This window comes from Artemia franciscana, unplaced genomic scaffold (assembly GCF_032884065.1).
Source record: "Artemia franciscana unplaced genomic scaffold, ASM3288406v1 Scaffold_253, whole genome shotgun sequence".
NCBI classification, from domain to species: Eukaryota; Metazoa; Arthropoda; class Branchiopoda; order Anostraca; family Artemiidae; genus Artemia; species Artemia franciscana.
In genome coordinates this window covers 524,885-669,063 of record NW_027063379.1, presented here as the reverse complement: position 1 = coordinate 669,063, position 144,179 = coordinate 524,885, and the positions used below count along the sequence as shown (strand labels likewise).

At 35.2% G+C, this 144,179-nt stretch overlaps 2 protein-coding genes and 3 long non-coding RNA genes across 6 annotated transcripts in view; 3 read left to right on the top strand and 2 right to left on the bottom strand.

Moving 5' to 3' along the window:
• Positions 1–23,982, top strand: part of LOC136042944 (uncharacterized) — a 24,790-nt gene extending 808 nt beyond the window's left edge. Inside the window, exons 2-3 of the long non-coding RNA XR_010621496.1 lie at positions 13,415–13,569; positions 23,833–23,982. This is a non-coding gene — a long non-coding RNA (uncharacterized LOC136042944). The remainder of the gene's footprint in view (positions 1–13,414; positions 13,570–23,832) is intronic.
• Positions 23,983–32,693: 8,711 nt separating this feature from the next.
• On the bottom strand, positions 32,694–34,040 carry LOC136042937 (uncharacterized). Its single transcript, XM_065727851.1, has one exon. The coding sequence runs from the start codon at positions 34,038–34,040 to the stop codon at positions 32,694–32,696; it is 1,347 nt and encodes a 448-aa protein (XP_065583923.1).
• Positions 34,041–35,873: 1,833 nt separating this feature from the next.
• LOC136042936 (uncharacterized) lies at positions 35,874–36,461 on the bottom strand. Its single transcript, XM_065727850.1, has one exon. The coding sequence runs from the start codon at positions 36,459–36,461 to the stop codon at positions 35,874–35,876; it is 588 nt and encodes a 195-aa protein (XP_065583922.1).
• A 17,091-nt stretch (positions 36,462–53,552) lies between these two features.
• Positions 53,553–91,161, top strand: LOC136042954 (uncharacterized). Its single transcript, XR_010621512.1, has 4 exons — positions 53,553–53,607; positions 77,822–77,945; positions 81,049–81,284; positions 91,019–91,161. It is a non-coding gene; the product is annotated as an uncharacterized LOC136042954 (long non-coding RNA).
• Positions 91,162–95,399: 4,238 nt separating this feature from the next.
• On the top strand, positions 95,400–135,503 carry LOC136042948 (uncharacterized). 2 transcript variants are annotated; one of them, XR_010621502.1, is made up of 3 exons: positions 95,400–95,545; positions 106,889–107,122; positions 134,886–135,503. It is a non-coding gene; the product is annotated as an uncharacterized LOC136042948 (long non-coding RNA). The 2 variants fall into 2 exon arrangements; XR_010621503.1 differs by having other exon boundaries at positions 95,400–95,550.
• The last annotated feature ends 8,676 nt before the right edge of the window (positions 135,504–144,179 follow it).

Here is a 144,179-nt window from a genome sequence, read left to right as displayed (position 1 = left end):
ACAAAATTGTTTTCAGCTTCATAACTTTGCCCAATTCCATTTTATAAGGTTTTAAAGATAGGCTATGCAAATGAATTTCCTAAATTTTGAAAAAAAAATATTAATATGGCTCAAAATTCTACTCAAATAACAGGAATTGCATTTTGAGAACTAAAGGCAGAGAAAAATCAACTAGTAACCTAAAATTAAGGTAAAATGTTTTGTCAAAATTTCAATAGGTAGGCCTATAGACCTGTCATGAAGGCAAATTTTAGGGCCCTCTAAAGGGGCCCTAAACTTTCAGGGATGGGTCTACAGGCTAAAGTATGTCCCGGGAAGGTATTTTGAATTACCTACCTCCACTCCTTCTCCCTCTAGAGGGCCCTGACCTTGGATGACCTTTAAAAATATCTGTGTTATAAAAGTGAAACCTTGTAAAATAGATCTTCTGCTTAATTGAAGTACAACAAAATCGTTTTCAGCTTCATAACTGCTCAATCCCATTTTATAAGGTTTTAAAGATATGCAAATACATTTCCTAAATTTTGAGAAAAAACATTAATATGGTTCAAAATTCTACTCAAATAAAAGCAATTACATTTTCAGAACTAAAGGCAGAGGAAAAGCAGCTAGTAACTGAAAATTAAGATAAAATATTGTTTTGTCAAAATTTCAATAGGTATAGACCTGTCATGTAGGCAAATTTTAGGGCCCTCTAGAGGGAGAAGGAGTGGAGGTGGGTACTTTAAAATACCTTCCCGGGACATACTTTAGCCTGTAGACCCATCCCTGAAAGTTTCATTTTCCTAACCTAAACCCTTTCTGAGATAGCAAGAAGTCAATTAACTAGAATTTTACCAAATTTTACCCTAACCTGTTCTGTTTGAGGGATGGGACAACTGGGGCAGTTGCTCTGAGTGCCGTGGCATAGAAGGCGTCGCGGTCGGAGAATTGACCATTTTAATCTAATTTTTCACTTTAATTTGGCTTTATTTTTCTTATTTTTGAGTTGGGAAACAAGGGGGGGGCTATAATTAACTTTTCTCCAGACACCATCAACCCCAGGACCAACTCTGTCCCCTCTGTTTCCTAATTTGCATATATTTAGCGCAAATTATTGCTTGGGTCATTCCCTAGAAGAGTGGTTCTCAAACTTATTTAGACAGTGTACCCCTTTTTACCCAAACAATTTTTTAGGTAGCCTACACCTCAGTTACCGCTACCAAGTAAACTATAGCTATAATATAGGCCCAGTTGAAATTGTCAGTCCTAGAGGTAAAGGGTTGTTTTTTTTTTTAGCCGGCCACTTACCCCTTAAAAATTTTGCGTACCCCCAAGGGGTGCGCGTACAACAATTTGAGAACCACTGGCCTAGAGAACTAACTAGAGAAAGGAACATCCTAAGAAAACAATTGTTGTTTTATAGCCTGCAGAATAATCATGGTTAACACATTTTGCATATACTTTGCCTCCCTATACTTTGCCCCCCCCCTCTAATGTATAAATATAGCCCAAATTATGTATTTTAAATGCATTCGGCCACCATAACTTATTTTTCCAGTTTTTATTTCGTCGCAGTTGATTCAATTTACAGGCACACTCACAGCCTACATAGACATTGTCTATATAGCCTTTGGGTACACGGGTTGAAACAAGAGTGACGCACTGCGAGAATAGCTGGAAAATATATTCGGGTTATATATTTGCGCATCGTCTGGGGGGGGGGGGGCTGGGGGTAAAGTATAGCGAGGCTGAATGCAAAATGTGTTACATTATTCTTATTCTGTATAGGCCCTACTGTGATGTAAGAATTATTTTCTTAGTATGTTTCCACCTCTCCAGTTAGTTCTCAAGGAAAATACCGTCTGGTATTTCCCAAGTATTTGGCCACGAACCTCTACATTTTCAACCCGTGTACTCTAAATACATGGTTGCCAGTGTTTCGACGGAAATAGTTTAAAGAATAGAGTTGGGACTAAGTCAAACTTTAGCGTAAGGAGAGTTACTCTGAGGAGGGGACAGCCCCTTCCATATACGAAATAATTTTTATTCGTTTTAAGTCTTAATGTTGCTCCTTACTTTTAGTTAAAAAAATTTGTTTAAAAAAATTATTTTCTGAAAGTTTTTCAGCTAATGCAAGTTTGAATTTGGCTCAATTTACATGAAAAATTAAAACAGAATTTGCATATTAATTTTAGTAAAGTATCCCCCCCCCCATGTAAAGTTTTATTTGAAAAGCTCACCTCCAGAAACTACCCTATCAATGTGAAAATCTTCCCGTATAAAATACCCGCTCCCCCTCTGGAAATAATTCCCTCGAAAAAATATCTGTATACTTCCCAATAACCAATAAACTATGTAAACACTAGCCAGAGTTCAAAGCTTTTAGCCTTTGCCTCGTGGGTGTTGAGGGGTCAAGTTATCTTTTAAAACGTAGCTATTAAATCTTTTAACTATTTTTGAAACCAAAATTGGCTAAAAGACCTTTCCCAGGGTCTGTTGGTGATCGTGTTATCTCCAGAGCCATAGTTATTTGGCCTTTCAACTATGCTGAACGAAATGGCCATCTCAAAATTTTTACCGGATGATTCTAAGAAAAAGGGGGGGGGAGGGGTGTATTTGCCCTCTAATCTTTTTGGTCTTTTAAAAAGAGCACTAGAACTTCAATTTTCATTTAGACAATCCCTCTCCCAATATTTAAGGAGTACTGGGTCGATATCATGATCCCTGAGAAAAAAAGAAAAAAAACAAAAAACAAATAAACACGCATCCGTGATCTTTCGTCTGGCTAAAAAGATATGATTTTCATTACAATTATTTGACTTATAGGGGGTCTTTCCTCTTGTCTCGCATATCAGGCAAATTTTCTCAGGTTGGTAGCTTTTGATGGGTAGACTAAAATTCAATTAGACTTATATTTTTGAAATCATCATAAAAAGCCAGTTCTTTTTATATATCCATTGTTGTCAAAATGCCGTTTTTTAAGTCTTGGTTACTATTGAACCGAGTCGTTCCTTATTTACAGTCCATTACCACGAACTTTTTGACTTATTCAAACTAACAAAATTCACCTTGTCTCCGTGGCTACTACTTTCATTGTGATTTGATATTCAGAATGCGGAGTTTTTGTTAACTTTTTGATCTGAGTTGGTAATAAGGATGCATTTCTGGTTTTTAGAAGCCGGATGAGAAACAAGAAGGAGATAACCATAGTTCAAGACACGGATTATAATATTATTGTGGTCCAAGACTCCAAGGAAGGTAAATGACCAAATAGATATAATAAAGTAGTCGCAATATGGCTGTGCAAAGGGATAGATCAGGAACGCTAAGAGCTTTAAGTTGAAACTCTCAGGGCTACTGCTACTTCTACAATTATTAGATGCACTAATAGAGTATAAAGTAAAAACTTTCGAGAAATTTTAGATTGAAAAAAAATTAAAAGGCACAATGTAACTGCTGGTTTTCAAAGTGATAAAGCGCATATTTCTGCAAGTACCATTACAAAGCCGTCCTTAGCGCTCGAAAAAGGAAAAACCAAAAAAAAGTAAAGTGAAATGCCAGAAACAATAACCAAAGCCGAAGTAGTGAAAATCTCATTCAGAAATTAGATAAAGCAAACTGTCTTGCTAGCGATTGATGCAGTCTGTCTAATGACCGGGTTCTTATTAGTTATAGCAACTACGCCAATGTTGGGAGACCGTGAAGTTAGAAAACAATTCTTGCTTCATGATTCAGAATAATTGTAGCTAATCCCGTTTTTCATGCACACCCGCTGTACTTACCCCTTCCCCCTAATGTACAAAAACGAAGCTCAAATTATACAAGTCAAATGTATTCTGTCACCTGTCACTTATTTTCTGGTTCTTTTTTCGTCACAGTGATTCAATTTATAGGAACACAGGTTGAATTAAGAGAGCCGCGTTCGGAGAATATCGGGGAAATATATAATTTGGGCTATATATTTGCACATTAGGAGGGGGCTGGGGGAAGTATAGCGGGTCTGCATGCAAAATATGTTAGCTATAATTATTCTGTTTTCTGTTTTCTAGCTTCACTTCATGAGTTTGGTCGCTATAATTAACTTCTTTGGTGTGGTCGCTATAATTATCAAGTACCCAGATTTGCTTTAAAACTGCGAGTTGGTATTGTTTCCAAATTGTATAATTTTTTCCTGGAGAAAGTAAGGAGTGATATTAATACTTAAAAGAACATAAATTATTGCTTATCGGACAATAGGGGAACTAGCCTACCTGTTACTCATCCCTCGATCTTTACGCTGAATTAAATAAAAAAATAAAGCTTTTTAAATGAAAGTAAGGAGCAACATTATACCTTAAAACGAAGAGAAATTACTAAGCATATGAAAGGGGCTTTTCCTCCTCAACGCCCCGCTCTTTACGCTAAAGTTTGACTCTTTGTCTTAAGTCTATTTTTAAACAGTAAGAAACTTTAGCGTAAAGAGTGGGGCGTTGAGGAGGAAAAGCCCCTTTCACATACTTAATAATTTCTGTTCGTTTTAAGTTTTAATGTTGCTCCTTACTTTCATTTAAAAAAACTTATTTTTATTTATTTAATTTCTGGCCGTTTTTGAATTAATGCATGTTTTGATCTTGGCTCTCAGCACATAAATAATTAAAACGAAATTTGCATATTAATTAATTGCAAGTAATCGGAAGATTTTGAGAAAAAAGGAGTGAGGGAGGAGGCCTACTTGCCCTCCAGTTTTTTGATTACTTAAAAAAGCAACTAGAACTTTTAATTTTTTACAAACGTTTTCGTTGGTAAAAAATATACGTAACTTACGAATTAATTTACGTAAAGAACTTTAATATTTTATGTTTTTATTGCGTGTATGAGGGGGTTCAACCATCGTCGATACCTCGCTCTTTACCCTAAAGCTAAAATTTTGTCCCAATTCCTTAAGACTGACCTCTGAATCACAAAGGTCGTTGAATAAATAGTTGAAATTACTGAAAATACTTTAGCGTAAAGAGTGAGGTATAACGAGGAGGTAAACCCTTCATATGCGTAATAATTTTTGTTCTTTTTTAGTTTTAATGCTGCTCCTTACTTTCAGTGGACAAAACTTACTTTCAGAGAGGCAAAACTAAAAAAAATGAGGTGTTCCTAACTTACTAATGGGTGATCGGATGTTAATGAAATTTGATATTTAGAAGGACCTCGTGTCTCAGCAATCTTATTTTAAATCCCGACCTTATCCGGTGATATTTGGGGAGTTGGTGGGGGAAACGGGAAATTTTGAAAAACGCTTAGAGTGGAGAGATTGGGATGAAACTTGGTGGGAAGAATAAGCACAAGTCCTAGATCCGTGGTTTGCATAACTGGACTGAATCCACTCTCTATGGTGGAGTTAGGGGGGATGGTATTAGTTCGAAAAAATTAGAAAAATTGAGGTATTTTTAACTTAAGAACGGGTGACCGGATCTTAATGAAATTTGATATTTAGAAGGAACTCATGTCTCAGATCTCATATTTCAAATCCCGACCAGATCTATTGACATTGGGGGGAGCTGGAGGGGGTAAACAGAAATCTTGGAAAATGCTTATAAATGTCGTAGATATGTGACTGACGTAACCGGACTGGATGTGCTCTCTTTGGGGGAGTTAGATAGTGGGGTGCAGTGCTTTGGCGAGTTTGGTGCTTCTGGACGTGCTATAACGATGAAAATTGGTAGGTGTGTCAGGGAGCTGTACAAATTTATTTGATGAAGTCGTTTTCCCCGATTCGAATATCTGGGGGGCTGAAGGGAGAGGGAAAACTAGAAAAATTGAGGTATTTTTAACTTGCGAGTGCGTGATCGGATCTTAATGAATTTTGATATTTAGAAGGACCTTGTGACTCAGAGCTTTTATTTGAAATCCCGATCGGCATTAAGTTTCTGATTTTCCTTTTAAAGCAATCTAATGATTCTTAGAATTTTGCTAGAGCTCATACCATACAAGTTCATGGGTCTTGGCTCTTCCAACCTCGTAACAAGTGCCATATGAGCTCTTAGCTCTTCTCAATATCTGTGATATTTTTCTGGTTGTCAGGTTACTTTCCAACTTTTTCTTGATTAATGCTATTCCACACCAGCATGTCTAGATTTTGGGTGTGTTTTTATCGGGGGGGGGGTGTTTAGTGAAACTAGCTAAACATACAAACATTTTGCTAAGGTCTTCTTTAGAAAAAGGTCTAAAAATCTTCTTTAGAAAAATAGTTACTCTTTCTTTAACTGCCAAGTTTGCCCACTGTCAAGCGACATTAAAACTTAAAACAAACAGAAATTACGTCTTAGAATTACGTCTCAGAATCACGTTTTAAGTTTTAGTGCCCCTCCTTACTTTCCCTTAAAAAACTTGTTGTTTTATATTTAATTTCTGAAAGTTTTTGAATCAATGCATGTTTTGATTTTGGCTCTCCGCAGATGAATAATTAAAACTGCTTGACTGACAAAATCGGACCGGACCCGCTCTCTTTGGTGGAGTCGGGGGGGGGGGGGTAGGAATAATGTGGAAAAATTAGAAAAAAATGCGGTATTTGCAACTTACGAACAGTTGATCATATCTTAATGAAATTTGATATTTAGAAGGATTTTGTGCTTTAGAGCTCTAATTTTAAATACCGACCAGATTCTGTGACATTTGGGGGAGTTGTAGGGTGAAATCTGAATGCTTGGAAAACGTGAAATCTTTATCTTATGAATAGGTGATCGGATCTTAATGAAGCTTGATATATAGAAGGATCTTACGTCTCAGATGCTCCATTTTCGACTCGAATCTGATCCGGGGACATAGGAGTCCCCGGATCAGATTTTCATAATCTTGGAAAAAGCTTAGAGTGGAGAGATGGGGATGAACCTTTATGAGAAAAATAAGCACAAGTTCTAGATACGTTATTGACATAATTGGAACGGATCTGTTCTCTTTGGAGGAGCTAGGGGGGTTAATTTGGAAAAATAAAAAAATTGAGGTATTTTTAACTTAAGAACGGGTTACCAGATATTAATGAAATTTGATATTTAGAAGGAACTCATGTCTCAGAGCTTTTATTTCTAATTTCGACCAGATCTGTTGACACTGGGGGAGTTGGAGGGGGAAATAGGAAATATTGGCCAAAGCTTAGAGTGGAGGAATCGGGATGAAACTTGGTGGGTAGAATAAGCAAATGTCAGGGAGCTGCACAAATTGACTTGATAAAGTTGTTTTCCCCGATTTGACCATCTGGGGGGCTGAAGGGAGAGGAAAAATTAGAAAAATGAGGTATTTATAACTTATGAGTGGGTGATCGGATCTCAATGAATTTTGATATTAGAAGGACATCGTGCCTCAGAGCTCTTATTTTAAATCCCGACCGGCATTAAGCCTTTGATTTTCCTTTTAAATCAATCTATTAATTTTTGGAATTTTGCTAGAGCTCATACCATATGAGTTCTTGGCAACAGCCTAGAATCTATTTTATCAATCTATCTAACTATATTTTCACAATTTGTTTTGCGTTTTTTTAGATTAAAGTTGTATGAATCGTAAAAAAGTCCAAATTAATATCATAAATTTGACGCATAAAATGTAGGGTTTTGTTGACATTATTATTTTGAAAAAAAAAATTCTTGGAATTTCACACGAAACCTCTGTTAAATTACAGCTTTTTTATAGTTAGGGCTTTTGATAGGAAATACATGCACTTCTAGAAATAAATGGCGTTTGCAAAAAAACATTTAAAAAAATAAAAGCTGCATGACGTTTGAAAAAAAACAAGGAATTATAATCTAGAAATCGAAGGTGATTTTACGCATTTGTGAAATAAAGAATGGTTAAAATAAAAACGTATGTTTCGACTGGGATCTCCGCCAACCTGCAGTAAAAAACAAAAAATCGAACCCCAAAAAAAAAACCTTTAAACGAACTCTGTTTGGTGGAAAATCTTTTCTTTAAGAAAATTCCGCTGGAAAACCCCGCCCCTCTACCGGAAATTCCCTTTGGGACCCTCCTCTTTACGGACTATTCCATCTGCAGAAAATCACTGAAGGAAATTTGTGACATTAACTTATTTCTTTTAAATCTTTTCTTTGGGTTTTGTGGTTGGGTTTTGAGCTCCATTATTGGATTGAGTAACAGAATATTTTAATTGATTTACATGTTGATTTGAAATTAGGGATTTAGGCCAATCGTTCATGTGAGCTTTTGAAAGACTCTTAGATAAAGAAGAATATACAAAAATTAATGGTTCGGTTTCCTTTCTGATAAATAAACGAAATAGAAAATTACGCTAAAATTATAAATGAATATTTTGCGAAAGTAAGATCCAAATAATCACAAATATCTTCTATTCTATCTCTTAAATCATTCCTCTGTTTTTCTCTCTATTCCTAGCCCCCTTTACACCTCGTTCCTCTTTTATTTAGCACCTCTATTAGTAAATATATTTCTTAACCTTTTACTTGGTGCTCGTCTTTTCGTTCTGCAAAATGCTTTTATATTCCCTTTTATAAAGATTAGTCTAGTTTTATCTTATCTTTTAAAGTTGTCAAGGATTTTTTTTTACATCTGGTTTTATATTCATAGGTGTCAACTATTTTATTCAGTCTGGGAAATCACTCTTTATTAAAAAACAAAAATCGCAGTCTTTAAATTGTGATAATGTGTATCATAGCTTCACATATCTCAATCTATTGGGTGTATTATAAGATATCAAGTTTTCTTATCAAAGAAAACATCCCTACCGTATAATTTACAAGGCATTTAAAACTTTATTTTAGGTCCACAGTCATTCACTTACGCACAAAGTTTCAGAGACACTGATGGATATACTAAAAAAAAAAAAAACCAACAGAAGCTAACGCAGAAAGTATAAAGGGTTTTATACTTTCACTTAACGAGATATCTATATTAGTTTAATATTAATATCTATATTATCTGAGATTTCGTTATAACTCTATACAACGTAAAATTTTCTAGCTTTTTTCAAAATAATAGAAAATCTATTGCATATATGCAATTCAGGGTATATATTTGCACACTAAGGGGGGAAGGGGGGTTGTAAAGTCATTTCTGTGGTTAATGAATTACTTAATGTATGCTAGTTTTCAAAATAAAACATCTTACACTGACAGTGTACTTTCTTCTCCTGATAAACTCATTTTTTGTTTAAATAACATATTTTTCTGTTATTTTTTTCCATTGTTTAATCTGTTCTAGTACTGCTTGTGTTAATTTGCCACGAATATATTTAGTTTAAAATGAGTGACTGTGATGAATATTCGTAAAAAATGTGTTAAAAATCACTTAGGTTAGTGATGTGTTAAAATGTGTTAAGACAAATGTTTTAAAATTCATTTTCAAATGTGTTAAAAATTTAAATAATAATCCTACATGGAGTGTAGCTCTTGTGTATGTAATACTTTTCATTCGATTCATTTTTCAGGGTAAATGTTTTACCAAAAATAAACTTGAATTTCCCCTTTTTGCTGTGTCTGATTTTTTCAAGCAGAAACCCGTATGCTCCACAGACAAAAGATAGATAGATGAAGTCTCAAATAAAATTTGGAACAGTTATAAGTGGCACAGGAGGGTGAGGCATACCACCATTTAGCAACATCCACACTTTTCTCTTTGATATTGCATTTGATTGCACATTTTGTCTTAAAAATCAATAAATATATAGAAGTAAAAAGGAAAAAAAATTTGCACAACATATGAAGAGGGCTGCAACTCTTAATCATTTTGCTTTTCGTCTGATCCCTTGCAAAAAACAGAACTTTGAAATGTGTTATATATAAGCCGAAGTTAAATTTAATTATTCCAGTTAAATTTTTTTAGAGTTAAAATTGATTGGAGGGTTACAGGCACCTATGCTCTCTTTCCCGCAAATAGTCTATATGTCATATAACCATGCCTCTTGGGCTTATACAGCCCCCCCAGAGCATGGAGGAAAGGTCTTTCAGTTGTGGCCTGGGGGTCTATAGTTGTTTTGGAAGAGGTGGTCATGTTAACCTTGGAGGATGGTCTTTTGATTGATAATTTAAAATTCTAGTTTTCTTTTTAAGAGTCAAAAGTGATTGGAGGGCAATAGGCCCCCGGAGCTTAGGCGACAATGGTTGTATGTTGTGCCCGGGGTTATATAAAGTTATTTTGGAAGGGGTGGTGATATATACTTTGGAAGATGTTGATTTAATATTAAAATTTTTCTTTGTTAAATCGATTAAAGGGCAGCTAGCTCCCCCCCCCCCGCCACCTTTCCCCCCAATATATTTGATCAGAATTTTGAGATAGTGTTTTGTTAAAAATAGTCCACTTGTCATATAACACTGCCGCTGTGGTTTTCACTGGCCCCCAAAGCTTACGGGAAAGGGCTATAAATTTTTGCCTCAAAAGCTGTAGAAAAAATTGTTCAGTTGTCAAACTGAACAAGTTCTATTGTTAAACTAGCTCCTTTGTTCAACTTATCTCATTTTGTTCTCAAGTTAAATATAAGTTTCTATTGTTTCCTTTTCATAAGGGTTTTCCAGTGGAATTTATATTATGTAACATACCGTATTTGATACGGTAATAATATATTCTCCGAGCCTTTAATCACTCGAAATAAAATTTTGGATACGTTTTGATTAAGGAACCTCAGAAGCAGTGATGGATCCAGACGGAGGAAGGGGGCAAGCGGTGTACGGCTCCCCCTTGAAAAGGTGGTGGATTTGTGGTTGGAACCATTTGTTCTGGTTTGGGTTGGGATGAAAGTCATTTTTTTTTATTGGTTTTTATGGCACTTGGTATTAACCAAGTGACATATAGCGATCGCAGATTCTGTCGGTCGGTCTGTTGGTCTGTCGGTCTGTCCCGGTTTTGCTAGTTTAAGCACTTCCAGATAAGCTAGGACGATGGAATGTGAAGGATGATTTATTTTGTGAGGAAGAATAAGTGACAGTAATAAAATGATTAAAACACGATAATGCCCCAGGTGCTGATAATTGGTAAACGGGGTTCTTAAATATGGTGGTTATGGGCTTGGAAATAAGTTACCGAAGATTATGAATGCGATTTTTGAAAAAAGGTAGCACCTACCAATTTTAAGAAAATCTTAATGAAAACCTCTGTATAACAAAAGTGATAAAAGCAAATTGTTGATTTTTAGGTATCAGCCACAGCCTTTCTAATTAATAAGTTTCCACAGCTAGCTAATTAATTAGTATGATGGTAATCATAGTAAGGACACAGGATTTGTCCTATCGCTAGCAACAGTAATTCAGGGTTTAATTTGTAGACTAGGAGATATAGTAGACAAAACTTTAAGAGAAGAACAGTGTGCTTTTAGGAAGCAAAGAGAATGTACACAATTTTACTGGTATTTCAATAAATAAGAAGTGCCTGAGTTATCAAACACCTTTTTGTCGTTATTTCTATAGATTAAATAAAAAAAACAAGTTTTTTTAACTGTCACTAGCTTGCTTGGGTGTCACTTCAGTCAGTATTCACTGAACCAAACCAGTATCACTTGACTTGCTAATGGTGGGGGGTTATTCGCCTGCGGCAACTGTCTGCTTTGTAAAACAGGAATCAAAATACTGCAACTATGCATTGTCAAACAGCAATTAAAATACATATACAACACAATAATAATAAGTAATACAATTTTTACACATTATAACCAATATCATACAACCAAATGCTGATAAAATATATCTAAAATGATAAAAAGGGCTTTTTGAAAAATGATTCAAAAATTCCTATTAAAAAAGTGAAAAAAAAAAATTATAAGGAATGAACCAAACCAGTAGTCTTAACAAATCTACCTAAGAGGTTTGTGCTTAGTTGCCTAGCCCAAGGAGGAGACGTGTGGTGTCCCAGAACAGAACTTATTGTGAATGCATTAAATGCCTTCTCACAGTAATTTATTAGTACTTCTCTCTCTTTTTCGTAATGAGAGATAATCAGATAATCATAATCAGCGTTTAATCGAAGCGAGGAAACAAAACCAAAGTGTTGCTCTCGCAGCATTGCACTCGCAGTGTTGCACTCGGCGAAGCCGAACAAGGGTTGCCGCAACACCTCACGTTGGCCATGCAACGTAGATCTAATTTTTTTTCTTACTCTTAATTGATGCATTCTTTATAGTAATTCGGAATGTGTGTATTATTGTCGATGTTAAGTACATATAAATGGAAATTGAAATATCCTGAAGTAGTATTTACGGATGATTTTTTTTTTTTGCCACAATAGACTATTTAATTTTTTTGCCAAGTCTGTATAAAGTATTGTGGGTACAACGTATCAGATATACCAAATTTTCGAAACAAAACTGAATATTTCATTTTAAATTCTGCACAATAAAATATAAGAATAAATTATATGATTTTACCAGCAATTATTTCATAGTCAACGCTACCTATGTTTGAGGTGTATGCTTTAAAAAAAAATATAGATGGCAATATCAAATTCTTATAAATGACTGATCTGTTGTATTTCCTATCCCAATATGCAATCACAACTTTATGCTAGCATTGTTTGGATAAAACTAACGAGTGAGTATGTTTTCTGAATACAAAATACATATTTCCTGTTGCTTCAACTCCAAACATAATAATTAAAATCAGTCGTAGCTAGACTCAATGTTATTTTTATCAACATTTTCCTTTTCTCTGTGATTTCATTTATATTACAAACATTTCAATAGCATTTGCCCTTATCCATCTTTCCAAAAAAATAGATGTCATTTCTTTTAAAATGAAAGTAAAAATTCCACACCTACTATATTTTTTTGTAATCCTTGATTGCTCTTTATCTGAGTGTTATATGCAGCAAACTATAATCTCTATTATATAGAGGTTGTTAAAAGAGATTTTAATAAGTAACCATTATCCGGGCTGGTTAATTGACCAGACTTTTTCGAAAAGAAGGAAAACATTTCTAGAATGTTCTGACGATATTCTGAAAACAACAGAAAAGAAAGATATTTTTTGTTCTCTACCATATGTTCTAGGTTTGAGTGAAAAACTTAAAAGAATTTTACAAAATAATGGGTTAAAGGTAGCTTTAAGAGGTAATAATACTTTGGCTAGTTTTTTAAATTCTGGAAAGGATCGGACTTCCGTAGAGCACCAAAGTGGGGTTTATAAAATCCCATGTACTTGTGGAAGCTCTTATGTGGGACGTACTAACCAGAATTTAAAAACGAGATTGTTACTACATCATAATTCTACTTCGTCGTCTTTAAAGCAAAATACCAAACCTGAAGATTTGGTGATTTGGCAACTACGTGAAGTCTTAGAGACTTCACGTAGTTGCAGTTAAATGATATAGCTTGTCTCGAGAATTACTCCTTTTATATAAGCATGAAAAAAATTAGTGTGAACTTTTTAATGATTATTACCTTATAAAATGTTATATCAAAGCCTGGTAAAAAGTGAACTTTGTATATAATTAAGAATATTTAATTTTTCAGTAAGACAACAAGACGATTTTAGCTTCTATATCTCCTTCGCGGGGTTTGACAGTGGATCAACTATAGTGGATAATAATAGTGGATCAACTAACAATGGATAATAAGAGTTTGAGTCTGTTGAAACCATAGATGATGAGTATCGCCTTATGTTCTGGGTAAGGTACGAGTTTTTCTCGAAAATTCTTAGAAAAATCTTATTGCCCTGATGCTTAAAAAGAAAAGGCTTTTGCCAGCTTTGCCTCTTACTCAGATTATCAGTCTTGGGTTTTTTTTTCAATTAGCCATGGCTCTTAACTCTTTTATTCTAGGGCTACCAACTTGTTTTCAATTCCAAAATCTATCTGTTTTAAATTCCCCTACAGATGTAAGTCCATTAGAGGCGAGAAAGAAAAAATTGCAGCAAATAAATTGGTTTGTCTGTCAAATAAATGAAGGATATTAACTTAATTCAGGGAGGTTTAGATTTCAAAGTTTAAATTATGTTATGAAAGAGAGAGAAGAAGAAGAGGTAAAAAGTAAAACAACGGAAAGAAACACATCAACTAAATTATATTTAAGACAAAATTTAAATTTAAAAATAACTTTTTGAACGAAATTGAATATTTAAATATAATTTTAAATAAAACTAAAATTTATTACTGAAAGACACAAAAACTTTGAAAACAGAATCCTTTTTATAATTTAAAAGTTTGAAGTATTTATTTACCGACATTAACGGGCCATAGGAAAAATGTGTGCACTAAAATCAAAGATTTTGTTTTTATTTGAGAAATTTTAGATTTTAACAAATCACTCACCCCGAATTCATCCGTCTAAAATGTCCATGAGACAAATCACAGACATACCACCTAGAAGGAAATGTCTTCTCCATACGATAATGCTGATTAGTTGACAAGTGATCTAGATCTGCGTTTTGCCAACTGTCTTAGAGCAACTGTCAAAGGTTGCCACGAGAGCCTATCTGGTGTTGTTTATAACCCGGAGAAAAATTTTACCAAGAGGTTGGTAAAATCTATAGTCAGTGTTCCTGCTTTACCTAACCGGTGTACTTGAAGCTGAAACCGGAGGTAATGAAAAATATAAATACGTCTGGGAAAGCTTAGCTTTAAATATAGGAGAAATAAAGGTAGTTTGGCCATTGGGGGGAGTGGAGGGGCGAGGGTTGAGAGTTGAACATCAAATGATGAAAGGTAAAAAACGTCTGAAATGTATTAAAGTAGTACTAAAAAGTAAACATTTGAATGAACAAAGTACGTTAGGAATCTAAGGAGGAAGGACAGAAAGCTACCCTGAGCTGGACGCATAGGGATTTAGATTGTAAAAATAAGTTATGATATTGAAAACCAAACATTAGTTGGTACAAAGAAACGATAAATTTTCTGAGGGAGACGAAGAAATTTTTAGCTGAAGAGGAAGGGACCCAAAATAAGTAACAAAAGAAGCAGGGTTAAGATCTAAGAGGGGCTTAAGAAAGTCCTCCTGATAAGGTTGATGTAAAATATGCAGGAAAGGGGATGCCAATTTTAATATGATTTAGAAAAGACTGTAGACTGGGGAGTGGGGGAGGGTGCTTTAGAAAATATATAAATATTAAACCAAAATGCTCAGAATTTTTGAAGTTTTTACTTATTTTAAAGACATCTGGAAGGGTTAGTTCTATCTAGGAAATAACTCATTAGACAGACCCAGAACCCTTTTCAGGTATTTCACTTGGGGTTATTTAAAACCAACGTTTTTGAAACATAAGAACAATTCCGTGTAGTAAGTATAGTAGGCTACATAAGAGGAAATACTGGTAGACGGAGAAAAAAGTCCTCCCAGTCAAGAGGGACATGAGCAGGAATATGTTAGTCTAAGAATACGCAAGCGCCTCACATTTTGATGCACTGCTAGGGCATAGCAGATACACTGCTAGGGCATACATTTTCAAAACTTGTGTTGAAACAATAAGAGATCAAAAACTACTAAGTAGCTGCTAGTCTTCAAAATGACAATGCACATATTCCGGCAAGTACCTTTGCTATGCCGTCCTTTGCGCTCGAAAAAGAGAAGGAAAAACTAAAAAAAACAGCGAAGTGAAATGGAAGAAACAATAACAAACTCAAATCAGTGAAAAGATCATTCAGAAATTAGATTAGGCGAACATTCTTTTGCTAGAGATCAATGCTTTCTATCTAATGATTAGATTTGGGTACTTATAATCATATAAGTCTAATGATTCGGTCAGCTGTCGCTTGTTTTCCGGTTCTTGTATAGTCACAGTGATTCAATTTAGAGACTCACAGGTTGAATCAAGAAAGCCGAATTGGGAGAATAGACGGGAAGTTTATAATTTGGGCTATATATTTGCACATCAGGATGGGAGTTGGGAGTATAGTATAGCGGGTCTGCATGCAAGATGTGTTAGCTAGAATTATTCTGAAATTTATGAAGTAGAACTGTTTTCTGACTTCACTTCTTGCCTGCATTCGCTATAATTAACTTTTTGGGGGTAGTCGCTATACTTAACAAGTACTCAGATTTTTTCTAAGACGATAAATTTACATTGTTTTAAAATTTAATAAAAAAAAAAAATCAGCTATAAGTAAGGAGTGACATTAAAACTTCAAAGGAACAGCTACAAAAGGAAAACTAAATAAAAGGGGACTATCTCTTCCTCATCCCCGGTTTTTACGCTGAAGTTTGAGTTTTGTCCTAATTCTTTGAGAACGACTCCTGAATCACAAAAGCTGATGAATTGTAATAAGAAACTTCTAAAAGAACTAAAAAACTTTGGTTTAGCAAAGATGAAACAGAGAAGAGGGATAATTTCTCTCGTAATTTTTCAAATATGGGATAATTTCTGTTCCTGTTAAATATAATTTTCCCCCATATTTTTGACTGAAAAAACTTTTATACTTAATATCTGATCTTTTTTAAAATTCTGCTATGGAATCCCCCATCCCAGTGTAAAATTCTCCTGTAAAAATTCCCTAACTGGGCTTTCCACTGAAATTCGCTCTGTGAAATACTCTCACAGAAAATAAATTTCCAATGGCTGTGGGGCGTCTTGCCATTCCAAGAGATATAGCTATTGGATCTTTCTACTATGCTGAATCAAATGGTTCTCCCAAACTTTTTACCAAATGACTGGAAAAAGGGGTTTGGGCGGGGGCTTGTTTCCCTCCAATCTCTTTGGTCACTTAAAAGGGGTCCTAGAACTTCTGATTTTGCTGCAGCAAGCGATATACCGACGTTCTGGGACCATTGGCTTATACAATCATCCATGGGGAAAATACATCCCTCGTCCGTAATCTTTGGCAAGCAAAATAAAATTCCACATTTTTGTAAATATACCCCTTGAAACTTTTATAAGAGTATTCTCTGACTCCCTGAATCTAGTGGTTAATCTTCATTAAGATTATTTGAACTTTTGGGGGATCCTCTTTTCGGAAATTGATGCAAATTTTTTCTGCATCGTAGCTTATGATGGGGAACATTAAACTTTACAAATCTTAGTTTATTTGGATTCAGTATAAAAGCCAATTCTTTTGATCGATCAATTGTTATCAAAATTCCCTTTTTTTACATCTTCGTTTTTTTTTGGGAGGGGGGGGGGGGGCGACTCGCTTCTTACGTACTGTTCGTACCACGAACTGTTTGATTCAAAGGAAAGCCAGTTATTTCTCATTACATTAATTCATAATTCATTGGATTCATAAAAATTGTCTCATTATCTTTGTTTATACCGAAGTTTTTATATATTTATTTTTAAATTTCATTTGCCTCCATTAAAGATTGTTTTAACTCACTTGTTGTGGAAATTGAAGTTGGTTTGTCAAGCGAAAATAATTGATTCATTTATTCACAAATCTATAGACCACTTATCGGACCAGATATGTGTAAATGCTCTTTCCAAATATAATAATTGCTGTTAATCGCGAATTCAGTATGGATCTTCTAAGATGATGCCTTTTTTCTTATCTTGGATGCTGTTAATATAGCCTACCTTTGTTAGCGTCAACCTTGTTAAAACCGGTTTACCTGTAAATTGAACCGACTGACAAATTTGAGAATCAATAAATGCATGGGAAATATTTAGCCGAATATAAGTACCAAGGACTGATATTGGTAACGCTGTAGATTTGCGACTCTTCAGAAGGAAAAACTAAAGGAGTAGCATCTTTAAATTAGGCTATCTTTTTTTGTCTTTAAATTCTCTTATGTGACAATTAACTCCCCTCTAAATAATATGGAAGAAATTATATTTTATCAAAAACTCCTTACTCCAGTTCGTTACCACGAATTGTTTGATATTAAAGAAAACTTAAAGCGGGTTATGGTAAAATAGTAGCTAATCGTGGTCATTATTATCGAAATGCGCTTGCATTGCTATACAGTAGTTTTTGCGACCATTCAATACTTTTCCTATCTGGTATTTCACCTATCCTGAAAAAAAAGACAAGATCTGGCTGAATTGTGTACATTATATTTCCGCTATTGTAAGTTTCTGTTTCATTTACCCCGGTCTTATAGGAAATTACATAAAAAAAACTAGTTTTTTTACTGAAAGTAAGGAGCGACATTAAAACTTAAAACGAACAGAAATTACTCCGTATATGAAATGGATTGTCCCCTCCGCAATCCCTTGCTCTTTACGCTAAAGTTTGACTCTTTGCCACAATTCTGCTTTTTAAAACAATTAAAAGCTTTAGTGTAAAGAGCGAGGGATTGCGGAGGGATTGGGAGTTTTGTCCCAATTCTATAAGAATGACCCCTGAATCAGAAAGGCCGTAGAATAAATAGTTGAAATTACTAAAAATATTATAGCATAAAGAGCGAGGTATTTATCTCCTCCTAAATACCTCTCTCTTTATGCTAAAGTATTTTTATAGTCCCTCATATGCGTAATAATCTCTGTTCGTTTTAAGTTTCAATGCTACTCTTTTCTTTCAATTGAAAAAAAACTTTCTCATGTTTATTTTTTCATTGTTTTTTTTATAGTAATTTTAGAAAATCCTGCGCCCTTTTCATTGAATTTCTGTTCCCCCATGACATATTTCTCCAAGGAAAGATCCTCCCACATAGCCCCCTCCTCTCAACCCCACCCCAAAACCAAAAAAAAATCCCCTGAAAACGACTGTACACTTCCCAAAAACCATTATTATATGTCAACACTGGTCGAAGTTTGTAACTTGCAGCCCCTCCCCTAGGGACTGTGGGGGAGTAGGTCATTCCCAAAGACATAGTTATTAAGGTTTTTGACTATGCGGAACAAAATGGCTATCTCAAAATTTTGATCTGTCGACTTTGGAGAAAAAATGAGCATGAGAGGGGGCCTAGGTGCCCTCCAATTTTTTCGTTCATTTAAAAAGGGCACTAGAACTTTTCATTTCCGTTAGAATGAGCCCTCTTGCGACATTCCAGGACCACTTGGTCGATATGATGACCCCTGGAAAAAAACAAACAAAAAAAAAACAAACAAATAAACACGCACCCGTGATTTGTCTTCTGGCAAAAAGTACGAAATTCCACATTTTTGTAGATAGGAGCTTGAAAACTTTGCTATAGGGTTCTCTGACACGCCGAATGGGATGGTGTGATTTTCGTTAAGATTCTGTGACTTTTAGGGGGTGTTTTTCCCTATTTTCTAAAATAAGGTAATTTTTTTCAGGCTCGTAACTTTTGATGACAAAGACTAAATTTGATGAAACTTATGTATTTAAAATCAGCATAAAAATCTGATTCTTTTAATGTATATTTTAGAATAAAAAATCCGTTTTTTAGAGTTTCGTTTACTATTGAGCCGGGTCGCTCCTTACCACAGTTCGTTACCACGAACTGTTTTAAAGAAAATAATTCGGTATTTCGGGGCTTCTGACATTATTACTCCTTTGCGGGAGCTAGGCTCAAAATTGGAAAAGGATTATATTTTTTCTCTGGGCCCCTTCCACCTCTTAGTTCGTTTATTTTCCCATTAGTTTTCACCTGTTTTCGCTTTATAGTTGTGTTATCTCTTAGCAGTTCTTTCGTTAGTTGAGTTATGGTTGTGGTATATATGTTTTATCGCTCGTATAGTTGTGTTATTTTCAAATTATACTCCATAATAGAGAGGCTCCGAACACCCAGCATTGTATATTAAGCTCTGAATTTGACGTTTTCTTCTAACGTGACCAGATTTGTCCTGCGCCCTGCGCCCTTTTCATTGAATTTTTCTTCCCCCATGACATATTTCTCCAAGTAAAGATCCTCCCACAGAGCCCCCTCCCCTCAAACATACCCCCAAAACCAAAAAAATCCCCCTTAAAACGTCCGTACACTTCCCAATAACCATTATTATATGTAAACACTGGTCGAAGTTTGTAACTTGCAGCCCCTCCCTCAGGGACTGTGGGGGAGTAAGTCATCCCCAAAGACATAGTTATTATGGTTTTCGAGTATGCTGAACAAAATGGCTATCTCAAAATTTTTATCCGTTGACTTTGGGAAAAAAATGAGCGTGGGAGGGGGCCTAGATTCCCTCCAATTTTGTTGGTCACTTAAAAAGGGCACTAGAACTTTTCAGTTTTGTTAGAATGAGCCCTCTTGCGACATTCTAGGACCACTTGGTCAATACGATGATCCCTGAAAAAAAAAAAGAAAAAAAAAAAAAAAAAAAAAAAAAAAAACACGTACGCGTGATTTGTCTTCTGGCAAAAAATACAAAGTTCCACATTTTTGTAGATAGGTGCTTGAAACTTCTACAGTAGGGTTCTCTGATACGCTGAATCTGATGGTGTCATTTTCGTTAAGATCCTACGACTTTTAGGGGCTGTTTCCCCCTATTTTCCTAAATAAGGCAACTTTTCTCAGGCTCGTAACTTTTGATGGGTAAGACTAAACTTGATGAAACTTATATATTTAAAATCAGCATTAAAATGCGATTCTTTTGATGTAGCTATTGGTATCAAAATTTAATTTTTTAGAGTTTTGGTTACTATTGAGCCGGATCGCTCCTTACGGAGCGATCCGGATCCGTTACCACGAACTGTTTGACTACACTGTATATATATTTGCATTAAATATTTAGTTGGGTTTAGGTTAGTTTAGGTTACGTATCTAATATTATACGCTCAGGGCAGTATATATTGCAGTATACTACGCCCTTCTATAATTATTCGTTGTAGTTTTCTTAATTTTGTTACTAAAGTAGGCATATTGTATTTTCATTTTTTATCATTAGCATTTACCAAACCTCACTTCTCGAGTGTGTATTATATAACACATAAGTACCTTTAATTAAAATATAGCTAAATTGTGGTTTCCCACCGAGCCGAAACTAATATTGTCTGGTATATAGACCACGAAAACTAGCTATTGTCTCATGTTCGCAATACAAAATCTCGAGAGAACTTAAGTGTGGTGGCTTTCAGACAAATGTGCCTTATTAAGATTTAATTTAATGCATTATTTGGATTTTTGTTTATTCCATGAAAACGAGCCTTGAAAAGTGGCCCATGGGCCAATGGGAACTATTTTATAAGATTACTAACGCAAAAGGGCATACTGTTATTATCGTGAAAACGGAACACAAGAAGCAAGAACATTGAACTTGTTAAACTCTTAAAAGTTTTGACTTAAGGTTTTAACTAAAGTTAAACTCTAAACTTTTGACAATTTGTCTTAATTCCTTAAGAACAATTCCTGAAACACAATGGCCGTTTAATTAGAATAATAAGCTTTGTTTTAAAATTTTACAATTTTAGCGTAAAGAGCGAGGTCTTGAGCAGGAAGTTGTTTAAAATTTAATTTCTGATCTTTTAAAAAATACCGGTAAATCCGACTCTCTCCACCAAAAATTCCGGTACTTCAGTATTATATGCCACTCACTCAAGTTTACGATGTGTAAAATTCAAGAACGAACCGGTTTCTTCGATAGTTTTTTTTCCGTCTCTTTAAAAACAGATATGGGCTTTTTATTTGCACATCGGGGGGGGGGGAGAACAGTGGGTGTGTGTGCAAAATGTGTTAGGTACACAAATTTTGCATATTATGAACGAAGAATTTTTTCTGACTTCAAACAGTCCAAAAACTCCCCTCCCTTATGTGCAAATATATAGCACAAATTATATATTTTCCATATATTCTGTCACTTGTCTTTGTTTTGTCTCATGCTAAACCGAAATAAATTAACGAAGAAACCAGTTTTTTCTCGAGTTTTAAGCAGCGTAAACTTGAGTGATTGGTGTATAATACACAAGTACCAAAATCCTCCCCCCTACAAAAAATAAAAAACAAAGCTCAAATAAAATTCTCAAATTCGTAAAGGCTTGTTTCCCGTTGGGAGTATTTTCCTGGGAGGGGGGGGGGTATTTATTGGAGGAATATTTTCCGTGGAGCAATTTTCTAGGGGGGGGGGGGGTGTTTTCAAAGGGGTGTATTTTTCGCTGGGATTATTTTCAACGGGGTGTTTTTTCTTTTTTGGGGGGATTTTCCAGGAGGGTATTTTTATCGGGGGGAGGGGGAATATTTTCCCATGGGGGAAAGAACGCCTAGAGCTAAAATTGGTATACACCTCCCAACTGATGAAAACAGCGTAAACAAATTTGATTTAATAGAAATTTGAATATGTACAGTCGCAAAAAGCCAGTCTTCGGTTGATGCAATAGCTACAAAATTATAGAGCAACCCGCGGCCCATAGTAATATTTCTTAAGTATCTTTTTAAAAACGGTGGTACAAAATTGCCATTTGTAACTCAGTGGGAAATACCAACTATTATTACCATTGCTCTTAACTGAAAAAGGTCGTTTTAAAAACAAATTTAAACAAATTCATAAATAAGCGCTTGAAACTATTTGAAAATGGAGTCGGATAAATATGAAAATACACATTTGGAATTGTTGAAGCCTGATTCGTAAAAATTGCAATCCCCACTTTTGAACAACAAAGAAACTCACTTATTGCATGGGTGCTCGTTTAAGTCTCGTTTTAAGTTTCGCTGTTTCTTTTAAGTTTTAATGTTGCTCCTTTCTTTCAGTTGAAAAAAAAACTTGTTTTTATTTATTCAATTACAATAATCTGCAATAATACATTATAATAATTGCAATAATAAACGAGTCAAACTCAAAATGAGCAGAAATTAACATGAATAGGGTCACAATTCCTATGCCTTTTCAAGGAAAGAACATAATTTGCACTTTATTGACTTTTTTTTAATGTTTTTACTTTTATAAGTTTAATAAATACAAAATTATTAAGATTTTAAGAAATAGAAATCCTTACGTGTATATTAAACTGATAAATCATATTCATTTGTATTTTTTTAAGCAATTAAATGAAAAAAGTTTTTTTTAACTGAAAGTACGGAGCAGCATTAAAATTTAAAACGAACAGAAATTATTACGTATATGAGGGGGGTATTATACTGATGATTTAAGCATCCTTGATGAAAGTGTGAGCAAAATAATTGAACTGTTAGAGGTTTTGCGGGCTCAGGGTGCCAGAATAGGCTTGAAAATTATGGTAAGAAAACTAAGTCACTAAGGCTAGGAATAAGTGAAGATGAGAAGGTGAGGTTGGGTCAGAGAATTGGGACAGAATTCAAATTTTTGTGTTAAGAGCGAGGTATTTTTGAGGAGTAAACCTTCTAATATAGGCCTACGTAATAATTTATGTTCGTTTTAGGTTTTAATGTTGCTTCTTTCTTTCGTTAAAAAAAATTAATTTAATTTCTGATGGTTGTTTAAATAATTCCAGGAAATCTGGCTGCTCCAGAGTTCCTTAACTGAATGTTTCCAGGTTAAGGAGCAGCACTAAACCTTTTTTAAGTTACCTCTTTTAAGTGACCTAAGACATTGGAGGGAAATTAGCCTCCACCCTAGCCCCCTTTTCCTAAAGTCATCTGTGCAAGAATTTGGGATTCATTTGAGCACTTATATATTGTATGGCAAACACTCAACAAATGAAGCTGGGTTAATCCTAATGAAAAATACCAACATGTAATGAAATTATAATACTTTAGAGACAAATTTGGGCTGTATATTTGTATATTAGGGATGTGGGGGTAAAGTATGTTGATTCCGCATGCAAAATGTGTTGCAAGAAAGACTAATTGCGAGATTAGTTTGAAATATATATAATTTGGGCTATATATTCGTACATCAGGAGGGGGGGGGGGTCGAGGATAAAGTATAGCGAGGTTGCGTGTAATGTGTGTTAACTATGCCTATTCTACATATTATGAAGTAAGAATTGTTTTCTTAACATGTTTCTCTCTCTCCAGTTAGTTATCTAGGAAAATGCTACCTGGGTATTCCCTCTGCATTTTGCCATGATTCTCTTGTGTTTCAGCGCATGTACTCGTATATCTATAGTGCTTTCATCTTGCTTTATTTATTTGACTCCACTTGCATTTTGTCACATTGGGCAGTTTAAGTATCTTATTTTTTTTTTAATCAGGAATTCCTGATTGAATGCTGAACCTGCGACCTATCTGTCGACGAGAAGTTGACACAAAAAATACGCAAATCAACAAATTCAGCAAAGTTTTTGTGTTGCCTAGAACTACATTGGGACCCATTGAGGGGGGTACGGGAGGTGTATCCGGAACGCTGAAATGGACATCGACTGACACGTTTATTTTCTTCGTAGCTGAGCTCACGGATTCATCGGGAAAATCGAGAATGTCCTGAAAATGTAAGTTTATTAAATTAAAATTTAATATATTATTTGTATTTTGTTTATCTGCTGATAGCGGGCCTTTATGACCTATGCTATTGGTATCATAGGCAGCGCAATAGTGCTAGAGCAATACGGGCGCAATGTATTATGTGTTTATTTATTTGTTTTTTTTTTTGCTTTTTTTTTAGACCAGGGTAGTATTATAAGTAGTATAAGTAGTTATGACAGAAACTTTGAAACGGACTCAGCCAATTCGAAATTGAAAGTCCTTTTTGATAATCAAAAGTGATTGGAGGAAAGCCAGTCCCCCCTCCCACGGTCATCATTTCCCTAGACACATCCAATCAAAATTTAAAATAATATTTTTTCGGCTTTGTTAAAAGGTCCAGAAATTATGTCTTTTTGCATGACAACCCCCCTCCTACAGTCCTCAGGACAAGAGTTTTGAGTTATTACCCAGGGGCATTTAAGCTTGTAGAAATGTTAGTCCAATAAACTTTGGAGGGGGCTCGTCGGATTGGAAATGAGAAATTCTAGTGCCTTTTTTACGAGTCAATGATCGGAGGCCAGTTCCCCCCCCCGTCTTCCATGCCCAAAGAACGAAACCCCCTCTTCTCCCCTCTTTCCATGCCCCCCTCTTCGGATTCATTTTCCCCAAATGAATCCGATAGAATCTGCTAAAAAAAAAAAATGTGCAAAGATCACGTTGCAAAGCCTTTGGGGCTGACAAAACTCCTCAGAGTCTGGGAGCAAGGGCTGTAGGTTATAACCCAGGGGCGTATGAGGTTTTTATGGAAGGGATGGTCCTTTGAACGTAAGAGGAGGGTCATTGGAATGAAAGTGTATAGGTCTAGTTCCCTTTTAAGAGTCAAAAGTGATGGAGGGCAACTAGGGTGGACTTTTATGGGGAAATTTTAGACTGGGGATTTGACAAAATTCCTTTACTTCATTCTTTTAATTTGTATTGCTTTCTCTTTGCCAACTCCATTCTACATTTGAAGATGTTTTGAGGGAATTGCCCGGGAGAATTTTCAGCTGGTTCGATTTCCCAGAAAATATTTCCACAGAAGGGGGGATTTCTGGAGTGATCACAAAACCATCAGAAATTTACGTCTCTTTCAAATTAAAGTAAGTTAAATGGAAATTTTCAGGAGGATTTTATGGTTAGAGGGATTGTATCTTACGCTCGAGAAATTTATGACGGAGGTGTTTCCCGTGAGGGGAGGGCGTTTTTTTATGGAGGGAGAACAAGATAAAAAATATTGAAGGAGGTGTGTAGCTAAAACACAACAAACTGTGTGCTTGCCGTTTATCAAAAGGGTGCATCAGTGATATCTAAGAAAGGGCTCAGGTTATTTTATTGACACTATTAGGACATGCAACTGTTATTAAAACTCAAGAAATGATACTCTTCAGCTTACTACTAATGCTAATGCCTAAGCTAAAACTACTGCTACTACTGTTGGAGTGCTAGGCTATTTGGAACTAAATAAAAAGCTATTAGTTGCAATCTGGATGTCCAAAGGGTAGGTCAGGAGCGCTAAGAGGGTTTATTTGCAACTCTTAGGGCTACTGCTACTTCAACTATTGCACAGATGCACTGCTAGGCCATAAATTAAAATTTTTCAAAAACTATGTTGAAACAAAAATAGATGAAAAACTACTAAGGAGCTGCTAGTCTTCAAAATGACAATGCACATATTCCGGCAAGTAATTTTGCCATGCCGTCTTTTGCGCTTTAAAAACCTCCTTCCCGAAAAATATTCCCACCCGCGAGGAAAATACCCCTTCGTAGAAAATACCCACCGGAAAATCCCCCCGTGGAAAGTACCCCTCCCCTCGCGGAAAATACCTCCGTAAAACACCCCCATCCGCTATCCTCCCGTGGAAAATACCTCCCCCCATGAAAAATAAGGCTTTGCGAATTTAGAATTTTATTTGAGTTTTGTTTTTCTATTTTTCGTAGGGGAATGAAATTTTGGTACTTGTGTAATATGCTCCATTAACTCAAGTTTACGAAGTGCATAACCAAAGAATAAATCGGTTTCTTTGTTAGTTTCTGTCAGCTTGGCGTGAGACTATACAAAGACAAATGACAGAATAGATAGGAAATATATCATTTGGGCTATATATTTGCAGACAATGTGGAGGGGGGGTAGAGTATTTCGAAAGTTTGAAGTCAGAAGACAACTCTTACTTCATAATATGTAGAATAATTGTACCTAACACATTTTGCATGCAGATCCGCCATGCTCTACCCCCTCCCTAATTTGCAAATATAGAGCCAACATTTGGTTCTAAAGTAACGGAGAAACTAACAAAGAAACCGGTTTCTTTTCCAATTTTACAAATCGTAAACCCGAGTGAGTGACGTATAATACACAAGTATTGGAATTTTTCATGAAGAGAGAGTCCGATTTCACGGTATTTAAAAACGATCAAAAATCAAAATTTAAAAAAATTAAGGAAAATCATCAAAACTTAAAACGAAAAGAAATTATTACGCATATGAAAGGAGTTGTCCCTTCCACAAGATTTTGCTCTTTAGGCTAAATTTTGACTTTATATCCTATATCTTTGAGAAAAATTCTTGAAACACAACGGCCGTTTGATTAGAATGATAAGATTCTAATCTTAATTAGAATTGAACAATGAACAATTTGTCTAACTTACAGCCCTTGTCCTGAGGACTCTGAGGTGGTGGACATCCCCATAGACATAATTACTGGACCTTTCAAAAATTCTAAACAAAATAGCTCTCTTTCAATTTTGATCAGATATGTTTTGGGGAAAGACAGACTGACATCCTCTGAAAAATGGTGAGATGCTAAATACTTAGAAACATTCAACTAAAATATTTCAAAAGAAGCAACATCAATTTTAAAGCGAACAGAAGCTATTCCGTATATTAAGGGCACTGCCTATGACCAAAGAGATTGAAAGTCAAATAGTCCCTCTTTCACACCTATTTTTTCCCACAAATATCTGATAAATTTTTTAAATAGATATTATTGCCTTTGGGAATCACATGACCCCTATCAATTCTTGTGTATAAGGCCATAGGCTATAAAATTTATCCATTGTTAAATATTGTATTTTGTAATTTGAATTGCATGGACATTTTTCGACTGGGGAGGATTCCCTAGTAAATTTTATACCGAGAAGGAGGAGATTCACTAACATCGTTTAAAAAACCGTGAAATGCTAAATTATTACGAAAAATATTTACAAAAAATGGATTTACAATTAAATTACAAATAAAAAATTATTTACATAAATATTTGCAAGAAATAGGCTTCGAAATCAATCAAAATTTATAAGCAGTATTATGGATACAAAAGGTGTTAATTGCTTATCCGTCTTCTTATTTGATTTTGAGTTGTTTCAGTGCTGACTGCCCATTAAACTCGTGGAGATTTATATTTAATGTTTACAAATATTGGTTGAAGTATAATTACCCTTGAATTATCCCATTGGTTTTTTTAAAGTCATTCATTTATTTTATTTTAAAACGAAAATTATAATTTCAATAAATACTTCTCCCCAACAATATTTTATTTTTACGTCTCTGTCTACCATTTATTCATTAAGATTCAAAATTTCCTTTTTTCCTTATTTGTAGTTAATTAGTGAGGCTGGGATCGTGAAAAAGTTCTTAGAATAAAAATTGGTCTGTGAGTAAAAAAAAAAAAAATTCGGAACCACTGCTCGAAACACTATTAAAAAATGACGTGATATCGAATGATCTCGATTATTCCTCGGGTTTTTCTTTTCACAGCGCTACCTATACTAGACTAGTTACCCCAAAGTGTTTCTAAAAGAAAGCAGCAGCAGACTTAGAACTACGCAGTGAACGAAGCAGCCTAGGATATATTATTTTATTTGCAGAGGTTGCTAATAATATTTTTGGAATAGGCTGCTAATAGTTTTTTTTTAAACAGTCAATACAATATTCCGTGTTTCAGAGAACAAAATAGTTCTCTTTCCATTTTGATCAGATATGTTACGGGGAAAGATAGACTTGGGGTGGCTGATTGCCCTCCATTCACTTTTGACCCTTAAAAGGGGGAGTAAAACGTGTGAATTCCAATGAGATGAGCTCCTTCCGATCGAAAGTTTAAACCATTACCCGTTCCATATGAGCCTTATATATCCCAGGCATAACTTACAACCCTTGTTCATGGGCTCTGGGGGATCGTGTCCACCCTAAAGACGTTGTTAAATGATTTTTTTGTTATTGCTAACAAAATGTGTATCTCACAATTTCAATTGAATGCGGGTTAGGAACAGAGGATGTCACAGAGGGGGGCTAGTTTCTTTCCTTTATGTTTGATTCTAAAAAGGGAGCTAGAACTATACTTTTCAACTCAAATGAACCTCTTCTAAAGTTCACATGACCACCCCTTCTATGAAAACGTTATATAACCCTGGGGCATAACTTACAACCCTTATTCCATTCTCTGGAGGATTTCTTCCATCCCAAAGGTCTTATTATATGGTACTTGGACTCTTTTTGACCAGATGGCTATAAAAAAAAAATTTGAGGCATTTCTTGAAAATACGACGTAGGGGGGAGGGGGGCTATCTATGGTCACATTCACTCTTAAAAAAGAACCAGAACATCTGATTTCCAATCCAATGAGCCCCCTTCGAATTTTATACTGCCGCAATTTCCATAAAAACCTTATTTGCTCTCGGGGCATAACTTACAACCTTTACGCCGCGGGCTTTGGGGGGGTTGGGGTGTCAACCTCAAAGACATAATTTTCGACTACGCTGAACAAATTGCCCATCTCAGAATTTTTTTTAGATGTGTTTTAGGAATTGATAGGCATGGAGGGGGGCTTGTTGCCTTCCCCACTTTTGACTATTAAGAGAGGTCCTTTCAATCTCCAATTGAATGAGCCTTAATTACAACAAATGGCCATCTCAAAATTTCTATCAGATACATTTTGGGAAAATACGAGGTGGGGAGGGGGGGGGGTGAAATCCATCCTTTGATCACTTTGAATCTTAAAAAGCCTTACTAGAACTTCTTATGACCAATCCAATGACCCTCTCCAAATTTTATACTACCATTATATGCCCCACTATATGACCATTATATGGCCTTATTATACCATCATTTTACTGACCATTATACCGACCATTGTACCATTATACCGACCATTATATGGGCATATAAGGTTCTATTAAAACCTTATATGCCCCAGCGCATAATTTATAATCCTTGAGCTGAGGGCTTTTGGGGGGTGGGGGTGTCATCTTCAAAGACATACTTTTTGGACCTTCCAACTACGCTAAACAAAATGACTATCTCAAAATTTGATTGGATGTGTTTGGGGGTATGGGCTTGGGAGGGGGCTAGTTGCCCTCCAATCATTTTTGAAATTTATAAGGGGCACTAGTCCCTTCAATTTCCAATCGAATGAGCCTTTTTTGAAGTTTCTGCGACAACAAATTGGTCATCTCAAAATTTCTACCATATACAATTCGGGAATATGCAAGGTGTTCGGGAGGGGGTATCCACCGTCCAATTACGCTGAATCTTAAACAGGGTAATAGGACTTCTGGTTACAAATCCAATAATCCTCCTTCGAAAATTATGCAACCAACCTTTCAAGAGAAAACCTTATATAACCCCAGGGCACATCTTACAACCCTTACCCTGAGAGCTGTGGGGGGGATTTTTGTCCTCAAAGACCCGATTTGTAAATCTTTTAACCACCCTGAACAAAATGGCTATCTCAAAATTATAAATGGATATGTTTGGTAAAATGGTGGGCGTTGGAGGGGGGTTCGTTATTCTCTAATTATTTTCGACGATTAAAAAATGAACTTGTCCCGTCAATGTCTAATCGAAAGAGCTTTTTTCCAAGTTTCTATTAAAGCAAATGGCCATCTCAAAACTTCTATCAGATGTATTTTGGGAAAATACGAGGTGTGGGAGGGGGGGCTACCAACAGCCCAGTCACTCAGAATCTTGTAAAGAGGACTAGAACTTCTGATTGTTGCTCCAATGAGCTCCCTCTGAAGTTTATATAATCACCCTTTCTAGATAAACCTTATATGCCCCCAGGGCATAACTTGCGACCCTTGCCCTGAGAGTTTTTCTTTAGAGGGGGGGGGGCATCATCCCCACAGACATAATGACTGGACTTTCCAGCTACGTTGGATAAAATGGTTATCTAAAAGTTTGGTAATATGTTTTCTGGGATAAAGTGGGAATAGAAAAGGGGTTAGTTACCCTCCAATACTTTTCACTATTAAAAAGGCACTAGCCCTTTCAATATTCAATTGGATTAGCCTTTTTCGAAGTTTCTACGACCACTACTTCGATGCGAAGTGCCATGGTCTCAAATAAACCAAAAACGACCAACAAAAAAGAATAATAATTTATTGTGCCCACATCACTGTTTACTCTGGCAGTGCTATTGGGCTGCCTACGACCAAAAAATTAAAAGGCAAATAATTTTTCACAAATATGTTTTCAACAAGGATATCTGATAAGGAATTTTAAATAGCTATTATTTTATGCATAGTTAACAAGTCCCTAAACTCTGCCTTTGGGAATGAAATGACCCCTATCGGTTTCTGGGTATAAAACCGTAGGCTATAAAATTTGCCCATCGTTAAACATCGTATTTTTTATTTTGAAATGCATGGGCATTTTCTAATGAGGAGGATTCCCTGGGTAAATTTTACACCGATGTTGGGGGGGTTCCTTGACATCCTCTGAAAAATGGTGAGATGCTAAATACGTAGAAACATTCAACTAAAATATTTCAAAAGAAGCAACATCAATTTTAAAGCGAACAGAAGCTATTCCGTATATTAAGGGCACTGCCCAGTGTTGCGATATTGATTTTTTGAATTGTACTAGACATAGGTCTAAAAATGTACTTCCCGGGAAAAAATGTACCAGACGCAAAAATTTTTTTTTCGCGTGTTGCGCTTCGCGCAACACGAGATCTTCTTTCGCGCTACTGTACGAATCTATACAATATCGTTCTTTTCGCTTATTTTTCTCTCTCTTCCCGATGGCTCCCATTTTCTTTTCTAACCTTATTTTTCCGCACCTTCGTGTTTTCTGGAATAGAGCTTGGCTCTAGAGCGTGCTCAGTAGCCAAAGAGCCAAAATGTGCCTATTGAGGTAAATTAGTTCTGCCAAATGAAGGTAACTCAGAGCTGGAAAGTCACCCAAAATCTGCCACAAAGGAAAAGCGGTTGAGTCGCGAGGAAATTCCACTGGCTCCACGAACCACGGACCCAGAGATGTCTCTTCCGAAAATCCCTTATTCGTCTTATTTAACCAATTTGAACAACGCTTACGGAAAGCGGCAGTAGCCTAACCTAAGTGATAACCAAAACGATAGCAATTTTAAGCAGAGTGAAGCGGAAGAAACCGCAGATAACCAAAACAAAAATTCCAAATATGCTTTGTCCATGGAGGACATATGTTATGTCTATGGGCCTGGCTCTAATCGAGAAAGGGGTTGTTGAGTTGTGGAGCTCGGAATGAGCTCAGATTAAAATTACGGCCCATTTTACGGCGTTATTTATCTTTCTTTATGTTAGATCATCGGATACAAAAGTAGGAATGAACAGAAAAACAAGATATTCACTTCTTTTAAAAACTAAAACTTCTTAGGAATTATCACGAGATCATCACGTCTTCAATATCTCTTAGCAGAGACTCAATTTCCTCCTGTTGATCATCTTCTACTTCAACAATTGCCTGTTCTTCAGACCCTTTCTTTTTTTCCTGAGGGTTCCAGGAGACACAAGTACCATGGTCGCGAATATGCTCCCTTGTCCGAATCAAGGAGTAAATGGTGTCAACTGCAAGGCGGTTTCGAGACTTCGTTTTAACCACCGACACTGCACTGAAAATACGTTCGACACAGGCCGATGAGTGTGGAAGGGACATGACAGAAAACATGAATGTACAAAGCTCTGCATACTTTGAAGAGCCATTTTTAAGCTCGTTCAGTTTCCCCCAGAACACCTTAGGACTTTTCAAGTATTGGGGGGGGGGGAAATGCTTTGATTCAGCAGGGATTGATCGCCACTGAGAGCTCAATTCTTCTAGAGATTGTCGGTTGACTAAGTTAGGAAACATGACTAATACTGGTACTATATCCTCTCGGCCAGAGGCAGCCACAACCGGGTCGATCACTTTCATTTTCTGCAGAACCTTAAAGGTTGAGTTGCAGTAAAAGCGGACATAAAACTCCTTTGCCAACTTCACATAAAACTTCAGACACACTAGTTTGAACGCATGCACTGTTGGGGCAGGAATATTTTTCTCGATAACCTCAGCTTCCACGTTTTCTCCCACATAGATTCGTTCGAGAGGCAAGAAATACTCTCGGTTGGACGGATCATAGGTCCCTAACGGCTTGTTTTCAACTACTTCCGGACGTAGGAAGTTCCTTAGGATAGTCCCAAATACCGTAGACACCTCGTTGCAAAGGCAGTGCAGCCTAACCCCCTCAGCTTGAAACAATATGTTCAGCTTGTTGACTTGCGGCAAAATGAAGCCAGAACTGCAAGTACAGTTTCGTGTACACATTTTCCATCATTTTCAGGACCTTTTCAGCAGAGGCCGACTTGATGGCCTTGAATTCCTCGTAAAATTACACTTTCAGAGCTCTCCACTGTTCTAAAATTCGCATAACTACGGACTCGAGAGACAGCCAACGGACGTCACAGACTTTCAGCAGTCTATGGTTTTTCGTATCTGTTATCCCCTGAAACTCTGCATATGCTGCAATACGCTTTGGTGAATGCTGTATATAGTTATATACATCACGGACAAACTCATCAAATTCTAGTGGGATCTCTTTGGAGGCGTTAGACGCGCATAGTGCAAGGCTATGGCACACACAGCCTACAACAATAACATACAGATTGTCAATTTTCACAAGAGCCTTCAGCCCCGTTACCTCCCTCATGTTCACAGAGGCATTATCCCATCCGAAACCTATGCAGTTCTCTTTTGGGATATTTCTGACGCTGAGTAGCTTATCTACTTCTCCCTTCATTATCTGAGCTGTTGCTGATGGCACCTCGACAAGTCCTAATAAGCGATCGCAAACACGTTTTAACTGAGGACACCAGAAGCGAGCAACAACAGCCATAGATTTAACAACAGATTTGTCTGTCGATTCATCCAACAAGATTGAAAACTTGCATTTCTGCAATTTCTCTGAGAGAGCCTGGTCTGCATCAAGTGCCAACTTTTTCACAATGATATTTCGTGTTTTGTCACGGCCGCACGTAATCTTACCTGCGATCACGGAATCAGGGAACACATTTTTTAGGAGCCCTGGCAGATGTTCCATAACCGTAAATGGCAGGTTGTGTTCAGCAATAAAGCCGCTGAGCTTCAGCTCTGCATTCTCAACACTCTTCTGCAACATCACACTTTTCTTAAATTCAACGTTACTGGAGCACAAGTTTGCTAGATCAGTTGTATGCTGCTTTGCCTCAAAGTTCTTTACATGGAATTTATTTTTGGAATGTCGAAGAGCATGGGTTTTTCCTCCAATGTAACTTTTGTTGCAAACCAGGCACATAAATCTCGTACTGTCCTTCTCATCCTTCCGAATCCATTTCTGCAGGTCTTTGTCAGAAAGCCAGTCACTGTTAAATTTGTGCTTGTAATGTGTCTTTTTTTTTTTTGGCTTTGCCTTGACATTCATTCTCTCATCAACACATTCGTCATCAGAGTCAGACTCTTCAGATTCACTAGATTCAGTACTGCTGCCGCTTTCTTCACCTAGTGATATCATATCCTGGTCATAGTTTTTGCTGTTCTTATCACTGCCCAAGTTTGCTCGGCTATCAGGGTTTATTCCAGTCTGCACTTCTGTCACCTCGTGCAATTCTTCAGTGGGTTTGTTCGGATTTTCTTGTCTCTTATCTGTCTCATCTGGAGGTCCTGGCGTTTTGAAAAACTGTTGAAGTTTTGATTGCTTCATTTTGTCCTTAAAAACGATATATAGCATATAATTCCATGTATCTACTAGCTACTCTCTACTACGTATGGTAAATCAAAAAAGAAGATTAAAACTAGCTTTTTTCACGGTAAGAATGACAAGCATACTAGGCTAGATAGTAATTTTACTTTGGGATTTTTTTTGTTAGCTTTACCCTTGATCAGGTAAACAGATTCTGACAAAAAACCAGAGATTCCCTTCTACAATCACACAACACAGAAGTACGGATTTCCTAAAGAGATTTCCCTGAAAAACCGTGTTATGTGATAGCAGTAAATAATGCATGGGTGATCGAAATATGTACTGATATTCCAATAAACACGGTGACAAAGACAGTGAAAACTCTGATCACAAAGATGTGTGCGCCTGTCATCTCTTTAAGAAGAGTAACCATCTGGTAAGCTACTACAAAATTACCCATGGCCATGATAGATACGCTTGATACGCTTGTCCTCCACAGAATTTCAGGCTGTGGGATACTTGTCACTGACTTTGTCAGGTACTACCCATGTCAGTAATTATCCTGATTTTGGTAGAGTAGCCTACAGGTTAAAAAAAAATACAATAAAGGTTCCTGCTTTTTTTATTCCAAAACTAGCAATGGTACAGTAGAGGTATGCTTATTTAAACAGTTACCTTACTTAAATATAAACAGTGCAGTTTTGGGCTAAATGGTAGAATGAAGATCCAAAATACCTATTCAGGTAGACTATTTTCAGAGGCCCTTAATTGCCTACTTTGGCTAATTGATAGTTAACTTTAGTCACAGCAAGTGCATGAAAATGGCAAAGTTCAAAGTCAACAAACATTCAAATAAGTATACCTCTACCCAAGTATGCTGCACATGAAAGGTTCATGAAGGTAGATTTCACCATGGCATATATCTAGCCGATATGCTCTCCACTACACTCCTAGTCACTCCTACTCTAAGCCTCTTCTATCTGCTTTTCCACAAGTGATCAGCTTAAGAAACATGGGGGCTAATCGCATACAGGTATGGCTCACATAAAACCTATTGTCATTCATACTATAACTGATAGATATTTTGAACAGTCTGAACTTGTAGGTTTGAATGTGCATTTTGTTAGATCACTAAGTTAGTGATCGAGCCTGTAGCAATGTGGGTTGCAAGAAGGACTTGTTGCACAAATACCGTACATAACAATCATCTGAATAAGCCACTACACTACATACTTAGCGTTGCTGACATGGCAAATCTGAAGAAGACTTCAGCAGGCTTACCTCATAACTGGAGTTAAGATGATGATGATTGATTAACCGTCCTCTCTTGTCTGATGACCTTAGGACGTCTTTCTTTGGGTTGATTTACTTATACTGCTGTTGCTCTTCCAATCTTCTTCAAAAATTTTGTCATGAGCTTGACTACCTCGACTGCCAGCTTGTCATCTTTTATGTCCCCTAGTAACACAGTTGCACTGAGTGGTTTATTTATATTGTTTAAAAATTCTATTATTTCTTTTCTTTCTGTTCTGTAATTTTGGCATTCAATTAATATGTGATGGATAGTTTCAATCTTGCCACACTTAACACAGTTTTCACTTTCACCCAAGAACTTGGCTTTATATGCTTGGGTCCCAGCATGGGTGGATCTTAGCCGAAACATGATACTGCTTTCTTCTCTGTTAAGCTTTTCATATAGACCTCTTTCAAACTGAATATTTGTTTTGTTGTTTGCCCACCATGTTCCATTTTTGTCTCTCCATTCACTTAGCCTTTCTATTTTAATTTTTTTGATCATATTTTCAATTGTACCGATTATTTTTGGTGTTGTTCCATTTATTGGTAACCCTGCCACTATCGCTTTTTAGCAGCGATATCAGCTTCTTCATTCCCTCTTATGTTTTTGTGTCCAGGTACCCACATAATGGTTACTGATGTATTTGTGGATTTTGCCAGTTCATCCATTACTAACTGAGTAGTTGTTATCTCTCTTGAGGTTTGTTTCGGTGATTGCAATGCTTCTATTGCACTTTTTGAGTCAGAACAAATTAGTATCTTGTTTTTTTCTGAAGAAATTGACATTAAGTAACTGCCTGCTTTCATAATAGCGACAAGTTCAGCCTCCAAAATGGACTGTGATGGATCCAGCTTGAATAGCTCTGTCTTATTCAATATTGGTATGACAAAAGCAGCTCCTACACCCTCATTATTTTTTGATCCGTCCGTGTATACTTTTAAGTGTTCTTTATACTCTGTAACCATTAAATGGTTGAATTTGATGTAGTTAAGTGGATCTTCTTTTTCAAATTCGTTTGTTAGATATTTGATGCTTCTACTTGTCCATGGGGGTATTAGTGGTGGGTCTTGCAGGTGTAACATCTCACTAAAATTGAAGATTATATCCTGTGTTTTCAATAAACTCTCTGCTTTTCTATCATCCATTTTTTATTCCGCTTTCGTTTTTTGTTAAATGTATGGGTAAGTCCTCTTTTAATAATTAGAGCTTTGCATGGGTGGGATGATGGGGCTAGCCATATCTTTTTCAGGTACTTCAGCATCTGTTGTTCTGTTCTGGTTTGCAGGTCAACTATTCCACTTTCAATTAATAAGAAGGAGATGGGCGTTGTACTTCTTGCCCCAAAGGCTATTCTTAACGCGCTATTTTGGACAACTTCCAGTTTGTTTAGCGTGCTTTTTGAAGCAATATTGTAGAAAAGTGAGGCATAATCAATCTTTGCTCTAATGTATTTACAGTAGAACTCAAGCATAAATGCTGTATTCGCTCCTCAAGTTTTCTTAGAAAGCATTTTCATGATGTTAAGTCGTCTTATGCATGACTGTTTTATAGGTTCCACCATTGGTTGAAGGGTCATCTTTTCATCTATCAAACATCCCAGATATAAGTCTCTTTCTATTGTTCGATTTTTCAACATCAAATCTGGGATATTAGTTATATGTCTATTTGTGAAGACCATCATTTTTGTCTTTGTGATTGCAAATTCTAAGTCTAGATCCTCAGCCCAAAATGTCAGCTGATTGATCATTTGTTGTAGTTTTGTTATTATTTCTGTTACTTTCTGCCCTATTAGCCAGAAGCAGATATCGTCAGCAAATACTGAGGCCTTTATTTCATCGTCATTCAGTGGGCTATTGTATTGACTTACATTATAGAAATCTGGACCCAGTGCTGAGCCCTGTGGGACTCCTCTTTGTGATTTTACATGAATATGGGAAAGGCAATTTCCTGATTTAACTTGAACAGTTCTTTCTCTTAGATATTCATGACAGACTGATATTAGGGGACCCTTTATTCCCAAGCTAATCAGTCCATCCAAAATCTGTCTGTGGGATATAACGTCAAATGCTGACTTAATGTCCATGAAGACGGTTATCATGATCTTGTGGTTCTGCAGGGAATATGGGGCATCTCGTTGGAGCAATGCAAGATTTTCCGTGGTACTTAAACCTTTGCGAAATCCACATTGGAATGGAGGTAGAAATTGGTTGGTTTCCATAATCCACTTTATTCTATTATTTATTAATCGTTCATAAAGCTTCCCCATTACAGGTAATAAGGTTATAAATCTGTGATTTTCTAGCTTCGTTGGATCTTTATGGGGCTTGGGTAACATGATTGCTACTCCCTTTTTCCATATTTTTGGGAATTCCCCTGATTCCCAGCAATTGTTAATTATTTGAAGAAGCATTTTAAACCATTTTGAAGGAAGTTTTTTAAAATAATGAGGATATATTTGGTCATTGCCTGGTGCTGTTAGTGGTAGGTTTTTAATTGTAGTTTCTAACTCATTTATAGTAAAAGGTTGATTGTAGGGTGCGTCAGTAGATGTGTCTCTAGCTCTTTTTATTTTCCAGAGGGTTTTTCTTACAGCTGACTGGTTTATTTCTTCTTTGTTTATAACTGATTTGAGATATCTTGCCCCTTCATTGGCTATTTCCTGATTATCTATAATTTCTTTTCCATCTGATTGAATTGGCATGTTTACTTGGGGTTGTTCATTATAAAAGCCATTCATTTTCTTAATAAACTTAAAGATCTTTGTTGAGGGTTGTCTAAAATCAAGTTTTTCCAGGTATTGCTTCCAGCTTTTATATTTTTCTTCCTTTACTGTTTTTTTGAATATGGCCGTGGTTTTCTGTAAGTGTAGATAATTCTCAAACGTGAACATTGCTTCATAGTGTCTTTTTGCTTTTGTCATTTGCTTCTTTGCCTCTTTGCAAATATTGTTCCACCAGGGGTTGTGTTTGTGTTTCGTGTGCGTTTCTGTTTTATTTGTTATAGTCAACTCTGCTGCTTGTATCAAACTGTTTTGAAATGTTTCAATTGTTTCTTCAATATTGTTTGAGCTCACAAAGGTATTTTCAAGATTTTGCAATTCTAAGATTTCTTGGTATTTGTCCCAATTCACTTGTTTGATGTTTGTTTGTTTTCTGCAGCTATCATTTTCACACTTCGTGGGTTGATCTCTTATTTCATGCATTACTGGTAGGTGGTCACTCAACAAAGTGATTTCACTTGCTGACCAAATTGTCCATTTAGAAGCTATATTAGCTGGTGTAATTGATAGATCTATTGTAGTGTATGTGTTTGTTCTTTTGCAGTGACGTGTTTTCAGATTTTTAGGTGTGATTAGACATGCATCTAAGTTGTCTTGTAGACAAACTTCCACTGAATTTCCAGCACTATTTGAGATACCACAATCACACCAAATATTATTGTGTGCATTTAGGTCTCCAAGGATTATATATTTTTCACAGGACGGAATTGTTTTCACTATTTCCTCAATAAATTTACCAATTTTCTTATTTTCTCCTTTTGGGTTGTAAATATTTATGATGTTGAGTTTTTGACGATTTTTCAAATATACTGTGCATCCTACTGCTTCTATCATTTGGTAATTTTTATCTTGTGAGATTTCTATATTTAAAGGCTTGAAATGGTACTTTTTACTTATGGCTATTAGAGTGCCTCCTTCACTGCCTTGTATTCTATCCTGTCTTGTGACATTAAATCCTGTGAGTTTAAATTTTTTATATGGGACTAGCCATGTTTCTTGTAGGCATATTATATCTACTTTATAATCGACTGCAAATTTTTTTAACATATCTCTTTTCGTGCCTGTCAGTGATTGAGAGTTCCATGAGACTACTAACATATCAGTTGGTTGAGTGTGCTTTCGTTTCTAACTTTGAATGCTCTGTCTAATTCTGGTTCATTGATTTCTCTTGGGCTTATTTTAATATTTGTGATTTGTTCAATAACTTTGCATAAGCTATTGATTTTTTCTTCAACTGGAATTGAGCTTGTGTCAAATATTCTTGGATTTCTTGCAATTTCTTTTATTATCTTTTTCACCACTGTTTGTACATCACTTTGAATTTCTAATTCTTGGTCTCTTGATATTGGAGGAAATTCTTCTTTGTTTAGATAAAATTGACTAGTTTTTGAATGTTGTTTGTTTGCAACTTGCGCATAAGATTTGTATGCTGATTCAGCTCTTTTTATGCCTATATTTTGGGTTTCTGCAATTTTTGTAATAATCTTGTTTTGTCTTCTTTGTGGGCAAGTAGCGGATGTAGTTGTATGGTTACCATTGCAGTTTACACAGTCATATTTTGTATTTCTTGTTTCTACTGGCTCAGTTTTTAATGGACAGTCTTTAGAGTGGTGAGATTTTCCACATCTAAGGCAAAATGGTTTTGGTGATCTGCACACTGTTTTGATATGGCCAAATTTTTGGCAATTGTGGCACTGAGTGATTGGCCCGTTATATTGAGCAATTTCTTTAGGTCTTCCTGCAAACCAAATATGGGAAGGCAAGGTGTCACTTACAAAAGTGATTAACACGGCTTTGCTGTCTTCTGTTTTTCTTGTTTCTTTGTTAAAAAGTTTTAGTCTTTTTATTTGGTGAATTTTTAATTCTGTGTCCAAACATTCCTTTATATCAGCTTCTGTCATTTTTAAATTCACACCTTTAATGACACCACGGACTAACTTTTTTCTTAGTTCAACCATTACACTTAAGCTACCTAGTTTTGTAGTCTTCAACAATAATTCTTTGGAATTTTCATTTTGAGAATGTACTATTAATAGTTCATTGTTCTTTACCAAGTCATATTCAAACTTGTTTTCCTTTAATATATTCTTCAAGTTTTTGATAATTGTGCTGTGGTCAGGGAACTGCTTGTTGTGTTCTGTGAGGATTATATTTACACTGCAGTTGTATTCTATGCTTGCATTGGTAATTACAGTCATTGGGAGAGGTTTTCTGTTTTTTGCTTTGTTTTCCAGGTTAACTTTTTCATGTCCCTTAGGGATTGCAAGGGTGTTTGTCACTGTTGGGGACAAAATTCTAGGATTTTCTTCTCTTCTTCTTTCATTGTTAATATCATTACTGATGCTCGGCATACCTTCAGCCTCCCTGCAGGAAACTGCTTCGCCCATATAGCTTTCATTGTCACTCTCATTTGCTGCTTCATCACTTAAAACTTCAAATCTATTCTGTACTGACAGCTGGATATGTTCCTTGATTGTTTCTCTTTTATTTTTCACTTTTACTGTCTTATTCTCTTTGTTTGTGTTTATCCATTGATTTGTATCTGTTTGATTATAGTATCTTATGGCTTGACTCTGACCTGGGCTTGTAATTGTTTGGTATGTCACTGATTGAGGGGAGCCAGCAAATGGAAACTGATTGGATCCATTTTTGGGATCATGCCATATTTGCATTGGCTGGGTTTGGTAATGTTCTGGGCTGCCAAAAGTCCATTCACCAGTAGGCGATTGCTGAACCCAAAATAAGGGTTGGGGTTGAGGGGTTGGCCATAATGGCCCCCCTATATTGTCCATTTTGCCCAGTTCTCAAAACTTACTATTTTTCGCTTTTAAAATTTTTCAAAGATTGAGTAAAACTAGAAAAAAATATAAACTTAAAAGAAAGATTTATCATCCCACCGTTTTAATCTTTTTCTACTTCAACTGGAGTTAAGATGATAGCATTTTTAGTTTTTGAAAATCCGCGGCAACTTTCCGTTTTCCGTAACGACTCCAAATTTACCATAGAGTTAACCTCTAAATAAAAGCAGACAGACAAGTCGCAAGAGTATTTGCCATTGCAATGAATGATAAAGGTTCCGTTTACAAGTAAAAATCGTCGTTTTTTTTAGTTTTGGAGAAAATGTACTGAATTTGTACCAGTTCGACGTAAATGTACTGATTTTCTGACTTTAAAAAAAAGTTGTACAGATGTACAGGTCAGAGAAAAAAGTACTGAATCTGGTACAATTGTACCACCCATCGCAACACTGGCACTGCCTATGACCAAAGAGATTGAAAGTCAAATAGTCCCTTTTTCACACCTATTTTTTCCCCCAAATATCTGATAAATTTTTTAAATAGATATTATTTTCAGCTTAGTTGACAAGTCTTTAAGCTTTGCCTTTGGGAATCACATGACCCATATCAATTCTGGTGTATAAGGCCATAGGGTATAAAATTTATCCATTGTTAAATATTGTATTTTTTAATTTGAATTACATGGACATTTTTCGACTGGGGAGGATTCCCTAATAAATTTTATACCGAGAAGGAGGAGATTCACTAACATCCTTTAAAAAACGGTGAGATGCTAAATTATTGCGAAAAATATTTGCAAAAAATGGACTTACAATTAAATTACAAATTATTTACATAAATATTTGCAAGAAATAGGCTTCGAAATCAATCAAAATTTATAGTCAGTATTATGGATACAAAAGGTGTTAATTGCTTATACGTCTTCTTATTTGATTTTGTGTTGTTTCAGTGCTGACTGCAGATTAAGCTCGTGGAGATTTATATTTAATGTTTACAAACATTGGTTGAATTATCCCATTGGTTTTTTTTTTAAAGTCATTCATTTATTTTATTTTAAAACGAAAATTATAATTTCAATAAATACTTCTCCCCAAAAATATTTTATTTTTACGTCTCTGTCTACCATTTATTCATTAAGATTCAAAATTTCCTATTTTCCTTATTTGTAGTTAATTAGTGAGGCTGGGATCGTGAAAAAGTTCTTAGAATAAAAATTGGTCCGTGAGCTAAAAAAAAATAAATCTCGGAACCACTGCTCGAAACACTATTAAAAAATGACGTGATGTCGAATGATCTCGATTATTCCTCGGGTTTTTCTTTTCACAGCGCTACCTATACTAAAGTAGTTACCCCAAAGTGTTTCTAAAAGAAAAGAGCAGCAGACTTAGAACTACGCAGTGAACGAAGCAGCCTAGGATATATTATTTTATTTGCAGAGGTTGCTAATGATATTTTTGGAATAGGCTGCTAATAGTTTTTTTTTTTAAACAGTCAATACAATATTCCGTGTTTGGCTAGAAGTCTAGAAAATAGGGTGTTTACGAAGAAAGTAGCCTAGTTATTGTTAGGCTAAAATGTTTTTCCTGTGATTTCACTATAATTTGCCTTCAAAGCTCATCCCAATGCCCAAATGAACAGCCCAAGCTGCATATTTCCTGGGCTATGGGTGTTATGACTCTTGGTAAACCGACCGGTAGTCGGTCACAGACATAATCTCAGGCAGAATCTTTGATGGATTGCAACATGCCCAATACTCGGTCTCTCGAGCACCCGATCTCAGTCAGAGACTTGCTTTTTCTGAGTCACTTCCGAAAAACCTGTTATATATTCTTTGCTGAGATCTATGACTCAGGCTCTTTGTCTGGTTATTAGACATTTTAATGTCTTGAAATTTGTTATTTTAAATTGGATTTTCAGAGAGAAAATAGTGGATCCAGCAATCCCTCTTTGCAAAAGAAAGCAGAACCAAAAGCCCAAAACGGACTGCCAAAAAAGTAATGATAGGCCCATCAATCTCTTTGCCTCAGTGCCATAACAAGACTCAAAAACAAATTTTAGACAGTAAAACGAAGTAAATATTTTGCTTTTCAGTCCTGTTGTGACAACACAATCCTGAAATATCATTTTGACAGCCTAAAAAAGTTAGGATTTTAAATTTCTCCTTCTTGTTATTACGAAACGAAGATTTTCGCCTTGCAGTTGGCTTTCGCGGTAATGGGGACAGATTCCGTTGATAAGCCTAAACTTAATTAGATAATTTTTGGCGGTATGCGACATCAGTAAAATCTAATAAAGACCGCACAAAGTTACTAAAATCTGAATTTTTATAACAATAGTTCTTCAAAAGAATCGCATTTTAATGTTAATTTTAAATATATAAGTTTCATCAAGTTTAGACTTACAAATCAAAAGTTACGAGCCTGATAAAATTTGCCTTATTTTAGAAAATAGGCGGAAACACCACTTAAAAGTCATAGAATCTTAACGAAAATCGCATAATCAGATTTAGCGTATCAGAAAAACCCTACTTTACAAGTTTCAAGCTCCTATATACAACAATTTGGAATTCTGTATATTTTGCCACAAGACAGATCACGGATGCGTGTTTGTTTGTTTTTATTGTTGTTGTTTTTTTTACCCAGGGGTGATTGTATTGACCCAGTGGTTCTAGAATGTTGCGAAAGGGCTCATTCTAACGGAAATTTAAAGTTCTAGTTCCCTTTTAAAAACAATGAAAAAATAAATATGAAATAGTTTTTTTCAACTGAAAGTAAGGAGCAGCATTAAAACTTAAAACGAACAGAAATTATTACGCATATGGGGGGTTCACCTTTTCCTAATACCTTGCTCTTTACGCTAAAGTAATTTTAGTAGTTCCAACTTTTTATTCTACGCCCTTTGTGATTCAAGGGTCATTGTTAAGGAATTGGGACAAAATTTAAGCTTGAGTGTAAAGAGAGAGGTATTGACGAGGACGTGAACCCCCTCACATACGTAATAAAACCTACGAATATAGAAGTTCGTTACGTAAGTTAATTCGTAAATTACATATATTTTTACTAATAAAACAATCGTAAAATTAAAAGTTCTAGTTACCTTTTAAGTAATCGAAAAATTGGAGGGCAGCTAGGTCTACTCCTCCGCTCCTTTTTTTCAAAATCGTCAGATCAAAACTATGAGAAGGCCATTTAGCTAAAACTATAAATTAATGTGCAATATTCGTTGTAATTATTCATGCGCGGAGAGCTAAAATCAAAACAAGCATTAATTCAAAAACGTTCGGAAATTCAATAAAACAAGTTTTTTTTAACTGAAAGTAGGCTAAGGAGCGAAATTAAAACTTAAAACGAACAGAAATTACTTCGTATATGAAAGGGGCTGTTCTCTCTTCAACACCCCCGCTCTTTACTAAAGTTTTTTAATGTTTTAAAAGGTGGAATGGAGAGAAAGAGTCAAACTTTAGCGTAAAGAACAGGGTGTTGAAGAGAGAACAGCCCCTTTCATATACAGAGTAATTTCTGTTCGTTTTAAGTTTTAATGTTGCTCCTTACTTTCAGTTAAAATAACTTGTTTTTTTTATTATTTAATATATCTTAAAACCATATAACAAATATATCTACACAAATTTAGGAAACATCCATTGCGCTAATTCAGCCACATTAAGGAATTCTGACCACCTGCTAATGATGTATCTTGAAGATGGAATTATTTTTCCTTACATATTCAATTCTTGTTTAGCTACTGCCCTTAATTCTCTTTCCTGCTCTTTTGTTTCATTATCTCGAAATCTGTCTTACATTGCATATGCTGATGACATTATCATTCTAAGCTGGTCCAAGTCTAGTCTTGTTTCTAATTTTAATATTTAATTAATTGTTTAAAAGGTTTGGGCCTTTCTATCTATTTTGAAAAATGTCAATTTTTTGTTGTAAATTGTTTAGAGGATAATGGCAGGGCGACTCTTGATTGCGGTAGTTGTGTTATTTTTCAGTTGTCGCCAATAGTCACTTATTTGGGATTACCTTATGCTGCTTCGAAAAGAGATTTTAAACCAGTCCTGGTTCAGCATGTTCAGCTGAAACTACGCAAGGCATTTGGTCTTTTAATTCGTTTTCGGGGTCTTCACCGTCGGGACGTCCTTGGTCGTATGTATAGCGCTGTTGCTCTGCCTCACGTATTGTTCCCATCCCTCCTCTTCCGAAATTTCAGACCTTCTGATCTTTCGCCAATTAAAGTTTCTTATTTTAAATTTTGTAAATTTTTACTTGGTTTCCCCCTTTCTTTTAGTAACACTGAGATTGTTTTAAAGCTTAATGTGAAGGATCCTGTAGTCTGTATAAAGAAACAAGAGCTAAGAGCTCATATGGCACTTGTGACGAGGCGAGAAGAGTGAAGAGTATAGAGATCATATCGTATGAGCTCTAATAAAATTCTATGAATCAATAGATTGATTTAAAAAGGAAAATAAGAGGATTAATGCCAGTCAGGATTTAAAATAAGAGCTCTGAGTCACGATGTCCTTCTAAATATCAAGATTTATTAAGATCCGATCACCCACTCGTAAGTTATAAATACCTAATTTTTTCTATTTTTTCCTCTCCCTTTAGCCCCCCAGATGGTCGAATCTGGGAAAACGACTTTATCAAGTCAAATTGTGCAGCTCCCTGATACGCCTATCAGTTTTCATCGTCCCAGCACGTCCAGAAGCACCAAACTCACAAAATCACTGAACCCCTCCCCACAACTCCCCCAAAGAGAGCGAATCCAAGACCCCTAAAAGTCATAGAATCTTAACGAAAATCACACCATCAGATTCAGCGCACAGAGAACCCTGATGTAGAAGTTTCAAGCTCCTATCTACAAAAATGTGGAATTTCGTATTTTTTGCCAAAAGACAGATCACGGATGCGTGTTAGTTTGTTTTCTTGTTTTTTTTCCCAGGGGTGATCTTGTCGACTGAGTGGTCCTAGAATCTTGCGAGAGGGATCATTCTAACGGAAATTAAAAGCTCTAGTGCCCTTTTTAAGTTACCAAAAAAATTGGAGGGCACCTAGGCCCCTTCCCGCGCTCATTTTTCCCTAAAGTCACCAGATCAAAATTCTGAGATAGCCATTTTATTCACCATAGTCGAAAAACCTAATAACTATTTCTTTAGGGATGACATTCTCCCTCGTAGTCCCCGTGGGAGGGGCTGTAAGTTGAAAACCTTGACCTGGGTTTACATATAGCAATGGTTACTGGGAAGTGTACATATGTTTTCAGGGGGATGTTTTTGGTTTAGGGGGGAGATTTGAGGGTGGGGGGGGGGGTTACTTGGTAGGATATTTCTATGGAGAGACTTCTCATGGTAAAAGAGAATTTCAATGAAGGGGGCGCAGGATTTTCTAGCTTTATTTGAAAAAAACAAGGAAAAAATAAATATGAAAAGTTTTTTCTACTGAAAGTAAGGAGCAGCATTAAAACCTCGTTATACCTCACTCTTTCCGCTAAAGTATTTTTAGTAATTTCAACTATTTATTCTACGGCCTTTGTGGTTCAGAGGTCATTCTTAAGGAATTGGGACACAATCTAAGCTTTAGTGTAAAGACGAGGGTTGAACCCCCTCATATACGCAATTAAAACATACGAATATAGAAGTTTGTTACGTAAGTTAATTCGTAAGTTACGTATATTTTTTACCAATGAAAACGTTTGCAAAAAATTAATAGTTCTAGTTGCTTACGTTTGTAAAAAATTAAAAGTTCTAGTTGCTTACGTTTGTAAAAAATTAAAAGTTCTACTTGCTTTTTTGAGTAATCAAAAACTTGGAGGGCAACTAGGCCTTCTCCTTCGCTTCTTTTTTTTCAAAATCTTCCGATTAATTGCAATTAATTAATATGCAAATTTCGTTTTAATTATTTATGTGCGGAGAGCCAAGATCAAAACATGCATTAATTCAAAAACGTCCAGAAATTAAATATAAAACAAGAGCTAAGAGCTCATATGGCACTTGTGACGAGGGGAGAAGAGCTAAGAGTCAAGAGATCATATGGTATGAGCTCTAACAAAATTCTATGAATCAATAGATTGATTTAAAAAGGAAAATAAGAGGCTTAATGCCGGTCAAGATTTAAAATAAGAGCTCTGAGTCACAAAGTCCTCCTAAATATCAAAATTCATTAAGATCCGATCACCCACTCGAAAGTTATAAATACCTAATTTTTCCTCTCCCTTTTGCCCCCCAGATGGTCGAATCTGGGAAAACGACTTTATCAAGTCAAATTGTGCAGCTCCCTGACACGCCTACCAATTTTCATCGCCCTAGCACGTCCAGAAGCACCGAACTCGCCAAATCACTGAACCCCTCCCTCTAACTCCCCCAAAGAGAGCGAATCCAGTACGATTCTGTCAATCACGTATCAAGGATATTTGTTTATTCTATCCACCAAGCTTCATCCCGATTCCTCCACTCCAAGTGTTTTTCCAAGATTTCCCCCTTCAACTCCTCCCCCCCCAATGTCACCAGATCCGGTCGGGTTTAAAATAAGAGCTCTGAGCCACGATATCCTTCTAAATATCAAATTTCATTGAGATCCGATCACCCGTTCGTAAGTTAAAAATACCTATTTTTTTTAATTTTTCAGAAATACCCCCCCCCCCCACTACCCCAAAGAGAGCGGATCCGTTCCGTTTATGTCAATCATCTATCTAGGACTTGTGTTTATTTTCCCCACCATGTTTCATCCCGATCCCTCCACTCTAAGTATTTTCCAAGTTTTAGGTTTCCCCATCCCAACTCTCTGCCCCCGTCACCAGATCCGGTCGGGATTTAAAATAAGAGCTCTAAGACACGATATCCTTCTAAACATCAAATTTCATTGAGATCCGATCACCCGTTCGTAAGTTGAAAATACCTCATTTTTTCTAATTTTTAAGAATTACTCCCCCCCAACTACCCCAAAGACAGCGAATCAGTTTCAATTATGTCAATCATGTATCTGGGACTTGCGCTTATTTTCCCCATCAAGTTTCATCCCGATCCCTCCACTCTAAGTGTTTCTACTGTACACACTGGACTAGCTACTCCGTAACGTGAAGACAGAGTTACATTACTTTATATATAGAATTACAAAGACAAACAATTATCAGCATAAAAATGATAAGAAGGTTCTTAAATAACTTTATTGGTATACCATCAACAACCGGACCAGTACCAGCTTTTAAATTCTTATATACCAACTTAGTAAGTCTCTTGGCCATTCACATCACCCACTTTGTTATCGAAACACACACACTTCAAAACAAGGAAATTGATTCTTATCTTTTCGTTTTCATCCTTTTAGAACGGAAACCTTTCAAACTTAATTTTCAGTCGAAATTTTGTTCATCGGGTTAATTATAAATTCATTTGTTTAGCTCGCTAGCAACTGAAAACAATCTTTTTTAATGTTATAGTCTGAGTAACTAATTTGATTTTAGCGTTGGTAATTTAAACTTAAAATTTGAAAGAGGACGAACAAAAGTTTTTCAAAAGAATGTAAGGACCGACATTATAATTTAAAACGAACATAAATTAGCCTATTACGTGAGGGAGGTTGCTCCATAATGCTTTCTTATTATGAATAGGCAAATAGGCCTAAGTGCTTCTGAAAGTATTTAAACGAGGATTCTATTTTTCTTTCGGGGGAGGGGGGTATTTACCCCTGGAAAATACCCCCATGGTTGATTGATCTCCAATCACTTTTGACTTATAAAAAAAGACTAGGTCTACTTCTTTCAGCAAAAAAGTTTTTCTGTTTTTCTTAAGTGAGAAAAAACAAAGAAGTTTGGGCATTCGGACGTAACCGTACCGGATTCGCTCTCCTTGGGGGAGTTGGGGAAGGGGTTCAGTGATTTGGTGCTTCTGGACGAGCTAGGACGATGAAAATTGGTAGGCGTGTCAGGGAGCTGCACAAATTGACTTGATATAGTCGTTTTCCCAGATTCGACCATCTGGGGGGCTAAAGGGAGAGGAAAAATTAGAAAAATTAGGTATTTATAACTTATGAGTTGGTGATGGGATCTTAGAGACTTTTGATATTTAGAAGGACACCGTGACTCAGAGCTCTTATTTTAAATCCTGACCGACATTAAGCCTCTGATTTTCTTTTAAATCAATCTGTTGATTTATATAATAGAAAGTAATTGTATGAGAAGTACAAAAATTATTAATTTAAGTTTTGGATTATTGTGAGGAAATGTTGGCCACTTAACTGCCTATTTTCATCCAATTAATTATCTGCATTATATGTCATATCACCTCCTCTGTTCATCCTTAAACATTAAAATAAAGGCCAAACTCTTTAGCACTTTAGACCATTTCCACTACCTACCTACGACGCATAATTGTCGAGGTTCCCTTTAAATTAGCAGGTTAATTAAATAACAAATTTCAAGACATTAAAATGTCTAATAACGAGACAAAGAGTCTGAGTCATAGCCAAGATAACAGCAGGGACTGACAGGACGAGAATATGTATTATTGCGGAATAACTTTGTCACTAGTTTTTGGATTTTAGATTAAATTTTCGACCATTTCCACTTCCTACCAAGACACATAATTGTTGAGGCTCCCTTTAAATTGAGCGTATTTCTTTGCGTAGTACCTTTCTTTGTTTATCCAATCGCAAGTTTATCCAAGCAACCTATTATGCACCCCCCCCCCAAAAAAATAATTCTGAATTCACTATTTTCTCTCTGAAAATCAAATTTAAAATATGTTTTTGGGGAAAGACAGACTTGGGGTGGCTGATTGCCCTCCATTCACTTTTGCTTCTCTTAAAAGGGGCAGTAAAATGTGTGAATTCCAATGAGATGAGCTCCTTCCGATCGAAAGTTTATACGATTACCCGTTCCATATGAGCCTTATATATCCCAGGCATAACTTACAACCCTTGCTCATGGGCTCTGGGGGATTGTGTCCACCCTAAAGACGTTGTTACATGATTTTTTTTTGTTATTGCTAACAAAATGTGTATCTCACAATTCAATTGAATTTGTGTTAGGAACAGAGGATGTCAGGGAGGGGGCTAATTGCTTTCCTACATGTTTGACTCTAAAAAGGGAGCTAGAACTATACATTTCAACTCAAATGAACCTCTTCTAAAGTTCACATGACCACCCCTTCAATGAAAACGTTATATAGCCCTGGGGCATAACTTACAACCCTTACTCCAGTCTCTGGAGGATTTCTTCCATCCCAAAGGTCTTATTATATGGTATTTGGACTCCTTTTGACCAAATGACTATCTAAAAAAGTTTTGATGTACGAAAATACGACATAGGGGGGGGGGGGGCTATCTATGGTCACATTCACTCTTAAATTAGAACCAGAACATCTGATTTCCAATCCAATGAGCCCCCTTCCAATTTTATACTGCCGCAATTTCCATAAAAACCTTATTTGCTCTCGGGGCATAACTTACAGCCTTTACGCCGAGGGCTGTGGGGGGGATGTCAACCCCAAAGACATAATTTTCAACTACGCTGAACAAATTGCTCATATCAAAATTTTTTTTTGATGTGTTTTAGGAGTTGATAGGTGTGGAGGGGGGCTTGTTGCCTTCCAATCGCTTTTGACTATTAAGAGAGGTCCTTTCAATTTCCAATCGAATGAGCCTTAATTACAACAAATGGCCATCTTAAAATTTCTATCAGATACATTTTGGGAAAATACGAGGTGGGGAGGGGGGGGGGGTGAAATCCATCCTTCGATCACTTTGAATCTTAAAAAGCCTTAATAGAACTTCTGATGACCAATCCAATAACCCTCTCCAAATTTTATACGACCATTATATGCCCCATTATATGGGGCACATAAGACCATTATATGGCCTTATTATACCATCATTTTACCGACCATTATACCGACCATTGTACCGTTATACCGACCATTATATGGGCATATAAGGTTCTATTAAAACCTTATATGCCCCATGGCATAATTTATAATACTTGTGCAGAGGGTTTTTGGGGGGTGGGGGTTTCATCTTCTAAGACAACTTTCTAGACCTTTTAACTACGCTAAACAAAATGACTATCTCAAAATTTTATTGGATTTGTTTGGGGATATGGGCTTGGGAGCGGGGCTGGTTGCCCTCCAATCATTTTTGAAATTTATAAGGGGCACTAGGCCCTTCAATTTCCAATCGAATGAGCCTTTTTTGAAGTTTCTGCGACAACAAATTGGTCATCTCAAAATTTCTACCATATACAATTCGGGAAAATGCAAGGTGATCGGGAGGGGGTATCTACCGTCCAATTACGCTGAATCTTAAACATGGCAATAGGACTTCTGGTTACGAATCCAATAATCCTCCTTCGAAGTTTATACAACCAACCTTTCAAGAGAAAACCTTATATAACCCCAGGGCACATCTTACAACCCTTACCCTGAGAGCTGTGGGGAGGGGATTTTTATCCTCAAAGACCCAATTTGTAGATCTTTTAACCACCCTGAACAAAATGGCTATCTCAAAATTATAATTGGATATGTTTGGTTAATTGGTGGGCGTTGGAGTCGATGTCTAATCGAAAGAGCCTTTTTCCAACGTTCTATGAAAGCAAATGGCTATCTAAAAATTTCTATCAGATGTATTTTGGGAAAATACGAGGTGTGGGAGGAGGGCTACCAACAGTCCAATCACTCAGAATCTTGTAAAGAGGACTAGAACTTCTGATTGTTGCTCCAGTGAGCTCCCTCTGAAGTTTATATAATCACCCTTTCTATATAAACCTTATATGCCCCCAGGCCATAACTTGCAACCCTTGCCCTGAGGGTTTTCTTTAGGGGGGGGGGCATCATCCCCAGACATAATGACTGGACCTTCCAGCTACGTTGGATAAAATGGTTATCTAAAAGTTTTGATGATATGTTTTCTGGGAAATAGTGGGAATAGAAAAAGGGTTAGTTACCCTCCAATTTCTTTTCACCATTAAAAAGGCACTAGCCCTTTTAATATTCAATTGGATTAGCCTTTTTCGAAGTTTCTACGACCACTACTTCGATGCGAAGTGCCATGGTCTCAAATAAACCAAAAACGACCAACAAAAAAGAATAATAATTTATTGTGCCCACATCACTGTTTACTCTGGCAGTGCTGTTGGGCTGCCTACGACCAAAAAATTGAAAGGCAAATAATCTTTCACAAATATGTTTTCAACAAGGATATCTGATAAAGAAATTTAAATAGCTATTATTTTCTGCATAGTTAACAAGTCCCTAAACTCTACCTTTGGGAATGACATGACCCCTATCAATTTCTGGGTATAAAACCGTAGGCTATAAAATTTGCCCATCGTTAAACATCGTATTTTTTTTGAAATGCATGAGCATTTTCTAATGACAAAGATTCCCTTGGTAAATTTTACACCGATGTTGGGGTGGGGGGGGGGGTTCCTTGACATCCTCTGAAAAATGGTGAGATGCTAAATACTTAGGAACATTCAACTAAAATATTTCAAAAGAAGCAATATCAATTTTAAATCGAACAGAAGCTATTCCGTATATTAGGGGCACTGCCTATGACCAAAAAGATTGAAAGTCAAATAGTCCCCTTTTCACACCTATTTTTTCCCCCAAAATATCTGATAAATTTTTTAAATAGATGTTATTTTCAGCTTAGTTGACAAGTCTTTAAGCTGTGCCTTTGGGAATCACATGACCCCTATCAATTTTTGTGTATAAGGCCATAGGCTATAAAATTTATCCATCGTTAAATATTTTATTTTTTAATTTGAATTGCTTGGACATTTTTCGATTGGGGAGGAATTAGTGAATTTTATACCGAGAAGGAGGGTATTCACTAACATCCTTTGAAAAACGGCGAGATGCTAAATTATTACAAAAATTATTTACAAAAAATAGATTTACAATTAAATTACAAATAAAAAATTATTTACATAAATATTTGCAAGAAATAGGCTTCGAAATCAATCAAAATTTATAGTCAGTATTATGGATACAAAAGGTGTTGATTGCTTATCCGTCTTCTTATTTGATTTTGTGTTGTTTCAGTTCTGACTGCAAAATAAACTCGTGGAGATTTATATTTAATGTTTACAAACATTGGTCGAAGTATAATTGCCCTTGAATTATCCCATTGGTTTTTTTAAGTCATTCATTTATTTTATTTTAAAACGAAAATTATAATTTCAATAAATACTTCTCCACCAAAATATTTTATTGTTACGTCTCTGTTTACCATTTATTCATTAAAATTCAAAATTTCCTATTTTCCTTATTTGTATTTTATTAGTCAGGCTGGGATTGTGAAAAAGTTCTTAGAATAAAAATTGGTCCGTGAGCTAAAAAAAAAATCTCGGAACCACTGCTCGGAACACTATTAAAAAACGACGTGATATCGAATGTTAACACGTAACATTAGTGAAATTCAAAATTTCCTATTTTCCTTATTTGTAGTTTATTAGTCAGGCTGGGATCGTGAAAAAGTTCTTAGAATGAAAATTGGTCCGTGAGCTAAAAAAAATCAAAAAAATCTCGGAACCACTGCTCGAAACACTATTAAAAAATGACGTGATATCGAATGATCTCGAATATTCCTTGGGTTTTTTCTGTTTACAGCGCTACCTATACTAAAGTCAGTTACCGCCCAGTGTTTCTAAAAGAAAAGAACAGCAGACTTAGAACAACGCAGTGAACGAAGTAGCCTAGGGTATATTATTTTATTTACAGAGGTTGGTAATGATATTTTTGGAATAGGCTGCTAATAGTTTTTTTTAAAGTCAATACAATATTTCGTGTTTGGCTAGAAGTCTAGAAAATAGGGTGTTTAACAAGAAAGTAGCCTAGTTATTGTTAGGCTAACATGTTTTTCCTGTGATTTTACTATAATTTGCCTTCAAATCTCATCCTAATGCCCAAATGCACAGCCCAAGCTTTTTATTTCCGAGACTATGGGTGTTATGGCTCTTGGTATTGTTAGAATTGATTCAATTTTCAGAGAGAAGGGTTTCACCCTCAAAGTAGGCTATATGAACTAAAATTTTTCATTAATGTAAAGTAATATTTTTTAAACATGTTTCCTTTTCAATAGCCTCAGTTGTTGGCTGACAGGTTACCAGCATAGTGTTAGACACATCTCTGTTTAAAAATGAAACAAATTAATTGGGTACATAATCAAGGCTATTGAGAATGAAACCATTTACAGTTATGAAAACCACTTAAGAAATCCTGAAAGACTTACTTATATCTTTTCTAATAGTACTTTACAATACCTTACAACCCCCTAAATATATAGTTCAAATTCTTTAGTTACCTTCTTTTTTTTTCTGTTTTTTGATTAGACTGCCTTTTTGTTTACTGATTTAACACCATAAAAGCAACATTTGCAAAATAAAGGTAAGACAAATACATAGGGAACTTTTTTTTAGGGCCAAAGACACCCCAGGGCCAGGGGGTGACTTTATCCCAAACCTTTTTAACCCCTATTTCAAGGTGCATCTTGACTATAGGAGTAATATCAGTATTCCTAAGGGGTGGCCTTGGCCCACAAAATAGTTGTTTAAAAAATCTTTCTTCATTAGACATTTTATTCTTCAAATATATAAAAAACCAAGCTACTGATATGGCACTTTCAAGAGATCAAAGCTCTGATCATGGGTGTATAACAATGTCTTGTTAAATATTCAAGAAACTCACTAGCTATGGTACTGGTACAGTATTGGAAGGTCTTCTAAAATCAACTTTGAGAATGAAAAGAACTCAACTTCAACAACCACAAAAATCTGGGAATTCAAACACTAGTGATCTAGATGATGAACAAGTGTTAGACACTGCAGGTGGATTTAGTGGCTTTAGAAGATCAAGGTGTCTGTACCAGATCTCATCCACTTCTTCTGGCGACTTCTACCTCTTCACTCCAGCCATAGCCATAGCTTTTATCTTTAGCCTTTTTTTCTTGGGATCAAGCTGAGGAACTTCTCCTGGGAACCTCTCTTCTTCATATTCAAACTGAACAAAATTGCCCAGTTTTAGATGATTGTAGATCTCAATTCCAGGCAGTCTCTTGCTCTCCTTCATCTTCAGACAACCTTTCTGGTTCTGGTTCCTTGTTTCTTTTGTGAGCAATCTTCTTTCCTTTTTAGACTACAGCTTTCTTTCTTTTCAGTCTGACTTGATCAGGGTGAACTCCTTCTTCAAGCATCCTTGTCTTGGCTTCTTCTGTTTCTGAAGTTTCAAAACAGAAGTCTTTGGCATAGTAACTTTTTCCAGCAGGAACATCAAGACATTTCTTTTTTGCTGTTCTCTTGGGTTTGTTAGTTCTGCGCATGTCAAGAACTGTCATATTGAGAACATCTACTGAACCTTCTGTTGATGATGCCAAAGGCAAACAACTGAGAACCTTTGTTCTGTCCAATGGTATTATTCCACTTTTTGCAAAGCCAGAGATTAGGTCTTGTGCTCCATTTGCATCCATCAGTGAATCTGTCAGCTTCTTTAAAAGCCCAAGAAAATGCTCTTTAGGCAACAAAACTGCTTTTTGACTTTCACCATGTGTCTTGGATCTTGTCAGGATCTGTCTCCACCTCACTTTCATTGGCCAAAAGAAGGCCACATCACGCGCGGCTGAGTAAGGTGATTGGAGTTTGGGATCAATGCTACAAAGCTAATGTTTTCTTGTTCATACTGTTTGATAATGTCCACATCAAAATGCGAGGATAAATTGTTGCTGATTACCACCTTTTTCCCAGGGAGCTTCTTCAACCAGGGCAAATGACTGAGTGTGAACCAGTCATGAAAGGAAACAGCCTCAAACCAGCCAGACTTGGATTTGTTGAATCTACAACCTATGTACCCTCCTTGGACCCGCATATTCCACAATTTCTTACTTTTGTACACCACATAAGGAGGCACCACTTCCACTGCTGTGTTACCAGCAAACATTACAGAAATAGCATATTTTGTTGAGTTCAATATTCTCTCAGGGTACTTACTTCCACATTTTGTCACTACTTTTTTATTTCCTGGGTCATCTGTAAGGTTAGTTTCATTGTAGTTCTACACATTCTCAGGTGGTACTCCATCAACTTCCTGCTTCAAATGATTGAAGTATTTGTTAACTGCTTCTGCTCTGATAGCTGCTCTAGATTGTTAAATATTGCTGGTAAATCTCTCACTTAGGACTTATTTCCTTGAAAGAAACAGCTGGAACCAGTCATCCCCAGGAAGGTTGTTTGAGAATTTCACAACAGTTTGTCCATGACTGTAGAGATAAGACTGAACCAACTTCTTCATTTCAAATCTGTCCAATGGGAAACCAAGCTTGGAGAGTTTAATTGCAGCATGTGCTATCAACCCCTCTTCCTCCTCACTCAGCACTGTGATACCCCCAGGGCTAAAAGGGTGAGAATTGGTGAGTTTGTTTTTCAAAGTGCTTCTGGGTATTTGGAATGTCTCCTCTGCCTCTCTTTGTATCATTCAACCACTTCTAATACCTGATAGAGCATCTTGCAATTTTTGGTCACTGTAGTCTCTGTACATTCGGGTCCCAGGTTCTCTTACGTATGATCTTGGCATCTTCACATTTGTTTGAATCTGAAAAAAAAGTTAGTGTTGACTGATCATGAACAACAGTAGTTGAATCGCCTTCTTTGCTAAAATGTATGGGTAAATTTCACCCAAAATTTTTTTTTGGTCTGGTTTCTGGGAAATTTGATGTTTAACTGCTCATTGGTGTCATTGAAGAGAATGTGACATGGCATTGTAGTCACTGTTGATTTCTCTGTGTACCTGTAAAAAAAGCAAATTTAAAGCTTTTATCCAATGCTTGTCACCAGCCAAATTTTCAGAAAGTTTAAAATTTACAGGAAATTCCTTTGTGCATATATTTATTTTTCAGAGGTGTACTTCATGATCTGCTACTCAGTGCTTAAACCCATTCTTTTCCATGATAGAATTTGTTCAATCTGTGAAAAAAGGAATGCATAATCCATTACCTGTGATAAACGGCAATCCTTATTAAAACTCTTAATCCAGGCCTGGGCCAAATTCACACACGTGGGCAAAGTGACCCCATTTTATGGCAATGGCGAAAGGGTAATTCTTTCACCATTACTTTGAGTAGGTCTTCATGTTTTAGTTTTTTGTGTTTGTTTCGAAGTTTTTTTTATATTATCTTTGGTTTTTGTCAGTAGTTTTTATTTTAATATTGTGCACTGAGGATGGTCTAGTGGAGGTTTTGACTGAAATATTTACATTGTTATCTATGTTTTTCACTGGCTTGTATTATTGTTGTTTCTCACTTCTTTACTGTTTTTTTCCATTGTATTGCTACTTTATTCCACCCCTGCCTAATTTGTAAATATATGGTCCAAATTAAACATTTTTAGGTCATTTTCGTTTTTTATATTTTATCAATGCTTCTTTGCTGATAGATCTATTTTAGGAAAGAATGACATAATTAGAAAAAATACATAGGAAATATAAACTTGGGAATATATTTGTCTATCTAAGGGAGGAGTAGAGGGTAAATTGAAGCCATTTTGGGAATGGTTTAAGTATGTCAGCTTAGAAAAAAGCTGTTTTTAGTTTTTCCTTTGAACCGACCTAATTATATGCTAATGCCCTTTAAAAGTAAGGCAACTATTTTTAAATACTATCATTCATAAAAGTGTACTACCTTTTATTAATACCACTTTTCCATTTGATGTTCAGATATACACTCCAAATATATATTATCATTGAATTTTTTATCATAAAACTTTTCTTTCTGCTGCTTGGTTACTGTTAATTTAATAAGAAGAAAGATATAAGCTTCAGAAAAGTCATTTGTAACATTCTATCTTGGGTATTGCCTTGGATAACTTTCTGCATTTTGGTAATTATACTAACAAAAGTAATCCAAATAAACGCAAGTATCTTCTATTCTATCTCTTACACTATCCCTCTGTTTTTCCCTCTATTCCAAGCCTCCTCATCTGCCTGATTCCCCTTTCATTTACCACCTCCTATCAGTAAATTCATTTTTTGACCTTTTTACTTGGGTGCACCTCTTCGTTCTGGACAATGCTTTCATATTCCCTTTGACAGAGATAAGTCTAGTTTTATCTCATCTTTTAAAGTTGTCAAAGTTTTTTTTTTTACGTCTGGTTTTATATTCATAACTGCCAACTATTTTATAGTCTAAGAAATCACTCTTTATTTCAAAAAAAAAAGTTCGCAGTCTTTAAATTGTGATAAATTGTATCATAGCTTCACATATCTCAATCCATTGGGTGTATTATAAGATCTTCAAAGGAAACATCCATGCCATACAATTTACAAGGTATTTTAAAGTTCATTTTTTCAGCCACGGCTCTCATGGGAGTAAGTTCCACAAAGTCATTCACTTACGCACAAAGTTGCAGAAAAAAGGCTCTGTAAAAACAAAAAATTAACGTAGGAAAAACCAGATTATGACTCAGTGAAACTTACGTTTAAAATACCCAGTTCAAAATTAATATACCAGAAAGTACTGATAAACCTGGTTAATTGTCCAATTTAAGTAAAAATGATGTTTTGAAATAATAAAACTTTTAGGGGCGTTTTATACTTTCACTTAACGAGATCTGTAATTACTTAAATGGGTCGGTAGTGTAATATCTATTTTGTCAGTGTTTGTTGTCAGACAACACAAGTGGTTCTAACATTTTTCAAAATAATAAGAAATCTATTGCATATATGCAATTCAGTGTGTATATTTGCACACTAAGGGGGGGAGGGGGGTTGTAAAGGCATTTCTCTGGTTAATAAATTGCTTAAGGTATGCTAGTTTTCAAAATAAAACTTCCTACCCTGACAGTGTACTCCCTTCTCCTGATAAACCCATTTATTGCTTTAATGGCATATTTTCTGTTATTTTTTCCCATTATTTTTCCATTTTTTCCGCTTGTATTAATTAGCCTCGAATATATCCAGTTTAAAATGAGGGACTGTGATGAATATTTGCACCAAAAAAAACTTTCAAATGTGTAAAAAATTTGAATAGTAATCCAACACGGAGTGTAGCTCATGTGTATTAGGGTGGAGCTTATTTTAAAAATTTTGGAAATATTATTTTCTTACCCCCCTAAGTTGTTCCATATCACATGAAAACATTGTAGAAAAAGTTTGAGCCATTTATAATAATGTTTAGGGGTAGCTCAAGTACCTCAAAGATTAAGAAAAAAGAAAAAAAAGAAGGATTTCGATTAAAAATTTTAAAAATTAAAAATGTTGGAAATATTATTTTCTTACCCCCCCTAAGTTGTTCCATATCACATGAAAACATTGTAGAAAAAGTTTGAGCCATTTATAATAATGTTTAGGGGTAGCTCAAGTACCTCAAAGATTAAGAAAAAAGAAAAAAAAGAAGGATTTCGATCAACTTGTATTTTGCTTTAAAAAAATATAAACAAAATTGTTTAGTTCCTATTTATGGTTGACCTGACAGAGTCTGCTTCCTGCTGTCGGGATAAACTCTGCGGTGTTCATTGACAACTTGCAGCAGAAATTGCAGCTGCGACTCATCTTGGGTTATAAAACCGCTGTACTCTTGAATGAGTGCCACTCCTCGCTCAGCGTGGTCATTGACGACTTTGAGTGACCTCACAGTTTCTGACGCTAGCCCGTAGTCGTGTCTATCTTCCCACAAGTCTGGATCAACTGTGAGAAATCCATCCGAAAGATCCATCATTTGAAAAAGTTTTGCTGACTTAGCTGTAACAAAATGTTCCAGGTTTTTATTCTTGGCTGAATCAAGATCAATGGTGATACGCTTGGTATGTTCCTGTTCCTGGTCGTCTTCACTCTGCATAGCACTCACCATCAGTCTCTTTGTCGACGAACTGACGTGACTGTCGAAGAAAGTCAAGCCAACGAGTTCGGGTGACAAATACCACAAGTTACCGGAAAACTTGTTTGATGTGGCCTTTGAGATTGCCAAATGGATGGACAAGTACTCGAGCAGCGACTTCAGTAGTAGTAGGTCACTGTACGGAGCACCTGAGGCTAAAGGTGCAGAGATCCAGGCTTTCAGGTACACACGTACTGAAAACACACACACGTCATGCAAACCTCTTTCTTCTGTGAGAGTCAGTCTAAACTGAGCCTTGAACATCCAGATCTTTAAACTGTATATCACTTTGCTCATCCATCTGGCATGGTGCATCGCTCCGGGTGACATGAATCGTACTCCTCTCGCAGGAGTAGCACACTCGAAACGCAGCACCAATGACGAGCTCCATAATATGATGTCTACAAGCCAGTGACAAGAGTTCCTTACCTAGCTGCTGCTCCAACAGAACACAAGCACCAGAGATCCTGCCAGTGTTTGAGCTTCTAGTATCGAAACACATGGCTCGGATGTTGCCGGGTATGCCCCAGTCTTCAATAGCTCCGAAGACAGCAGAAGCCTGAGCCTCGCCTGTTCCGGATGGAAGCTTGGCTACTGTGAGTAGCTGTAAAACTTCTTTTCCGGAAACCAAAACAGGCAGACGATCAACCTTCTCTTTTCCAATGAGGTCGGGGATCAGTTTGCCGTCCCAGTGGACAACGAGGGGAACATCACTCTGAAACTTGGCTCTGATGCTTGCAGAACTGTGAATTCGATGTTTTGCTCTGAGTCGGCGAACTGAATCTCTATTTAGAGCTAGTTGGTCAATAGTCATTCCTAAGCTTTTGGCAGTTTCTGCTATGACAAAAACAGCCTTGCGGTCTGATACTTTAGTACGATCAAGAGCTGCTGCTAGTTCAGGTGTAACTACAGCTTTTCGGCCCCTCTTTCTTTTTTGAGTTCTGCTTCCTCCAACAGCCCCCTCACTGTCAACGTCTTCTGCTGCGCTGATCTCTGAACCAGATGTGGTAAGTTCGGCTGTGGTAGCCTCTATCTGTTGTATGTTCTCTGTTTGCTGTCGTCTTTTAAGTGTTTGCTGCTCTCTCTCAGACACCCTTTTCTCCTTGCAAGCTAGTGTTTCATCTACGCCAACCATTGACCCCCGTCTCCCTTTTTCTCGCTGGGCTAACAAGAAATCTTTTTCTTCTTGTATTGACATCGTGTTCAGGGCATCGGCGTGAGCGATATCAAAAAGATCCTCGAGCCTAGATACGAAGGCCGCCTCTCTCGCCTGTTGAGTTGATGACTTTCGTGCTTTGTTCTTCTTGAGAAGACGCCATTCTTCAAATACCTGCTCAAGCTTGGTTTGACAGTTTTGATGATCTCACATTGGAATTCGAGCTTTCCGACAAAACTTGGCTAGTTCGGTTACAGCAGCAGCCGACGAGTGCCTAATGGTCTCATTCAGTTCAAGGTGGAGATGAAGAAAGAACCCAAGAACCATTCGCAATGAAGGCAGCTTGCTACCTCTTAATTCAGACACAGAGCTACCAATGAGATATAACTCCGTTCGAGATCTAGTTGCATTTGCTAACATTTTCAGTCTCAATTGGGTCTGAAATAAACAGAAAACAGAATTTATAATCATGAACTTAGGTAGTGTGAATTTTTTTTTAGAAAAAAGAGCAAAAATTGTTCAACTCATTGCTTCTCCAACAAAAGAATAGGCTCAGTTACATTCAAATTCGTCAATCAACGCTCAGTAGTCATTAACGTTATATAAATCTACTGTCTTGAGACAAGTTAATACACAATTAGCTTATTATTGTAAAAAAAACAACACTGATAACAAAACAGAACTGATACAATATCGCCTCGAGCAAAAAACTACACTAGACTGAGTCTTGGTGTCCGAGACTCTAGTAAGCGCAACCGGTCAAAAGCAAACAAGTCTGAACACGTTCATCTCTGAAGGATGGAAATTTTGCATTGCCGGCTAAATTATGTCTGGTTCTGCTGCAAGTTGTCAATGAACACCGCAGAGCTTATCCCGATAGCAGGAAACAGACTCTATCCGGTCAACCATAAATAGGAACTAAACAATTTTGTTTATGTGTTTTTAAGCAAAATACAAGTTGCTCGAAATCCTTCTTTTTTACTTTTTCCTTCTTTTTTACTTTTTTTCTTAATCTTTGAGGTACTTGAGCTACCCCTAAACATTATTATAAATGGCTCAAACTTTTTCTACAATGTTTTCAGGTGATATGGAACAACTTAGGGGGGTAAGAAAATAATATTTCCAAAATTTTTAATTTTTAAAATTTTTAATCGTCTAATTTGTCTGAATTGATATGGGAAGTTCTAGTTTTCTTTTTAAGAGTCAAAAAGTGATCGGAGGGCAACTAGTCCCCCCCTCTCCAACATCCTTTTCCCCAAATATATCTGATCAAATTTTTCAAATAGCTTTTTTATAGTCCACCTGTCATTTAACATTGCCTCTGGGGTAGACACAGCCCCTCAGAGCTATGGGGAAAGGATTATAAGTGGTGCCCTTGGGACATGTAAGGTTATTATGGAAGGGGTGGTCTTATCAACTCAGCAGGAGGCTCATTTTATTGAAAATCGAAAGTTCTAATTTTATTTTGAACAATTAAATTTGATTGGTGGGCTATATGCCTCCCACGCTCCCCCCTCAAGTAATCCATGTGTCATATAACCCTCGCCACATATTGCTGGAGTTTCAAGTTGTGCTCTGCGTGCATATAAGGTTATTGTGGAAGAAGTGGTCATATCAGCTTTCGAGGATACTCATTTGATTGAAAAATTTAAACTCTTATTTCTTTTTAAGAATCAAAAATCATTTAAGGGCAACAAGCCTCTGGAGGTGGGGGCAAATTTGATTGGATATTAAAGGCTCTAGTTTTCTTTTTGAGAGTCAGAAGTGATCAGAAGGCAACTAGTCTTCCCCCCTAATGGATTGCCCCTCCAAATTAACATATTAAAACTATGAGAGAGCCCTTTTGTGCAAACTTGTCCACGTGTCTTAACAATACCTCTGGGCTCGACACCTCTCCCCCTCGTCCCCCAGAGCTTAAGGGGAAGGGCTGTAAATTGTGCCCTGAGCGCATATAAGGTTATTATGGAATTCATTATTATCAAATAATGTAAAATCTAAAATTGGTGGCACATATTAACCCTTTAAAAATGTATTAATTCTATCATTAGTTACATCATTCCACTTTACATTATTTTCGTAGGGGAAAGAAATTTTTCATGGTACACTCATTTTTTGACTTTTTGTTTTGTTATTTAAACTTTTAAAAAGTAAAATTGTCAGTTATTAGCGCCCTTGTCATATTACCCTCCTTCCCCTAAGATTTTGCTCTAGATCTAACTTCTCAAATATATATTCTTTTTTTTCAATATTCAACACAGACACTCATGCTAAACTGGATATATTTAAGGCCACTTAGCACAACCGCAATTACAACGGACTAAACAATGAAAAAATAAAAATAAAAGAAAAATGTTTCATATAGGCAATAAATGGGTTTATCAGGAGAAGGGGGTACACTGTCAGCGTAACGACTATTATGTTGAACAAATATTATATTAACGACTATTATTGAAAAGGAGTATAGACTAAGGAAATCATTAACAACAGAAATGAAGTTTACAACCCTTTCCTCCTTAATGTGAAAATATATACTCTGAATGCTATAGATTTTCTATTATTTTGAAAAACCGTTAGAACAATTTGTGTTGTAAAGTATTCAAGTTCAAGTCTTTTTTTCTTCCTCAAGTTCAAGTTTTTCTTCTTCCTCAAGTTCAAGTTTTTATTTCAACATTCACAAATAAATAAATAAAATACAACACTTTCGCGCTGGGGAAAACCGATGAGGGTTTGTATTCGCGCGAAAGTCCACATATCTACTTACCTATAATGACAAATCTAATCTCTCTTACTCATTAATACACAACTCTCCCTCCCCCTTTCATTCCTCCCAACCCCACCCTACCCTCCTACCCACCCTTACCTCTCAAGCCCACCTGTACTTCCCTAGCCCCACCCTTACCTCCCGAACCCACCCTTCTTCACCTAATCACCCTACCATCCATAGTAGAATTCAACATTTATCCCCCAAAAAATAATCTTTTAATTTCTTTTTAAACAGAGGTACGTGTTCCGCCGCCCTAATGCTCACTGGTAGTTCATTCCCTACACTTGTACCAAGGTGTTTAATTGAGAAGGAAGACCGGGTACAATGACGTAAATCCTCAACGATATCACTACTATGCCTTGTTCCATAATTATGCAGATCACTATTTGTTTGGTAAAAACTCTTAAAGACATCCGGGGCTAGGCCATTCATACACTGAAACACAAATACAGCAGCCTGATAATCTCTTATCTGACCGACATTAAGGAGCTTCAGCGACGTAAAGCAAGCACAGGTGTCATGCACATCCTGGACATATCTACCTATTGTTCTAACAGCTTTATTTTCTAGAATTTGCACTCTCCTATAGTTGGATAAGAAGTTCTGCCCATATGAGGCAGCCGTAGGAGATATATGAATAAACCAACGAATAATATATAGTTAGAAATATCCTCTATGGGAGAAAGTTCTGCAGACGACGAAGTATGCCAACCCCACGGGCGATGATCAACTTGCTGAATTGGTTTACCACATGAAGTTACGAGTCCATACACATCTAGCGATGTACCAACTCTGCAGAACGTCATTAAAAATGTCTTGCGAACATTTACGCACAGTAGACTTAATGAGGTAAAGACCTCTAGCATTTCCAGTGCAAGATTCGCTTTTCTCACCAGCTCCTCCACAGATGAGGCAAACACAGTTAAAACAGTATCATCAGCAAACGAGGTAAGACACACATCTTTCAGGTAAAAACGCATGAGATCAGCATGGATAAGGTAAAGAAGCGGACCCAGCACTGAACCTTTTGGTGCTCCACACATCACCGGAAATGCTGCTGAGTTCACATCACTCAAGACTACTTTAAGAGATCTTCCTGTTAGATAGCTTTCAAACCATTTCAGGCACTTTCCTCGGACACCTAACGACTCCAACCGACTTATTAGCGTTTGAAAATCAACTTTATCGAATGCTTTACGAATATCAATAAATATAGACAGTGGTGTTTCACCTGTATTTATACCACTATTCACTGATTCCACGAGATGTTGCAGAGCATTCGTCGTCGAGTGCCCTTTGCGAAATCCGAATTGGGTCTCACTCAGTAAACTATTAGACTGTAGGAAGCCCTATAGACAATTACGAAGTACTTTTTCTAGTAGTTTAGAAAACAATGGAAGAATAGAAATTCATCTCCAATTCTCAATTTCCTTTTTAAGGTCACCTTTATGAAGTGTTATCACTTTCGCAACTTTTATTTGATCAGGAAAACTGCCCTTTTCAAGTGACAGATTAATGATGAAGAGCAGGCATGGTAGTATATCATGCATTATTGCTTTAAACGCTCGAAGAGATAAACCGTCTACTCCAGCAGAATTTGATTTAAGAGATTTAACTATTTTAAGTAGTTCATCACGTGTACACGGATCAAACGCTAATTCAAAACTCTCATCTCTATTATCACATATGATATGTTCTTGAACCTGTTGACATCTGTTTTTATACTATTTCGCACTAAACCACCAATATTAGAGAAAAAACTACCAAATTTATTTACAATTCCACTCTTATCTTCACGGGCAAAGCCCTCAAGTTGTACTTCATCCCCGCCAGTATCAGTATTCCCACCAGTCACTTCTTTAATCAGTTTCAAGGTTTCTTTCATATTTCCTCTACTATTTGAAAACTTTAAATCATAATATTCAGCCATAGCTTTGCGACGTAATTTGTTCACTAAATTGCGTTGTTTTTTAAACAATTGAAACGAAGCATCACTTTTATAATCTAGATATACTTGATAAAGCTCAATCCTTCGCTTCCTCTCTTCTGGTATTTCACTTGTTATCCATGGCTTACGGGGTTCCTGTTACACGGGGGTCCCATTACCTTAATGGGACACTCAGTATCATAAATAGGTAAAATAATAGTCATTAGATTATCAAGTGCTCTCGTAGGGGATTCTTCTTCAGAAAATACAGGGGTCCAATCGATGACACTAACTTCCTTCACAAACTTTTGAAGATTCTCTTTTTTCATCAATCTTGTCTTTATTTTCTTTTTATTGGATCTACCTAACTGACACTTCAAAACACCAACCAAAGGAAGATGGTCAGAACCAGGAAAAGTCACATCAGCATAACAAAGCTTCAAATCAGCAGAACGAACGAAAATGTTATCTATTAGGGTTGAACTCTGTCCAGTTATTCTTGTAAGTACACTCACAAGCGGGTATAGATCATTAGATATCATAAAATTAAAAAAATCAACATTATGACTAGATAAATCCAACAGGTTAAAGTTGAAATCACCCATAACAATATGACTTGCTTCAGACGGTACTTTCGATATCAGCTGACTCATTCCTCCCACGATATCATCCAAGTGAGCACTGGGTGGATTATACACCATACCAATTATATTCTTTTTCCCATCAAATTCAATTTCAATTGAAAAAACTTCAACCTTACCTTCCATCCATAAACTAACATCATCCCTTTCCTGATAATTCAACCCATTCTTTACAAGAAAACCAACACCACCACGACCCATCAATACTCGGTTCTTGGTACGAAAATCATAACCTGGAAATGAATACAGAGAGATCGACTGGTTTGAGCTAAGAAATGTTTCACATAATCCAGTGATATCAAAAGAAGAAGAAAATTGATCAATTAATTCTAAAATATCTAGGTAACTCGTAGTTACGTGGACATTCCAAGAACATAGTCGCATACTCCTTTCATTTATGTCTTGATTATATGGTAGCTGAATATAATCACTTTCCCTCATATGCTTTAGCTCAACACTCGTTATACCATCATCACCAGCAATACCTTTCGATAAATAATCCTGAAGAATAAAACGATCTTGATCAGACGTTACCATTTTTCACATAAAAAAGTGACACTTCAAAAAAAAAAAAAAAAAAAAAAAAAAAAAAAAAAAAAAAAAACAGAGGAAGACGAGCAAACAGGGAATACAGATAAATAATGGGGATAAGAAATGTTAATAATGAATCTAAATAATAAATTAAACATAAATATGCATAAAAATTGCTAAAAAGAATACCATTAAAAAATAATAATAGAAAAGAAATAAAGAAGAATGGAAGAAAAACATATTTAAAATGCATAAATCAAAAATACTATATAAGGTCATCAATAGTCCAGATCCGCCTAATCGGAGCAGTATCGGTTTCGCGCACAAAAATACGGCCTTGATCGGACCACACACTGCGAATTCCAAACTTATCTCTTGAAGCACTCAGAAGATCACGCTTTCGTTTAGTAAGATTCTCGGCAACAAACAATCCTGAACCAATAAGCTGCTTCTTTGCTTTAAATACATGGCGGGCTGTTTGTTTTTGTCCAAACTGAACGAGGACAGGGGCAACTTTATCTGGTCTTTGTGCAATATTTGAACCAACACTAAATCGCTTTACACTAACTATGTCTGAAACCGCAATATTAGTTAGGCCCATCTTTACAAACAATACGTGTTTTATAGCATCACCAACACTTTGTGAAGAAATCTGTTTGACACCGTTGAATAGCAGGGAATTACTTCTCCCTTCCTGCTCTATGCCATCTAATTTCAGCTCAAGCTGATTAAGACAGTTTTGTAATACTTCAATCATATGCATAAAAGGTTTTCAGGTGTTTTTCTATTATTTCAAATTTGGGCTGAAACTCAATGTGTACTGCATCATAAATTTCAGAAACCATCGTTTCAACTGGAAAATTAACATGAATATTAGCTATAGTTTGGGATGTCAAATCTTTAAGCTTTTCATCAATTCTTCTTAATTTCTTCAGTTATATTTTGCTTTGTAGCCGCAAGTTCATTCTCTGTAGCGGCCACTAGGCTACGAAGATTAGCAGTAGAATCCGAAAGCTGGCTATCCGTTACCAAATATTCCCCTTTCTTTAGAAACTGCCGGTAAACATCAGGATGATTTTTTAGCTCATCAAACGCATGATTTACACCCTTGGTTTTCTTTGTTGATGTTTCCTTCTCATTATCATTAAAACTAAGAAGATTAGCGACTGGTACAAGCTTACGATCGTGTTTTTTGCCGTAGCAAAAAACAACAAATTTGCAGTCTCCGGTATTCGTCGTCATTACCTCTAGGATTCGAATTGGCCAAAGGGGATAGCACGCAAATTTGCCTAGGAATAACTCACCGATTTTAATGTTTGCAGGATTCATGCCTTATAAATGATAGATTATAAAGTGAAAGAAACTTATCTTTCTGTGAGGGCCGAGCCTCACTAATGTATCCAAGTGAACAATCAGTCCAAACTGTGCGAGGTCGGCCCAACTGCTATTCCTTCTCGACACTAAACAGCGTAATTAACGCACAGGCAAATTATATCCAATTTTCTCTACACACCACACTTGGCTATCGTATCTAATTTTCTCAATTCAAAACGCCAAAAATCTGATTGTGTGATAAATTCAAGTGTCAGATTGCACAATTTCTGTAGTCACTGAATTAATTCATGGTTAAGGAATCAAGTTCAAACAATTCAAAAGTTCAAACAGGTGTAATCCCTTTGAGAGCTAGTTCAACAAAATTTGTGACAAAATAGATGTAATGAAACCAAACCATATAACTAATAACTGATATCCTAAAGCGAAGGCTTAAAACACCCCTTAGAGTCTCATTATTTCAAAATATCATTTTTACTAAAATAAGACAATTAAACAAGCTTAGTAATACTTTCTGGTGCATTATTTTTGATTTGAATATTTTAACCTTAAATTTCAATGAGTCAAAATCTGATTTTTCCTACATTAATTCTGTTTTTTTTTTTTTTTTTTTTTTTTTTTTTTTACAGAGCCTTTTTTCTTGATGGGATCATTCTGAATCCCACAGAATAGTATCGATCCCTATTTCTGAAATTTTGTGTGTAAGTGACTGGCTCTGTGGACCTCGCTCCCATAAGAACCTTGACTGAAAAAATATGATGCCATGTAAATTGTATGGTTGTGATGTTTTCTTTGAAGTAACAGTTCACCCGGGCGATTAATAGACGCAAAATCTTCTAATACTCCCAATTGATTAAGATATGTGAAGTTGTGATACACATTATCATAACTTAACGTCTGCGAACTGTTTTTGGAAATAAAGATTGATTTCTTAGAGTGAATAATATAGTTTACTGATATAAATATAAAAATAAATCGGAAAATACTTTGACAACTTCTAAAGAAGAGATAAAACTACACTTATCTCTGTCATAGGCAATATGAGGGCATTGTGCAGAACTAAGATGGGCCCAAGTGAAAGGTTAAGAAATAAATTTACTAACAGAGGTTTTAAATCAAAGGGGAAGGGGAATGAGGTCGAGAGGGGGCAAGGGATGGAGGGATAATGTAAGAGATAGAATTGAAGATATTTGAGATTTTTGGGTCTCGCTTTTGTAAAATATACCTTTAGCATTCTGGTGTTATTTACTCTTTAGTTAATTTATCGTAAAGGAAACCAAACCATTAATTTACGTGTATTCGTTTATATCTAGGAGTATTTCGAAAGCTCCCATGAATGATTAGCCAAAATTTCGTATTTCAAATCAACAGGCAAATTAATTTAAACAATCTGTTTCTTAGCCTATTAGGGGAAATATAACCCCAACCACATAGCTCAAAGAAAAGAATTAAAAGAAACAAATTAATAAACGTTCTTTAAGTAATTTTCTGCGGAGGGAATATTCTGTAGATGAAGGAGGGTCCCAAGTGGAATTTTTCGTAAAGGGATGGATTTTTTTCCAATGGAATTATCTAACGGAGAAGATTTTCCACAAAAGAGAGTTTGCTTCAAAAGTTCATTTTTTATTTTTTTTTTATTAGTTTTTTTTTACTCTAACTAGTGGCTGGTGGAGATCCTTGTCAAAATATCTGTTTTTATATTCTCTCTTCGTTTGCCCTTTGGCTAGAAATATCCGTCAATTTCTAGATAATAATTCTTTGTTTGTTGTCGTACGTCATAGATTTTTTTTAGTTAAAAAAACAAACATTTTTTGTGCAAAAACCTTGTATTTCTAGAAGTGCATGCATTTCTTATGAAATTATAGTCTACGCAAAAAGCTGCAATTTGATGCAGGTCTCTACCTAAATTAGGATGGTGAAATTCTTTTTTTTTTTCAAAATAGTAATTTCAACAAAACCCTGCATTTTATGCGTCAACTTTATGATATTAATTTGGATTTTCTTATCATTCATACAACTTAAAAAAAAACAAACAAACTGCAGAACAAATTGTGAAAATATAATTTGGTATATGGATAAAATAGATTCAAGGCTATTGATTATTAGCAAAACTAACTCGTTAAGTTAGGGGAAAAGTTTCAATCACTTTAAAAAATATAGTAATCAGTCAATGGATCAGTATAGAAAAAAAGAACCTACAACGGTAATTATGGGCTATTAAAATATATCAGATTGTACACACACATACAGAATTTATAGAGACGCCCTACAAGCAAGTACAGTCTTGTTAAAACCTGGTTTTTCATTGCCCCTCTAATTTATTTTAATTGATATTGAGAAATAAAGGCTCTTTGTGACTCTAACGAAAAATTTGGGAGAAGGGGGTTCTAGAAAAACATGAGCAGTAGTATACTCTGTACTAAAAAGAGCAAATGAATAAAACTACAGAAATAGAGTCTTGGGAGAAAACTTGGATTTGCAAAAAGATGTAGTTCAATCATGAGAAGAAGAAAACACACCTAAATTCTTCGAGTTTGTTCTCCCCCCCCCTCAACACAAAAAAATGTACGTAGAGAATTAGCTAAAAAGTTCAGGCTTGTGAGAAAAGCAGACTTCGATCTCGTTTACTATTTTATCCAAGTTTAAGATCAAACTCAAAAAGCAATTACAACTTTTCACGAAGTACTGAGTCTTTGCTAAGTAATTTGCTGCTCTGACGAGTCGTATGGTCCACGTTCATTGCCCCATATGATCTTGAAGGCCTTTAACGGATACGGGACGAGAGAAGTAGGTGATGTTGGACGCCAAGAACAATTCATCCGTAGTGTCTGCAGACTGAACGGACTTAAAGTATGTTCACCATCAGTCAATCCTCATCATCTTATCACTAATGTATTTCTGGTGTTATTTTTTAAAGTGAGAAACTCTTCTTGCTTTCTGGAAATGGCCTCAGCATGCAATTGGTACAGCTTTTAGGTATCGTTTCTTATCTCCGCCATTTTAATTTCCGTTGCTGCTCAATCTCGAATATTTTTACTTACCCATTTCTAAGTAGGCTCTCCATTTTAGGGTTTGCTTCTTGAGGCATCACTGACCTCTTCGATAGTGGATTCATTCATTTCTTTAATTTAAGACGAGCAGTGCTAAATCTAAAGGAGGAGGAGGAAGCTTGCTGGAGAAGCTTGACAAAATATCTGCTATTATCTTCTCTCTTTGTTTTAAGAAAAACCTCAAAATCACCCTCGTTTTCCATATTATATTTCCTTGTTTGTGTCAGGTATTTATATTTCTTATCAAATTATTGTATTTCCTTTCATTTGTGTTTATATTTCCTGTCATTTGTATTTCCTATTTTAATGAAATTTGACACAAGTTTCAGTTTTTTTTTGTAGACCACTACAGAAGGCTGTATTTTGATGCAAGTTTCAGGTTTCTATTCACCAATTTTCAAAATTCAGGATTGTGAAATTCTTTTATTTTTTTTTCCAAAATAGTGATTTATACAAAAAACTGCATCTTATGTTAAAATTTTTTATATTAATTTGGATTTTCTTTTGATTCATGCTAATTTAATCTAAAGAAAAGAAAAACATTGTGAAAATATAATTGGCTATTGACTATTAGCAAAATTGACACATTAAGGTACGGGGAAAAGTTACAATCACTTTAGAAAAGACTGTAATCAATTTAATTAATCAATTTAGTAGGGAAACAACCTAACAGTAATTGTGCGTTATTAAAAACATATCAGAGTGTATACAGAAATACAGAATATATATAGACGCCCTACAAACAAGTACAGTCTTGTTCTGTTCGGTTTGACCCATCTAACAATGTTTGTTTTCCTTCAATTTCCACTTTTTACTCAGGTATACCACAGTTTAGTAATGTTCATACTTATCTCTTTGATATCACATTTGATGACACATTTTTGTCTGAAAAATCAGTAAATGTTTAGAATTAAAAAGGAACGAATATTGCATAAAATATGAAGATCCCTGTTACAAAAATGCTTGAAAAGTGTTGAATTGAAAGAAAATAAATAATTTAATTTGTCAGAAGTTAGTGGAGCAGGAGGCTATTGAACCCTTTACAGAGTGTAGTTTGCCAATTCATTTTGCAGGGTAAATAAGGTATTTGACAGATGTTAAACTTCAGTATGTTGCTTTTTACACTGGGTGTTTTTTGAAAATAGAAACCCTTGTTTATACGGGTAGAAAAAAAAAAAAACTAAAATTCCTGCAAAAATGATGAAAATAGGCCCGGACAACATAAGGGCAGGACGTACTCATCATTTACAATTATTTTTCATTTAGTTTAACGGCTTTCTCTCTGATTTTTTTCAAAGTCCACATCTTTTTTGTTGTCTCCCAATAGGCTAAGGCACCTTAAACACAAGGCTGCTTTCAGGAATGTCGATGGGGATGTTGAACCAAATCTTAACACAATTATTTGATGTAGACTCTCAAAAAAGTGCATCAGCAATGTCTCACGAGAGGCTGATAGTATTAATGGGAAATTTCAGGGATAATTTGGGGATGTTTAACTAGCAGAAAACACGATATAAATCATTCTTGTCAAAAATGTGTTTCTGCAATATCTCAGAAGTGGTTGAAGGTATCACTTTGAAATTTTCGTGGAATATTCTAGACATACTGGACTAAATTAAAGGCATTGTGTACCTCCAGGTGTTCAAATTGGCTTTTGTGAAACCTTAGGAGCGGCTAATGAAAGTATGTTTGAACTTTCCGGGAATATTTAGGCAAAAATTTAACTCAATCAAAAGACACACTTTGTGCATCCAGGTTGTAATATTTGTAATATTTAGGAATTTTTAAGGGTATTAAATTGAAACTATTTTGGTATAATAATTAGACCACCGAACAATTTCAAAAGACGCTTTTTGTCCCAGCTCTGTATCACAGGTCGGTTTGTGAGACCTGGAATGCCTAAAGGTATCTGAAAATTTCATCGAGTTTTGAAACAGATGTTCTACTAAATGTAGACATTATATACATCACGGTTGTCAAAAATGTATATCTTCCACACTCAGAAACTTCTATGGATATTGAACTTAGACCTTCAGGGAATAAACTCTCTGAGTTCAAGAAGGGTGTTGAACTCTCCCCTAGTAAGGGAGGGGTATCCGAGTTATCCAAGGGTGCAGCTCATCTTCAACGTCTTGAGAACAGCTAAAGGTAATCAGTTAAAACTTTCGCGGAACAATGAGAGGACTATGGATCTAAATCATAAGGCAATATGTTCATCGTGGTTTTCGAAAAGTTGTGTTTGGTGTGTCTCAGGAACTTCTAAGAATACTCATTAATCATCAATTATCATCATTTTTGAAATACTAAAACACTTACATACATGAAAAAGTTATTCGGCACAAGAAGCTTTGCTTGTTATGGGCCATACAGCACAATAATAGAACACTAAAAGAACCATAAATAATACTTAAATCAAACAATACATGTGAAATAAAGATGAAGGAGAATAAACACTAGTATACAGTAAAAAAAAACAAAAAAAAACTAGTAGTAATTATAATAACAAAAATAGGTAGAAACCAAGAAATATTAAGTAGAAACTTTTCATGTAATAGTGAGACTGTGGCTGAACAAAATCAAAGCTACTATGTGTATCAAGAATGAAAAAGATGCATGTATAAAATTTGCAATTTACCGAAAACTAGATATATTTTGAACGTTTTACGTTTTATAACGCTCATAAATCCGAAGTTGCCAAAGCTATACATATTGACTGATGTCAATATATACTAAACTATCAGTCAATATTGTTTATTACTTCCCAGTAATTCTGCTGAATGTGATTATTTTCATTTTTTCTTCTGTTTTGACAAATAAAAACATACGAATCGAATTTAAATTTGTTAAGGGCATGATTTATGTTGGTGTAAAGCTTAAATTGTTATTTAACTTTATTTTTTCTCGTTTTTGTGTAATATAGCTCTACTTTTCTATGAAAAATTTCTTGATTGGTAAAATAAAAAAAAAAATAATTTTTCAAAAACAAAAAGGATGCTGTCTTGTCACTGCAAATCTGAACATTCATCCCCCTGGTTTTTCTTTAAAGATTTTTTAAAAAGACAATTTGCCCTCCTCTCAGCTAAAGGCTTACACAAAATTAATATACCAAAAACCAAATGGATGTTGTCTTGTCACTGTTAATATTTTAGCATCTATTCCCAAGTTTTTGTCAATTATGATTTTTTTTTTATTGCTCTAGTCTTTTCTTTTAGTTTCTACGTATCGTTTGGGCTAAACATGGGACCATTAGGCTGGGTAGGGGTGGTATAAATTAACAACCAACTGGAATAGCGTGTCGAAAAAAAAAACACGAGAATAGGAATTGATTAGTATGTCAACTTCCCCCTTTGTCAATTATGAATTCTCGCCTTTATTTACCGGAATTGCAGTTGATATGCCGTATCTAACTATGTCCGTCCATTGCTGTTGCCTTTCATGTGTCGGTATTGTACAAATAACCAGCTCATGTATTTGGGGTGGGCGCAATGTGTGGGAGGTACAGTTGTTGGTGTTGAACCCCTTTAATAGGCAACTTTTTCTGTTTTTATACTTCATTTATTTCAGCCTTTACTTGCTCCTCCGAGCCTTTAATCTCTCAAAAAAAAATTTTGATACGTTTTGAGTAAGGGACCTCAGATCCAGGGGGGCAGGTGTATACCTCCCCTCTTGAAGAGATGGATGATTTGTGGTTGGGACCGTTTGCTCTGGTTTGGGACGAAAGTTATTTCTTTGTTATTGGTTTTTAATAGTTGAGGTTTTCAAAAGCTTTTTATTATTAAGACTGTTTCTTTCTCCAGAAAAGTTTGAGACAAGGTTTAGTCACTTTGTGCGGTCTCTGTTAGATTTTACTAATGTCGCATACTGCTGAAAAGTATTTAGTTATATTTAGGTTTATCGAAGGAATCTGTCCGTATTACCACAAAAGCCAACTGGGAGGTGAATATCTGCATTTTGTATGAACAAGTAGTGGAAATTTAAAATCCTAACTTCCGTAGGCTGTCGAAATGATATTTCAGGATTGTGCTGTCACAACATGGCTGAAAAGCAAAATATTCACTTCTTCTTGATGTCAAAAATTTGTTTTCCAGTCTTGCTATGACATTAATGTGAAGAAATTTATACCATTACTTTTTTTGGCTGTTTTTTTTTTTCGTTTTTTTGGGTTTGCTTTTTTGTAAAGCAGGGTGTTTTATGGCACTTGGTATGAACCAAGTGACATAGCAATCGCAAATTCTGTCGGTCCTAGTTTTGCCACTTTAGTCACTTCCAGGTAAGAAAGGACGATGCAATTTGGCAGACGTATCAGGGACCGGACCAGATTAAATTAGAAATAGTCGTTTTCCCGATTTGACCATCTGGGGGGGGGGGAGTGGGTGGCCCGTTAATTCGGAGAAAATTGAAAAAATTAAGTATTTTTAACTTAAGAACGGTTGATCAGATCGTAATGAAATTTGATGTTTGGAAGGATATCGTGTCTCAGAGCTGTTATCTTAAATCTTGACTGGATCTGGTGACATTTGGGGGGGGGATTGGGAGGGGGAAACCTAAAATCTTGGAAAACGCTTAGATTGGAGGGATCGGAATGAAACTTGGTGGTAAAAATTAGCGGAAGTCTTAGATACGCGATTGACGTAATTGGAACGGATCCGCTCAATTGGGGGGGGGGGGGTAGGGCTAATTCTGAAAAATTAGAAAAAATGACGTATTTTTAACTTACGAAGGAGTGAACGGATCTTCATGAAACTTCATATTTAGAAGGACTTCGTAACTGAGATCTCTCATTTTAAATCTCAACCGGATCCAGCGTCATTGGGGGGGGGGGGGTTGGGGGGACGGGAAATCTTAGAAAATATTTAAAGCGGAGAGATCAGGATGAAACTGGATGGGAAGAATAAAAACCTGTCTAAGATACGTGACTGACATACCCGGACCAGATCTGCTTTCTTTGGTGGAGTTGGGGGGGGGGGGTAATTAGGAAAAATATGGCATTTGTAACTTACGAACGGGTGACCAGATCTTAATGAAATTAGATATTTAGAAGGATCTTGTGCTTTACAACTTTAACTTTAAGTTCCAACCAGATCCTGTGACATTGGGGGGAGTTGGAGGGGGAAACCGGAATTCTTGGAAAACGTTAATTTTGGGGTATTTTTATCTTACGAATAGGTGATCGGATCTTAATGAAACTTGATATATGCATAAAAGGATCTTATGTCTCAGATGCTCCATTTTCGACTCGAATTGGATCTGGGGACATAGGGGCTTGGAGGAGGGAAACAGAAATCTTGGAAAACGCTTAGAGTGGAGAGATCGGGATGAAACTTGATGGGAAGAATAAGCACAAGTTCTAGATACGTTATTGACATAATTGGAACGGATCCATTCTCTTTGGAGGAGCTGGGGGGTGTTAATTTGAAAAAATTAGAAAAATTGAGGTATTTTTTTAAGAACACGTGACCGGATCTTAATGAAATTTTTTATTTAGGAGGAATTCGTGTCTCTGAGCTCTTATTTCAATTCTCGACCAGACCTGTTGACATTGGGGGGAGTTGGAGGGGGAAATCTTGGAAAACGCTTAGAGTGGAGGAATCGGGATGAAGCTTGGTGGATAGAATAAGCAAATCTCCTTGATTTGTGATTGACGTAACCGTACTGGATTCGCTCTCTTTGGGGGAGTTGGGGGGGAGGGGTTCAGTGATTTGGCGAGTTTGGTGCTTCTGGACGTGCTAGGACGATGAACATTGGTAGGCGTGTCAGGGAGCTGCACAAATTGACTTGATAAAGTCGTTTTCCCAGATTCAACCATCTGGGGGGCTAAAGGGTGAGGAAAAATGAGAAAAAATTAGGTATCTATAACTTATGAGTGGGTGATCGGATTTTAATGAATTTTGATATTTAGAAGCGCATCGTAACTCAGAGCTTTTTTTTAAATCTTGACCGGCATTAAGCCTCTGATTTTCCTTTTCCTTTTAAATCAATCTTTTGATCCTTAGAATTTTGTTGGAGTTCATACCATATTAGCTCTTGGCTCTTCTTGCCTCGTTACAAGTGCCATAAGAGCTCTTAGCTCTTGTTTTTTCAACAATGTTGTTTTTTACGTGATTTGTATAATAGAAAGTAAATGTAGTAGATGTGCAAAAATTATTAATTTGAGTTTTGGATTTTGGTGAGGAAATGGTTGCCACTTTACTGCCTATTTTCATCTAATTAAAACTCTACATTATATGACATATCATCTCTGTTCATCCTAAAACATTAAAATAAAGTATGGGTACTGCCTCCTACCCTAATAGCAAAATCCTAAAACCTTCTGCGTCATTGAACAAAAAATTCAGTTGCTTTAAAATAAAATTTTGAACTAATTGGCTTTTCACTTGCCATCACTATATATCAATTATTTAGTTTAACCTTATTTCTATCTAAGACCGTTCACAAGAAATTTGGTTTCACTACAAACAAGAATTTTGCTACTGCTTCATTTCCTACCTGTAAAAATCTAAAGCCTACTGCGTCATTGGAATAAAGTTTAGAATAAAGTTTTGAGTACATCCTATGCTACATCATACTGCTTTATGGTAGAGCAGAAATGAGCTAGAGTTTTTGAAAATTTATTCTGGTGGACTGTTATCTTGCCTCCTAATCATATTTTAGTGTGATATTTTTTATTTACATGGAGCTTGCGTTAATAGACCTGAAGGGCCAAACAATTATAACGAAGTATTACAATCAGACATATGGAATGGCTGTAAATCTATAAACCGATCAAACTTACTTTTGAATTAGATCGAGAGAAAAGGAAGGTAAGTTTTAAAGCCCAATCACTGTGATATGTCACCAATTCTCACTGTAAGAGAACTAGATTTATAGAATTTACCATTGACTAAAATATTCTAATTGGTGCCAGTCAAAGGTCAGTGTGTTGATAAAATCTCATATTGACCGGGCCTTTTGGGTTTTTGTTTTAAAACCTATTGTTATCAAAAATGTTTGGATAACTTAATACAGAGAATAGTTAAAGCTGAAATATTAAGAGAAATAACAAATTTCAGAAACATTTTCAAATTTAATTCAAAATAACTATATTTAAAAAAAAATTTCATTAACATGTTTAAAGTAATTAAATTCTATTTAAATATTTTTTAATTAGCATATAAGTAGATAATCTGCATTTTTAATTAGCATATAACAAATAAGTAGATAATCTGAGTCATCTTGGATTAAACTCTTCCTTATAAATGGAATTTGTCCATTTGTTGGAATTTTTCTGAAAAAATACTATATACGTTATTACTTGATTTGCAATATGTTCATAAGTCATATCGATCTAAATATATGCTCTGAAAATTTTTTACGCTTAAAGTGATATTGTGATTTTGATAAGCGAAATATCCACTTGATATTTCCGTGATATAATGTTTGTATCGCACATTTTAATTTTTTTTGTATAGTGTTTTTTTTTTTAGGGATAGAATCTTTTTTTAATCTACGACTTTACTTTAACTCTTCTTTACTAGCTGTTAATAATAATAATTGGTTTACACCCTCTTTGCAGGCATGAAATGCACTTAGAGGAATACAAGAATACTGAAAAATCAAACAAAAATGAAAACAATAAACAAGAAAAAGCTCAAGAAAAAAAAAATAACATCTCAGCTACTTAGACAACACGATTAAGCTTTTATGTGACCAGAGACGTAGTCAATAGGGGTTGATTCTGAAAGTTGGCAATATATTTTGGGTTTAGGTATAATTTTTTAATACCATCCTATAAACTCACCAGCTTCTATTATGTGAATCTTTTTTTGCTATTGTTTTTTTTTTGTTTGATTCTCACTTTATTTTAACGATCTCCTTTGAATCCTGTTTACCTGTTTCTACTATGTCTATATGTTTTTCGCTCCATCTTCTGTTTCATGATACTTTAAGGTAGTATCAACCGGAGTAGATTTTCCCGGAATATCCGTTAATTAGGATAAAGTTTTATAGAGCTTTTTTTCTTTTCTTTTCGGGGGTTTTGAAGATAGACCTGTAAGCCTCCAACTGAGGCTTTTTGATAATGATAATTCGATGGCTTGTCTTGTTGTATCCACTTATTTTTTATTATTATTATTAATGTCTCTTTGAGCTGAAAGTGACGATTATAGGACAAAAGAGCACTTTGCTCTGGCGTGACCTATATTGTTATCTAAAGATATATCTAGGCTTTTTATTCAATACGATTTGAAATGTCTTCCTCTGGTATTCAATAATGACTTGTTCAATGCGGTCACCCATTGAAAAAAAAATAAAAAGGAGTTCCTTAGGTAATTTCTTTAGTAAGATTTCTGTTAAAAAAAGACATTTTTTACTAGTATGGGCAATGGTTTCCTCTTAAGTGGATCGCAACCATGGTTTCTGCAACCAAGAAGAGGTCAAAAATGCTCAACTTCTTAATATCTTAATTTTCTTTTCCAAAAACTTTTCCACAGAAAATATACTATTTAGGATGAGGTCATGGTTAATACTTGTTAATAAAAAATTATCGGTTTTTCATTTAAAGTACTGATTAATAAACTATTAGTACCCCGAAATTGAACCCCTGTACACGCTTGGGAAGCGAAATCTAAGATTTTTCTAAAAGGTCCTATACCTTCGGAGAATAAAAAGGGGCATCTTTTTTGTTTATATTTAGAATATAAGGTATATCCATAATTATAAGCTGTACAATACAGCTACAATAAAGATGTAAACTTCAAAATATAAAGTATATTTTATTTAAAAACATAGAAGATTCTTTCGCAAATGATTAATAAACATTAATTTTTAGTAGGAATCGCAAGTATAAAGGTAGTTATTTGGAGCTAGGTGTGTCCTATGAGCTCTATTTAATGGTCAGCGACCCAAAATGGCTAAACATAGTTTTTGTTTGTGCTTTTCCTAATTTTACTCATTAAATGTTTGTTCTATAGCTTATTTGTTTATATGTGCCTTATATATTTGGATTTATGCATGAATATATATATATATATATATATATATATATATATATATATATATATATATATATATAAATATATATATATATATATATTATATAATATATATATATATATATATATAATATATATATATATAATATATATAATATATATATATATATATATATATATATATATATATATATATATATATATATATATATATATATATATATATATATATATATATATTATATATATATATATATATATATATATATATATATATATATATATATATATATATATATATATATATTTGTATTGTACATATATTTAGGTTATATATTCATATGTTCTATAGTATATATGTGTTTTGCGGAAATAGTAAATTTATGGTACATTATTAATTACATATGGACGGAAAATCTAGCAGCCAAGTCCAAGTGAGCAAGAAATTTGTAGTTGAGGGCTCTTGAGATACAGTTCTATCGAAAAGCAATGATAGACGTGTTTTTTTGCTTTCCTGGGTTTTGCCTTAAGACTCATATTTGTCTTAAGGCAATAAAGGGGAAAAAGAGGTAGTTAAACGAGCCTTAAAAAATTAGTGCTTCATGAGAAGTGTAATCTTAGGTCTTTCCTTTGAGGAAAAAGTTTTCAAATTACCATTCAAATATCCAAATGGAATAATCGCAAAGAGATTTTGAATTATTACGAAGTTTTTTATTATTGCACTATATTGTTGGTATGTACATTATTAGTGCTATTATTATTGTTGATATTAATGATTTTTTTAAAGTTGTTTATTTGAATCATCAAATTAAACAGTGACTATATCAAATTGCTAATTAAGCCATTGATCCCTCGGATCTATAAAAAAAACCGTTCCTTATTTTTAGAAGTTTGTTTATAATGTATCTTTATTAAAGCAGGATCTTTTTTTCAGGTAACATTTGCTGAATATTTTAAACATAATTATCAGATAACTTTTGGGGTCATGAACCAACCACTTTTAGTGTCAAACCCAAAGAAAAAGGATGTCCGTCGTGGGCAGCGAAATCTTGTAAGACGTATTCCAGAATGAAGCTTCCTAACAGGAATAACCAATGAAATGCGTGCCAATTTGGGTCTTATGAAAGATGTAGATGTAGGGAACCTCAATCGACTCATCCCTCAAAAAAGGTTTGAAAGCTTGTTTGTGTTCTCGTAACACTTCAGGTCTTCAGGTAGCGCACAATTTTAACATTAAGGCTTGAAACTAGATGACTTCTCGATTCAATTTAAGTGAATTTAGTTTCCAATTCATATCAAATTAAGACTTTTTCGTTTTGTATGCAGATATCAAGTCACTGTAATGTGAAAAAGAATGTGCGTATTGTTTTTACAATTTGTTTATTTGAATCACACTAGCGGTTTCAGTAGTTTTATTTAACTAATGGATTTTAAGTAAAATGTTTTATCGGATTGAATTTATTTATATTGGATTTAAATGCTTTTATGAAATACAATAATAGTATAAAATAGATTATTTAGAATAAATTTTTTAAAAATAATTTTTTATCTGATAGAAATGCTATTTTAAAGTCCATTGGCAGGGAAGATAAACTGGGGTCTAAATATGACAAACAGAGGAAACTAAATTGCATATCGGATTTTGAGTAGGTCTGACATGTACCCATTTCGGTTACGTGGAGCTTGAACCGTTTTCTGTTCAAACTGTAACAGTCAAGTAAGGAACTATAAGAGCTTTCGTGCAGGGCTAGACGAATAATTGAAGTCTAGGGGATAATTAAATTTGCCGTTTGTGGCTGTTGGGGTAAATTTCTTATGAAGCTCACTCTTAGACATGCTTTTCTGTTTTCCTTGGTTTTGTGTTTCCATCGTTGTATTTACTGCTTTCCTTGGTTGAGCTATAAATACAAATAAATCCCCCCCCCCCCCCTATAAGACGTTTTATTCTCTCCTACTCTCTACTGCCTCTTCTAAAGTAGCCAAAATATACATATGTAACCATGTCCATTTCAAGTTCTTTCCTGATTTCGATGAAAATTGTGAAATTTTTCATTTTGTTTCGGTAAAATTGACTGAATATTGTTTAAGATGTTCCTAGGAAAGCCGGTAACACCAAATTTTTTACACCTTGCGATCATCTAAGCGAATTGAAAAAGACGTAATTATAATTATTATAGAAATTTGCCAGCCGTATCTATTCTTTTTCATTTTGCGAAGTTTTCATGTAACTTACGCTAAAGAGTACAAATAAACTGGGGCTAGCATCAGGAAAAATCACCAACACCATCTAATATTTGCTCTTGGCGTGTTCTTTTTTCATTTACACTGACGCCAATTTTTAATCTTAAAAGCAATCCATTTCCTTTGAAGTAACTTGACGTACCCATCTGACATGGATCTGACAATGACATAGCTAAAGAATTTTTTCTTTTCCAATGTAACAAAAAAGGTAGCTCATTGTAATCTTATTGGTAAGCTAATCTCATTAAGATTTTATCAGTAGTTTTTCGTCAGTCATACTTAAATTGTGAAAAATCGTAGCTCATAGCTAAAAAATGCTGATAAATTTGCTGCACAAGCTGCTACTTAAGTACGGCCCGCAAGATGATTTTTAAAATATCGAATGCTCTTAACCAGAAGAAATTCATAGTGGAACAAATAATTGAATCTCAAAATTCTAAATGACTATTCCTAGACGTACCCTCTCCCCTTCTCCTGTTCGCAAAAGTTGAGCTTCGCCAAATATAGTTTAATGCTCTCACTCTTCATAATAAAAGCATTTATTAACTCGATGTTTTATAATAGCTGATTACAAATATATTTGCTGAATAAGGTCAATAACTATGCTTTTGGTAATGACATATCTGTCCATAGTCTTTGGGAAAAGGGCTATAAGCTACACAACTTGGTCCTACAAGAACAAAAAGATTGAATTCAATCATCGGCCGCCGTTCAGTTACTAGCGGGTTAGACTGAATCAGAATGGCAAGGGTTCATTTCCTTAATCAGACATTTTTATTTCAATCGTGGTTTTCTTCCTTATATATGATTATTTTTCAGCTAATCCCCTATTTTTGTTATTTTTTTGTGAACTGTGAAATGTTTAATACACTACTTTTGGAATACATTACGCCCCGTACCCCAGCCTCTTGCTATTTAGGGGTTGGAGAAGTTTAGGCATATGGTTATGAAACCCCTCAAAGTTGTATCCTCAAAGGAGGATTAATTATTGTTATATTTATTTATTTATATTTTTTCTTTTTTTTTTTACTATTTAATAGCCAGAATCAACCATTTGTAATTTATATTGAGAAAACTTAGCACTAAGAGTCTATTACCAGTTTTATGGCACTTGGTATTAACCAAGTGACATATGGCGATCGCAAATTCTGTCGGTCTGTCTGTCTGTCCCGGTTTTGCTACTTCAGGCACTTCCAGGCAAGCTAGGACGATGAAACTTAGTCTGTGTATCAGGGACTGGACCAGATTAAATTTGAAATTGTTTTCCCGATTTGACCATTCGGGGGGGGGGGGGGGGCGAGTGGGAGCTCAGTTAATTCGGAAAAATAGAAAAATTAAGTTTTTTTAACTTACGAAGGAGTGATCGGATTTTTAACTTACGAAGGAGTGAAGGATATCGGGTCTCAGAGCTCTTATTTTAAATCCCGATTGGATCCGGTGACATTGGGTAGAATTGAAGGGGAGGGGAACCTAAAATCTTGGAAAACGCTTCGAGTGGAGGGATCGGGATGAAACTTGGTGGGAAAAATAGGTACAAGTCCTAGATACGTGATTGACATAACCGGGCGGATCCGCTCTCTTTGGGGGGGGGGGGTTAACTCTGAAAAATCAGAAAAAAGAGGTATTTTTAGCTTACGAAGGAGTGATAGGATCTTAATGAAATTTAATATTTGGAAGTATATAATGTCTCAGAGTTCTAATATTAAATTTCAACGTTATCCGGTAAAGGGGATGATGGGGGGAATGGGGGGTGGGGATGGAACCTAAACTCTTGGAAAATGCTTAGAGTGGAGGGATCGGGATGAAACTTGGTGGGAAAAATAAGCACAAGTCCTAGATACGGTATTGACATAACTGGAACGGATCTGCTCTCTTTGGCGGAGTTTTAATTCTAAAAAATTAGAAAAATTGAGGTATTTTTAACTTGCGAAACAGTGATCGCATCTTAATAAAATTTCATATTTAGAAGGACTTCGAAACGCAGATCTCTTATTTTTCATCCCGACCGGGTCCAGTGTCATTAGCGGGGGGGGATCCTGGAAAAAGCTTAAAGCGGAGAGATCAGGATGAAACTTGGTGGAAAGAATAAGCACAAGTCCAAGATATGTGACTGATATAACCGGACCGGATCTGCTCTCTCTGCTGGAGTTGGGAGGGGGGGGAGTAATTCGGAAAAATCAGTAAAAATGACTTATTTGTAACTTACGAACGGGTGATCAGTTCTTAATGAAATTTTATATCTAGAAGGATCTTGTGCTTTAAAACTCTCAGTTTAAATCCCGACCAGATCCGATGACATTGAAGGGAGTTGGAGGGGGAAACCGGAATTATCGGAAAACGTGAAATTGAGGTATCGGATCTCAATGTAACTTGATATATAGAAGAATCTTATGTCTTAGATGCTCCATTTTCAATTGGAATTGGATCTGGGGACATAGAAGGTTTGAGGAGGAAAACAGAAATCTTGGAAAACGCTTAGAGTGGAGATATCAGGATGAAACTTGATGAAAAGAATAAGCACAAGTTATAGATACGAGATTGATATAATTGGTACGGATCCGTTCTCTTAGGGGGAGCTGGGGGTTGTTAATTTGGAAAAGTTAGAAAAATTGAGGTATTTTTAACTTAAGAACGGTTGACGGGTTCTTAATGAAATTTGATATTTAGAAGGAACTCATGTCTCAGAGCTCTTATTTCAAATCCCGACCAGATCTGTTGACATTGGGGGGAGCTGGAGGGGGAAACCAGAAATCTTGGAAAATGCTTATAAATTTCGTAGATATGTGACTGACGTAACCGGACTGGATGTGCTCTCTTTGGGGGAGTTAGATGGTGGGGTTCAGTGCTTTGGCCAGTTTGGTGCTTCTGGACGTGCTATAACGATGAAAATTGGTAGGTGTATCAAGGAGCTGTACAAATTGACTTGATGAAGTCGTTTTTCCCGATTCGAACATCTGGGGGGCTGAAGGGAGAGGAAAAATTAGAAAAATTGTGGTATTTTTGACTTGCGAGTGGGTGATCGGATCTTAATGAATTTTGATATTTAGAAGGACCTCGTGACTCAGAGCTCTAATTTTAAATCCCGACCGGCATTAAGCTTCTGATTTTCCTTTTAAAGCAATCTATTGATTCTTAGAATTTTGCTAGAGCTAATACCATATAAGTTCATGGGTCTTGGCTCTTCCAACCTCGTCACAAGTGCCATTTGAGCTCTTAGCTCTTCTCAATATCTGTGATATTTTTCTGGTTGTCAGGTTAATTTCCAACTTTTTCTTGATTAATGCTATTCCACACCTGTATGTTTAGATTTTGGGTGTGTTTTTATCAGGGGGGGGGGGGGATGTTTAGTGAAATTAGCTAAACATACCAAAATATTGCTAAGGTCTTTAAAACCTTAAAAACCTTCTTAAGAAAAATAGTTACTCTTTCTTAACTGTCGAAATTGCCCACTGTCGAGCGACATTAAAACTGAAAACGAACAGAAATTACGTCGTATATGAAAGGGGCTGTATCCTCATCAACGCCTCGCTCTTTACGCTAAAGTTTGACTCTTTCTCTTTACTCCACTTTTTAAAACAATAAAAAACTTTAGCGTAAAGAGAGGGGCGTTGATGAGGAACCAGCCCCTTTCATATACGAAGTAATTTCTGTTCGTTTTAAGTTCTAATGCCGCTCCTTACTTTCAGTTAAAAAACTTGTTTTTTTATATTTAATTTCTGAAAGTTTTTGATTCAATGCATGTTTTGATTTTGGTTCTCCGCAGATGAATAATTAAAAACTACTTGACTGACATAATCGGACCGGATCCGCTCTCTTTGGTGGAGTCGGGGGGGGGGGGGGGGAGGGAGGAATAATGCGAAAAAATTAAAAAAATGAGGTATTTGTAACTTACGAACAGTTGATCATATCTTGATGAAATTTGATATTTAGAAGGATTTTGTGCTTTAGAGCTCTAATTTTACCGACCAGATCCTGTGACATTTGGGGGAGTTGGAGGTTGAAACCGGAATGCTTGGAAAACGTGAAATCTTAATCTTATGATTAGGTGATCGGATCTTAATGAAGCTTGATATATAGAAGGATCTTACGTCTCAGATGCTCCATTTTCGAATCAAATCGTGATTGACATAATTGGAACGGATATGTTCTCTTTGGGGGAGCTAGGGGGGTTAATTTGGAAAAATTAAAAAAATCGAGGTATTTTTAACTTAAGAACAGGTTACCAGATATTAATGAAATTTGATATTTAGAAGGAACTCATGTCTCAGAGCTCTTATTTCAAATTTCGACCAGATCTGTTGACATTGGAGGGAGTTGGAGGGGGAAATAGGAAATCTTGGGCAAAGCTTAGAGTGGAGGAATCGGGATGAAACTTGGTGGGTAGAATAAGCAAATGTCAGGGAGTTGCACAAATTGACTTGATAAAGTTGTTTTCCCCGATTTGACCATCTGGGGGGCTGAAGGGAGAGACAAAATTAGAAAAAATGAGGTATTTATAACTTACGAGTGGGTGATCGGTTCTCAATGAATTTTGATATTTAGAAGGACATCGTGGCTCAGAGCTCTTATTTTAAATCTCGACCGGCATTAAGCCTCTGATTTTCCTTTTAAATCAATATATTTATTCTTAGGATTTTGCTAGAGCTCATACCATATGAGTTCTTTGCTCTTGGCTTTTCTGGCCTCGTCACAAGTGCCATATGAGCTCTTAGCTCTTGTTTTTTTTTAATATTTATCCACTGATTGATTACTTTTGAAGTGATTGAACCTAACGAGCCAGTTTTGTTAATAATCAATAGCCTAGAATCTATTTTATCAATCTATCTAATTATATTTTCAAAATTTGTTTTGGGTTTTTTTAGATTAAAGTTGTATGAATCGTAAGAATGTCCAAATTAATATCATAAATTTGACGCATAAAATGTAGGGTTTTGTTGACATTATTATTTTGAAAAAAAAGAAAGATTTTTCTTGGAATTTCACATGAAGCTTCTGTTAAATTACAGCTTTTTTATAGTTCGGGCTTTTGATAGGAAATACATGTAGCCTACTTCTAGAAATAAATGGCGTTTGCAAAAAAACATTTTTTAAAAAATAAAAGCTGCATGACGTTTGAAAAAATAAACAAGGAATTATAATCTAGAAATCGAGGGTGATTTTACGCATTTGTGAAATAAAGAATGGTTAAAATAAAAACGTATGTTTTGACTGGGATCTCCGCCAACCTGCAGTAAAAAAAAAACAACAAAAAATCTAACAGAAAAAAAACCTTTAAACGAACTCTGTTTTGCGGAAAATCTTTTCTGTAAGAAAATTCCGCTGGAAAACCCCGTCCCTCTACCGGAAATTCCCTTTGGGACCCTCCTCTCTACGGACTATTCCATCTGCGGAAAATCACTGAAGGAAATTTGTGACATTAACTTATTTCTTTTAAATCTTTTCTTTGGGTCTTGTGGTTGGGGTTTGAGTTCCATTGTTGGATTGAGTAACAGATTTTTTTAATTGATATACTTGTTGATTTGAAATTAGGGATTTAGGCCAATCGTTCATATGATCTTTTGGAAGACTCCTAGATAAAGAAGAATATACAAAAATTAATGGTTCGGTTTCCTTTCTGATAAATAAACGAAATAGAAAATTACACTAAAATGATAAATGAATATTTTGCGAAAGTAAGATCCAAATAATCGCAAATATCTTCTATTCTATCTCTTAAATCATTCTTCTGTTTTTCTCTCTATTCCTAGCCTCCTTTACACCTCGTTCCTCTTTCATTTACCACCTCTATTAGTGAATATATTTCTTAACCTTTTACTTGGCGCTCGTCTTTTCGTTCTGCAAAATGCTTTCATATTCCCTTTTATAAAGATTAGTCTAGTTCTATCTTATCTTTTAAAGTCGTCAAAGATTTTTTTTTACATCTGGTTTTATATTCATAGCTGTCAACTATTTTATTCAGTCTGGGAAATCAATCTTGATTAAAAAACAAAAATCGCAGTCTTTAAATTTGGATAATGTGTATCATAGCTTCACATATTTCAATCCATTGGGTTTATTCTAAGATCTCAAGTTTTCTTATCAAAGAAAACATTCCTACCGTATAATTTACAAGGCATAAAACTTTATTTTAGGTCTACAGTCATTCACTTACGCACAAAGCTTCAGAGACACTAATGGATGCTATACTCCTTTTATTTGTGGGATTCAGAATGATCCCATCAAGAAAAAAGCCTCTGAAGGAAAAAAAAAAAAAAAAAAAAAAAAAAAAAAAAAAAAAAAACAGAAGTTAACGTGGAAAAACCAGATTATGACTCAGGGAAACTTATGTTTAAAATATCCAGTTCAAAATTAATGGTTCAGAAAGTATTACTAAACCTGGTTAATTGTCCGATTTTAGTAAAAATGATCTTTTGAAATAATAAGAATTTTAGAGGCGTTTTATACTTTCACTTAACGAGATGTGTAATTACTTATAGGGGTATGTAGCGTAATATCTATATTATCAGAGATTTCGTTATAACTCTATACAACGCAAAATTTTCTAACTTTTTTCAAAATAATAGAAAATCTATTGCATATATGCAATTCAGGGTATAAATTTGCACACTAAGGGGGGAAGGGGGGGGGGGGTTGTAAAGTCATTTCTGTGGTTAATGAATTACTTAATGTATGCTAGTTTTCAAAATAAAACATCTTATCCTGACAGTGTACTCTCTTCTCCTGATAAACTCATTTTTTGTTTTAATAACATGTTTTTCTGTTATTTTTTTCCATTGTTTAATCTGTTCTAGTACTGCTTGTGTTAATTTGGCTCGAATATATTTAGTTTAAAATGAGTTTGATGAATATTCGCAAAAAATGTGTTAAAATTCATTTTCAAATGTGTTAAAAATTTAAATAATAATCCTACATGGAGTGTAGCTCTTGTGTATGTAATACTTTTCATTCGATTCATTTTTCAGGGTAAATGTTTTACTAAAAATAAACTTGAATTTCCCCTTTCTGCTGTGTCTGATTTTTGCAAGTAGAAACCCGTATGCTCCACAGACAAAAGATTGATAGATGAAAAGTCTCAAATAAAATTTGGAACAGTTATGAGTGGAACAGGAGGGTGAGGCATACCACCATTTAGCAACGTCCACACTTTTCTCTTTGATATTGCATTTGATTACACGTTTTGTCTTCAAAATCAATAAATATAAAAGTAAAAAGGAAAAAATATTGCACAACATATGAAGAGGACTGCAACTTTTAATCATTTTGCTTTTCGTCTGATCCCTTGCAAAAAACAGAACTTTGAAATGTTTTATATATAAGCCGAAGTTAAATTTAATTATTCCAGTTAAATTTTTTTAGAGTTAAAATTGATTGGAGGGTTACAGGCACAATAGTCTATATGTCATAACCATGCCTCTTGGGCTTATACAGCCCTCCCCCTGAGCATGGAGGAAAGGTCTTCCAGTTGTGGCCTGGGGGCCTATAGTTGTTTTGGAAGAGGTGGTCATGTCAATCTTGGAGGATGGTCTTTTGATTGATGATTTAAAATTCTAGTTTTCTTTTTAAGAGTCAAAAGCGATTGGAGGGCAATAGGCCCCCGGAGCTTAGGCGACAATGGTTGTAAGTTGTGCCCGGGGTTAGATAAAGTTAATTTGGAAGGGGTGGTGATATATACTTTAGAAGATGCTGATTTAATATTAAAATTTTTCTTTGCTAAATCGATTAAAGGGCAGCTAGCCCCCCCCCCCGCAACCTTTCCCCCCAATATATCTGATATGAATTTTTAGATAGTGTTTTGTTAAAAATAGTCCACTTGTCATATAACACTGCCGCTGTGGTTTTCACTGGCCCCCAAAGCTTACGGGAAAGGGCTATAAATTTTGCCGCTGGGGTATTTTAGGTTGTTTTAAAAGGGATGGTCATATCAACTTTGAAGGAGGCTTGTTTCATGGCTGACAATGCTCCCGAGCTAGTGGGCAAGAGTTGTTAGTTGTGACCGAGGGGCATATAAGGTTATTTTTGATGGGGTTGTCATATCAGCATTTGTAGAGGCTCATTTGATTTCAAATTATTAGTTATATTTTTAGAGTCAAAACTGATCAGAAGGCAACTAGCCCACCTAACGCCCTTTCCTCTGAAGTGTATCTTGCCAAAATTTTGAGATAACCCTTTTGTTAAATGAAGTCGACGTCTTATTTAACAATGCCTCTAGGGTTGATACAGTCCCTTAAGCTTTGGGAAAGGGTTGTAAGATCTGTCCTGGGGCATATAAGGTTATTGTCGATGGGATTGTCATATGAATTTAGGAGGAGGCTTATTTGATCGAAAATTCCAAGTTCTATCTTTTTCTCCGACGAGTTTAGTATCCACACAAAAACTATTAAAACAGATTTGCCCTTTTGTCGCTATTAAAGAAAACAAAAAAATAATTATAATTCTTTATGTCGTTTCCTACAAATAATCCATATTTATCACTATATTTATCACAAACTATCCATATTCACTTTTCTTATTTTGTCAGTCCACGAGGTTAGACTCTTCTTTAAGGATTTAATTGATACCAGTCCTGGACTATAGAATACTGTTTATGATACTGTTATAGAAAACTGTTTTGTAAACGTGAGCATTAATTTTTTAAATGAAATTCATGTGAATATCAATTGCAGGAAATCAAGATTCTGACGAGGATTCAAACAACTTAAAAATTGACGAAAGGAAAGAAGAAAAGGAAACAGCAAGCTCTGCCGGTGAGGAAAAATTTCCTAACCAGACCAAGAACACTAAATACCCTAAAGCTAATCTTCTTTTAAGGAGGTTTGTAAAGCCTGTTCTATTGACTGACATGAATAAAAAATTGATGTAAATCGACATAATTTGAGGTTCCATCCTGGAACTAGTCGGTTCACATGGACAGTGAAATAAGAAAATTGGTTCTAAAGCAAAATTTGTGTATTATATATTAAAGTTAAATTAGGATTATGAGGGAAATAATTAGGATTGGACTGTAAATGTATTTGAAACAGAAATCAAAAGCTAAAGAAATAGAACGAATTCTAATGCATTAATAATATTCCAACTACATTAGAAAGCAAAAATGAAAGTAGGAAGTTCTTAGCCATTTCTCTTGGTTTTCTTCGGAGCTCTTATGAGCCTTTGACAAAACTTAGAAACTAAGAAGAGTTTAAATAAAAATATTCCTCCCACTAGTTTACATGAGTTGTTCAGAAGTCAAATCGATTAAAAAGAACTTGTCAGATTTTCTAGTTTGAGGTGTCTGTGTTAAAGGACTTAATAATTGAATAAAGCCAGTATCCTTAAATTTGTCTTATTGCTAGCAACAGCAATTCAGGGTTTAATTTGTAGACTAGGAAATATAGTCGACAAAACTTTAAGAGAACAGTGGGCTTTTATGAAGCAAAGAGAATATACACCGTTTCACTGGTGTTTTAATAATTAAGAAGTGCCTAAGTTATCAAACACCTTTTTGCTGTCATTTCTATAGATTATGAGCAATGGTTTGATTCAGCCTATTGAAGACCTTTAGCAAAGGTATTGCCTTTTTATGGTGTAGCCTAACAAACAAATACATCAAAGTAATTAGTGCTATGTACATAAATAACAAAGTTAAAGTCAAGGTAGTAAAAGAGGTTAGTAGCTGGTTTTGTTCAAAATAAGGATTTGAGCAGTTTCGTGTTCTATGCCTATTTGGATAGATTGTTTTTATGGACTTTGGCCTAAGGAGATAAGAAAAGGCTATTGTAAAACATGGATTGAAGCCAACTAAATATTTCTTAGAGTTAGATTTTGTTGATGATTTCAGCATCCTAGATGAAAGGATGAGGAAAATGAATGACTTGACGTTTTGCAAGTTCAGGGTGCTACAATAGGTTTGAAAATTAATTTATAGTAGACTAGGTTGCTAAGGCTAGGAGTAAGTCAAAATGAACAGGTGACATTGGGTAACGAAACATTGATCAAGCGGACAGCTTAATATACCTAGGTAGAGTATTATTAGTAAAAATGGTGGGTGAATTGAAGATATTAAAAGCTGAATACCTAAGTCCCAGGATATTTTTCCACAGTTGAAAAAAGTTTGACAGGATATGAAGAAAAGTTTTCAAGCCCAGATTAGAATATTGGAAGCTAAATTGATGATAATTATGGTTAATTGAGTTAAGGATAGGTGCTCTGAAGTATAGGTGCTTCTAAAAAAAGGAAGATTTTAAGATGCTTTCCAAAGAAATTGCCAATAGATTGTTTTGGGTACCAAACTGACTGACCATATTTCAAACAGTGGGCTATACAAAAATATGGTTCTAGCTTGTGTACCTATTATTTGTTTCTTGTATATTTGATGGTAAGGCCAATTTGGTTTCAGTGGTAAGAAATGTAAGGGACTTAACAACTTCACAACTTAACAACTTCAGCGTTTGTTGTTGTTGTTTTATGGGGTTTGACGTGTTCGACCAATAGGTCATATGTGTTCGTATCACTCAATTGATCTGTGCCTTCTATAGTCACTAGCTTGCTTGGGTGTCACTTCAGTCAGTATTCACTGAACCAAACCAGTATCACGTGACTTGCTAATGGTGGGGGGTTATTCGCCTGCAGCAACTGTCTGCTTTGAAAAACAGGAATCAAAATACTGCAACTATTTATTGTCAACCAGCAATTAAAATACATATACAACACAATAATAATGAGTAATACAATTTTACACATTATAACCAATATCATACAACCAAATGCCGATAAAATATATCTAAAATGATAAAAAGGGCAATTAAAAATTCCTATTAAAAAAGTGAAAAAATTTTTTATAGGGAATGAACCAAACCAGTAGTCTTAACAAATCTACCTAAGAGGTTTGTGCTTAGTTGCCTAGCCCAAGGAGGAGACGTGTGGTGTCCCAGAACAGAACTCATTGTGAATGCATTAAATGCCGTCTCACAGTAATTTCTTAGTACTTCTCTCTCTTTTTCGTAATGAGAGATAATCAGATAATCATAATCAGCGTTTAATCGAAGCGAGGAAACAAAACCAAAGTGTTGCCCTCGCAGCGTTGCACTCGCAGTGTTGCACTAGGCGAAGCCGAACAAAGGTTGCCGCAACACCTCACGTTGGCCATGCAACGTAGATCTACTTTTTTTTCTTACTCTTAATTGATGCATTCTTTATAGTATATTCGGAATACGTGTATTATATTCGATGTTAATTTCATATAAATTGAAATTGAAATATCCTGAACTAGTATTTACTGATGATTTTGTATTTTTTTTTTCGTTGCCACAATAGACTATTTAATTTTTTTTTTGCCAAGTCTGCATAAGGTATTTCGGGTACAACGTATCAGATATACCATTTTCGAAACAAAACTGAATATTTCATATTAAATTCTGGACTATAAAATATAAGAATATATTATATAATTTTACCAGCAATTATTTCATCATCAACGCTACCTACGTTTGAGATGTATGCCTTTTTTTTCAAAGAATATAGATGGCAATATCAAATTCTTATAAATGACTGATCTGTTGTATTTCCAATCCCAATGTACCATTACAACTTTATGCTAGCATTGTTTGGATAAAACTAACGAGTGAGTATGATGTCTGAATACAAAATACATATTTCTTGTTGCCTCAACTCAAAACATAATAATTAAAATCAGATGTAGCTAGAACCAATGTTATTTTATCAACATATTCCTTTTCTCTTTGATTTCATTTATATTACAAACATTTCAATAGCATTTAACCTGATCCATCTTTTTAAATAAATAGATGTCATTTCTTTTAAAATGAAAGTAAAATTCCACACCTACTATATTTTTTTGTAATCCTTGATCGCTCTTTATCTGAGTGTTATATGCAGCAAACTATAATCTCTGTTATATAGAGGTTGTTAAAAGAGATTTTAATAAGTAACCATTATCCGGGCTGGTTAATTGACCAGACTTTTTCGAAAAGAAGGAAAACATTTCTAGAATGTTCTGACGATATTCTGGAAACAACAGAAAAGAACGATATTTTTTGTTCTCTACCATATATTCTAGGTTTGAGTGAAAAACTTAAAAGAATTTTACAAAATAATGGCTTAAAGGTAGCTTTAAGAGGTAGTAATACTTTGGCTAGTTTTTTAAATTCTGAAAAGGATCGGACTTCCGTAGAGCAACAAAGTGGGGTTTATAAAATCCCATGTACTTGTGGAAGATCTTATGTCGGACGTACTAATTAGAATTTAAAAACGAGATTGCTACAACATCATAATTCTATTTCATCGTCTATAAAGCAAAATACCAAACCTGAAGATTTCACGTCGGCCCTCTCGGAACATATCTTTAATTTTCCAAATGATTTTATTTTGTTTGAAAATGTTTCTTTGATTTCTAGGGACCAAGATTTAAAGCAAATTTTCAGGGAAACAATCGAAATTAAAAAAAATCTATTCAAGAATAATTCCATAAACAGAGATACAGGTGAAGTTGGATATACTACTTGTTTTCTTGCTGTGTTTGTTTTATAGTTTTATTAAAGCAGTAAATGTATATAGTTTTTTAATACTCCCTTTTTGCTGTTCAGCTTTTAATAAGAATTTTGCAAACTGCAAATTTGAAGGGTCATGTTAAATTCGTAAAATTGACTGTTGATTCTTTATTGTTTTTTTTCTTATTATATTACAAAATTTATAATTTTTTTTTGCAAAAGCTATAGTCAAACATTTCCCAAATTGTTCAACAGCCCCTCCTCCGCCAATTCTTTCGGTAACACACCCTTGAGAAATATCTTTGTGCGTGAAGGCACAGCTCTGTACAAAATTGACATATTTTCATAAATTATAATTTCTCTTTCTTATTCTTAGAGACTTCACGTAGTTGCAGTTAAATGATATAGCTTGTCTCGAGAATTACTCCTTTTATATAAGCATGGAAAAAATTCGTGTGAACTTTTTAATGATTATTACCTTGTAAAATGTTATATCAAAGCCTGGTAAAAAGTGAACTTTGAATATAATTAAGAATATTTTATTTTTCAGTTAGACAACAAGACGGATTTAGCTTCTATATCTCCTTTGCGGGGTTTGACAATGGATCAACTATAGTGGATAATAATAGTGGATCAACTAACAATGGATAATAAGAGTTTGAGTCTGTTGAACCCATAGATGATGAGTATCGTCTTATGTTCTGGGTAAGGTACGAGTTTTTCTTGAAAATTCTTTGAAAAATTTTATTGCCCCGATGCTTAAAAAGAAAAGGCTTTTGCCAGCTTTGCCTCTTACTCAGATTATCTGTCTTGGGTTTTTTTTCAATTAGCCATGGCTCTTAACTCTTTTATTCTAAGGCCACCAACTTGATTTTAATTCTAAAATCTATCTGTTTTAAATTCGCCTACAGATGTAAGTCCATTAGAGGCGAGAAAGAAAAAATGACAGCAAATAAATCGGTTTGTCTGTCAAATAAATGAAGGATATTAACTTAATTCAGGAAGGTTTAGATTTCAAAATTTAAATTATGTTATGAAAGAGAGAGAAGAAGAAGAGGTAAAAAGTAAAACAACGGAAAGAAACACATCAACTAAATTATATTTAAGACAAAATTTAAATTTAAAAATAACTTTTTGAACGAAACTGAATATTTAAATATAATTTAAAATAAAAACTAAAATTTATAACTGAAAGACACTAAAACTTTGAAAACAGAATCCTTTTATAATTTAAAAGTTTGAAGTGTTTATTTACCGACACTAACGGGCCTTATGAAAAATATGTGCACTAAAATCAAAGATATTGTTTTATTTGAGAAATTTTAGATTTTAACAAATCACTCACCCCGAATTCATCCGTCTAAAATGTCCATGAGACAAATCACAGACATACCACCTAGAAGGAAATGTCTTCTCCATACAATAATGCTGATTAGCTGACAAGTGATCTAGATCTGCGTTTTGCCAGTTTAGAGCAACTGTCAAAAGTTGCCAGGAGAGCCTATCTGGTGTTGGTTATGACCCGGAGAAAAATATTACCAAGAGATTGGTAAAATCTATAGTCAGTGTTCTTGCTTTACCTAACCAGTGTACTTGAAGCTCAAACCGGAGCTAAGGAAAAATATAAATACGTCTGGGAAAGCTTAGCTTTAAATATAGGACAGACCCAGAACCCTTTTCAGGTATTTCACTTGGGGTAATTTAAAACTAACGTTTTTGAAACATAGGAACAATTCCGTGTAGTAAGTAAAGTAGGCTACATAAGAGGAAATATTGGTAGACGGATAAGAAAGTCCTCCCAGTCAAGAGGGACATGAGCAGGAATATGTTAGTCTAAGAATACGCAAGTGCCTCACATTTTGGGCCCATTCATGCTTTTTATTTCGGGGTTAGAGATTTTATATTTTTGAATCTTATTCAGGTCTTGTCTAATAGCTCTGGCATGCGGTTTAATTTCATGTAACGTAAAAAAAAAATCAATAAAATTGTATTAATTTGAATTTTGCTTTCGAAGTATGGCTCCGAAGATGTTAAACACTCTTTGTCACGGACCTTTTGAAAGCCCCCTCTCCAAATTGATATTTCAAAGCTTGCGCCTAAGGTTGCTTATTCCCCAACAAAAGTTTTGACGTCCTAGCCAACCTCAGTGAAATTTCAAAACCCTCCCATACGATTTAGTACTGCTGCTCTTAATAAAAAGAAATGGTTGGATCCACTAACAAAGAGATCAGAGGTGGCTCAACAATCAAATTCAAAAATAAATGCTTGGAAGTGAATAAGTAATAATATTTGAGATGGGTAGCCAAGGAAATTGAAACTTTCGAGATCAGAAATGATGCCCAAAAACTGTACCAATTTCTCCCTGAGACCATTTCTAGAAAGCATGAAGAGCGTCTCACTTCAAAAGAAACAGAACTGAAAGATGTCGAACAGACTAAGTCTTTTCGGTCTTCAAACACTACAAACGAATCGTTCCTGGCCTCTTGCATCACCTACTTCTCCCATTCCCCTAAGCGCCCAGGGCCTTCAAAAACTTATGGGGTTATGAATGTGGATCACACGACTCGTAAAAAGTTGCAAATTACCTAGAAAAGATTCAGTGCTACATGAAGAGTTGCCTTTTGGGTTTAATCATAAAATTTGATAAAACAGTGAACGAGATCGAAGTCTGTTTTTCTCACAACTAGCTAATTCTCTGCGTAGTTTTTTGCCGCTTTTGAACCCAGTGCTATTTTTTTGAATTTAAAACAAGTGGAAGGTTGAAGGGGGGGGGGGGGGTAAAAGTAAAAACTCGTCTCCGTTTCCTTTTAAAACTGAGTTGTTTTTTTTCATTTGACATGTTTTCTCTGTAGGTTCAGAATATATTTTTCCCAATATATTCAAAAGGAGAGGCAGCAAAAAAGGTACCATAACAAAAATCTATGGGTTTTCTTTTTTCTTCTCAGGATTGAATTATGTCTTTATTTTTCGCAACTCGGGGTTTTGTTCCAAACATTCTATTCGTATATTTTTTTTTCTAAAATGTCACATTCTATTTTTTTTTTTTACATTCTAAGGGCGTTCATTTCTCAATATCAATTAAGATCAATAAGGGAGGAGTCAATGAAAAACAAGGTTTTAACAAGTCTTTACTTGTTTGTGTAGCGTCTCTATATTATCTGTATGTCTGTGTATACCCTGATATAATTTTAATAACCTGTAATTACTGTTGCAGTTTTTTTTAAATATTGAATCCACTGATGGATTGCTGTCTTTTCTGAAGTGGTTGACATTTTTCTCCCCAACTTAAAAAGTAAGTTTTGTTAATAATCAATTGCCTAGAATCTATTTTATCCGTCTATCAAATCATATTTTCATAATTTGTTTTGAATTTTTTTTTAGATTAAAGTTGAATGAATCATAAGAAAGTCCAAATTAATATCATAAATTTGACGCATAAAATGTAGGGTTTTGTTGTCATTACTATTTTGAGAAAAAGAAAAGAATTTCTTTTGAAATTCGAACTTTCATATGCCACTTGTGTCAAATTACCATAAAAATCCAACGAACGTATAACATTCTCCGGGTTTACCAGGATTTGACAAAATTCATATACGACATCCTTTTAATTTGTATAGCTTTCTCTTTGCCAAGTCAAATTTGGATTGGATGATTTTCTGAAGGAATTCCCCGGGGGGTTTTCAGCAGTTTTGATTTCCCAGAAAATATTTCCACGGAAGGAGGGATTTCTGGAGTGATCAGAAAACCATCAGAAATTTAAGTATCTTTTAAAGTAAATTAAAAGGAAATTTTCAGGGGAATTCTATGGTTGGAGGGGCTGTTTTACGCGGGAGAAACTTTCACGGAGGAGTTTCCCATGAGGAGGGGGGGATTTTTCATGGAGGGGGAGCCAGATAAAAATATTTAGGGAGCTGTTAAGTTAAACTAAAGCAAAGTTTTCCGTTTATCAAAGGCTGTAACACCATTAGGACATGCAATTGTTATTAAAACTCAGAACATGAAACTCTTAAGGTTACTTCTAATACTAATGCCACAACTAAAGCTATAACTACTACTACTACTGTTTGAGTGTTAGGCTATTTGAAACTGAATAAAAAGGTGCTAGTTGCAATCTGGTTGTCCGAAGGGTAGGTCAGGAGGGTTTATTCGCCATTCTCAGGGCTACTGCTACTACAAATATTGCACAGATGCACTGCTAGGGCATAAAATAAAATTTACAAAACTTGTGTTGAAACAAAAATAAATGAAAAACTACGAAGTAGCTGCTAGTCTTCAAAATGACAATGCACATATTCCGGCCAGTACCTTTGCTATACCGTCCTTTGCGCTCGAAAAAGAGGAGGAAAACTAAAAAAAACAGCGAAATGAAATGGAAGAAACAATAATAAATTCAAAGCAGTGAAAAGATCATTCAAAAATTAGATTAGGCGAACATTCTTTTGCTAGAGATCAATGCTTTCTATCTAATGATTAGATGTGGGTACTTATAATCATATAAGTCTAATGATTCGGTCAGCTGTCGCTTGTTTTCCGGTTCTTGTATAGTCACAGTGATTCAATTTAGAGACTCACAGGTTGAATCAAGAAAGCCGAATTGGGAGAATAGACGGGAAGTTTATAATTTGGGCTATATATTTGCACATCAGGATGGGAGTTGGGAGTATAGTATAGCGGGTCTGCAAGCAAGATGTGTTAGCTAGAATTATTCTGAAATTTATGAAGTAGAACTGTTTTCTGACTTCACTTCTTGCCTGCGGTTGCTATAATTAACTTTTTGGGGGTAGTCGCTATAATTAACAAGTACCCAGATTTGTTCTAAGACCATAAACTAGAAAAAAAAAATAGCTAAAAGTAAGGATTGACATTAAAACTTCAAAGGAACACCTCCAAAAGGAAAACTAAATAAAAGAGGACTATCTCTTCCTCATCCCTCGGTTTTTACGCTGAAGTTTGAGTTTTGTCCTAATTCTTTGAGAACGACTCCTGAATCACAAAAGCTGATGAATTGTAATAAAAAACTTCTAAAAGAACTAAAAAACTTTGGTGTAGCAAAGATGAACCAGAGAAGAGGGATAATTTCTCTCATAATTTCTCATATATGGGATAATTTCTGTTCCTGTTAAATATAATTTTCCCCCATATTTTTGACTGAAAAAACTTTTATACTTAATATCTGATTTTTTTTAAAATTCTGCTATGGAATCCCCCATCCCAGTGTAAAATTCTCCTGTAAAAATTCCCTAACTGGGCTTTCCACTAAAATTCGCTCTGTGAAATACTCTCACAGAAAATAAATCTCCAATGGCTTTGGGGCGTCTTGTCATTCTAAGAGATATAGCTATTGGATCTTTCTACTTTGCTGAATCAAATGGTTCTCCCAAACTTTTTACCAAATGACTGTGGAAAAAGGGGTTTGGGCAGGGGCTTATTTCCCTTTCATCTCTTTGGTCACTTAAAAGGGGTCTTAGAACTTCTGAGTTTGCTGCAGCAAACGATATACCGACGTTCTTGGACCATTGGTTTATACAATCATCTATGGGGAAAATACATCCCTCATCCATAATCTTTGGCAAGTAATATAAAATTCCCCATTTTTGTAAATATGCCCCTTGAAACTTTTATAAGAGTATTCTCTGACTCCCTGAATCTAGTGGTTAATCTTCATTAAGATTATTTGAACTTTTGGGGGATCCTCTTTTCGGAAATTAATGCAAATTTTCTCTGCATCGTAGCTTATGATGGAGAACATTAAACTTTACAAATTTTAGTTTATTTGGATTCAGTATAAAAGCCAATTCTTTCGATGGATCATTTGTTATCAAAATTCCTTTTTTTTACATCTTCGTTTTTTTTTGGGGGGGGGGAGCGACTAGCTTCTTACGTACTGTTTGTACCACTAACTGTTTGATTCAAAGGAAAGTTAGTTATTTCTCGGTACATTAATTCATAATTCATCGGATTCATAAAAATTGTCTCATTATCTTTGTTTATACCGAAGTTTTTATATATTTATTTTTAAATTTCATTTGCCTCCCTAAAAGATTGTTTTAACTCACTTATTTTGGAAATGGAAGTTGGTTTGTCAAGCAAAACTAATTGATTTAGTTATTCACAAATCAATCGACCACTACTCGGACCAGATATGTGTAAATGCTCTTTCCAAATATAATAATTGCTGTTAATCGCGAATTCAGTATGGATCTTCAAAGATGATACCTTTTTTCTTATATTGGCTACTTTTACTATAGCCTACCTTTGTTAGCGTCACCCTTGTTAAAACCGGTTTACCTGTAAATTGAACCGACTGTGACATAATTGAGAATCAATAAATGCATGTGAAATATTTAGCCGAATATAAGTACCAAGGACTGATATTTGTAACGCTGTAGATTTGCGGCTCTTCAGAAGGAAAAACTAAAGGAGTAGCATCTTTAAATTAGGCTATCTTTTTTTGTCTTTAAATTCTCTTTTGTGACAATTAACTCCCCTCTAAATAATATGGAAGAAATTATATTTTATCAAAAATTAATTTAGAATTATAAATGAAGATATTAACCTATAAATGGAGCTACTAAGAAGAAAAATTTCAGTTAACACATTTGATGACGCTTCCACTATAATATACCCCAACCAGACCTTTTCTTGGGGGGGAGGGGACCAGGGCAGTTGGTCTTGGCGTCCTGGCCCATAAACTGCTCATCTTGATCCAATGGTTCACTTTGATTCGGCTTTATTGCATATATTTGAATCAGGAGGGGGTACTGTAATTGCTTTTCCAAAGCAGAACTAGCCCCCTCTTTTTTCTAATGTGCGAACCTATAGTGTAAATTATAGCCTGTATTTCTCAGGAATTTTGTGATGGTTCGCTCCTGTTTCAACCCGTGTACCCGTACATATGTGGTGCTTTTTCATCCGATGTAATTCGACTCACTCCACGTGGATTTAGTCACCGAGTGCAGTTCAAGTATTTGATTTTTTTTTTTAATCTTATTAGAAAACCCTGATCAAACAGTTAGTGGTAACGAAGTGTAAGTAAGGAGCGAACCGGCTCAATAATAATCCGAAACTCTAGAAGTAAAAACCCCTAGAAGTAATAGAATCTCTATGAAAGTCGCGATATTATATTTACCGTAACATAGAACCCTACTGTATGGGTTTCAGGCTCTTATCTGAAAAAATGTGTTATTTTTGGCCAAAAGAAAAATCACGGATGAGTGTTTATTTATAATTTTTTCCCTAAGGGGTGTTCGTATCGACCCAGTGATCCTAAAATATCGTAAGAGGGCTCATTTAAACAGACATTAAAAGCTAAGGAGTAAAAAGTTCTTTTTTGCTTATATTTGAGTCGGGAGGGGGGGGGGGGGGGCTGTAATTATTTTTCTCAGGAACACCAAATCCTTAGGAACGGCTCTTTCCCCAACCAGCCCCTTCCTCTTCCTAATGTGCAAATATTCTGTGTAATTTATAGCCTTGTTTCCCATACATTTTGCCATAATGTACTCGAGTTCCAACCTGTAAATCTGTGGTGCTTTTTCCTCCAGGTTTATTTGATTGACTCGTCGTGGCTTTTGTCACAGAGTGCATTTTGAGTTGTTTTCTTTATTAGATAACCCTGATTGAATGTTAGACCTATGACCCAACACTCAACGGGAAACTGACCGATAAGAACATATTAATTCACACCCTAACAAAATCGGTAGTTTTTGTATAGCCTAGAGCTACATATGGATACACTGAAGGGTGAGTGAGGTGCATTTTATTGGATTCAGTGTTAAAAAGTGCTTCGGCTCTGACGTTTGTTTGTTTTTGTAACATAGCTCACGAATTAATTGGGAAAATCGAGAATCTTCCGAATATTTATTTTAATAAGGGTACTTGTGTCTTATTGCCACCACACTCAAGAATTGAAGTTAGGTTAATCATAATGAAATTTACGAAAATAAGATGAAAATATAATCGTTTAGTGACAAAACTATGGAAACTACCACAAAGGATGATGGAAGGGGGGCAGCCACGGCTGCATTAGGCTATATTAAATACGACTGAAACTAACCTAACCACAATTCCAACTAAATATTTAATTAGGTAATTATGTGTTATATAATACACACTCGAGAACTTGTATCATGAACATGAAACAATACCTGGTTAATACGGTAAATATACCAGACAATTAGCTTCGACTTGGTGGGAAACTACACTATAGATATATTTTCATTAAATATTTAGTTGGGTTTAGGTTAGTTTAGGTTACATATTTAACTATACGCTCATTTCTTCATCACAGAAAAAATAAATAAAATAACCAACTAGTTTCCCCCCCCCCCGTTTTTTCATGTGAGGTGCTTTAGGTCGTTACACTAATTTGCTTGCCCCCCGCTGTTTTGGTTTAGTTTCCCTTTTAATCATATGTGTTTTTCGTGTGTTTTATGCTTCGTTCCTTTTTTTGTGAGTTTTTGGACTTTTTTTAGTGTCCCTTTTAATTTGTAGATATATATATGTTTATTTCTTGTTCTTTTCTGTATTATTAGATTTTTTTGTCCCCTTCCCTTTTTTTCTGACTTGTATTCGTTCAAGTTTAGTTTGACAGATTTTTTTTTTCTTTTTTTTTACTCATAATTTGATTATTCATTTTTATTAGTGTTTTTTGCTTTGTTTGCTTTGTTAGTCGACTCCGAAGTCCGAATTCGGTCCTTTGAGGGCTTGTGATAGTGATCTTTTTGAAATAAATATCTTATCTTATCTCAGGGCTGTATATATTGCAGTATACTACGCCCTTCCATAATTAATCGTTGTAGTTTTCTTAATTTTGTTACTAAAGTAGGCATATTGTATTTTCATTTTATTTCATTAGCATTTACCAAACCTCACTTCTCGAGTGTGTATTATATGAGACATAAGTATTTTTTATTAAAATATAGCTAAATTGTGGTTTCCCACCGAGCTGAAACTAATATTGTCTGGTATATAGACCACGAAAACTAGCTATTGTCTCATGTTCGCAATACAAAATCTCGAGAGAACTTAAGTGTGGTGGCTTTCAGACAAATATGACTTATTAAGATTTAATTTAATGCATTCTTTGGATTTTGGTTTATTCCATGAAAACGAGCCTTGAAAAGTGGCCCATGGACCAATGGGAACTATTTTATAAGATTACTAACGCAAAAGGGCATACTGTTATTATCGTGAAAATGGAACACAAGAAGCAGGAACTTTGAACTTGTTAAACTCTTAAAAGTTTTGACTTAAGGTTTTAACTAAAGTTAAACTCTAAACTTTTGACAATTTGTCCTAATTCTTTAGGAACAATTCCTGAAACACAATGGCCGTTTAATTAGAATAATAAGCTTTGTTTTAAAATTTTACAACTTTAGCGTAAAGAGCGAGGTCTTGAGCAGGACATTTTTTTAAATTTAATTTCTGATCTTTTAAAAAATACCGGGAAATCCGACTCTCTCCACCAAAAATTCCGGTACTTGAGTATTATATGCCACTCACTCAAGTTTACGATGTGTAAAATTCAAGAACGAACCGGTTTCTTCGATAGTTTTTTCCGTCTCTTTAAAAACAATTTCGGGCTTTATATCTGCACATTGGGCGGGGAGGGAGGGAAAATTAACAGTGCGTGTGGATGCAAAATGTGTTAGGTACACAAATTTTGCATATTTTGAACTAAGAATGTTTTCTGACTTCAAACAGTCCAAAACCTCCCCTCACTTATGTGCAAATATATAGCACAAACTATATATTTCCCATATATTCTGTCACTTGTCTTTGTTTTGTCTCACGCTAAACCGAAAGAAATTAACAAAGAAACAAGTTTTTTCTCAAGTTTGTAAGCAGCGTATACTTGAGTGAGTGGTATATAATACACAAGTACCAAAATCCTTCCCCCTACGGAAAATAAAAAACAAAGCTCAAGTAAAATTCTGAAATTTGTAAAGTCTTTCCCGTTGGGAGTATTTTTCTTGGAGGGGGGGGGGGGGTATTTATTGGAGGAATATTTTCCGTGGAGCAATTTTCTGGGTGGGGTATTATCAAAAGCGTGTATTTTTCGGGAGGTGGGGTATTTTCCGCTGGGATTATTTTCAACGGGGTGTTTTTTCTTTTTTTTTGGGGGGGGGGGGTATTTTCCACGGGGATATTTTTATCGGGGGGAAGGGGAATATTTTCCCATGGGGGAAAGAACGCCTAGAGCTAAAATTGGGATACACCTACCAACTGATGAAAAAAGCGTAAACAAATTTGATGAAATAGAAATTTGAATATGTACAGTGGCAAAAAGCCAGTCTTCGGTTGCAGCAATAGCTACAAAATTATAGAACAACCCGTGGCCCATAGTAATATTTCTTAAGCATCTTTTTAAAAACGGTGCTACAAAATCTCCATTTGTAACTCAGTGAAAAATACCAAATATTATTACCATTGCTCTTAACTGAAAAAGGTCATTTTAAAAACAAATTTAAACAAATTCTTAAATAAGCGCTAGAAACCATTTGAAAATGGAGTCGGATAAATATGAAAATACACATTTAGAATTGTTGAAGCCCGATTCGTAAAAATTGCAATCCCCACTTTTGAACAACAAAGAAACTCACTTATTGCATGGTTGCTCGTTTAAGTTTCGTTTTAAGTTTCGCTGTTTCTTTTAAGTTTTAATGTTGCTCCTATCTTTCAGTTGAAAAAAAACTTGTTTTTATTTATTTAATTACAATAATCAAACGAGTCAAACTCAAAATGAGCAGAAATTAATATGAATAGGGTCACAATTCCTATGCCTTTTCAAGGAAAGAACATAATTTGCACTTTATTGAATTTTTTTAATGTTTTCACTTTTACAACTTTAATAAATACAAAATTATTAAGATTTTAAGAAATAGAAATCTTTACGTGATATTAAATTTGTATGTTTTTAAGCAATTAAATGAAAAATTTTTTTTTCAACTGAAAGTACGGAGCAGTATTAAAATTTAAAACGAACAGAAATTATTAAGTATATGAGGGGGTTATTACACTCATGATTTAAGCATCCTTGATGAAAGTATGAGCAAAATAATTGAACTGTTAGAGGTTTTGCGAGTTCAGGGTGCCAGAATAGGCTTGAAAATTATGGTAAGAAAACTAAGTCACTAAGGCTAGGAATAAGTGAAGATGAGAATGTGAGGTTGGGTCAGAGAATTGGGACAAAATTCAAATTTTTGTGTTAAGAGCGAGGTATTTTGGAGGAGTAAACCCCCTAATATAGGCCTGCGTAATAATTTATGTTCGTTTTAAGTTTTAATGTTGCTCCTTTCTTTCGTTAAAAAAATAATTTAATTTCTGATCGTTGTTTAAACAATTCCAGGAAATCTGGCTGCTCCAGAGTTCCTTAACTTAATGTTTCCAGGTTAAGGAGCAGCACTAAACCTTTTTTAAGTTACCTCTTTTAAGTAACCAAAGACATTGGAGGGAAATTAGCCCCCACCCTAGCCCCCTTTTCCTAAAGTCATCTAAACAAGAATTTGAGATTCATTTGAGCACTTATGTATTGTGTGGCAAACACTCAAAAAATGAAGCTGGGTTAATCCTAATGAAAAATACCAACATGTAATGAAATTATAATACTTTAGAGACAAATTTGGGCTGTATATTTGTATATTAGGGGTGTGGGGGTAAAGTACGTTGATTCCGCATGCAAAAATGTGTTGCAAGAAAGACTAATAGCGAGAATACTTTGAAATATATATAATTTGGGCCATATATTCGTACATCAGGAGGGGGGGGGGGATAAATTATAGCAAGGCTGCGTGCAATTTGTGTTAACTATGTCTATTCTACATATTATGAAGTAAGAATTGTTTTCTTAACATGTTTCTTTCTCTCCAGTTAGTTATCTAGGAAAATGCTACCTGGGTATTCCCTATGCATTTTGCCATGATTCTCTTGTGTTTCAACGCATGTACTCGTATATCTATGGCGCTTTCATCTTGCTTTATTTAATTGACTCCACTTGCATTTTGTCACATTGTGCAGTTTAAGTATCATATTCTTTTTTTTTTTAATCAGAAACTCCTGATCGAATGTTGAACCTGCGACCCATCTGTTGACGAGAAGTTGACACAAAAAATACCCAAATCAACAAATTCAGCAAAGTTTTTGTGTTGCCTAGAACTACATCGGAACCAATTGAGGGGTACGGGAGGTGTATCCGAAACGCTGAAATGGACATCGACTGACACGTTTTTTTCTTCGTAGTTGAGCTCACGGATTCATCGGGAAAATCGAGAATGTCCCGAAAATGTAAGTTTATTAACTTAAAATTTAATATACTATTTGTATTTTTGTTTATCCGCTGATAGCGGGCCTTTTTGACCTATGCTATTAGTATCATAGGCAAACATATCATAGGCGCAATGTATTATGTGTTTATTTATTTGTTTTTGCTTTTTTTTTTAGACCAGGGTAGTATTATCAGTAGTATAAGTAGTTATGACAGAAACTTTGAAACGGACTCAGCCAATTCGAAATTGAAAGTCCTTTTTGATAATCAAAAGTGATTTAGGAAAGCCAGTCCCCCTTCCCACGGTCATCACTTCCCTAGACATCCAATAAAAATTTAAAATAACGTTTTTTTTCGGCTTTGTTAAAAGGTCCAGAAATTATGCCTTTTGCATGACAGCCCCCCTTCTACAATCCTCAGGACAAGAGTTTTGAGTTATTACCCAGGGGCATTTAAGCTTGTAGAAATATTAGTCAAATAAACTTTGGAGGGGGCTCGTCGGATTGGAAATCAGAAATTCTACTGCCTTTTTTATGAGTCAATGATCGGAGGCCAGTTACCCCCCTCCTCTTCCATGCCCAAAGAAGGAACCCCCTCTTCCTCCCTCTTTCCATGTCCCCCTCTTCGGATTCATTTCCCCCAAATGAATCCGATACAATCTGCTTAAAAAATGTCCAAAGATCACGTTGCAAAGCCTTTGGGGCTGACAAAACTCCTCAGAGTCTGGGAGCAAGGGTTTTAAGTAATGCCCCAGGGACGTATGAGGTTTTTATGGAAGGGATGGTCCTGTGAAGGTAAGAGGAGGCTCATTGGAATGAAAGTGTATAGTTCTAGTTCCTTTTTAAAAGTCAAAAGTGATGGAGGGCAACTAGTCCCGTGTCCCTGAGATACTCAATTCACAAAACATATCTGATCGTAAGTGTGAGATAACCATTATGTTCATAATAATCCAACGAACATATAACATTGTCTAGAATAACCCCCATAGATTATTGGGCAAGGATTGTGAGTCATGTCCTGGGCCTTATTATGGTTTTTACAGATCATGTTGTCCCATAAATTTTGGATCGGGTGAGGCTCATTTGATTGGAAGTCGAAGGTTCTAATGCGCCCATTTTTAAGAGTCAAAAGTAAATGGAGGGGACCAGTAATCACCTTAGCCTATCATTCCCAAAGTAAATGTGATAAAAATTTTAAGAGAGCTATTTTGCTCAGCATTGTTTAAAGGTCCAGTAGTTATGTCCTTAGGGATTTCATCCTCCCCATAGCCCCCAAGACAAGAGTAGTTGTCGATTCCCATTTGGAAAATTGCCCGGGGGAATTTTCAACTGGTTCGATTTCCCAGAAAATATTTCCACAGAAGGAGGAATTTCTGGAGTGATCACAAAACCATCAGAAATTTACGTCTCTTTCAATTTAAAGTAAGTTAAATGGAAATTTTCAGGATAATTTTATGGTTAGAGGGATTGTATCTTACGATCTAGAAATTTATCACGACATGCTATTCTGAAAATAGCATCAACTATTAGGACTTGCAACTGTTATTAAAACTCAAGAAATGAAACTCTTCAAGTTACTACTAATGCTAATGCCTAAGCTATAACTACTGCTACTACTGTTGGAGTGCTAGGCTATTTGAAACTAAATAAAAAGCTATTAGTTGCAATCTGGATGTCCAAAGGGTAGGTCAGGAGCGCTAAGAGGGTTTATTTACAACTCTTAGGGCTACTGCTACTTCAACTATTGCACAGATGCACTGCTAGGCCATAAATTAAAATTTTTCAAAAATTTTATGTTGAAACAAAAATAGATCTAAAACTACTAAGGAGCTGCTAGTCTTCAGGCTACTACTAATGCTAATAAACTAAAGCTATAACTACTGCTACTACTGTTGGAGTGCTAGGCTATTTGAAACTAAATAAAAAGCCAATAGTTGAAATCTGGATGTCCAAAGGGTAGGTCAGGAGCGCTAAGAGGGTTTATTTGCAATTCTTACTGTTACTGCTACTTTGCAACTCTTACGGCTACTGCTACTTCAACTATTGCACAGATGCACTGCTAGGCCATAAATAAATTTTTTTTAAAAACTATGTTGAAACAAAAGTTGATGAAAAACTACTAAGGATACTAAGCTGCTAGTCTTCAAAATGAAAATGCACATATTCCGGCAAGTACTTTTGCCATGCCGTCATTTGCGCTTTAAAAAGAGAAGGAAAAACTTAAAAAAACAAACAAAAAGCGATGAAGTGAAATGGAAGAAACAACAACAAACTCAAAGCAGTGAAAAGATCATTAAGAAATTAGGGTAGATCTACGTTGCATGGACAACGTGAGGTGTTGCGACAACCTGTTTTTGGCTTCGCCGAGTAAAGTGTTGCGTGAAAAACACCTTGCTTTTGTTTTCTCGCTTCGTTTAAACGCTGAAGTTGTTAATCTGTAAGAATCTTCAAATAAATACTAGGTAGAGCAGCTCGCAATAGTTACAAAACCCCTCATTGCAACTAGCAAAAGTTTCAAACACCTCATCGCTGAAGATGATTGTAGCCTAACAGCCTATCATTACTTACAAGTCCCTTATATATCTTGCCACTGGAAGCAAATTGGTCTTACCATCAAATACACCTTAAACGAATAATAGGTACACCAACTAGCAGACGGTGCAAACCCCTCAGTGGCGAAGATGATTATGAACTAACAGCCGACTGTTGCTTAAAACTCCCCTGTATGTCTGACAAAGGATAAACTCTAATTTCATTTGTAATGAGAGAACTTTTAAAGTTTAAGAGGCACATCTGATATTATTTCCCTACCGCAATCCCAAGTGCGAAAAACCGAATGATAAACTCAGCTGAAATCACGAACAGAAATTGGTAGAAACAATAGATTTTTCGCCCCAGGCAAGAGTTCTACGAAGGTTTCCAAAATGCAAAGTCATATTCATCAATTAGGCCTAAGGTCCACACTTTCCGTATAAACCGCAAAGTTTAGACCCTTGCCACTTTCTAGGAATAAGCTGCAATCTGGGTGTTAGAAAAAAAAACAAAAACAAAACACCACTAAATAAAAGTGTTTGCTCTTGCAACACAATTGGGCAAAGACTCTTGTTAGAGATCAATACAGTCCATCTAATAATTAGATTTGTGTACTTAGAATCATATGAGTCCAATGATTTTGTCACCTGTCACTTGTTTTTCGGTTCAAGTTTAGTCACAGCGATTCAATTTAGAGACACACAGGTTGAATCAAATGACCCAAATTGAGAGAATAGATGTAAAATTTATAACTTGGGCTGTATATTTACACTAAGAAATTTAGCTATTGGATATTTCTGCTGTGCTGAATCAAATGGCTCTCCCAAACTTTTTACCAGATGAATATTTGGTAAAGGGGTTTGGGCAGGATGTAGTTTCCCTTAATTCGCTTTGGTCACTTAAAAGGGGTCCTAGAACTTCTTATTTTGCTGGAGCGAGCGCTATCCCTCGTTCTAGGACCATTGGGTTTATGCGATCATCCATTGAGAAAAAGTCATCTTTGATCCGTAATCTTTGTTCTGGCAAGCAGTACAAAATTCCCCATTTTTGTAGATATGCCCTTGAAACTTTTATAAGAGTATTCGCTGACTCGCTGAATCTAGTGGTTGATCTTCATTAAAATCATTGGAACTTTTGGGGAATCCTCGTTTTGGAAAGTAATGCAAATTTTCTCTGAATCGTAGCTTATGATGGGCCATATTGAATTTAACAAATTTTAGTATATTTGGATTCAGTATAAAAGCCAATTCTTTTGATCTACTGATTGTTATCACAATTCCCCTTTTTTTACATCTTTGTTTTTTGGGGGGGGGGGGGCGCTTCTTATTTACAGTTCGTACCACGAACTGTTTGATGCAAAGGAAAGCCAGTTTATTCTCGTTACATTAATTTTTAATTCATCGGGTTCATAAAAATTGTCTCATTATCTCTTTTTGTACCGAAGTTTTCATATATTTATTTTTAAATTTCATTTGCCTCCCTAAAAGATTGTTTTAAGTATTTATTGTGGAAGTTGAAGTTGGCTTGTCAAGCAAAAGTAATTGATTTAGTTATTCAAAGGAATGGTAAGCCAAAGTGGTCACAATCTTCATTTTTACGTTTGGAGGCTAAATAATGATTGGTACTTACGTGTTAGCCCGACAACACTCACGAAGTTTGCTCTGTTTGTCTGAGAAAAACCGGTTTACTGTTTACAATCGGTTATGTCTTCAGCTCAATGAAAAAAAAAAAATACGATGCTTGTATGTATTAATTAAATATTTATGTATAAAGGTGGTTAGGGTGAACTATGTTAGGTATTTAATATGATCTGCTCCGGGCGACCTGCTTTTCATAATTCTTTGTTGCAGTTTCCCTAATTTTGTTACCAATATCTTTTATTTTCATTATTTTCTGGTATAATTCTTAAAAAAAACTCTTAAATAACTCTTAAAAACTCCTAAAGATTGACCTAACTTCACTTCTTAAGTGTTGTCGTGATAACTCGTAAGCTCCGAATTATTTACTCAAAATGAAAATTTTCTACCAGCTGTTGACGGATTCTTCCAAAGTGAAATTTCCCACAGGAGCATTGGCTTCTTCATTTCTTTCTTTCTTCATATTTATGAACGAAATTCATTTACCTTTGGAATAAATGAAGCAAATCTATTGACCACTGCTCGGACCAGAAATGTGTTTAAAAGGGAATTTTCGAATTTGAATTCTTATGCTCTTTCCGAATATAATAATTGCTGTTAATCGCAAATTCTGTATGGATCTTCAAAAATAATACCTTTTTTCTTATTTTAGATACTGTTAATATAACCTACCTTTGTTAGCGTCACCCTTGTTAAAACCGGTTTACCTTTAAATTGAACCGACGGTGACAAAATTGAAATAATATTGAAGAAATTGAATTATCAAAAACTAATTTAGAATTATAATTGAAGATATTAGCCTATTAATGGGGCTAATAAGAAGGAAACTTGTTAGGAAAATAATTTATTTCAGTTGACACATTTGATGACGCTTCCGCTAGATTATACCCCAACAAGACTCATTTCTGAGGGGGGGGGGCAGTTCAGTTGGTCTTGGCGACGTGGCCGATAAATTGTTCATTATGATTCAATTTTTAACTTTGATTCGGCTTTATCGCTTACATTTCAGTCGGCAGGGGGCACTGTAATTTCTTTTCCAAGGCAGAACCAGCCCCCTCCTTTTTCTAATATGCAAGTATATTGTGTAAATTATAGCTTGTATTTCTCATGAATTTTTCCATGATTTGCTCCTTTTCCAACCCGTTTACCTGCACATATATGATGCTTTTTCATCCGCCTTAATTCGATTCCCTCCACGTGGATTTTGTCACTGAGTGCAGTTTTATTATTTTTTTTTTTTTTATCTTTTTAGTAACCCCTAATCAAACAGTTGGTGGCAAAAAACTATAAGTAAGGACCGATCCGGCTCAATAAATATTCGAAACTCTAAAAAAGGGAGTTTTGATACTAGCATGTATAACAGAAGAATTGAATTTTCATGCTGGTTTCAAATATGCAGTTTAGTCTTACCAATAAAAGGTTAGCAGTCCGAGAAAATTTGCCTTAATTTTGAAAAAAAAGGAGGAAATAGACCTAGAACTAATAGAATCTCAATGAAAGTCACACCATCGCATTATGCGTAACATAGAATCCTTCTTTAAAGGTTTCAGGCTCCTATCTAAAAAAATGTCGTTTTTTTGGCCAGAAGAATGATCACGGATGAGTGTTTATTTATTATTTGTATCCATAAGGGTGTTCGTAACGACCCAATGGTCCTAAAATATTGTGAGAGGGCTCATTCAAACAGAAATTAAAGGTTTTAGTGTTCTTTTTAAGTGACCAAACAAATTGGAAGGCGCAAAGACCCCTTCCCATGCCCCCTTTTTCTCACAATCGTCCGAACTAAATTTTGAAATAGCCTTTTTGTTCAGCAAGGTTGAAAGACCGAAGAAATATGCCTTTTGCGATATCATAACCCCCCACAGCCCGTCGGGAAAGGTCTTTTAAGTTACAAATTTTTCCATTTTTTACGTATAGTATTTGTTATTGGGAAGTATGAATATATTTTTTGGGATGGGGGATGGGCATTAATTTCATGCTGATTTAATTTGCACGAGGATATTTTTCCATGGAGAGGGAAGTTTCCAGCGGGTGAATTTTTCAGTAAGAATTTTACATTAGGGGAATTCACCTAAACTCCTATGCAAAATACATCTTATGTCCTGCTTTCTCATTGCCGACTCAATTCTATGTCTAAATTTGTTAAGGGTAATTGTCCAGGGGAAATTTTCACCAGGATTGAATTGTCTAGAGAAAGAATCTTTGGGCAGGAGGGATTTAAGCGCGGAGGTGTTGCCAGATTTTCTGGCATTGCTTAAAAAACGATCAGAAATTTAATTAAAAAAAAGTTTATTCCACTGAAAGTAAGAGCAACATCAACCAGATCGTGGTAACGAACTGTAGTAAGGAGCGACCCGACTCAATAGTAACCGAAACTCTGAAAAACGGAATTTCGATACCAATAATTACATCAAACGAAGATAGTTACATCAAAAGGTTACTTGGAAGGATGTTTCCATCGATGAATTTTTCATGAGGGAAGAGAATTTTCATGCAGGGAGTGCAGGATTTTCTAGCACTAAAAAAAAAAAAAAAAAACAATGAAAAAATTCTTAAAAAAAAGTTTTCCAACTGGAAGTAAGAAGCAGCATGAAAACTTAAACGAACAGAAATTAAGTAAGAAGCAGCATGAAAACTTAAACGAACAGAAATTATTACATATGTATGGGCGTTCGTCTCCTCCTCCTCAATACATCGCTCTTTGCACTAAAGTATTTTTAGTAATTTCAACTATTTATTCTGCGGCTTTTGCGTTTCAGGAGTTATTCTTAAAGAACTAGTCAAGCTTTAGTGTAAAGAGCGAGGTATTGACGAGGGGGCTAACCCCCTCATATACGTAATAAAAATATACAAAAATAAAAGCTCGTTACGTAAGTTATTTCGTAAGTTAGGTATATTTATTACTAATAAAAACGGTCGTAAAAAAATTAAAAGTTCTAGTTTCCTTTTTAGAACCAAAAAATTGGAGGTCAACTAGGCCTCTTCCAACTTTTTTTTTCAAAATCGTCCCATCAAAACTGTGAGAAAGCCATTTACCCCCCCCCCCCCCAAAAAAAAGGACATAAATTTCGTTTTAATTATTTTATATGCAGTGAGCCAAAATCAAAACATACATTAATTCAAAAAGCATTCAGAAATTAAATAAAAAACTAGTTTTTTCAACTTAAAGTAATGCGCGACATTAAAATCGAAAACGAACAGAAATTATTCCGTATATGAAAGGGGCTGTCCCCTCCTCAACGTCCCGCTCTTTATACTAAAGGTTTATATTGTTTTAAAAAGTAGAACTGTTACAAAGAGTCAAATGTTAGTGCATAGAGTGGGACGTTGAGGAGGGGACAGCCCCTTTCATATACGGAACAGTTTCAGTTCGTTTTAAGTTTTAATGTTGCTCGGGACGTTGAGCATTCAGAAGCCTTTTCTGAGTTGCCTTTTTAGAATCAAAAAATTGGAGGTCAACTAGGCCTCTTCCAACTTTTTTTTTTTTCAAAATCGTCCCATCAAAACTGTGAGAAAGCCATTTAACCCTCCCCCAAAAATAGTACATAAATTTTGTTTTAATTATTTTATATGCAGTGCGCCAAAATCAAAACATACATTAATTCAAAAAGCATTCAGAAATTAAATAAAAAACTAGTTTTTTCAACTTAAAGTAATGCGCGACATTAAAATCTAAAACGAACAGAAATTATTCCGTATATGAAAGGGGCTGTCCCCTCCTCAACGTCCCGCTCTTTATACTAAAGGTTTATATTGTTTTAAAAAGTAGAACTGTTACAAAGAGTCGAACGTTAGTGCAAAGAGTGGGACGTTGAGGAGGGGACAGCCCCTTTCATATACGGAACAATTTTGGTTCGTTTTAAGCTTTAATGCCACTCCTTACTTTCAGTTGAAGAAATGTGTTTTTTTATTGAATCAAAACTCGAAACGAACAGAAATTATTACGTGTATGAGGGGGGTTGCTCCTCTTCAACATCTCGCTCTTTTCGCTGAAGTTTGAATTCTGTCCCAATTCTTTGAGAACGACTCCCAAAACACAGTTCATTTAATTAGAAAATCGTTTTTTCAAGTACTTAAAACTTTAGTGTAAAGAGTGGGATGTTGAGGAGGAGCAACTACCACTTCATATACTTAATAATTTCTGTTCATTTAATGCTGTTCCTTAATTTCAGTTGAAAAGGCTTTTTTTTTATTTCATTGAATTTTGAACCTTTGAGCCAATTGTCGACAGGAAGGTGACCAAAAAAAATGAGCAAACGCACAAAATCAGCAAAGTTTTTGCATACCCTGGAACTACATCTGGACCATTGAGAGACAAAGGAGGTACATTCGTTTGGAATCAGCGTTAAAATATGCATTGACTCTCACCTTTTTTTCTGCGACTTAGCTACTTAGCTCAAACGTTAGTGCAAAGAGTGGGACGTTGAGGAGGGGACAGCCCCTTTCATATACGGAACAGTTTCAGTTCGTTTTGTTTTAATGTCGCTCCTTACTTTCAGTTGAAAAAACATGTTTTTTTATTGAATTAAAACTGGAAAAGAACAAAAATTATTACGTGTATGAGGGGGGTTGCTCCTCTTCAACATCTCGCTCTTTTCGCAGAAGTTTGAATTCTGTCCCAATTCCTTGAGAACGACTCCCAAAACACAGTAAATTTAATTAGAAAATTGTTTTGAATCTCTGAGCCAATTGTCGACAGGAAGGTGACCAAAAACATAAGGAAACGTACAAAATCAGCAAAGTTCTTGCATACCCAGGGGACTACATCTGGACCTATGGAGATACAAAGGAGGTACATTCATATGGAATCAGTGTTAAAATATGCATTGACTCTCACCTTTTTTTTGCGACTTAGCTAACGAATTTATGGGGAAAATTACGATTTCATCGAATATATAATTTTTTAACATTCAATATAATGTATTATTTTGATTCTTATTTATCTGCTGAAAACGGGCCTTAAGAAGTGGCTTGTGGGTTAATGGGAAATACATTTCAAGATTACTAACGTAATATGGCCTAAGCTATTGGTCTTGCGAAAATGGCACATCAAAATTGGGAACACTACATGTTGAATTTGACCTGTGCATTCCATTGCTTGGTTTAGTTAATTTTGGTTTCGTAGTGCTGTTAGTGCTTTAAGGCCACTTTATTCTCTTTGATTTGAGGAAAATGCTGGAGTTACGGTGGGATAATTTAATGACCATTAAGTATTAAATACTATCGAAAAAAACAACAACCGAATATCAAAGAACTTTCATACTTTGTACAAGAATGAAGTGATTACTCTAATTGAATTGATTGAAATAAGAATTTGGTTTAGGCAAAAAAAAATGTCCCAGGGTGCCCGGGATATTAGGATAGACGTCCCGTATAATTTAAAGAATAAGCAGGTATTGCATACTATCGAGCCCCCCCCCCCCCCCCAAAAAAAACAACAACAAAACAGCAAAACAAACAAACAAAACTGAAAATCACAGAACCTTCTTACTTTATAAAGGAATGAAGTGATTATTCTCATTGAGTTCATTGACATAAGAATTTGGTTTGGGTAAAAAGACGTTCCGGGTACCGATTGGGGGACGGGGTAAATGCTCTCCTGAACTTATAAAGCATTCGGTTCTTGTGTATCAGCCAGCACACACTCACTCGAGAAGTCAATTTAAGTTAATCACAATGAAATATAACCTTCGTATAACCTTTAGTTTATATTATAATATAATTTGGCAACATACTTGCACATTAGGGGGAGGGGGAGTAAAATATTTTGACAGTGCCCTCAACTTACCCCCCTCTCCCTAATGTACAAATAAATTGTCGAAGAAAACAATTAGAAAGTAAATTTTTTCAAATGAAAACATTCCAAGGAAAATTTTTCAGGCGGAGTCGTCTGCAAAGAATTTTAGGGCCAACATGTGCGTAGATACAATGCTCCAACTATCGACGAAGTGGCAATCGTTATGGTCGGTGATCAGTTTTTACCTCGAGATATTATTCTTCATAAGCGAAACGCTCTGTTGGTAAGAATTGCTGAAACTCATCGATGCTACGATGCCCTGCAATTTCTTATCATTTTTTGGGATGGAGCCGACGGCTATCACTTTAATAATAAATTGCAAGATCCATCCACTAACAAACAAACGGATAAGAAATGCAGCGCAATGTATTATTATTCCTATAGACTAATGATTTGGCAGGATGAAGACAATTATATTTTAAAATACCGTCAATTGTTTCACCAATTCATCGTTGATATGTATGCAAAAATTGAATCAGAACGTTTAATATATATCCGTCTGAATCAGACCAAGCTCCGCTATGAACAATACATTCATTTGCGAGATGCAGTTGTAAATGACGGTAATACCACAAACGTTGGAAGATTAACGATTTTACCTTCGTCACATGCTGGCAGTCCCTGACATATGCATGAATATGCTCAAGATGCTATTGCGTATGTTCGTCCATATTTATTTATTACATTTACATGTAATAAATCTTGGGACGAGATACGGCAGCTTTTACCTCAAAGACAATCGGCGGTTCATAGACATGACATTACGCCCATGTCTTCTAGCAAAAGTTGAAATCACTGATAAACAATCACTTAAATCACTGATAATACTCAGTGGAATGGCAAAAACGAGGATTGCCACACGCACATATTTCAGTCTGGCTACTTGATAAAATTACTTCTAGTGAAATTAACGATGTTATTTCCGCTGAAATTCTTGATGAAAATGTCGATAAAGGGTTATATGATATTGTTTTAAAAAATGTGATACATGGACCTTGCGGTGAACTGAATGAAAAATCACCATGCATGGCCAAAGGAAGGTGCACAAAACAATATCCTCGACTTTTAGTACCCAACACAATTACTGGCAATGATGGTTACCCACAATATAGAAGAAGATCTACTGAAGATGGTGGTATAACAGCCATAATAAATAAGCATAACGGTACCATCATCGAAGTAGATAATCAATGGGTTGTTCCATATTCACCTTTATTGTCGAAAACATTTAATGCACACATAGGCGTTGAATACTGTAACTCCGTAAAGGCAATCAAATACATATGTAAATACGTCACCAAAGGCAGTGACATGGCAGTTTTTGGCTTGTAGTCCGAAATCAGTGATATCGATGAAATCGTACAATATCATATTACATTAGATACATTAGCAGTAATGAAGCTGTTTGGCGAATTCTTTCATTTCCGATACATGAACGAAGTCCAGCTGTTGTTCCGATTATTTGAGAACTGTAAACGGTACTATACATGACACTTACCGTAGTGCATGTCAAGCTCTGAATTTATTGGAGAATGACCAACACTGGGATAACTGCATCAATGACGCTTGCGAAACGTCAACTCCAAGTCAAATTCATGCATTGTTTGGAATCATATTAACAACGTTCTCTCCTTCAACTCCTACAGAGTTATGGGATAAATATAAATCGGAAATGGCCGAGGATATACTCCACCGAAAACGGTTAGAGACGTCAGATATGACCTTTGATTTTACATCAGAAATGTATATTACGCTTTAGTTATTGTCAAAAGTTTGAGAAAATTCGTTAAGGTCCTTAATTTAGAGAAAACTATTTGTTAGTGACGTCATTTTTATATACTTTAGTAATGCAATGACGTTGTCACACTTGTCAAACTTCTGTAAAAAAAAACGAGGAAGTTTTTTATGCATGGAGATACTTATATTAAAATACTTAATGAGAGAAAATAAAAATTTGCATAGATTTTCAATACTATATTTAATATATATGTATTAAAAATATTTAGAAATATCTAGTATTTAAAAATAAATTACTTTCATAACAACTTACCATCCATACAATAATTCGGGGAACCCATAAGGAAAGAATTGCAATGGATAACATGCTTCTTTTAATGGGCAAAGAAAAAGTGCCAATACATATTCAGTTGATAAAAAGCTGATGAATCCATATATGAAATAAATTGGACATTTAAAAAAATGTCCATCTTGGACACCTTGCATAAAATTTGTCAAAGGTTCTTCATTCACCTAAAAGTTGAGATTGCAAATTTGATAAATTAAACGAAAACTTACCAAGTTTGAAGTTTGATTGTAATACTACTCCAAAGAAGGAGTGCCAGCGTAGCTGAGAGTTCAAGTGAGATTGACGCGTGCAATCCTCTCAATTGACCAAAACCAGTATTTTAAAGTCGTTGTAGTATGCGGTGGTTAAGCTCATGGTAAAACGCTGAGAGTTCAACGGGAAGGGAAATCGGGAGGGCAGTTGAACTCTCAACTACGCTGGCGCTCCTTCTTTGGAGTAGAATTACAATCAAACTTCATACTTGGTAAGTTTTCGTTTAATATATCAATTCTACTCCAAAAGGAGTGCCTTAGCTTCGCCTCGAGTAAAACTGAGATTTTAAAGTTCAGCATGAGCCAAGCCTACACTAGTGACCAATAATGGCCCAATTCAATAAAATGAGGCTGCTGTACAAAAATTCATTTGTAGTAAGATTATTCAAATATAACAGAATGCGATGAGTAACTTCAAAAGACATATAACTGTTTTCCACTTTCAATTGGTTTATTATAGAACCTAGCAAACATTTTGGCATTTGGTCCACATCAACTCCTCTTGCTTTAAGGTGGGACATTGAGGCAGACCGTGCTCTATGAGCACCATAAACACTGGTATCTATATCTGCAAGAAATAACACTTCTTTTATCCATCTAGAAATAGATGACTTAGACGGAGCGGTATAAGGCTTACGATATGTAAGAAAAAGTGCGTCGTCTCTATTCAGGTATGACGTCATTCTAATATACCTAGCTAGGTGCGTTCCCGTACAAAGGGACGACTCTTGAAAAGGTCAAAATTTAACTACTTATTTGTGGTTGCCCGGTTTCGTTGTTTTTAATAACACATTAATTTGAAAATCAAAACTTCCGTCGTCATTATGTATCATATTATTAGGTGACAAACTGGCCAACAACTGAACTCTTTCACCAGCCGATATAATCAATAAAACCGCTAATTTTTGTGTTTTTGTCTTTAATTTAAGATTTTCGATATTCCAAGCTGGCAATCTAAATAGATCGAATACACATTTTACATCCTAAATACTAGAAATCTTGGGTAGACTAGGCCTTCTATTAAAGACACCTCTCATGAATTGCTTGGTCAAAATCTCCGGAACAGTTGCCTCTAAGGCCTGGATTGTGTTTCTTCCACAAAGGTCGATCCATTTTTCAATGTAAACCCTGTACTGGCGCTTAGTTGAATCCCGCCATCCATCCATGATAATATCGACTTTGGAAGGAGAATATCCTTAGTGGTGAAGCCCTTGCCGGAGACGGCACAAGCCGCTAGGCGTAACGTTTTGAACAATGGATGATGTAAGGTCGGTTTCTGTGGAAGAGACAGAGTAAAAGTATCTTTCGGTAAAAGCATAGGACTTCCTATTAAGAGCTTTAATAGTAAGGGATACCAAACATGTGTGGTCCAGTTTGGGAAAATCAAAATACCAGTTGCCTGATCTGTCTCTACCTTCTGAAGGGTCCTCAGAAGTAAGCTAAATGGGGGGAAAGCATAAAAGAAATGTAGCTCCCAACTCATTGCAAATGTATCTACGAAAAAATATTCTGGATCTGGTTTCCAAGAAAAAAATGGTTTAATCTGAAAATTTAATCTAGTTGCAAACAGATCAATATCTATCGACTGACATACCAACGAATTCAAAATAATGAATATTCTATAATCCAATTTTCATTCTTTTTCATTATCAAATTTTCGAGATGCTTTATGCGCGATATTAGCAACTCTTGGCACATGCTCTGCAGATATCCACCCTGATTACCTTGCAATACTAGTTGCCAGATCCTATTTGGGAAATAATTACAAAATTCAGATTTTGTTCCTCCCATTTTATTTATATAAGCTATTGTGGTTATATTATCTGAACGCAGCCAGACATGAATGCCCTTAATATCCTGAGCAAAACACTTTAATCCCAGATAAACGGCCTTCGTTTCTAAAACATTGATGTCAAATCCCTTCTCTTTTGAGGACCATTCACCTGTGGCTGTTCTCATGGAATATTCATCCACGAGTGCCCAGCCTAATTTGGATGCATCACTACACAAATATTTGTCAATTGACCTAGGCTCAATTGCTTTAGAAGCATGATTGGAAATATTCAACCACCAATGCAATTCCGAAATTACATCGGATGTTAAAGTTAGCCTAGCCGCAAAATCACCCTTCGCGTGCTTTAGTGCTTGAGTTTTCAACGATTCCGCTTTCCAATAATATAGAGGCCCTAATTCCACTGCTGGGAAGGTTGAAACAAAAACACCTAGAGTTTCGGCCAAATTTTTAATCGTAGTCAATTCTTGACGAAGAATTTTTGAAACTAAATCTAGAACCTTTTTAATTTTTCTTTCCGGCAGGGAAATACGCATTAATCGCAAATCTAGCAAAAAACCCAGAAATTCGATTCTTTGACTTGAAATGAGAACTGACTTCCCCGGGTGAATTACAAACCCCAGCGCTGGCTGTAATTTCACTGTTTCATAGACATTGTTTTGACATTCTAGAAATGACCTTCCCAGAAGAGGAGTATCGTCTAGATAAACAATTGAAAAATAACCTTTTCGTCGAAGAAGGGAGGAAACGGGTTTCATAAGTTTCATAAGAACCCTTGGGGCAATGATAAGCCGTTTGGCATACATGTGAAAGCATAACAGCAATATACTTCAAAACAAAGCCACATTTGATCATCAAAATCAACAGGGCATGAATAATAAAATCGACAAGGTCAACAGGGGCCATATAACAATTTTTTGTCATTAAAAGAACTGCAGACTGAACACTTTCCATTTTAAAATGGTAATATTTAATGCTTTCGTTTAGTTTTTTTAAGATTCAGAATAAACCGAGAAGACCTATCTTTCTTTGGGACCGTAAAAACAGGAGAAACACAACGTATTTCTTTTATTCTGAACTCGGGTACTTTAATAATAACTCCTTTATGCAACAATATATCAACTTCTTTTCATATAGCCTGCATTTCTTCAGACGTAAAACTTTGGTTTTTTGTTACCAAAGCTTTTAATGGTCTTTTCTCGAATTCAATCTTATAGCCTGAAGCCACTATATTCAAAATATCTAAATCACTTGCTATTGACTGCCATTTTGAGATAAACTGACTAACTCTTCCTGCTTTAAAAATTATCAACCAAATGTTTTGACTGCTTATTGAAATTATCAACAAAATCATAAAAACAAGGCCATGGTATGTTAAATGGTACATACTAGCTATTTGCGATCCCTTTTCTGAAAGTTCAGGAATTTCGGCCTCTCCTGACGGTCCTGGTGCTGCTTTTTGCGATAAAATGGACGGGGAGCCTCGTTCTGCCAACGGCGATAACGGTAGGCCCCTCCTTGCACGTTTTGCTCTTCCAAATGATTTTTTCAAATCCGTCACCGATTTGGCTTTGGGCGTTGTTTTGGCAACATCCTTGCCAAAAAGAAACTCCCTGACTTTGACTTCGGGAGCGCATAAAGCGGATGCTACCATGGGATCTGGGCTCACCTCAAATTTCATCGCATGGCGTCTTTTTAGACTTAAATCATAATTGGTGAGGCCAAGCATGTGAACTGCACCTGTTTGGTTTTTAACAACCTTTTCTTTGATATGCTCATTTTCGAGCTCAAGAATATCATTTACTGCCTCTAAAACACAAAAGATTGAGTGAACAATTATCCGCTGTACTTGAAGTGCCTTAGTGTCCCTCTGATTAGCACGTTCTGAGAGAGTAGCCCAAATTTCACTGTTCACCTTGGGAACAACAATTTTATTGGTATTCGGAGGCCTAGGGTGGCACTCAAATAAATCTTTTAGCTTCTCTATTTCCAAAGGCTCGGATAAAGCTCTATTTGCAAATTTGGCAAGTTTTTTATGGATCTTGGGACCCTCTTTGTTACCAGAACGTTCTTCAGAAATCTTTTTGAATAGAGAGTCATTTGACCATTTTTCTTTTAATCTTTTACCTTTTTGCTTCTCTGGAGAAGCCTTCGCTTTCTGTCATGGATTTTTGTGGGGCTCACCTAGCCAATTCTTATGGTTCTAGAACCTATTTGTGGGCTCCGAGAGCTAGATTTGTCGTTCCTAGAACTAAATTCAGGGCTCCAAGAGCCATATCGAGCATGAGTTTGAAACTCTGGGCTCCGAGAGCCATTATTTGTTCTATGATCACTATCACGCTCACTTGAGATTATTCTGCGACGCGAATGAGTTTTATATCGCCTTCCACGTTCATAATCTTCATCAGCTAAACTATCCAACAATCCAATCACTATTTCACTGTCATTCATTATTTAATTTGGTCTGTATCAATGCGAATGCGAACGTCAACTGGTTTTGGTTTTGGTCAATTGAGGCGATTGTACGCGTCTATCTCAGTTTAACTCGAGGCGAAGCTAAGGCGCTCCTTTTGGAGTAGAATTAAACACTATCAACCAAAATGGCTAGAGTCGGACTTGTGGATTTTAGAAATTAAGCACTTTATTCTGGGCTACATATATGGATAGATAGATAGATAGATACAATTTTATTTCACCAAATTTTCATGGCACTGCAAAATTTCTTATGGTATAGTCACATTAAAAAGCGATGCAAAATAATAATAATAAAAAAAAAAAACACATCAATCCTCCTGACTTTCGTTATACCTTTTTGCAAAAAATGGATATATCCTATAGAGATATAAGATACCCTGACACCGGATCGGGTGCACCAGGCGGATAAATAGGAACAGGTCTTCCAGAAGTAGGAGGATAATCAGCCATTATTGGATAGCTTGGAAAAGCATTATAATCTGAACAAAGACTTAACAAACGAAGAAAAAAAAGAAAAGAAAAGAAATAAAACAATTAAAATATGACCAATTTCTAATCATTAAAATACAACAAGAATATGCAAAAATAAAAAAAAAGACAAAACATTTATTAACCAAGACCCAAAATAAAATTTTTCATTTTTCTCTTAAATAAACCACCCGAACGCACTCTTGAAGAGGATTCCAAACCTTAGGAAATAAGTATCTGAAATAGAACCCTGCTCTAGTTCCACTTCTGTATCCAGTGACTATTTTCAGCATTGCGGGTACTATAACTATGAATCGATTTATTTACTTCGTAAAAACCAAGAAATAAGTCAGGACTGGTACAATTCCAACTCTAGTACGACAACCTTCCTGCTTGGTAGTCTTGAAGTTGCCAAACTTTACGCACTCAAAGTTTATTGTTTTGAAGAATTTGTACTTGTTTAAAATTTGAATAAAAGTTGCTTATAAAACAAACGGAAATACGGACGCTTTACCAGGATTTCAACAATTTACAGGCGTTTTTACTGATTGAGTGGGAAGTAGTTTTAATAGAGTGAACAATCATAAAAAAACCGGGAGACGGTCAACAGTTTTATTTATAGAAAACCTTGGTGTTAATGTTATGCCTCAGGATGTCCCGAGGGGAGTTGAGGGCACAACCCCCTTCCCAATGTTTTGGTAGTCGGTAAGATTTTCACCTAAGGGAAAATTTTGGAAGAAGTTTTGTAAAATTGCTAGTTTGTGCAGAATAATCGGCAGAAACCAGGTAACAATTCGGAAAAGTCCACGTAGTTCACCCCCTGCCGAACTCTGAAAAGAGGCTCAGGACACCCTTGTATGCCACTTCTGCAATGCCAATTTTAGAAATAATTTTAGAGTGCACGTTTATTTTTGCTTAAAGACGAGTTTCATGTCTTTCTGTGTACTTTTCATAGAAACACTCGAATGAAATATTACAAACGTTAAAATCGAGGGTTATTGAAGATAAAGATGAGAAAAATCCCAATTTGATATTCCATAAGCGGAATTTCCGCTAATGTTTCCAGATACTTTTAAGAGGTATTAAATTTTCGCCTGGTTTATCGAAGAGAGACTATAAAGTTCTTTAAGTTATAAACTTGTTTAGTTTTTAAAAGGTTCGCGTTTCAAGCTAGGCATCTTTTCTTTTACAAAATGCATGAATCATGATATTTGGGCTGTAATCTTGACCTTCTTAGTCTGCAAGTTATGCATTCATGTACTGAATTGTTGGTTGCTCTATTTAGGATATCATTCAGGATATATTGCAGTTTGAAAAGAGCCCATCAGGAGAATATGAATAAAAATAGAATTTTTGACAGCAATACAACAGGGAAATTTTTTGAGAAAACAGGAGAAAAACTCTTCCCTAAAATATCCCAACTTAACCTTACCCCCTTTTTGGGCTTAAATTCACCCTGAATTGCGTGCCCGATTCGCTCCGCAAAAATCTTGACAGAGATCTGTAGCTTTCAAGTCTGTCTTTCCGCATCTGTGTTATTTTTTTTTTTTTGACCAAACAAAGAATAAACAAATGAATCCAAACTTTCAGGTCCCTGACAATTATGTGACACAATCTTTTGTTCCCAAGAGATTTTTAGCAAGATAAAAAAGTCTACTAGTCGGTAAACCTTCAACTTTATGAACTCAAATTATTTTTGAGCTTTAGTTCTACTCGTCTTAAAAAAAGAAATTCTAGAGTAACCTTAAAGACAAATTCATTAATGTAGTTACCATTTGTTGGTGAGCCATAACCAAAAAGATGTTGCAACTGAGGGCCATAACCATGAAACGTCCAAGCCAATATGCACTTTGTTGTTTGAAGGCAATACTTCCCTCCCTGTTCAATTTCTGTTCGCAACAGTAAACAATAGCAATAAAAATGCAGACAAAAGTTAGGATGTGGAAATGACAAACGTGCCTGAAAAAAGAAAAAGTAAAGAACACACTTTTCTTTTATGTTTGATTACGAACGAAACATTTTTTTTTATAAATAAATAATAACAAACCAACAGTAAAAATCTACAAGCTTTAATTGTCTTAACTTTTAAGTTTCAATGAATTCACCTATAAGGGACATTTTTGAAACAATAAGAAGATAATGACCTGCTATTTCGTGCCCATGTTCTATCCGGAACATACCCATGAAACAAAAGCGCTGTCTCCATGAAAATACCCAAACAGTGCCAGGGCTTAATTAGCACTTACGATGTTAAAATTTTCCTCAATCGGAGGCAAAGAGCAGCTTAAGTTTTACACAACATGAGCATAATTCAATACTAAAACATAAAGTCCCCGATAAATGCAACTAGTGACCGTATGCGGCTGCACCTCAAGGACATTATTATTATTATTATGTGTTGAAGATGTTTATTATGTATAGAAGATATTATGTGCACATTACCTAATCCTTTTTCGCACAGGAATCAAACTCTTAGAAGAAGAAAAAAACACCATCAACAGGTACCTAATCATGGATCTACCTATGCATACTTCTAAAGCACGTAACAATTGAATGATCAAGACTTCGAGCCTGAGGGTTAAAGTAGCTGATACGAGTTTATACCCGAATGGAAAGCTCGGAACACATCATGACTACTAAATATTAGGGGCCCCCAAGCTCCCTCGACTCAATTTAAAAATCTGAAATAATACATAATGTATAAATACAGTATAAAATATAATTAATTCAATATATACATACGATATATAATATAATTTGTGGTGATAGTTTTCTACAATTTTCCCCGTTTCGAGGGAGTGTTCGATTTATTTAGTAAAAAAAAGAAGAATCATCGACATACATGTGTTTCACTAGTTTACTTTGAATTAAGAGGTGTTATCTAAATTCTTTTACAAGTGGAGATAACCCCCCCCCCTATCCAAACGCGTTTAACCAGTTCCTTCCAGAACCAAAAGAGTTCTTTTAACCAGAAATAAGCCTTCCCCAGAATAACTCATTAAATTCTACTTAGTAACACTTTTCACTATGTTTATCAAGATTGAAAAATAGACTACTTCAAATCTGTACTTTTCAATCAAGAATACCTAGTCAGGATTCAATGAAATGAGCCTTCCCCAGAATAGCTCATTAAATGCTAATAGTTTCAACTTCATACTACACGCGGTTTTTGAAAATTTTTGGATACTCCTTTTTAACAACGATTTTGCAAAAAAAAAAAAAAAATGTGGAATAATTTCGGAGGCAGGGTTGTTTTTCCCAGGGGTGAGTGTATAGAAACAATGGTCCTAGAATGCCGGGACAAACTAATTGGAATTAAAAGTTGTAGTGCTGTTTTTATAAGTGACCATAAGAGTACGAAATGGGAAAGTATGCTTTTCTACAGTTTTGGGGAGCTAAACTATGATTTTGCACCAAAACTGAAAAAGTTGTTATCAATCGACAGTTATGAAATAGTAAATCGACTTAAAAGCATAAAAAAATCCTTTTTATTGCCACGACACATTTCTTTGCGAGAATTTTTTTTTATAAAACTTATTATTTTTGACTGTAGGAGCTTGAAAGTTCCCTACAAAGTTTAGTTTGACAGGCTGAATCTAACGGTGTGATTTTCATTATCATTTATTGATACTTTTAGGGGGTTTCCCCTCTTTTATAAAAATCAGAAACATTTTAATCGAAGCGTAGCTGTTGATGCGTAACTTTGAACTTAATGCATTGTATATATTTAGAATAGGCATAAAAAGCCAATTATATTTCTCTATTAGTTGCTAAAAAGATCCGATATTTTCCGTTCTAGTTACTATTCCCCTAGTCACTCCATACTCACAAGGTTTTACCAAGAGCTATATGAAATTGGCTAAGTGAACTACATAGATTCTTCATAGATCTTTTTATATGGATTGGTTATCTCAGAAATTTCAATTGATAGTAACTAACCATCTTTAGTTGACAATTACAGTTTTACACCTCCAAATGAAACGAGGAGCGAATTTACTACAGTGCAAACTTTTTGGATACCAAAGAGCTCCTAATTTCAATTCTAGAGAGCCCTCTTCGGATTTTACTGGATCATCGGTTCCAAGCAATCACACATGCTTGATGATGAGATATTCAGCAAGATCATTTGCCCTTTTGGAAATGAATGAATTGAGGATCAGGCGAAGTCCCTAATGCTCGTAAATAAAAAGAAAGAATAATAGTGATGAATCAAATAGTCTATAAAAGTTCAGAATAAATTGGAGATCAAACTTACGCTGACAATTTCTTGTCATTTCCTGTCATGGAAAACATGAGAACAGTTGAAAACAAGAGAACAATTGAAAACAAATACAACATGAGTGCGTCTTGCTCCAATCTGAGAGTCTCGCGCTGGAAATATACAGCCTGAAACCAAATGGATATTTCAGCCAGAAAAGATGCAATGAATAAAATTGTCTAAAAAAAATATATAAAATTATATATAACCATTCTGTATCATTAATTATCACATTATTACTAGTCCATAAATTTATAAATGATATACAAATAAAGGTGACAAATTATCACATAAAATTGTTAATTAGAACACACTTTTTTCTGAACTTTATTTCTAAATTTTTCAAACCTTGTTATGTCATTAACTGTCTTATCATTAGTATTCAAGAATTTTATTCCTCGATAAAAAAAGGAAACTTAGATCGCTTAGTGATTGTAATTGGAGCAGACAACCTTTCACTTAGCGGTACATTTACAGAATGGACAACGTGTTTATTTTTTGGAATCTAACGTGCGACAAAGAGCTCTGAATTTATTGGAGAATGATCAACACTGGGATAATTGCATCAATGACGCGTGCGAAACGTCAACTCCAAGTGAAATTCATGCATTGTTTGGAATCATATTAACAACGTCCTCTCCTTCAGCTCCTACAGAGTTATGGGAGAAATATAAATCGAAAATGGCTGAGGATATACTCCAACGAAAACGGTTAGAGACGTCAGTAATGACCTTTGATTTTACATCAGAAATTTATATTACGCTTTAGTTATTGTCAAAAAATTGAGAAAATTCGTTAAGGTCCTTAATTTAGAGAAAACTATTTGTTAGTCACGTTATTTTTTTATACCTTAGCATGGCAATGACGTTGTCACACTTGTCAATCTTCTAAGGAAAAACTGAGGAAGATTTTTATGCATGGAGATACTTATATTAAATTACTTAATGAGAGAAAATAAAAATTTGCATACATTTTCAATACTATATTTAACCTATATGCATTAAAAATATTTAGAAATATCTAGTATTTAGTATTATTATTTTTATTGAAGATTTGTGCGTATGTATGGCAAACAAACATCTTCATAGTTGTGGAATTCCTTCACCTAATCGTAACGCTGCTGTTTCAACATGTGTAGAATTGGACCGTGAACAAAGATACAGCACGAGTGATTTATTGTCGTACAAAATAACATTTCTAAGTTAACGTCTGAGCAAATGGACATTTATGATAAGATAATGCATTTTTTCGATAACAATGTTGGAGAAACTTCTTTTTGGATGCCCCAGGAGGTATTGGTAAGACATTTGTGATAAAATTGATTCTGGCATCAATTCGATAAAAAAAATGACATAGCGTTGTCAATTGTATCATCCGAAATAGCCGCAACGTTGCTGCCGGGTGGAATAACTGCTCATTCCGCTTTGAAATTGCCTCTGAATTTTCATTATAGAGAAACTCCCTCGTGCAATATTTCCAAATCATCTGGGATTGGTAAAGTATTGCAGCAATGCAAACTTATTATTTGGGACGTGTGCACAATGGCACACAAAAAATCGCTCGAGGCTCTGGATCAATCATTGAGAGATTTGCCAGGGAATTGGAAACCCTTTGGCAGCACATTAATATTGCTTGCAGGAGATTTCAGGTAAACGTTACCTATAATACCTAGAAAAACCCCTGCGGACGAAATGAATGCCTGCCTGAAAAATTCTAATTTATGGTCACACGTAAAGATATTAAAATTAACTACAAATATGCGTGTCCGATTGCAAAACGATGACTGGTCAAACATTTCCAGATCAATTGCTGGCAATTGGAAATGGAAAGCTCCCAGTAGACTCAATTTCAGGACGTATGCAACTGCCTGCTGAATTCTATAATTTAGTGAAGTCCAAAAATGAATTGGTTGAAAAAGTATTTCCGAATATTTTAACCAATTATAAAAATCATAAATGGCTAAAAGAACAAGCGATTCAGACAGCCAATAAAATTCTGGAATAGTAATGATAAGACAGTTAATGACATAACAACAGGAAACCTCCGCGAGTACCAATATGGCTCTTCTGAATACGTCCACACTCTCTTTTGTAATGTATTACCTATGGTGTATCTAGTTCCTCTAGTGTATCGCAATAGTTTGACCTGATATTCCTTGTGTCCTTTTTGTCAATATTGCTGTCTTTCAGATATATTTTTTGAATTGACCTCATCAAGGTTTTTTCACTTCTTTCAGGAAGTAATTTATTTACAATTATTTTACGGTCTCCATGTGCTCATTTACAGTGATCTCTTCATATATGCTCACACTTTCCCCTGTGATCTCCTCATCCATGACGATGTCAAGCATTTTCTGTACATTTATATGTGAGCAATGGGCCACTTCATTTAATTTCTTTCTATATTGCCAGGTTATCAAAGGTTTCTGTCCTCTGTCTCTGGCCTCTTGGTCCAATTGTATTAAATTCAGGCATTTAAAAACATATGAGGGGTAACTAGGCCAAGACATTGAACCAATGGCAGAGATGATCTCGTTCATCTTAAATTCTTTTTCCATTTTCAATCTTCTTTTCTGCTTTGATCGTGGGGTATTGAAAGATGTATCATGTACGCTATTCGCCCATAACTTGAAATTTTCAAGTGACCTGATCTTTTCATGAGAAATTTGTTCTGCTACTTCTAGCTTAATTTTTGGAATCTTGACCTTTTGATTGCTCATATTTGACCCTTTCAAGCACATTGTCCCCCTTTCTATGGTCAAAAGCTGACTTTCAACGAAAATAGAAGGATATTTCTCTAGCGTATAGGTTTCTACTAAAGTAGTAATTCGCTGATTGGGTTCAGTCTTTGTTGTTGCTAAAATCTGAATGAAAGTCCCTGTCTCTATTATTACCTTATTATTGAGCTGTAATTCATATTTTTGGCAAGGATCAGTATCTTGCAAAGCTGTTCAATTAAAATCCCATTTTATTGCGGGGCTAGTGATTTTGATTTCATTACTAGTCGGATTCCAAATTAAACCATATTTTCGCAGTTTATACGCTTGCCATAGGTAATATTTATAGGGTTAAATCCAAGTATAAAGGAAAGGGTAAGAAAAGCTATGTTCTTTGCCATTTGATTATCTTTGTACATGTTGATTCCACAAGAAATCATGAAAATGATGAAACTTGATGAAATAGATATGAGAAAATCTTTCCATATAAAAACCTATAATAGAACAGAAAACAAATATTAGATTTAAAACTCGAAACTAATAATTCATGACAAAATTAAATGTGTCCATGTTTCTGTACCCTAGTATGCATGAAAATCGCAGTTTCCTGCAAATAATGATCTACACGATGGTCCTTTTTTTATCTGTATGAAGTTTTAAATGGCATTCCCCCAAAGAGCTCAACTGATGATCTGTGACTGATGTTAGGCTATTCATACATTTTGAATTTTATTTTGTATATTTGACGATTGTTTCTTAAATATTTCTTCTCTGATCATTCAAGTCGAAGCCCCCGTATCAGTTAGACAAGGTACATTTTTAAGACACTACTAAAACAACGAACTATGAGTAAATCCGTAGAATTATTAAAATTGCAACATTGAAGACTGTTTAAGGGTCTAATGTAACTCGCTGCCTTTTCGACCCTCAAAGGCTGTGCTTTTCGTTTAAGTTCACCCCATGATCGTAATTGTTTCACTAAAATCTAAGAAAAGCATTGTTGGCATAACTATGTTCATACAAATATACACCCAAAACCAAAAAAAAAAACACAAATTAAATATACAAAATTAAAACCTTATATTACAACTGGCACTTAAGATACACAAAATGCTGACGTTATTTTTTGTTAATTTTTTCTCACCTTCATTTATTTTTATATTTCTTTTTTTCTCTTTTAAATATAAAAAGCATTTTATGTTAATTTTTAAAAAAGTTATTTTTTGCTAATTTTTCTTATCTTTTTTTTTATATTTCTTTTTCTTCTTTTTCTGAATGTAATGCATCTGTCGATTCCCAAAAAAATTCAATAAGTTTAAATTTAATTAAAACCCAACAAAAAACTGAACGTTAACAAAAGAAGAAATAGAATGACTAATAATAAAAATTACAGGAATCAAGTCTGTGTTTCTACTATTCTAACTGGAATTTTAGCCTCTTTTGAGGATTTCAAGAATTTCTACGATCTTTACCTATATTTCAGCAGTTGTAATTGAAAATGGCTTAAATTGCAGATTCTGTAAAACCTAAATTCAGCATAATATAGTTTATTATGAACGGTAAATTTTAATAAAAAAGCAAAAAATTTGAAAATTTAATTTTTCTCTAATTATCTAAGAAAAAGCTGCAGACTGATTTAGTGCTCTGGAGTACTAATTTTTTTCTGATATTGGTTTGAATATTCAAAACTTAAATCCTCTTTCGATATTTAAAAATTTAATATTAAATCTTGCTTTCGTAAACTTAGTATTTTCAAAGATTCGCTATTTCAGCTTTCTCAAATCTAAACAATAAATGTTTTTTGAAAATCGAATGACAGAATACAGCATAAATATAATCTAAATTTCAGAATATACGGTCTAATTGCTAATGATCCAGGGAGAACATTATAATTATATTTACATTTAATTACTAATATAACAATTACTAATAGAACTTGAAGCATTATAATTTCGAAAAGACAAAATTGGTGTAATCATTACACAAATACGCTCCATAATTGACAAAATGTCGAAAAGAGCATGGCGTTATACAGAACAAAAGAAAGAATAGAGAGTAAATTTCAGCCATTCTTTTATCAACGTCATCTATTATTTTTTTGATCCGAGTTTGGGAGTCTTAGGGAACAGGATACCCTTTCTTTCCTTCAGCGCATCCTTACTTGGTTGCAATCCTTTGTCTGATTTTAGGAATTGAAAAAAGGATTCCTTTAATTCGTTAGTATTTTTCTTCAGTCTCATTACTTGTTGGAATAATGTTTCGAACGGCTTATGATCTAGTTTCTTTATTATTTGCCACACATTGTTACTTGTTAGAAGCAAATGTGCGTGATTGAACAATACTCCATGTTTTATGATATCCTGTGCATTTGCATGAATAAAAATACTCATCAAAATCGTTATGAGCTTCATTTTCTTTTTTTAAAATTAATATATTATTTGTGTTCAAAAGTAATTCTCGTAATTTTTCTTGTTCAAAGGTAATTCTCTTGCTTATACAAGTTTTTTGTGTATTTGTGTTTTTAGAAAAAATATTTGGAAGGTAGTCGTTATTTTATATTTTATTATCTACTTTGCAAAATGCTCTACTCATGGGCCCTAATTATTGACCTAATAATACATTAGTCATAAAGTTTAGTCAAACATAGGCTTTTGGTTACAGGGCAAGAGACACAATTTCTAGAAGTGAGCAATTATTTGTAAATAATATAAAATTATTTAATTGAACACATAAAATTATAAATCGTGGCAAAAACACCAGTTAAATTCTTATATTTGAGAATTTGAGACAAATGACATCCAGTGCCATTAGGGCTACACTACTGATTAATTTAAAAATGAGATGAAATTTAAAAAAATAATAAATTACCAGCAACATCGGTTTACATATTGTTGTTGAGGTTTTGGGCAGGGTATCCTCTAGTACCATTTGGGCTATACTACTCGTTAATTTAAAAATAAAATGTTTTTACAAAAATAATAGATTGCCAACAATATCAGTAGAATTTGACTTTTGAGGTGTGGGGCAGGTTGACAATTCTGTTGTTGGTAATTTCTATCCTGTAGTAATATAATAGGGAATAATTAGTTTTGTTATCAATTATGTTATTGTACATAACAATTATAGATCAACATGTCATAATTTTCCAAGCGGTGTTTCAATAATATTAGAATATCAATTGTAATACTTGTAGGTCACTCAGTTCATTGCTTGGCTTGAAAGTTTTTCGAGGGTCCTTAACGGTTGTTAAGGTAAGCCCACCGGGTTCGAAACATCCAGTGCTAGCAGCCACACGTGTAGATAGCTGCAGCACCCTAGTTGATCCCGAATGCCTAGTCAAGTATGCGCTGGTCCTAACCGAGTTCAAACTAAGGAAATCCAAGGTTCTCTTTCAACTACTGTATTAACTGAAAATACAGTGCAAGCACGAGGCAACCAATAACATTTATAAAAAACGCCTAACAAAACCTAAATGAAATTTACTTATGCTATATCCTTTTTAGACGACAAATTACTTAAGAAAACAACCGCCAAGGTTAGAAAATTTTACTTTTGTACTTTCCCAAAAAAGCACATTTTCCAAGCCAGGTACTTTTCTGTGGTTTAATGACTTGCGTGTGGTTTAATGGCCGAAAAAAGCTTCTAGACCCGTCCTGCTGAGTTTCCTTCAAAAATCTTATTCGCTTTCTAGTCAAATCCCTGTTATGCTCTCCTTCTGTTATATTGATCAACATTTTGTCAAATATTTTCATTGTTTCATGTTTTTTTTCAGTTTTTTAACAGAGGCCTCAACCAAAGAACCAACCTCAGAAGACAGTTCTTGAATCACAACTTCTGCCATTGTAGTTTTACGAGTTTGATTATTCAGTGAATCTGCAAACAGCTTCTGCTTGCTCTTTAGGGTGTTAATATGTGAGGTGATTATAGCAATCTGCCCATTAATAGATTCAGCACCACTGAACTGGATGGAGTATTCTGATCTCATTTCTCTGGCTCTAGGAGGTTTAAAGCTCTTTGAGGTATCACCCATGATGCAGGCTAAAGCGAACACCAGTTGAACCAGGCTGATCAAGCTACAAGCGAATCAATTAGGAAAAGACAAGGGACTTCTGGCTGGCTCGAGCAGTTATCAGAAGGGTAATTTTACAACTAAGCAGATATGTAGGCTGTAACCGGTTTAAACAGAGTCTGGAGAATTAACAATAGTTTGAGTAGCGTGGAGACATCCAAACTCTGCCGGTTAATAAATGTATCAGAAGATAAATAAATATATAAGAAGTGCCAGAAATAGCCCGTACCTAGTACTGTAGATAAAGTTAACACTACACAAGAGTTGAAAAAGAGCAAAGGTTTTATTTTTAAAAGAAGTTTGGTTTTTGGTTTTTAATAGTGTCGTTTTGAAAAGATAATAAAAACATCAAAAGTTTTATAATTTGTAATATAAGTACAATCTTGCATAGTCTTCGTACTGAAATAAGAAGTTTAAGATATTAAAATAAACTAACTACTAACTAATATGTGAGCGAACAAAATGTTCCAAGGTATTTAAATTATATCAGCGAGACTCATGTCACGCTGTGGAAACTAGTAATTAACATTATGAGATTGAGAAGGAAGAAATTATTCAACTCACATCGAAGTAAAGCTTACCCACACTCGCCAAAGTACCATCACCAACTAACTTATTTCCAAAATCCTCTCGTCCTTCTATACAACCCTTGTTTACAATTTGCACTTGTTATTTAGCAAGAATCAATTCGTACAAACAAACATTTCCAAGGCTATACCAAGAAGAGATTAATCCCTGGTAAACAACCCATAAACCTAATAACAAGATTCTTACAATTGGGCATACTAATAACATACTCCTTCCTATTAAGCTTGCGTCCAAAGAGAAGAAGAGAGAAAAAAATAATAATTGATTGTTAGACAATTTTTTTTCTTTATTTATTTATTTTCGAGAACATTCTATAACCAATGGTAAAAAAAAAAAAAAAAAATATTACTGCTATTTCAGTTGACGATCTATAATCGCAACCATTTGGATTCCACCGTGATCCAAGCATTCTTTAGTTACGTGGTATCTATGAGAAGTCCACAACTCCAGGATGCTTCGGGTCTGGAATAAACCCCAGAAACTTTATTAGCGGTCATCTCCGTAATAACATCTACTGTATTTTATTAACTTTTTATAAATATATTGTTCGGCCATCATTCGTACGCCTAGTGATAGGCGGTCTAGACTGTCCACGCACATACTTTAATGTAAATGGACTAATAACACAGGAAAGCCTAAACCCTTCCGGTGTCGCGAAGACAAAGGACCTTAGTTTGTTTACATTATCAACGTAAACAACCTTTCTTTCAGTATCAAATTGTTGAAGATCTATAATCGCAACCATTTGGATTCCACCGTGAACCAAGCATTCTTTAGGCACATGGTATCTATGAGAAGTCCAAAACTCCAGGGTGTTTCGGGTTTGGAATAAACCCCAGAAACCTTATTAGCGGTCATCTCCGTAATAACTTCTACTGTATTTTATTAACCCTTTTTTATAAATATATAGTTCGACCATCATTCGTACGCCTAGTGATAGGCGGTCTAGACTATCTTTGTACATACTTTAATGTAAATGGACTAATAACACAGGAAAACCTAAACCCTCCCGGTGTCGCGAAAACAAAGGAGCTTAGTTTGTTTATATTATCAACGTAAACAACCTTTCTCTCAGTATCAAATTGTTGACGATCTATAATCGCAACCTTTTGGTTTCCACCGTGAACCAAGCATTCTTTAGGCACATGGTATCTATGAGAAGTCCAAAACTCCAGGGTTTTTCGGGTCTGGAATAAACCACAGAAACCTTAGTAGCGGTCATCTCCGTAATAACTTCTACTGTATTTTATTAACCTTTTTTTTATAAATATATCGTTCGACCATCATTCGTACGCCTAGTGATAGGCGGTCTAGACTGTCCACGTACATACTTTAGTGTATATGAACTAATTACACATGAAAGGCTAAACCCTCCCGGTGTCGCGAAGACAAAGGAGCTTAGTTTGTTTACATTAACAACGTAAACAACCTTTCTCTCAGTATCAAATTTTTGACGATCTATAATCGCAACCATTTGGATTCCACCGTGATCCAAGCATTCTCTAGGCACGTGGTATCTATGAGAAGTCCAAAACTCCAGGGTGCTTCGGGTCTGGAATAAACCCCAGAAACTTTATTAGCGGTCATCTCCGTAATAACTTTTACTGTATTTTATTAACTTTTTTTTATAAATATATCGTTCGGCCATCATTCGTACGCCTAGTGATAGGCGGTCTAGACTATCCTTGTACATACTTTAATGTAAATGGACTAATAACACAGGAAAGGCTAAACCCTCCCGGTGTCGCGAAGACAAAGGAGCTTGGTTTGTTTACATTATCAACATGAACAACCTTTCTCTCAGTATCAAATTGTTGACGATCTATAATCGCAACCATCTGGATGCGATTATAGATCGCATCCAGAAAACAAAAATTAAATATACAAAATTAAAATCTGATATTACAACTTCCACTTATGATACAATAAATACTGATGTCATTTTTTGATGATGATTCTGTCGGTTCCTTAAAAAAATCAATAAGTTTAAATTGAATTAAAACCCAAGAAGAAATTGAACACAAACAAAATAAGAAAGAAGAAAGAGAATGACATAATACATAATACATGATTTGATGACGGGTCATTTTTTGATGATGATTCTGTCGGTTCCTTTAAAAAAATCAATAAGTTTAAATTGAATTAAAACCCAAGAAGAAATTGAACACAAACAAAATAAGAAAGAAGAAAGAGAATGACATAATACATTCTCTGTTGCTACAACAGAGAATGCGAAAACACATTGTCTGTTGCTACAAGTTAAGACACTACACAAATCTACGTGGTCAAAACTGCAATCATTTTTGTTGCAACATTTTGATTGGAAATTTAAGCATATATGCAAAAACCGACATTTTTTCTTTAGTTTGCAAAATCCTCGTTCAAAGAACCGGCAAAGCATGTTGTATTTACGAGTTCTAATGTCACTTTTCTCTACGAGCGTCGGAGGGGGTGCATTTGCGCTAGTTGATGACGTATCACCAGGATTCATTTCGCCTGACAAGATCGCACCGTCGTGGGCTAGGCTTGGGCTAGATGTTTTGTTTTGCACTTTATTATCAATGGGTGCATATCGGTTAGCAACAGCGATATCTTTGTCCGTTTGCGTTGACTGAGTAACTTGGTCACGGGGGATTTGCGAAGGGTCACAAGGGCGGGTTTCGATAGCTACCGAGAGTTCTTGTTTCAGCTGGGCTATAAGAAAGTCTTTAACCTCCAAATGGCCTGTCAACACTTTAATTTATTGTTCTTTTCCTCCAATTCTGACAAACGTTGAGTGCCTTGTCCAGATTTCTAGATTTTCTGCTTGACGTGCCAATAAACTTGCATCAAGGGTCTCAATTTTCTCACTTAGACGGGTTGTTTCGGATTCATAGTTGGGAATGTCTACACTTACCACAAACGGCTTAGTCCCTTTCGGTATATCAGAGTTAGTTTTAGGTCCCGTAATACTTTTTGGTGAAGAGGTGCCGATTCCGCTTCGTCTTACAGGTCTTCGCACTAGGGTTTTGTGGGGGTTGAGATGCTTGCGACTTCGGAGTCACGGGTATTTTTTTTTGCAAGACACTCCATGCATAACCATTCGCCGGAATGATCCTTTAGTCTGATTTGGGTGCATTTATCAACGCCCGCGTGGTACCAACGGCCACATCCTGACACGCATTGGACAGAATTTGTGGTTACCAGCAGTCGGCACTCGGGATTATAGTTTTTTGGTTTCGACATATCACAATAGTTGCTTTGGGACTCGAGTCAGGCAGTGGCAACACTAGACAGGGAGAGTCAAGGAGTGGCAACACTTCTTCACCTTCCTCTGGTTCCTCATCTTCATCTTCCCTTTCGTCATCCAAACTTGCAAATACTATACAATACTCGTCATCCGAACTTGCAAATACTATATTGTTTACGTCGTCGGGGTATTCTTGGTCTTCATCTCTCTCCTCCCAGAACGACCTGTCGCTCTCTATTGTGCCGTATTCACTTATTTCTTCATCCTCCTCGTCGTCGCATCCGGAGGATATATCTCTAGGGAATTGACTCAATTTTGATTATTCTTTTTCAGTTAGTGCCAATTTTAAATGACAATTTTAGGGTAGTTAGGGTACTTGCATCATATCCAGTAGTTTGTTGATTATTAATCCTCCATTTTAGGCTCACTTAAATTTTCTTCTCCAGATTATTGCGAGGGGATGTTTGGAGTCCTTGCTTCTCCGACAACTCGAGACAACTAAGAGGTAATACTTGGAGGTTTTGCTTCTCTCCATGGAAACACCATTTTAAAGAATGTTCACAATTTGTATGCAAAAGATTGTAGTTTTGAAATTCTGGCAAAAATATATCCGAAAATAAAATTTTTGGAACACTCAGAATAGTTAAAATAACAAAAACAGTTAAGTGATTAAAAATACTTATCAAACTTACATTGCGAACGTTCTTGCGTCGCTCTCCTCATGACATTTGTGGTGAATCGTACGATTATCAAACAGCCGAAAAACAATGAGGCTCTCCATGTCATTTCCTTTTCTGGCCGCCAAGATCAGAAGAATCTCATGCCGTTCACTTTTTTTTGTACACGTCAACGAATAGGGGCCATCTGTCTCTAATCATATTGCGTATGGTTTTTGTTAAATACAAACAAAGTTTTACAAAACATAAATGTAATCCAAAAAAGAATTTCCACATTAGCACCACTAGATTGGTAAAAATTGGCATTTTTACACAATTGTAGTCTGTAATATTAGTTTAAAGTTCTCTTCGGAACTTATAATTGAATTGTTTTAAGATGAATTGTTTTTTCCTTGTTAATGTTTTTTTTCGTGTATTTACTAAACGGTTTTTTTAAAAGTTAGACATAATATTTTATGTTATTAAATCTTTATCCATTCATATTATTGAGGTATGTAATATGAAAGCTGGCTATTACAAATGACAGTTATACTGTTTGCGAGCTAGGTATTGAGGAGGAGGTAACCTTCGTAATATACGTAATAATCGATATGAGTCTCATCGATATGAGTGACTTCTCTGAGCCACTGTCTTAAAAGGAATTATATTCTACACCACAAATAATTATCTTGTTAAACAATGGAAATAATTCAGAGGATTTTTTTTGAAAACTAACAAACGAAAGTTTTTGAAGAGATTTACTATTAATAGTTGCCAAAGAATACTCTTCTGAAGTCATTGTCTTATCTAGTTTCTCTGATTAGCATTTTCTTGCTCAATTGCTCTACGTCCCTTTAAAACTATTTCACAACTGTAAGGGTGATGTGTATCAGACTTGCACAAAACACAAAAAACACTTTTCCTTGAAACTTGCTGATTACTAGCGTCTATTGATTGGATGCATTAGCGTTTGGAACGCCAAAATTACCACTATTATTCTGTATTGAATCATTATTGGAACCAAGTGGCACACTTTCTTGAAAATTTTGTCTAGGGTACCCTCTGTAGCTATACCTTCTGTTTCTCCTGTAATGCTGACCTGGAGACAGAAATATTCAAGGATGTCCTCTCCTGAAATTCCCTCTATTTGAGGAACCGTTATACGACCCAGCATTGAAGTTTGAATAGTAATTTCCACGGCCCCTGTATGGGTTGGTGTTATACCCGGACTGGAAGTTTCTGGACCTAAAATTATTTCCTCTGGTTTAGAATATTGGACCCCGACTATCATGAATGGTAGAATGAGTGGCAGCAGATAGGGAGGAAATTCCTGCCGTTATACCGTTAATTTCTTCGTATAATTTAGCCCTTTTAAATGATTCACTTTTATTCTCACAAGCCCCTCTTTCACGAATGAACCTACGAATGCCATCATGCAATCCTTGTTCAAATGCTTGTTGCTTCAAAATATCAATTCCCAAGAAGAGGTTTTCAGTGCCCGCGATTTGTTTAACCAAGGAAGCATATCCCTCGAATTCACCCGTAATTCTCATGAGAAATTTTACTATAGGTTCATTTGGCTCTTCTTTAATTATCATTATATGTTGTAATTCTTCAGCGGTTGTTATTTTGTCGAGAAAAGCCGAACACAGAGACTCTTTCAAGCTTGCAAAATTTGTCGCGTCAACATATTTTTCATAATAAGTACTAAATGGCTCGTCCGACATTAAAGCTGCATACTTTTCGATCATAATTGACTCGCTAATTCCCATTAACCTACCGACTCTTTGGAGATCCCTTAACCATAGGCTAATTTGTGACGGTCTTACTAACCTTTTAATTGTAGAAAAAGGGTCAATAGTACTATAGGCTACATGTTGAAATACAGGAGGCTGGGGTAAACTAGAACCTCCTGGATCATTATTTTTAATTTCGACACTAGGTAAAGACATTTTTATAGACACCCGGAACTGAGTGAATAATCTTTACTGGAAACCACAAGAAGAAGTCTTACAATAAGTAGTCTTATTATATATATCTAAAAAAAGAACAAACGTGCAAATAGCAAGCAATTATGCAAAAAAAATCAATAGCATGCGAAAAAGTAAAAAGAAGGTAATATATAGAAGAAAAGACAAGCATTGTACCGTATATATAGAAGAAAAGACAATCATTGTACATAGAAATAACAAAGATTCCTGTCTTGGACTTTTAAGCGAAGCGTAAAATTTTTTTTAATGTTAAATGAATTTTATAAATTTCATTAGGAGTAGGGTTTTATCTCCGTCGCTGCCACCATTTTATAACCAGTTTAAACAAAGTCTGGAGAATTAACAATAGTTCGAGTAGCGTGGAGACATCCAAACTCTGCCGGTTAATAAATACATCAGAAGATAAATAAATATATAAGAAGTCCTAGAAATAACTTGTACCTAATACTTGAGATAAAGTTAACACAACACAAGAGTTAAAAAAGAGAAAAGGTTTTATTTTTAAAAGAAGTTTGGTTTTTGGTTTTTAATAGTCTCGTTTTAAAAAGATAATAAAAGAAAATCAAAAGTTCTATAACTTGTAATATAAGTACAATCTTGCGTAGTCTTCGTACTGAAATGAGACGTTTAAGATATTAAAATAAACTAACTACTAACTAATATGTGAGCGAACAAAATGTTCCAAGGTATTTAAATTATATCAGCAAGACTCATGTCACGCAGTGGAAACTAGTAAATTAACATTATGAGATTGAGAAGGAACAAATTATTCTACTCACATCTAAGCAAAGCTACCCACACTCGCCAAAGTACCAACCCCAACTAACTTTTTTCCAAAATCCTCTCGTCCTTCTATACAACCCTTGTTTACAATTCGCACTTGTTATTTAGCAAGAATCAATTCGTACAAACAAACATTTCCAAGGCTATACCAAGAAGAGATTAATCCCTGGTAAACAACCCATAAACCTAATAACAAGATTCTTACAATTCCGCTCCTTTCTACTAAGCTTGCGTCCGAAGAGAAGAAGAGAAAAAAAGAAAAAAATAACAATAATTGATTGTTAGACAATTTTTTTTTATTATTTTTTCTTTATTTATTTATTTTAGAGAACATTCTATAACCAATGGTAAAAAAAATAAAATAAATATTACTGCTATTTCACTTAACCTGTCGTATAAATCACAACAAGTTATATAATCGCAAATAATAAACGTTTAAATAAATATCACTAATATACATGTAAATTAAATGACGTAAAATCCAAACAATACAATTTGAGAGGCTAAGTTATCATAGCAGTTGAACAGTTAAAAAAAATTTATATATATGAAGGGTCTCTTGTGTAAATTTTATCAACTCTTCGGCTTCAATATCATTATTATTGGTTAATTAAACTAAGAACAAATGATTGCAGCTCCCTTATGACAGCCATATGTGCCTTTATAGCATTTTTAAGGGATTTCGAATCTTTCTTACAAGAATAAACACTTCTTAATTGATAGCCTGAAAGAGTCTAAAGCTAACAGTTGTTATTGAGTGAAGTGGAATTGATTTTGTATTTTTCATTACGCAAATAAAGAGCCTAAACTACTAGCAATTTTATTCAATTGTCGTGATCAGTATAAGGGCAAATTTGATGCTCTTTCAGCAAGCAATTTATACCATATTTATTTTAGTCTCCAGCTTAGAAAACCTACAAATATAAATAAGGCGATAATAACCAAAGTCTTGATTGAAATGCCAGTGGCAACAATTTTCTTTTCTCTAGTCTTATTAGAAATATCTCTGCTCATTTCATTTAATTCTGATATTGGAATGCTAAAAGAACTAATCCCTTCCTTCCATTTAAAATTTGGAACTGCAGAATTTTCAAAATCTATAAAAGTATTTATTAAATTTGAACTGTTTCCTAAAATCTCCAAAATAACACTTTGGAAGTCCATTGTTAAATTATTGAGATTGGCGGATATATTATATAAATTATAACTAAAGAATTCCTCATTTATTCTAAAGTATTCAAAGGTAACTGACCATTCGTCTGGAATATTTACTATTAATCTATTCGAAAATGTTTTATTATATTGATTCTCTTTCAAGCATCTAATAGAAATAGGACTATTCGCTCCAAAAAATTGTAAAAACTACACGAAAGTTCTTCTTGCTTCAACCAGGATATTGAGGGTAAATATTTCCAGAGGGAGGGTTACCTTCCGATTCTGAAATTCAGGTTGGCCCAGATTCAATCTTTCCCAGTGCACCTCTCAAGTACCTTTAACTTGAATTTGGGACCTTAATTCGAGTATTAAGGTCACTAACAATAAATGTGTTGAAAAAGAGAAGTTGAGAAAGTTCTATGCACGGTTTCCTAGAATTAAATTTCAATTTGACACAAAAAAACACTTGGTTGGCTTTAAAAATTTTGACCATGTCAGAACTTTAACAAATTCCGTCGGTCGTTTTCAAATTTTTAAGTACTTTCTTCGCGTTCCTATTTCGTCCAGCAGCAGTTATATCCTCCAAACGTTAAGG

What these genes read in the sequence shown, in the direction of transcription:
- LOC136042937 (XM_065727851.1), bottom strand. Translation starts at nt 34,040, where the DNA reads ATGAAGCAATCAAAACTTCAACAGTTTTTCAAAACGCCAGGACCTCCA.
- LOC136042936 (XM_065727850.1), bottom strand. Translation starts at nt 36,461, where the DNA reads ATGGATGATAGAAAAGCAGAGAGTTTATTGAAAACACAGGATATAATC.